Genomic DNA, 144,179 nt, shown 5'->3' on the forward strand with positions numbered 1-144,179 from the left:
CTTTGAGAATTTTCATTCTGACTAACTGAAAGCAGGAGGCGCCATACAATCAAAACAACTGAAAGGTGCCGGTGTTACGTCGAGCTGCGTTTCCCCATCAGATACCTGGTTTTCCCTGCATCTCCGCACAGCGCAGGCAGCATGGATGGATGGATGAGCAGAGATCGTTTTGTACTCGTGGACAATTTACAAATTATATTTTCAGTGCAATATTAGAGTCCGAGTTGTATGTGTATGTGTGTGCACAACATGCATTTTTGTACACAATCTTTTGGCAGAAAAATCACTCCATAAAGCGGCACCAAACCTGGAAGAAGCTGAAGTGAGGAAAACTCTGAGGAGGGTCAACCCAAGGAAGGCCCCAGGGACCTCGATGGACCGATCTGTAGTGCCAGCACGCTTAAAGTCTGCCACCATTATTCCGGCCCCAAAGAAGCCTCAGGTCACCTCACTAAATGATTACTGGCCTGTTGCACTGACTTCCATCATGATGAAGTGCTTCAAAAAGCTGGTTCAAGAACATATCATCTCCAGTCTGCCACCAACATTCGACCTGTTCAAGTTCGCCTACCGACGGAACCGCTCCACTGAGGACGCCATCTCTGCTGCTCTCCACCTGAGCCTGGCACACCTGGAGGAGAAGAATAAGTGCAGATGCTGTTCCTGGACTTAATACACCCCAGATTCAATACACCCCTCTGCAATTGGCTGCAAGACTTCCTCACAAGCAGACCTCAGTCAGGCCGGGTCAGTCAGAACACCTCTGATGTCATTAGTCTAATTACAGGCTCCCCTCAGGACTGCGTACTGAGCCCCCTCATGTTCACCCTGATAACAAACGACTGCATCCCCAGGTTCACCATCAATCACATCGTCAAGTTTGCAGACGACACCACGGTGGTGGGCCTCATCAGTGATGACAACGACCAGAACTACAGAGAGGGGGTGGAGCAGCTGGTGGACTGGTGCAAAGATAACAGCTTGATCCTGAATCTTGAAGACGAAGGAGATCATCTTGGACTACAGAGAGAACCTGCCAAACCACGCTCCACTGGTCATCAACAGCTCAGTTGTAGAGGTGGTCAACAGCACCAAATTCCTGAGGGTGCACACCACAGAAACCTGCAATGTAAACACCACCTCACTGGTCAAAAGGGCACAAAAGCGCTTGGACTTCCTGCGGTGGATGAGGAGAGCCCACCTGCCCCCACCCATCCTCACCACCTTCTACAGAACCACCATAGATAGCGTTCTGACCAGCTGTCTCACTGTGTGGTGTGGAAGCTGCAGTGCCTCAGACTGGAAGAAGGTGAGAAGAGTAGTAAGAACAGCAGAGAAGATCATTGGGGCTCCTCTTCCCTCCATTAAAGACATTTCATCCTAGCGCTGTGTGTCACGAGCATGTAATATCATAAATGACCCCTCACACCCCCATCATGGACTGTTCTCCCTGCTGCCATCTGGTAAGAGACTTTGAAGCATTGGATGCAGGTCCAGCAGATTCCACAACAGTTTCTTCCCCACTGCCATTAGACTGCTGAATGTTATGTAAAATTGTTTTTTTTTTTTTTTTAAGAGAATGTTAGGACTGTAACTATACATTCATATGTTTACGTTACTGTTTTTCATCACAATCATGGGAGTAGGTTTGCATAGGGACCATAGGGATATGTCCCTACCAAAATTTTGGACCGACCTACTTGTCCCTACCAATAATTGGATATAAATAGCACTTTTATAATTTACAATACAGCATTGTTGCAGCAGTGGCTTCTTGGTTCTGCTGCCCAGTAGCTGCTGCTGCTCCAAGTGCTGCCTGCTCTTTCCTGACCCTTTAAACTGTTTAACTCCACTCTGATTTTTTTCCCTTAATTTCCGCCTTCTCTCTTTCTGATTGTTTGTTTTCTGGTCCGTGTGTGTGCGCGCTTGGGGGCTCATAATAAAAAGAAAATTGACGCTAGAATACCGCTGTTACTACAATTAAGATTAGGGTTACGAAACAAGTCCCAGTTAAAAAACGAAATATCATTTATACGTTGCTTATTGTCCTTCTGTAAAGAAGCAAGAGAGAGTATTTTGATTTGGTTTAGGTCATGTCTAAATTATTTTAATCACAAATTATTCATATACAATATAAATATCATTTTGTATTTGATATGGCTGAATTTAGGGAACTCAAACAATGAGTGATGATGTTGCAGCACAGGTAGACCGAGAAGTGGCTTCAAGTGAGAGTTTAATTTTGTTAAGTCATTGGATCCTGTGATCTCTGTTAGAGCTCACATGATGCAACATGAATTTTACCATAGTTTGCCTGATTAACAGGTTTGTTTGGTTGGCTGTTATCTCCACTTCAGATGTATTATGTAAGACATTTGTTTGGAATGTTTCCATAAAATTAGGGCTGGAACTAATGATTAATTTGCAAATCGATTAATCTGTCGATTATGTTTTTGATTAATAATCGGATAGCCAAAGGTTCCCTAAAGAAGATCTTCTATGGCATTAAACCAGGTGAAACTAAAACATTTCCTCTTGAGGTGTTCTATGTGCAAAATACTGACAGACAACATTTTTTTTTTTTAATCTTAAATGCAAAATCTTTATGTATTTTACAATCACAATTATATATAATATAATATAATTCCTGCTCTAAGTGGGTCGTTCTGTCAGCTAAAGGCATGTTTTAGAGTCTCTATACTCCAGTTAAAGATTAATCAATTACTAAATTAGTTGATGATTAGAAAAGTAATCAATTAATCCGATATATTTTTTTCAGCCATAGATAAAATACATGAAATGGGCTACACAGAGTAACTACAGCCCAGATGTACAAGTTGTATTGTGAAGTTAATGTTTTAAATGCTCAGTGCTTCCAGTGCTCATGTAAATACAATACATTTATATGCCGTCCCTTGAATGTATTATTTTGCATGATATAGAGAGAGCATATTAGATACAAAAATAACAGTGGGGTTTACCTCTTTTTACCCCTGCACAATTATATCTTCAAAAGAAAACAGGATAAATCCACATATAACAGACATATTTAGACTACGGTATATTTGGTTAAATAGGCACATATTTACCTACTGTCTTAGTCAATGTTGAGTTCAACTGAAATCCGTTACAAAGTGGAAAAAGTCCTAATTTCACATTCGTAAGAGCCAGTGATGCTTCAAACATTGATAAACAGCATCTAGTGCATGTAGTTATTATATAATTTGTATAAATGTACCAAGAAATGCTTCTGCTCTCTTTAAATGAAATGTGCCCTGATGCTCACGTCAAGCATAAAAAAGAGCATTCATATTTTTGGAAAGGACCAATTGTTGGGATCTGGAGCTGTACCACCTGTCTCCAGCAGAGTTCGCTGTGGATCCTCCTGAGCTGAGCCTTCGACACACCTGAAGCCCATCTCATCATCAGGAGGATCCTCCACTATATAAGCAGCCCTCAGACCTCTCATCAACGCCGCAGTGTTTATCCAGTTTGGTTAGCACCTGAGCCTCTCTACCTCTGTGAAATCTTTGTTGCTTCAAGTCTAGTTGGATTCTAATTCCCTTTTTTCTCTGCTTACAGGAAACCTGTTTTTGCCCTGTAATCTCTGGATGAGCTTAACCTGTCGAGCCTGCCCTCTGAGCCAAACCTGAAGACCTTCCTCTGGATTCCCATGCTGCTCTGGACTAAGAGCTGGAAAACCAAGGTCTGTCCAAACGTTAGATGCAAGACGCTGAAGCTGAGATTGAACTCTGCTGAATCAAACAGTCTCTGGACCCAACAGTGCCTCTCTCAAAGCCAAACCCGGACTCATCAAGGTAGATCTCAGAAGATAACAATTCCACATTCATCTGCTACGTGGCTAACTGAACTGTCTCCCCTACAGTCTCCTGTGAACCAGTTCCCCAGACGTGAACCAGTACCTGACTCATTTCCATGTGCTTTGTCAATAAACTCATTTAAACCTTTTCTCTGTTTCCCGTGGTGTTCTGCATATTGGGCCTCTCTGAACCAATCATGACACCAATGACATCAGACCAATGAAACTGAAGACCAATAGTATCCCTACCAAAGATGATGTCAAACCTACATCCTTGATCAAAATGTTTTTATCACTCCTGCTTAACTTATCAAGGCTGTATTATAAAAAAATGAGTCTAGAGAGCTGTTCTGAATGAAATTTCTTTTTGTTTACACTTGTGTGCAAAATGACAAAATACAATCTGTCTAAGCCTAAGTATTAACAATACAGCATTGTAGCAGCTCAGCAAACATACATTCATCTAACCCAGTTAGAGGGGAGGGCTTTGCTTCGACAAAGAGTCATAAAAACAAAATGAGGGATCCCTATCATGCGGTCAAAGGAGGTGGAGCAACAAGACTGGAAAAACATGGGGAGGTTGTGAATCTCACAAAATGGCGGCTATTATCATGCGACCAAAAGGGGAGGATTGGACTACAAATGTGGGTGTACCTTAGGTTATGAAATGAGTAAAATGATTAAGTGGAGGAGTGGACTGCAGATATCAAGACAAAGGGTTTTTACACTCAGAAAATCCTAGATGTGGTTGCAAGAGAATTAAATTGACTTACAATACTCTGTTTGCTCAAATACACCAACCAAACGAAAAAGGAAACAGGAAATCAAGATGAAAGAAATACATAAACTCACTCACAGCCAGTCACACCACATTCACTCACACTATGAAACTCAGAGTAAAACTCTTTTAAATGAACCATCAACTTGAAAGTTTTCAAATAAGGGGAGGGGCAGCTTCAGGTATCAGCTCGGTCAAGTCCACAACCCGCTGTTTCCAGAACCAGGTCGGCTCTCAGGGAGATTTGAATCGGTGTGATGCAAGTATCAAGGACATTTGATTGGCTCTAATTGATGTAGTAACTTGTAGTAACAAAAGTCCAGCACAGAGGACCATGAAAACTGTTTCATGGTCCTTGAAACCTTAAACAATGTCATGTGAAATGTGAAAATAAATCCAACCTAAGACTTTTCCTGTCCCTAGCCTGGTCAGCCAGACTGATACGACGTATACACGGCATATTAGTCTGGTAAAGAGCTGGTACTGTTCGATATCAAAGTCATGACTAACAGAGTTAGTGTCATCAGGTTAGAACCAGTCAGATAACTACGGATGTGGCGCAAAAAACTGAAGCGACATGCTCCGTTTCTGTAATTTTGTAGGCCATGAAACAAGTGAAGAAACTCTTTTTGCCTAAAAATCTGAAGACATAAAATGTAATCTGTATTGCAATCTTAATTTACATTGCAACATTGCTCTGTTGCAGTCACCATCTTATTTTTATGCTAGCAGAAAATGGCTGTTACATTATGGGTTATTCTGAGAATTATGCTTTGTGAAGTCCTGCCTCCTGCACTGTGATTGGCCAGATATGGTGGGAGTAACCAGCAGTTTACCAGACTGAATTACTCTCAGTATAAATCAGTCTGGCTCGTCAAGCTATCCTGCCACAAGTCTTTTCCCCCTCTTGATTTCTTATATTTTGTATGCTTGTTAGAATTAAACTGAATGAATGAATCAGAATGTATTACAATTTGACAAACAACAATAAATGAATAAACCTAATACACACAAAAGAGAGTAGATAACATCAACCAAACCAAACATAAATTTTCAAACGAACTAAATTCACCTGAACATAAGTAGAAACAAAACCCTCCACCAAATGAACCTGTCGGTATATAAAGCGACAGAAGTGACAAAGGAAAAGTCCGATCATATTCGGAATTCAAACTTCTGAAAGCACTTTGAATATAAAACTATTACAAACTGTTTGTTAAATGATAAGTGTTTTTAATTAAGAGTAATTTTCATTTGAATGTGCTTTACTGGAGGCATCCATGTTTGTCAAAGAGCACTATTGTCACCTACCGGTTTGTGAAGTCACACTGCGGTATCAGCTGTTGATCAAGTCCCAATGCTCCATCTGTTGTTTGTCACAATGTGCTATTATCCAAATTAACTTGAAAACATTCGTCTTCAAAATGTTGGCTACATATTACATGTTTTTTCTCTGGCCAGAAGTTCGATGGCAAAGCCTCCCTCTCCAAGTTGGCAAATCCTCTCGAAACTTAAAATAACAGTTGTTGATTCTGAAGTCGACGACAATCTCCTTTTTCTCCCGTTCAGGATCAGACTGATTATTTTACAGGTGCTGGTCATAAAATTAGAATATCATGAAAAAGTAGATTGATTTCAGTAATTCCATTTAAAAAGTGAAACTTGTATATTATATTCATACATTACATACAAACTCATATATTTCAGATGTTTATTTTGTTTAATTTTGATGATTACAAATGACAACAAATGAAAATCTCAAATTCATCATATCAGAAAATTAGAATATTACTGAAGACCAATAAAAACAAAGGATTTATAGAAATGTTGGCCAACTGAAAAGTATGAACATGAAAAGTATGAGCATGTACAGCACTCAGTATTTAGTTGGGCCTCCTTTGGCCTGTATTACTGCAGCAATGCGGCGTGGCATGGAGTCGATCAGTCTGTGGCACTGCTCAGGTGTTATGATAGCCCAGGTTGCTCTAATAGTGGCTTTTAGCTCTTCTGAATTGTTGGGTCTGGTGTATTGCATCTTCTTCTTCACAATACCCCATAGATTTTCTATGGGGTTAAGGTCAGGAGAGTTTGCTGGCCAATTAAGAACAGGGATACCATGGTCCTTCAACCAGGTACTGGTAGCTTTGGCACTGTGTGCAGGTGCCAAGTCCTGTTGGAAAATGAAATCTGCATCTCCAAAAAGTTGGTCAGCTGCAGGAAGCATGAAGTGCTCTAAAACTTCCTGGTATGTGGCTGCGTTGACCCTGGACCTCAGAAAACACAATGGACCAACACCAGCAGATGACATGGCACCCCAAACCATCACTGACTGTGGAAACTTTACACTGGACTTCAAGCAACGTGGATGAAGTGCCTCTCTTCTTTTCCTCCAGACTCTGGGACCTTGATTTCCAAAGGAAATGCAAAATTTACTTTCATCAGAGAAGATGACTTTGGACCACTCACCAGCAGTCCAGTCCTGTTTCTCTTTAGCCCAGGCAAGACGCTTCTGACGCTGTTTGTGGTTCAAGAGTGGCTTGACACAAGGAATGCGACAGCAGAAACCCATGTCTTTCATACGTCTGTGTGTGGTGGTTCTTGAAGCACTCACTCCAGCTGCAGTCCACTCTTTGTGAATCTCCCCCACATTTTTGAATGGGTTTTGTTTCACAATCCTCTCCAGGGTGCGGTTATCTCTCTTGCTTGTACACTTTTTTCGACCACATCTTTTCCTTCCCTTGACCTCTCTATTAATGTGCTTGGACACTGAGCTCTGTGAACAGCCAGCCTCTTTAGCGATGACCTTTTGTGTCTTGCCCTCCTTGTGCAAGGTGTCGATGGTCGTCTTTTGGACAACTGTCAAGTCAGCAGTCTTCCCCATGATTGTGTAGCCTATAGAACTAGACTGAAAGACCATTTAAAGGCTTTTGCAGGTGGTTTGAGTTAATTAGCTGATTAGAGTGTGGCACCAGGGGCCATCAATTTTGAACCTTTTCACAATATTGTAATTTTCTGATATGATGAATTTGAGATTTTCATTTGTTGTCTTTTGTAATCATCAAAATTAAACAAAATAAACATCTGAAATATATGAGTTTGTATGTAATGTATGAATATAATATACAAGTTTCACTTTTTAAATGGAATTACTGAAATCAATCTACTTTTTCATGATATTCTAATTTTATGACCAGCACCTGTATACCAGTCCACCAGCTGCTCCACCTTCTCTCTGTAGGTCTGGTCCTTGTCATCTCTGATGAGGCCCACCCACGTGGCGTCGTCTGCAATCTTCACAATGTGATGGTGGTGAACCTGGGGATGCAGTCGTTTGTCATCAGGGTGAACAGCAGGGGGCTCAGGATGAAGCCCTGTGGGGACCCTGTGCTTAGACTAATGACATCAGAGGTGTTTTGTCCAAACCGGACGGACTGAGGTCTGTTTGTGAGGAAGTCTAGCATCCAGTCTAACTATAATTTTTGGTCAGCATTTTGTTCCCAATTCATCAAGTTTAAATGTATTTATAAGATAGTAACTCAAAGGAGATCCAGTTTTATAGATACAGGTTTATAAAAGGATTTTCCTTTGAATGTATTTCTATTCCTTTCTAAATTTCAGATAACATATTTATATAGAAAAAAAAAAATTCTTTACTCTTTCACAGAACCCCTGACCACCATTCACCTGACTTTTTTTAATGAATGTTAATTTTACTGGATGAACACAAATGGTAATAGCATGATTACATAATTTGTAATTGAAAAAGCCTTTTTGAGCCAAAATCTCTCGGTTTTAACAGCATGAACAGGGTTGAATAGTAATTTGAAGACAATTAATCAAACAAAGCTTTTCTTCAGTTCCAGAAATTATATTTATTTATAAAAATGACATAAAAAGAGTAAAGGATGTGATACATACATATGCATTTTTCTTTGTTCTTAAAGTGGAAGGCAGGTCTTTGCAAACATTTAGGAAAATAATTTCCCATACCTTTAACAATGTCCCATTAAATTAAAATGAACCATTGTATCACTTAATGTAAAAAAATAAATAAAATTAGACCCAGAAGAAAACTAGTAAACCTTTAGATATTTATTTTTAAATAACTTTTTACTATGCTAAATAAAAAACGAACACAAGAAAACATAACTTCAAAGCTAAATAACAATAGCAGCCTGTAAAACTTTGAAGAGAACATTTCAGAATGTCTATCGACTGTTTTACTGTAATATTTAGACATATTTGAAAAGTATGAATTTTATAAAATTCAGGGGGTTCGAATCCCCGCTAAGGGTAGATGAGCTGCAAGTGTGGGTGCTTACGCAAGATCCATCATGGTAATGCCTACGTCATTGTAACATTGTGTCTACTTTGTAAATCGTTTAAGCACCTTCTCAATGTATAAAAATCAACATGAAATTGCATTTTAGTTATCTCTAATATGCTAAAGTTAGGCGCTTCTTAAATTTTTTTTATTATTATTAAATGCCAGATAAGGACATTTTTACATTTATCAAGAGATTAAAGCATAATAAAATACAAATCTGTTTATTAAGACTTTTTGGAGGATTTTTTAAAATAAAACTGAGCTCAAAAGTTATCTTGAAAGGATAATTAATCAGTCAAAATGTATGTTCAGTTACTTCAAAGTCATCAAAATTCTTCTTTTCATCTGATTTGTTTAAATCTTCCTTGTATTTTTTCTCCTTCCATGTGAAATAGAGGCCAATTCCACCACATGTAAGAATGGCTGCAACAAACATCAAAGCACATCTCAGCATGGAGGAATCTGTACAGACATAAGAAAATGTCCAAAAAGTTATGTTAGCATCAAGACAACATTAAAATTCATGTGATACTGTATAGGGGTGTAAATAATAATCGTTCTGTATCGATGCATTGATCCAACAGCCGACGATCCGATGCATCGACACATCCGCAAGAGAATCGATTCATGGAGCTTGGGTTGAGCAAATGACGTGGTAGGACGTGTCTGGCTGAGCTCCTGCAACAGCTAGAATTAATTGCTATTTTAGGCACATTTCTGAAAGTTTCTTATCGTTTTTTCGACGTGATTCTTTCCCCGTTACTATAAGTCCTCTCAAATTTTGGCTTTTTTTTTTTTTCTCGTTTAATATGCCTCCTAAACTCAAATCGGCTGCACAACAACAGAGGCCGGCTGCTCATGCTACATCCCCGCCTCGTGGTGATTCTCCTTCCAGCCCGGACGATTTCACTGGAGGCACCCCTTCCTCGGCCTTTAAGACCGAGCTACTATCGGCACTCCGGGTTGAAATGGCACTTATTTTCAAAACCGAACTCCAAGCAGCTCTTACTGAAAATTTGTCGAGTATAAAGGCTGAGCTTCTGGCTGTGAAGTCGGAATTAACTAGCAATATTACAACCATTCAACTGGACGTGCGTAACTTGAAAGACACCGTGGGCGAATTGGAGACATCATGCTCTACATGCACCGACGACATCACTACGCTACAGGCTAAGGTGGAGCAGCTGTCTGCAGACGTGAAAAGGCTGGACAATAAATGTGATGACCTGGAAGCAAGATCCCGTCGCAACAACTTGCGGCTGATAGGAATTCCAGAGGATTTCTCCATCTCATCTACAGCAGTTTCAAATTTGCTTAAAGAGGCTTTTAAGTTGGACAAGGAGCCCGTGGTGGACCGTGCCCATCGCACTCCCCAACCGAGACCGAAACCTGAAGAGCGACCTCGTCCTATTGTTGTTCGGTTGCACTATCATTCGGATTGTCTGGACATACTGGGTCGGGCTAGGTCCCAGCAGCGGATCATGTTTGGAGACACACGCTTCTCCGTTTTCCCTGACCACACACCGAAGACGGCCCGGGCCCGCGCTGCCTTCAATGATGTCCGCCGTCAGCTTCGAATGATCCCGGGGATCCGCTTCGGACTGTTATACCCAGCTCGACTCCGGGTTACACATAATGGTACAGGGAAAGTATTTAATTCACCAGAAGAAGCCGGCGCTTTCATCAGCTTGCTCAAGTCACGTGAGAACATTGCAAAAGCACAGAACTCTGAATAACCTGCTATCTTTATCGACTGTTATTACTCTCTTTACCTTAATGGGGTTAGGCCTTCTTTTTGTCATCAACATTTGTTAGTTCGTTATTTTCTGGACTCAACCAGATGTGTCAAAGTGTTAAATGTTGCTAAGTTTGCGGGAGCTCAAGCTCAAACTGCAGCTTATTTGTCACTACGTTGCTAAAAACCTTAAGCATCCATATTAGGGATTCGACTCCTTGTGGAGTCTGCACTGGGTTCTCCATCGTTTGGGGATGGGGTCGTTGTAAGTGCAGCGGGGAGGGGGGTGGTGGACGGGTGGTTGTTCACTTTGTTAGGTTTGTTGTTTTTTCCCTTGGTTTTTTTTTTTTTTTTTTTTTTTTTTTTTTTTTTTTTTTTTTTTTTTTCGTTCTTCCCTTCTGGTGGTGTGGGGCGGTGCTCCCCATTCATTTTTTTTTTTTTTTTTTTTTTTTGTTACTTCTTTCACGATAGACCCAAAACATGTCTACTAATGACAATACTGTGAATATCCCACAAATGGGCTCTTCTGTGAGATTTTTGAGCTGGAATATTAAAGGTATGGGCAGCCCAATTAAGAGATCAAGGATTTTTGCACACTTGAAACGTCTTAAACCTGACCTAGTGTTTTTACAGGAAACCCATATGCGCACTAAAGATCAGTTCAGGCTAAAATGTCCCTGGGTCTCTGATGTATTTCATTCAAATTTCAACTCTAAAGCCAGGGGAGTTGCCATCTTAGTTGGTAAATCAATTCAGTTTTCAGTTTCTAAAATTATATCAGATAAAAATGGCAGATACTTAATTGTCGCTGGTACCTTATTTCATGTCCCAATTCTTTTAGTGAACATTTATGCCCCTAACTTTGATGATCCAAATTTTATGAATAAGCTATTTGAATGTCTTCCCTCTTTAGATAATAATCTCCTTATAGTAGGGGGAGATATGAATTGCGTCATCGATCCCAAGTTGGATCGCTCTAACCCGCGCAGCTTGGTCCCCTCATTAATGTCTAGATCACTTTCTGACTTCATGTCAAAAAATGGTTGCATTGATCCCTGGAGATTTTACAATCCCCAAGACAAGAAATTTTCTTTCTTTTCCCACTTGCATCAATCTTTCTCTCGTATAGACTACTTTTTTCTTGACACTAAACTAATTCCAAATGTTCTATCTGTTGATTATCACCCCATTGTCATTTCTGATCATGCCCCTCTTTCATTAGATCTTAAGTTTACTTGTCAACATCGCTATATCACACCTTGGAGATTTAATCCTCTACTGCTTTTAGATGAAAAGTTTAACACATTTATCGCAGCCCAAATTGATGATTATGTTACAATAAATCAGAATGACAGCGATCCAATTTCATATTCTTTACTTTGGGAATCACTAAAAGCATTCTTACGAGGACAAATTATCTCATACTCCGCCCATTTGAATAAGACGCGCAAGGCAAAATTGTTAGAACTTAGTGCTAATATTACTATTCTGGATCAGAAAATTGCTGTTTCTCCTTCACCAACTTTACTTAAACAGCGGGTAGATTTACAGACCGAATTTGATCTTATCACCACCAATGATGCAGAGCGACTTCTCCTACGGTCTCACTCTACTTATTATGAACATGGTGATAATTCTAGCCGACTTCTCGCTCATCAGCTTCGTCGTCGAGCAGCTTTGCATATGATCCCCCAGATAATGGACTCGTCAGGTACTTTGCATCAGGATCCCACTACTATTAATTCGGTTTTTGAGGCATATTACTCATTGTTATTTGAATCTGAATCCCCAACTGATTCAACTGAAATGACTCAGTTTCTTGACAGTCTCGAATTTCCTGAGATAAACCCAAATGTTGCCAAGGAACTCGATTCGCCTTTAACCTTGGAGGAGATTGTGGCTGCCATGAAAAGCATGCAAAGCAACAAAGCTCCCGGTCCAGATGGATTTCCTGTTGAATTTTTTAAAAAATTCCAGGACAAGTTGTTTCCATTATTGTATGCAGTATATAAGGAGTCATTACAGCAGGGCAGTCTCCCCAATACTTTAACTCAAGCCTCGATTACTCTCCTCTTGAAGAAAGATAAGGATCCAGACCTTTGCAGCTCATACAGACCTCTCTCCTTGATAAATGTTGATGCCAAGATTCTTGCTAAAGCTCTAGCGCGTCGTCTAGAAAGTGTAGTACCTACTATTGTTTCACATGAGCAAACAGGATTTGTTAAGGGGAGGCAATTATTTTTTAATATCCGTACTCTCTTGAATATTATTTACTCTAAGACCAACACTGAAATTCCTGAGGTCGTGATCTCTGTCGACGCTGAGAAAGCGTTTGACAGAGTTGAATGGGATTACTTATTTGCAGTTTTAAGAAAGTTTGGACTGGGCGATGCATTCGTTTCTTGGATACATCTCTTTTATATTTCTCCTCATGCTAGTGTCTCCTCTAATGGCATTCAATCCAGTTTTTTTAAACTTTTCCGCGGCACTAGACAGGGATGCCCGTTATCTCCCCTCTTGTTTGCACTGGCCATCGAGCCTTTGTCAATCTTTCTTAGGACCTCCAATAATTTTACTGGAATTTCCCGATTAGGCACAGAATTCAAACTATCGCTTTATGCTGATGATTTATTGCTTTATGTCTCAAATCCTTCTCTTTCCATACCGTCAATCCTGTCTGCTTTCCAGAGATTTGGATCTTTTTCTGGTTACAAAGTAAACATCGCTAAAAGCGAATGCTATCCTATTAATGATCCTGCTTTAAAGCTTTCACAATTGGACATTCCGTTCAAGCTGAGCTCTTCTGGTTTCAAGTATCTGGGCATTAATGTAACAAGATCATTAAGCTCTCTTTTCACTGCTAATTTTCTGCCTTTAATTTCTAAAATCAAATTGGACCTCCAAAGATGGAATAGTTTACCACTCTCACTTATAGGTAGAATCAATGCAATTAAAATGAATGTTTTACCAAAATTTCTTTTCTTGTTTAATTGTCTCCCACTTTTTCTCCCAAAGCATTTTTTTAGGACGCTTGACCAAGTTATTACTGGCTTTCTATGGCGTGGAAATCAACCTAGAATCCGCAAATCCACACTTTACAGATGCAGGTTTGGTGGCGGATTGTCGCTTCCAAATTTCCAGCTGTATTACTGGGCAGCCCACATCCATAAAATTTCATTTTGGTTTCGATCTGTGGACTTCCCATGGTGCAACTTGGAGGCACAATCGTGCTCCCCTTCCTCACTAGTTGCTTTTCTCACTTCCCCTATTACATCCAATCCATCTGGCTTTGTAAATAACCCAGTTGTTCGATCTGTTTTAAAAATTTGGTACCAGTTTAGGAAGCACTTCAAATTTCACTCTGCATCTACGCTTGCCCCTTTAATGAAGAATCATTTGTTTCAACCAGCACTCACTGATCCGACCTTTTCATTATGGAGTAATAAAGGGCTGACATGTTTTAGCAATTTTTACAAGGAAGGTATTTTTCGCAGTTTCACAGACCTTTCATCAGAATTTCAACTCCCCCCCTCTCATTTATTCCGGTACTTTCAGGTTAGGCATTGCGCTAAAGCTTTATTTCCCAGTTTTCCTTCCAGGCCGCTGAACTTGCACTGGGAGATGTTTCTGAGCTGGGATCCTCTTCAGAGTTCATATATATCTAAAGTCTACCATGAAATTTTATCTTTTGATTCTTCGCCCATTACCGGGGTCAAAGCGGCTTGGGAGATTGAACTGGGTCTAAATTTGGGTGAGGACTGGTGGAATAATGCTCTTAAGAAAATTCACACAAGTTCAATCTGTGCTAGACTTTCTCTCATACAATTTAAAGTTCTCTTTAGGGTTCATTTCTCTAAAACTCGTCTGTCTAAATTCTTTCCCTCTGTCTCTGACAATTGTGACAAATGTCATGCATCTTCCTGCAATTTAACTCATATGTTTTTTTCCTGTCCATCACTCCACAGTTATTGGCTAACCTACTTTGATACAATGTCAAAAATACTCTCAGTAGTTATCAAACCTTCTCCCCATGTTGCTATATTTGGGCTTCCTGATGACTACAAACAGTTCACTTCTAACCAGTTGGATATTCTAGCATTTACTTCCTTACTGGCAAGACGGCGTCTACTTTTTCATTGGAAGTTAACAGTTCCACCTTCTAGTGGCCAGTGGCTTAAAGACACCATGTCTTTTCTAAAATTGGAAAAGATAAGATACTCATTGAAAGGCAACCCTGCTAAATTCTATATCTTATGGGGCCCTATCATGAGATTCTTTCATTCTCTTCAGTCCCCCTTTCCTAGATTAGATTAGGTAATGCACCCTACCCCACACCCACCCTCCATTTTTTATTTATTTATTTTTTTATTTTTTTTTGTTTCTTTATTTTTTTTTATTTTATTTATTTATTAATCTTTTTTTTTTATATATACATTGTACTCTGTTCAGTTTTGTAAGGAAAAAAAAAAAAACCCACAGGAGCTAAATTGTATGCCTTTCATTACGTTACTATCCATATATATGTTTGTTCGATATGGCATACCATGTTGTTTACAGTTTAAATTTTGTCTGTAATGTCTCTCTTACTCCTAATAAAAAAATATTAATACAAAAAAAAGAATCGATTCATGTTCTGATTTTTCCTCCGGTCTATTTTTATCCATTTGCTCCTGGGCGTAATTCTCCCTCCCGTGCTGCGGTGGTGCTAAATCTATTTTGCCCTCCTAACACGCTTCCTGGTTATACTCTTACAGCAGTGTGTTGCAGTGAGCTTGACACAGACATTTTTAAATTATGCTCAATATTGAAGCGTGGTCTGTGCTACACGCTGTGGGTCTAGATACGGCCGAGGTGGCGAGGAAGTGGGGGCGAGTTTAGTCCGACAACGGAGGGACATGAGGGCCAAAAAGAGCGGAGATCCAGGTGGAAAAAGGGTCCCAGCGTTCTCGCACACCTCGCTCTTCTAGCTGGTCAAACTTCACAAGTTGTTTTCCGCAGTTTCGGTCATAAAAACAAAACAAGCCGGCCTCGTGTCTGCGGCACTGTTTGCGGTCAGCTACAATTTGGGAGAGGTGCAGCTGAGCATTGCACTCATTGCACTGATTATGTGAAGTATTTCTGCAGTATTTTTTGATGCAACTTTTCTACTTCTGTTATTTGCTGTTTCTAAAAAAAAAAATGCATAATGATATTACAGCTTTCATTGATTTATTTCAAACTTGAAACTTTGTTTAGCCTGTTAGGTGTAAAAAAAAAATTAATTAAAAAAAATTAATCGAATCGAAGTGTATTCTTGAGTATCGAAAATAATCGAATCGTTGGGTCAGGAAATCGATACTGAATCGAATCGCCATGATGGATGTGATTTACACCCCTAATAATGTACTTATATACCAATTACAGTATATGGCAGAAGTACTGGTGTAAAATCACTTTAAAAGTCAGTTAGTGAAATTTTCATATATAATGTTTGCATATTACTAAATTTATAAATAAAGGAAATATTTTAAGGAATTTGTGTTTATTTTTTCCTCACCTTCACAAACAGATATTTGCGCTTTGCTGATGTTATAAAAAAAAAAAGCGTTTTTTTTTTTTCCTTTGCCTTAATATAGTTATTGAGTAAGACACAATCTCATGAATTAAGTTATTTTGGTTGAACATTTAATTTCCCCTTTAACAATAGCTTTTTGTCTGTCATTTTCATCCATTACAGAAGAGCAAGAAGTAATGCACGAGGTAAGTCAGTTGACCATAAAATGTTTTTCCAAAAAAGTTAACAATCCACTGGACGTTTGAAGAGGTTTCCCTTCCCATCCGGAAGCTTTCTCAATTCAAAATGTCTGGATTCAAATTAAGTTTGAGGCTTTATAGAGTAGACCAAAAACAAAGCCTTGTTTTTTGCTTAGAAACAGCTAAATTGAACCTGATTAGCGGGTCCAGTCCTTTGGAATGGGGATTGTTTGGTTCCAATGTTAGTCTTTCTATGATGCTCCCCAAACCTTACTTGAGTTGTGTCTCACTTGAGATGCTCTCAAAGATGCTCTCCAAACCTGTGGATGCCCAAACTGGGTGTTTATCAAATCAGCAAGGAAATACAAATGAAAAGCAGCAGAACATGACGGTGAGAAGATTAAACGCCACAAAAAAAACGGCATCATATGTTACTGGAGTCTCTGAAAAACTCAAGAGGATTTTCTGCAAACACAAAATACCAGTATATTTTAAACCAAACAAGACCCTTAAACTAGTGCATCCTAAAGACAAAACTCCCAGACCAAATATGAGAGTAGTTGTGTATGCAGTTCAATGCAGTGAGGAATGCTTTGATCTTTATATTGGAAAAAAACCAAACAACCTCTCCATGGCTGCATGGCTCAACACAGAAGATAAACCTCCTCTGGAAAAGACTCTGCAGTACATCTACACCTTGTAGACAAAGGACATTGCTTTGAGGAACAGAATGTTCACAATTTGAACAAAGAAAATAGGTGCTTTGAGAGGGGTGAGAAGGAAGCCATCTACTGTACATTGAGAGAGAAAAACCAACCTTAAACAGAAGGGGTGGTCTCAGATTCCAGCTCTCAAAAACGTACCATTCAGCAATTGAGTTGATTCCTTCCAGTTCTCGCAACCCAAAGCCCATTACAGGGGAACAGAGCACCTTGCCTTCCCAGACGGTTGAACAATCCCCTTTAACGACCCCCCTTTCAGAATCATAGAAAGGTGTCTGTCAGGATGTGGTTTAGGATAGTTGCCCCAAAACAGAGGCAGGCAGGCAGAGGTGAATTTTTAGTTGATTTAATGAAGAGTACTGAAACAAAGTCCAATGCACAGAAGCACCAAAGTCCAAATGAAAACAAAGTCCAAAAACAAATGAGAAACTAGGAGTCCAAAAATTCAAAGATAAAAAAAAAACATGAAAACACAAGTAAATCGTTACCAAAAACCTAGGAGTCATCAGGGGAAGAAATGTTACCTGGAAGATGGCTAAGAGAGATGAGTAGGAGGAAGATTGATGAGGTTAGATGAGGACCCAGCAAAGAAGAACAAAAGAGAGAGTATTTGTATGAGACTGAAACAAAGAGAGGGTTAACGAGCAGATTAGGAGCAGGTGTGAGCAGAGCAGAAACAAGAAAAAAACAAGAGAAAAATGAGAACTCAAGAGGGCAGCAGAGGGCAACAAATAAAAACCTGAGAACTGAAAATAACCAGAAAAAAACAAAATAAGAATTAAACCACTCAGACTATAAAACATGGAGTAAAGCAAAAATGAACACTCAAAAGAAAAACATAACAGAGCCAAGACTGAAACCGTAACTAAGAATAAACCAAAGAACACAGCAAAATAAAAATAAAACCACTAACACTAAAAAACAAGGAGTGAAGCAAAACTTGACACTAAAAAGAAAGAGCAAAGCAAAACTGAATATCAAAAGAAAAACAACAGAAACAGAAACCTAACAGTTTCGGGTATTACAGACTAACATTGGTACCAATTGACCCATATTCTAAAGGGGCGGACCCGCTCGTCAGGTTCAATTTGCCTGTTTCTAAGCAAAAAAACAAGGCTTTGTTTTTGGTCCACTCTATAAAGCCTCAAACTCAATGCGAATCCAGAGATTTTGATTTGAGAAAGCTTCGTGGATGGGAAGGGAAAAGTCTACAAACTTGGAAACAAAGTCCAGTGGATTGGGTTTTTTTTATTTTTTTGGAATGACTGGACCTGGATGACTGAGAATCTTCACCAGCACATAAAAGGTTTGTTTCAATTTTCTTAACCCCACACTGCTCCCCGGGTGCAGCACAATGGCAGCCCACTGCTCCCCAAGGGCATGGGTTTAATGCAGAGGTAAATTTCTCCAGTGTGAGATAAATAAAGTTAAATTATTATTATTACTATTTGTAAATAAGAAATAAATATATTGCCTTTGTTTTTCTTTCTCTTGGCACAGCAGATTGCAAAACTGACTCAAAGGATAATCAGAAGAGCTCTAAGTCCACCAGCTACTAAAGGCCATGACTATGTTTAAAAGTAAAAAAAAAAAATGTTTTATAAGATTTATAAACTGGATAAAAAGGAAAATAAATCACAATATTCCAAAAAAAGTCAACTGGACTTTGTTTCCAGGTTTGAGGCTTTTTGCTTCCCATCCAAGAGCATTAGACTTATTACTGTACCAAGGTAGATATATTATTAGATATATTAGATTTCATTTAGAGTTGTATTTATGATAAATTGTGGGTTTAAATGTAACTCTTCACCCATGATAAGCTTAATGATTAAAGGCTTGCCTTTTGAAGGGATTGACTCATCACACAAGGTTTGATTTTCTTTAGCAAATGTAGACATTTGTATCCCATTCACAGAGCATTTTATAAAATTGAAGCTTACAAGCAAAGAAAGACAATAGATTTAGTGATTATTATTTTGAATGAATCATAGTGTATTCAAAATTTCTGAACTCACCACAGGTTGATAATTGTATTTGTTTAAAAGAAACACTGACTTGGTTCCTGACTGAGCAGACCAGATGTCCTGAGATGTTTTGCTTCAGAACGATGATGTTAGACTCATTATTTCCAGAGAGAAGCTCAGAGTCTGTCAATGTGTGTCCATTCAATGTCCATCTGTACTGAGGACTGTCGCCTCCCTCTGAGAGACAGGACACCTTCATCTGTCCCTGAGACAAACATTCAGGGATCAGCTGAGCGGAGGACACAGGAGCTGAGAGAGAAGGTTTTTTTTCACATTTGTTAATAATAAAGTGGAAGCTTTATAATATTTGTGTTTTTGCTAGTTAGAAAATACAAACAAAACAGTATTTTAATAGAAGCAGAAAAGGTGAAAAATACATATCACTCTTTGATTAAGCTTTTCTTATTCATGTAAAAATAATACAGCCTAAGCTTAACCATGATCAGTTCATACCTCACCCTAACCAAATTGATACTTAGCCTTATTCCTTGCTGTTAGCTAAACAGCATGTAAGGATCAACCAAAATGTCCTCACATTTTGTAAAAATGTTCTGACTCAAAAGGTTAAAAAATTTAAGCTGGTCCTCACTCCTATTCTAAAACAGGAGTACCCGCACACACGGATATGTGGCGGGACCTTTCACAAATCTACACAGTGAAAAAAAAGACAACCTGAAAGTATCAGCGAAGGCATACGGCTTTATAAACAGTTCCATGCAAATTAATAGCGATATAATATATCTGACGAAATTGTTTTTAGAAGCATTTTTATTAAAGAATCATAAATGCAACGATAAACATATTTAATTAATTTTAGTGCCAATTAAGGCCTTGATTAAAAAAAGAATTATGAATTGTAATTATTTTTAATGATCCGCGGAAACCCCTGGTTCATCTGGCGCATGCCCTCTACGATCTCCAAGGAACTTAGAGCGGAGGGGACGGAGCAACAGCGGCGGCTGTAGGCTTTGCTTTGTGCAGGCGGTCTGGAGCGCAGCGGGGCGGAGCGGAGCGGAGCGCAGACGGAGTATGTGGGATTTCGGGGTAAGTTCTTCTAAGTATAGTAACACAAACATGTCTGCTAATATGCTGGTCTCGCGAGAAGTCGTAGTGCACAAAAGCTCACACGTGATTGGACGATGGGGCCGAAGGCTCATCAGGCTCCTCCAATCACATACGACGTCATTGTTATACAGAAGGACTCGCGAGAAGAGCTCGCGTCGCTCCATTCTGGAAGGTGGCGGTAATGCACCTATAAATTGTTTGCAATTGCAATTGTTTGTCTCCATAAGATTGAATTTGAGCAGGTGGACATTAGAGATAATAAATGCAACAACAAGTTTTTGAATCAATATTCTATAAATAATATGTACCCAGGAAGAACAAAAAGCACAGCTCTCTTACAAAATTTTAAGAAATCTATGATAGTAAAAATTAGGACAAATTATTTGAAATTCCCAATTCCTCCTAAATATAAAGAATTACAATTTAAAATAATAAATAACATATATCCTTCAAATGAGTTTTTAAGAGAGAGATTTAAGTTTAATGTTGAGAATTGTGGCTTTTGTACAACTCAATTGGAAACAACTAAACATCTTTTTTATGAATGTAAAGAAGTATTAAACTTATGGGATCAACTTCGAACCTTTCTGTCTTCTAAAACAATAAATTTAGATTTTATTTCCTGGCAAAACATTCAATTCGGTTTATCCATTAAAGAAAAAAAATTTGGAATTTTTAATCAATATTCTAATAATTGTAACAAAGTATTATATCCATAAATGTCGCTATGCAAAATGCTCCCTCTCAATCTCTGCTCTCAAAAATGAACTTTCCCTTTTCAAAAGATGTCTGAGAAAGATGCAGAATTTAAATGCAATTAAATTGTTTGAGTTAATTGAAGAATTTCAGTTGGTAGTCCCCACTGATTAATTTACTTTAACTACTATTATTATTTTATTTATTTTTATTTATTTTATTTTATTTTATACTTTGTTCCAGCCTGTGCATTTAATTTTATTTTTCAAAAGCAGGAGTTGTGATATTTCTTCTTGTATTGAAATATTTGTTATTGACTTGTTATTTGAGATTGTTATTGTTTTCTTATATATTCAATAACAAAAAAAAAAAAAAGTGGAAATCTAAAAAAAAATAAATAACCATTACAGCCAACTGATTCTGATTAAAACTAATTTTTTAAGTAAATTATTTTGTGTATTTTTTTTACATAACATTTGCATACACAGTAATCTAGCGTACTTTAATTAAATAAATCAATTCAAGCTAAAATGTAAGAGTCTATAATTAGGCTATACTGAGCCTGATCTATTTCTACCATCTATTTGGGGGATATTTATTGCCACACTTTGGGCCACTTAAAACCAATTTAGCATGCTGACCTATGACCTTATGACCACAGTGTACCAATCTTCTGATGGCTACTTCCAACAGGATAATGCGCCATGTTATAAAGTGAATCATCTCAGAATCATTTCTTGAAACTTTTCCACTTAAGTAATTGTGAATTGAGCATATTGACAGACAACATTTTATTTTTTATCTTAAATGCAAATTTAAAAAAAAAATAATTACTGCTCTAAATGTATTGCTCTGTCAGCTAAAGATCTGTTTTGGTCTCTATACTTTAATTAAATAAATCAATTCAAGCTAAAATGTAAGAGGCTATACCTGATCTCTTTGTATCAGAGATTTTCTTACCCAGGGTTGCATTTGTATAGCTCACAGCATGTTCATTTATATGTTAAAGCCTCCCCTAGAATTCCATGGGGGGGAGGCATGGGGGGAACACTGCCTAAGAAATTCCACGTCAATTTCTGACAATTTACGGGAGTTTTCGGCGAAGCCTGCAAATTGCCGTAAACTGCCGCTAACCTGAAGTTCCACGACAATCTACAGTGCCGTATATTGACGAAAATCCCACTTTTCATGCAGTGTTAATTTTGTATTTATGAAGTTAGAATACTGTTGAAACTACATAAATACTAATGTGAGCAGTTTTATTTTTGCTTGAGATAGAAAAAGACTGAAATTAAGCCTCCAGACTTTTCAAAATTACAAAAACTAATATACTTTAAGATACTTATCCCTGTTAAATTAAGCATTTTTGTTCATGTAATAACATAAGATCTTGACAAATCAATATAATTTAATCTGAAAGAATGAAGAAATCACCTTTAACAATCAACTGAAGAGTCCGTGTCTTCAAACTTTTTCCATCTGAATAAAAGGTTTCCATTGTATAATTACCACTGTCATTTCTGATGACGTTCATTATGCGTAATGTACCATTACTGTGAAAAAAAAGATGTCTGTTCTTGAGAAGAAATGTCAAAGAACGACTCTCTCCACCCGAAAGAATTATTGTTCCTTCCAATTTTAATCTATATTTAGGTGTTCCTGAGGCATTATTCATCAGCTGGATGAGGACTGTTCCTCCCAAAGGTGCAAAACACAGAGCTCCATTTTCTCTGCCATCACAGGTAGTTTCTGCACCTGCAAGGATGCAGAAACAAAACAGAAATTGTATTGCCTAAACTTTACAAACTTGTCAGAAAGAAAGACAACAAAAATTGTTGTAATATCTCTTGTTCTAAAAACACAGCTGACAGGGTTATTTTGCCCTGATGACTCTCTGGAACTCTCCTGTCTGAGTTTTCCTGTTTGCCCCTTAAATTTTAGGAGCGTAAACAGGGGGATTTTAAATATTCACTTCATAATGGTCACAGACCATGCAATATATATGTTAGAAAGTATTTAAATCTTATAAAGTATCAAGCTGAAGAGGACTTCTTCCAAAATCTTCTAAAATGTTTGTGGATATTGACATTTTTTGGACAATTTAGGTATCAATTTAGAAAAAATGTTTCACGATAGCTTATGTCCCATTTGTAAATAGTTGCTTAAGATTTGTTTGCTTTATGTAGAAAAACAATAAAGGGCAGATAATAGTCCACGTTGCAGAGTGAAATGCATAGACTGAAAAGATGAAAAAACAGGAACACATTAAAAAAGAAAAGAAATAACTTCTTGTTTTTAATCTAAATGTATACACTATATTTAGCTTTTCATTTCAAAAAGCAATGTTTTAGATCTAGAATTTTCAGGGCCAAAGGGTTGAACAAGCAAACAAATTTGTTTAGCTTCAGCTTAGTCTCCAAGAGGAGGATAATTCATATGCATCATACAAGAGTCACTAAATCTTATAGAGAGATTAGACACAACTGCATACACATGAAGCACTATGGTGGATGCTCTAAATTCATTCTAAACTTCTTATTGATTTTATCCAATTGAAGTGTTGAAAAAAGGTAGACAATTTTAGATTATACATTTTTATAAAACTATATTAAAATAAATTACCAACTCACCCTTAGATACCTCTAGTAGCACCAGTAACAACCCAGCAGCAGCTTTTAGTAGTTTAAACCAGCAAACAGGCTCCATTTTTTTAAAATGTCATCTGATTCTGCTTGGCCTGAGTAAAGGAAGCAGTTAAGGTGTGAAAAGGGAAGTGTTAACAGAGACTGAGAATCTTGACCAAAGACAGAACCAGCTACATTTTCCACTGCAGTTGAGAAAAACATGTGATAACAAAAACAAGTAGCATTTCACAGTTTTACTGTGAGCCTTGGCACATATTCAATCAACACAATTTGCACAGTGACACAACAACTTATCAGTTTAAGCTAGAACTTAAAAACAACAATGCTGTAAGCAGAGAATCATTTACAAATTATACCTTTTGCTTGATTTGTAACTCTTAGAGTAAAAATCTATTAGCTATTAAGGTGTCTGGTTAGGTTGCCTTTTGTGTTTCTTGCTTGCCCTCTGATTGTGTTGAGACCTGCTCTGAATTTCCTGCTTCTCAACAACGAAATCAAAAGATTCAGTGAACCCAACAGGAAGATTTGCCAGAGCCACAGTTGTGTCTGAGCTCAATGTTGAGAACTTTCTGCCTCCTTCTTGTTGTGCCATATGCCATGATCATACTTTTTGGACATTGGGAACCAGTGTCCATATTTCATCTTGATAGGATGACCAGAGGAGAACAATATCCCCCCCCCCCCCCCCCCTTTTCAGCCAAAGCAGTCACAGTTAAGTCACATGGAAGCCACCAGAGGTGTGAAAACCTACCCCCCTCTCTGTGAGGACAGAGAAAACCACAGAGCACACAGAACTCTCTCTCTTCTGCTCCAGCCCCTCTTTTGCCTCCTCACTTTTTGGCTCCTGCTCTCCTTGCCTTGTCTCCCTTGCCCAGGGAGCTGGGGTCCGTTTTGGTGGAGATGCGGGCCCCAGGGGAACCAGATTCCCAGAACCATCAAGGATAAGTCAGAACCTTTCAGAACCAAACTGCTGCAAACAGACCTTTTGCAACACATTTCTCTTGAATTTCAGAACTTAGAGAGCCAAACTGGATGAGAACCATGCCCTGGGTGTGAGCCTGAGGAGACCCCTGCTGTGAGACTGAGACAAAGAACCCCTGACTGCAGAGCTGCAAAACTGGATAAAACTCAAGCTTTCCAAATGGACATGGAAAAAGGTTTACAGGTTTGGCATGATTAGGGACAGAACAAACAATATGTCTTTTGATGATGCTAATCATATCATGTGTCTACTGCTGAGTAAAGACTACGCTAATTGACACTAAAGAATAGACAGCATGCTACGCTATGCTACAGGAATATGTGTTGAGCTGTTGCTAAAACTTAGAAAAGCTTTATTCACTAAGGATTTAAACACTGATATAACATTAGTGTTCATGTGTTCCTCTGATGCTCATTACATTTCCATTACAAAGTATGACCAAGAGTCACATAGTGGAATCCTGATGCCTATTCGCTGCTAGCTATTTCAAAGAGAGTAAAGAATCATTTAACTAAAGGTTTTTGGTTCTTGATTAAGGAAATCATTTAATAAAACATTATTTGGCCAAATAATGTTTTATTCACCTCATGTATTTGCATTGTGAATTGGTCTGAAAACATTCCAATTTCTTTAAAATTACTGAAAAGCTGATTTGATCACATCCCAAATTCTTCCAGATAAAATTTGGTTTCAAACACAAGATCCATCTTAAACTGTAATATGTTTTTCAACCGTTTTCCCCTTCCTCTTTGTACATAGTAGTTAGTTTAGTTTAGTTGAGTTTTACTAGTCTTAGTTGAGAGTGTTAAACTGAAATACGTTTGACTTGGAGCTGAATGATTTTTGTCAATAAAATCTTATATTTTGAACAAAAGTTGTAGTGAATTTATTCCATGTATGTGCAGAACTAACTGTTTGACCATAAATAGTGCTCGAATCGCTCTTTCATCTATTGTTCTGTAAACAATATATAACAGCTGAAATAACATCTGATTAAATATGATGTTTTACCACCCCTACAGGGGAGGGCAATAAACATCTTAAAGTTTCAGAAACATAAATTCCCAGCGGGCTCGGAATAGAAAAGACTATAGAATCACAACATTTATATGGCGTCCCTGATTGGTGGGCCTATAGAATCACAACAAGTGCTAACTTACCACTGCTGTCATGATTAGGTAATGACCAAAATGCAGAATGATAGAGCAGTAAGATACTTTGCTGGTTGTTAAATAAATAATTCAAAGCTCTCAAAAAAATAAAATAAAAAAGCAAAGGACACAGGAGCCAGAAAAAAAAACAACAACACATAAATTAAAGCAGCAGTTGTAAACCACTGGACCATAAGCTAGGGTAAAAGGCACAATCAGTGGGAACCAGCAATGAGTTGAAAAATGAGAGGAGCTTATATAATGGGGAGGAGAATGCTGAACAATGAATAGAGTAACTAACTGTGAACACTCAGAAGAATCTCTGAGGGAAGGAGTAGGCGCTAGGGGGCAAGGGGAAGCAACCAGGAAATATAATAGGTAATAGCTTGTATATTATATGATATGTAGATATCTTTATATCTAAATGAAAGACATTACAGGACATTACCACTTTTTTAAATATATTTTGTATTATATACACTCTTTTTATATTGTCTGTTGTATTTTTTTTTTTATCTTTATTGGCATCTTGCTTTAAGTCAGCCCTTTATTACTACTGGAACCAGAATTTCCCTGAAGGAATGATCCCAAGGGAAAAATAAAGCTCATTCTAAGTCTAACTAAAAAGAACTGGGATGACACAGAAAAGAAATTAGACTATTATCTAAAACTTAGACTTCTATAATGACATGGAGAAACAATCTTAAAATAACAGTAAACTGTCATGTTTGAAGCAAGATGTTGGACCCATGTGTAGAGAACACGCAAGGAGAAGGATGAATTCAGATCAAAAGGTTTGTTTTCCCTTAAAAACTGATAGTAAAAACAGAAGGAATTAATTTTGTTATGAAGGAGCCTCTGTAGCTGGGTCATCCACAAGCTGAACATCGAGAAAGGGAGAGGTTAGTGGAAGGTTTAGATTCTGGCTGGGAACCTACTTAGACAGGTGCTTACTGGGTGGGCTGGTTGGGTCTGCCAGGGAGGTCTGAGGTTCGGAGGCTGGATGTTTTCTTGGAGATGCAGGTGGGTGAGTCGTTGGAGGGCAGGCAGGTCTTTCCAGATAGTTGGCAGAGAGAGAGAGTACTTCACTGGATAAGGGAGGTTTTTCCAGGAGTGTCTTTCAATTCAATTCAGTTTATTTATATAGCTCCAATTCCAACACATGTCATCTCAAGGCACTTTACAGTTCACCAGATCATACAGTCAAATTGATTCAAAGTTTTCTATCTAAGGAAAACCAGTTGATTGCATCAACTCATTCACTCAGATGCAATCCCTCACACTAAACATGCTTGTAGTGACAGTGGAGAAGAAAAACTGCCTTTTAACAGGAAGAAACTTCCAGCAGAACCAGGCTAAGTGTGAGCGCCATCTGCTGAGGCCGACTGGGGTTCAAGGAGACAGAAGCAGAGATACAAAAATCGACTGTAAAAGGCGGCCCAGTCCAGAAAAGACACAGCCAGGCAGACGAGCTCCGAGCCAGCTCCCATGTCAGAGGATGAAGAGAGCACATCCAGCCAGTCTGGGTCAGAGAAACAGGACTACACTGGAAAAACAGGCCGATATCCAACATCTATAAACAAGGGTGTTGATGGCAGCAGCACAGTTGATATTTCTCTCCAGGATGGAGTCAGAGCCAAACAGGAACAGACAAGGCAAAGCTACTGTGAGAAAAAGTAGAGAGAGCATAACGAGATTGAACTAACAGATTCTGCAGAGTGGGAGAATAGATATAGAATGAAGCAGAATGATGAAATAGGTGTCCCTATGTCCTCCAAAAGTCTAAGCCTATAGCAGCATAACTATAAAGATAGCTCAGGATAACCTAAGCAACTCTAACTATAACCTTTTAAAAAAGGAAAGTTTTAAACCTACCCTTAAAAATAGACAGGGTGTCTGCCTTATTTCTTCATTTATTTATACTGATATGGACTGGGTGAATTGTTAGGAACAAAAGGATGCCACATCATTTGATTGGAATTAAAATTATCAACCTACAGAGGGCTGCATTCAAAGACACCCCAAAAATTACAGTGAAAAAATTATGTGGCAGGGTAGTCCATTTTACTGAAATTTCATTGCAGCAACTCAAAATGGTATTCAGTAATTTGTATTGCCCTCAAGTGCATGTATGCATGCCTGACAACGTTGGGGCATGCTCCTAATGCGACGACGGATGCCGTCATCGGGTATCTCCTCCCAGATCTGGACCAGGGCATCAGTGAGCTCCTGGACAGTCTGAGGTGCGACCTGGACGCATCGGATGGATCGAAACATAATGTCCCAGAGGTGTTCTATTAGATTTAGGTCAGGCGGGCGTGGAGGCCAATCAACAGTATCAATTCCTTCATCCCTCAGGAACTTCCTGCATCCTCGTGCACCATGCGGAACCCAGGACCCACTGCACCAAATAAAGGTCTGACAATGGGCGCAAGGATTTCGTCCTGATACCTAACCTGTATAGGTCTGTGCGTCCCTCCATAGATCTGCCTCCCCAGACCGTTACTGACCCACCACCAAACTGGTCATGCTGAACGATGTTACAGGCAGCATAACATTCTCCACTGCTTCTCCAGACCCTCACACGTCTGTCACATGTGCTCAGGGTGAACCTGCTCTCATCTGTAAAAAGCACAGGGTGCCAGTGGCGGACTTGCCAATTCCGGTGTTCTGTGGGAAATGCCAATCGAGCTCCACGGTGCCGGGCAGTGAGCAAAGGGCCCACTAGAGGACGTCCGGCCCTCAGGCCACCCTCGGGAAGTCTGTTTCTGATTGTTTGGTCAGAGACATTCACACATGTGGCCTGCTGGAGGTCATTTTGGGGCAGATACCGGTCCTGCTGATGGGTTGTAGACCTTCTATGGCCCTGTCCAGCTCTCCTGGAGTAACTGCCTGTCTCCTGGAATCTCCTCCATACTCTTGAGATTGTGCTGGAAGAAACAATAAACCTTCTGGCGATGGCACATATTGATGTGCTATCTTGGAGGATTTGGACTGCCTGTGCAACCTCTGTAGGGTCCAGGTATCAGTGACCCTAGCCAAATGCAAAACTGGTGAAAAAGAGTCAAGATGAGCAGGGGGGAAAATGTCAGTGGCCTCCACCTGTAAAACCATTCCTGTTTTGATGCTCATCTTGCTGTTGCCCCTCTAGTGGACCTGTTGTTAATTTCATTAACACCAAAGCAGCTGAAACTGATTATCAACCCCCTCTGCTACTTACCTGACCAAATCAATATCCCAGAAGTTTAATTAGCTTGCTGCTATACTCTGATTACAAATTACAAAGTGTTCCTTTAATTTATTTGAGCAGTGAATATTAGTAATCTGAGCTTCCATATCTATTTGTTTTTGCAGGATGTTTTTTTTTTCTCCCCCACGGTTTACATTTGATCACTGCTGCACTTTATGGAATGGAAATGTTGATTTCACAGCTAAGCTGCTGCTCATTTAGTTTGAAAGCTGTACAAAACAAAATTTCGTTTTGTATACACTGTGGATACAAAATGACAACAAAAAAAAGTGAGATGAAGGAGTGGTTAATAAAGATGCGCAATGCCTTTCGACCATAGACTGAAGGAGATAGGCACTGGCCCCAACCTGACCGATTAAGCTGGCTGGCTGGATGAAGTGAGGGAGGGAGGTTAGAAACAGAAAAGGCTTAACAATGACCCATTTAGCACTCATTAAATTAAAAATTAAATAAATAAAATTAGACCCAGAAGCCAAACTGGTAATACATCTTTAGATATTTATTAATTTTAAAGTAACATTTTACAAATCTAACGAAAAACCAACAACAAGAAAACATAATTTTAAAGATATATAGCCTAATAACAATAACAGCCTGTAAAACTTTCAAAAGAAAATTTTAGAATGTATATGGACTATTTTTACTGTAACATAAAACAAAAGGATGAATTGTATAAAATTACAATATAGTTACCCATATATATTTTCTATGAAATGCTGGGTAAGTAATTTTTTTTCACATTTATCAAGAGATTAAAGCAGCCTAAAATACAAAACAACTTATTTTTCAGAAATTTAAGAGGATTTTTAAAATAAAAAATGAACTGATATTTTTTTTTTATATCATCAAAAGTTATCTTGAAAGGATAACAATTAATCATCAGCCAAATGTTCAGTTACTTCAAAGTCATCAGGATTCTCTTTTTCGTGTGGTTTGTTAAATTCTTTCCTGTATTTTTTCTCCTTCCTTGTGAAATAGAGGCCAATTCCAGCACATAAAAGAATGGCTGCAACAAACATCAGAGCACATCTCAGCACGGCGGTATCTGTTCAGACATAAGGAAAATGTCCAAAAAGTTATGTTAGCATCATGACAACATTAAAATTTATATGATACTGTAATTATATACTAATTATATAGCAGAAGGCTTGAATTTAAGAGCCCCTCTGTGTACAAGCACTTTAGCAATGAATTTGTAACATTTTCAACTATAATGTTTGCATATATTACTATTATTTTTATAAACTTATATCTAAAGGAAATATTTAAATTAATTCGTTTTTTTCCCACCTTCACAAGCAGATATGATTTGCTCTTTTGAGGCGCTGCTGATGTTATTCCTGACTGAGCAGAGGAGACGTCCAGATATATTCTTTCGCAAAAGGATGATGTTTGACTCACTATCACCAGAGAGGAGCTCTGAGTCTGTCAGTTGGTTTCCTTCCAGAGACCAGCTGTACTGAGGACTGTCTCCTTCCATGGGGAGACAGGACACCCTCAGCTCTAACTGGGACGAACACTCCAAAATCAGCTGGACAGAGGCTATAGGAGCTGAAGGAAAGAGATTTGACTAGAAAACTATAATGTAATATAATAAACTTAGCGTAAGATGAACATTTATCATTACTTTATGTAGCAGTAAGGTCATTCACCTTGAACATACAGCTGAAGAGCATGCTGTCCCATTTTCCTTCCATCTGCATCAAAAGTTTCCAGAGTATATTCACCACCGTCAGTCCTGCTGAGGTTCTTTATTATAAAGCTACCATTGCTAGGAATAAAGATATAATTCTTCAGGTGGGGATGTGGAAAAAACATATTTTTTCTTTCTCTCAGGATTGTTGATCCTTCGTATCTCCATTCAAATTTATGTATATCTGAGCTGCTATCCATGAGATGGAAGACCACTGTAGACCCCAATCGTCCATAGCATTGAGCTCCATCTTGTCTAACATCACAGTGAGTTTCCTTAGCTGCAAATTTGTAGACAAGAATGTAAAAACATTATAGTTGAGGGTCATTCGCAAAGTCCAAAAAACATTAATAACAAAAAATAAAAATAACTATGATTATGGTGCAGTTTTGTTTTTGTTTTTCGCTTTTGCTTCTGCACAATTTATTAAACAGCCAAATATTTTCATGTATCAGAGCTGCAATGTAATTGATTATGACAATTGTGAGGAAATATTGATGAAAAATGTTCAAAAAATGAAATACAATACAAAGTATTGTATTTGTAAGTAAAGTAAGCTTTATAATGTTTTCTAGTGGAAGAATATAGCCTAATAAAGGTGTCCATATTCCTGCTGCTCCTACAGCTAGTTAACTTTGCCAGATGGCTGACGGGGTGATTAATGCTCCCCCAAAAACAGAGAAAGCCTGTGTATTGGTTTCTAAACACGGTACAGGTCCTTATACTAGGTGCCAAATGTACCACTTTAAGTCATGATCCAACATGGTGGGTTGAAGACACAAAAGAAACCTGCAAGCAGATAGATGCTCTTGCTATTCGATGATAATTCAGTTTTGCCCAGCTTCTTTTACTGCAATGTTTCACACAAATAGAATGCAACTGACAGGTGTAACCAACAGAAGCTGGACAACGCCAAAGATTCTCCTTATTCTTATTTGGTGTAAATTCACATTAACATTGTCTTGGATTGGAGTCTTTGGATTTGCTTTCTGTGTTTTGAGTGTCTCCACTAGAGGTCACTGTTGCCCTGGATATGGCTGATTACTGCAGTCAGGAAGCATGTTCTCTGCACACACCTGTCTCTCATCTCGCCATCTACTGGTGCATATAAGGAACTACGGAAGAGGATTAGGGCCACTGAAAAAAGAAAAAAGTTAAAGGATTTTTAAATTTTATTTCAGTTTAATATGGGGGGAAAAAGTTAGAATTCTGATATTAAAGTCAGAATTCTGAGATTAAAGTCAGAATTCTGAGAAAAAAGTCTGAATTCTGAGATTAAATTCAGAATTTTGAGAAAAAAGTCAGAATTCTGGGATTAAAGTCAGGATTCTGATATTAAAGTCAGAATTTTTTCCCATATTAAACTGAAATAAAATTGAAAAATCAGTTCACTTTTTTTTTTCCAGTGGCCCTAATCCTCTTCCATAAGGAGCCTACTGTCCGTCCTGCATTCCTACTTTATTGACCTACTGTAAGTAACACCTCGGAGAAAAATCAGTGGTTAGCCCCTAAGCTTCCTTGATTAAAGCTGTGTTCCTCCATCTGAATGCATTAGACATAACTTTGCATCTGTTCTATTAAATATAATTTAAATATATTTTAAAACAGGGATAACTCTATTCTAAATTGGAGATCAGAACGGGTGGTAAATTTAAAGAGCAGTGAGATGAGGATAGAAACAAACAGAATAGATGCTAGATTTTTATTTTTTTTTTTCAAAATGGATATACCAAATACCATGCATTTCTTTCTTTTGTTTTTCTGATTTTGCCGGAGTTTTGTCAGATGAGCATACCCGGTCAGACCAACATAACAATAGTCAATACCCGTTTGTCCCTTTGGTTTACCCCTTTAGTTTTGTAGGAAAAAAACACTTTAAACTACCTCACCGGGAATGTATCCCTTTTAATTACTTTCTTTTTGGTGTTTTTTGAAGCGTATGCCGATCTGACCTTAAATTGTGTTTTTGTACATGACTAAAGAGATACACGGACGTCGAGGTAGTTTAAAGTCTTTTTTTCCCACAAAACTAAAGGGATAAACGAAAATCTGACTTTAGGTATGCTGGTCTGACAGAACACTTGCTATTTATTATTAAGGATTCATTCCCTTGTAGCAGCAACAGTTTATCTGAGTTTTCAGACAAGATTTCTAACTGTTTTAAATGTATAAATTCCGTTAATATAAAATTAATGAACCATTATGTTAAAACAAATTTGCAACTCACACAAAGAAACTTCCAGTAGCACCAATAACAATCCAGCGGCAGCTTTTAGTAGTTCAAACCAGCTACCAGACACCATTGTGTGGATAGTTTAAAAATGTCTCTCGATTCTGATGAGCCAAAGTTAAAGAAACTTTGCAGATGTGAGAAACAGAAGTTATGACACCTTATGAAACTCTAACAAAGACATAGGTCAATCTATAACCTGTTCATGCCCACAGAGCCCAGAAACCCATAGGAAGAGTTTAACATGTCTTCCAGAAAACGATCAGATTTTCATATAATCCACAGTAACCATGACGACAATGGCCAGACACAACTTGATTAGTGAGTTCAACCAGTAATAAAAACAAGAAACACGGGAGATGCCTTAAGTTCAGGAAGTAGTGAAGTTGTGCTTGACGTATAAGACCATAATGGCTTTAATTGCTTAATATTTATCTAATTTTTCTATTCCACATAACATACGCGAACATTTGGGGCTTAAAGTGATGTTATATATCATGCATTGAAAATATAAGCACTGCCTCATTAGCTGCGAAAACAGAGTAAATTTTTTTGGGCAAAGTTAAAAGTTTGGGGTTAAGCAAGATCCGAACACTTTCCTCGCTTACATGAACAATGTTAATGTACTTTTAAATCACAAAATGCCTTAAAAGTGCATTTAAGCAGCAATCACACCAAACACCCCAATCAGCAAACAAGTATTACTGTACCAGTTAGATGTATCAGTATCATCTGGATTGTTTGAGCCAAGCACTGATATAGAGTTTTTTTTTTTTTTTTTCATATCTACATGTAGGACGTCTAAGAAAAAGACAGAGGGGTATACACTTACAAAGAATGTAAATTTGACAGCAGTGTTTACAGCTCTTTTACATAAAAATAAAAACACAGAGCACAGAACTGGAAGGAATTTAAGTCAGAAGTATGGTGTCACAATGATTTCAAATTGTCCGCAAGCAAAATAAACATACAAATCACACAGGCACGAAAAACTGCTGCTTCGAGAGGAAAATTGTGTCCGACCTTTCAGACATTTCAACATCTTTTTCTGAATCCAACATTGTAGCATGGCATAGACAATTCACATTTTCAGTTTGAAGAACACCTGCTTGTTTCTGATGATTTCCTTTAGCTAACCAATGAGTTTTTGCCTTATATGACTCATCCAATCACACTTGTTTTCACTAGATGTGGATGGAGCCAATGATCTGCATTGGATGGCGCACATTACGTGAAATAAATATTTATAAACAATAAACCGAAGCAAAGAGTAACGAGTAACTTTTGTTCTAAAAATGTAAGAAATGTAATTCAGAGGTAGTAAGAAAAATAAGTAATGGAGTAAACTATAGATACCTAAAAAGCAGGCGCGCTGGAAGCTGTTTCAAGCGAGGGGGGCTGATGGCTGGGTTGGAAAACACATGACGTCATTATGTTGAGGGCTGTGGCTGACGTTTTTAACATAATATTGTAGGCCAACATTTGTCGCCAAAAACTGCCATTTAAAATGCATCGGAACAAAGCATGAACATTTTAAACTTTATTTCTTCTCTTTTAATCATTCAAAACAAACAACAGCTCACAATCAACAGGATCAGGAATACTTGAATAAAACATGGCCTAAATATAGCCTAAACTGAGCATTGAACGTCTTGAAAGTCCATTCGACTATGGATATGGGGGAATGATTTCATATCTGAAACAAAAAACACACCGAAAAAAAAAATTAACTAATTTCATATTTTATCACTAAATAGCTTAATACAGACATAATGTTTAGTGATATGCAGCCTTATTCTAGCGTAGACTTCTTCAGCCACAGGACTAAGACGAATAGGCACATTAATAACGCTAAATAGGGGAATTAAAACCATTTCTTACCTCGAAATAGTCAGAAATACGTTTTTGCTGCTTATTGCTAGCCATGCCTAAATGAATGTGAGGTGGCGGAAGTAAATCAGATGCTTTGACGTCCAAAATGCATTCAGTGTGAATGCACCATTAGGCTGCAAAACCCAATGTGACCTAGGAGCATGCTTTGGTGGATGAAGCCGTCACTCTCCCCTTTGCAATCTGCTGCATAAGCAGTGATGCCTCCTCCTGCTGGTTCCTGCCAGACCTGTTTCTGCCAGTTTGTTGGTTTATTATTTGGTAAAACTGCATTAAAATAAATTCACTATATAAAGTTTGGTATTTTATGTTTTTTTTTGTTTTTTTTTTTTACCAGTGATTGTTTTGTCTCTACAAGTTTTTGATTTACCCCCTTTTTGAGTTAATAACTAAAGTACAGAAACATCTTCCAGTTATACTTATTATAAATTATAGTTAATGATTAATAACTTGAGGGTATTAACATTTAAAGGTGGTCAATATAAATCAGTCCCACTGATTAGATATATAATTGCTAACAAATGTCAATGTAAGTCATGAACAGTAGCAGTTCATGACTTAACAGTAGTAGAATAGACAGTGTTCTCAGTTTCCTACAGTATAGAAATGTATAATGTCAGATAACGAATTTTTGATCGAACTTTACTCAGTACTTGAGAAGCATTTTTAGAAAATGCTTGTGTTTATCCTTAAGTAATTTCTCTGATGGAAAAAGTATGTTGAGGAATTGAGACCTGTACCTAAGTACAACTTTTGGCTACTCTGGTTATAGCAGACATCGAAAGAAAACTAATTGAAAAAAAAATATATTTTCTTAATCTTTCATATAATCAATAGCAGACTTCAGAAGCATAATGCTAATCATTAATCAAAAATATTTATTGTCATTAAATGTGTTTTATTTCTCATTATACATACAGGGTACATATAAAGAAATTTCAGAGGTCAAATGGAGGGTAAGCCTGAGCTTCTGCAGCAAAGCACATCGCCATTAAAGGCTAATCTGACTTGACCAGCATGTCTTTAATGGAAGGGGAAACCGGATTGCCGGGTGGAAACCTACGAAGACACTGTGAGAACTTTCCAATTCCACAAAGAAAGGTCCCTGACCAGGACTTGAACCCAGGACCTTCTTGCTAGATAAGTAAAAAAAAAAACTCTACGAAAATAGTTAGGATAAACATACCCTTGGAGTAGACTGCAGCATCTAAAAACAACATATCTACATATAATTTAGCATTTAATATCTCATAAAGAGCAACATGTCTTAAAAACACGCTATGAAATAGGCTGTTGGTTTATGCCATTAATTTGCTTTTTCTAAACTTTAAACAAGGTTTACTTGCTGAGGTGTCATGAAATAAATGACTACTTCTCCTCTGTGGAATCTGTTTTTCATGATGTGACAAACTCCCTGTTGCATTTGTTCTTCCTCAGTTGGAAGTAGAGGCAGATCACAGCACATGAAAGAAGGGTTGTGACAAACAGCAAGCTGTGTATCAGTAGGGAGGTATCTGTTTAAACAAAACTAAAATCAATTATATTGGAACAGCGACAGTAAAGTCAAGCACAGATATTTATATTTGTACCAACATTATACAGCAGAGGATACATTGCACAGGAAGATTTAATGCGTTTATTTGTCATGAGGGGCAACTACTAACTATTGATAATCGTATCGCATGGATTTTTAAAATAGAATAAATGGTAAATTCTCAAAAAAAAAATTCAAAAACTAAATGTAATATTTGAATTGCGGTCTGTTTTCTCCTACCTGGACAAACAAAAAGAACTTTTTCCTCCAAGGCATAGCTGACTTGATTCCTGACTGAGCAGACCAGACGTCCTGGGATATTCGGTCTCAAAATGATGATATTAGTTTCACTATGTCCAGATAGAAGCTCAGAGTCACTCAGTGTGTTTCCATTCAGACTCCAGTTATACTGAGGACTATCCCCTCCCTTAGATAAACAGGACACCTTCATCTGTCCCTGAGACAAACACTCAGAAACCAGTTGGACAGAGGAAACAGGAGCTAAAAGGAGAAAACATTATCAGAACTGTTTATAAAGGAAATCAAATATTGATATCCATCTTACTGTTTCTCATAATGCAAAGTTTATTTTAATGTTATTCTTTTTACAACAGAAGGTGCAGAAAAGTGCTTTATAATTTTATAATAATTTGACTCTATGATGTGGTTGAATTGTCTCTGTAAAGTGCCTTGAGATGCATTGTGTTGTGAATTGGCGCTTTAAAAAAAAACTGAATTGAATTGATAATTATAGGAATCCTATAAAAACATTTCTATTAACTATTAACATTTATACAACCATTAATTAACACTGATTATAGTAAAAAAAAAAAAATAAATAAATAAAAAAAAGTTTTCACCTTCAGTAGTCAAATGAAGAGTTCGCAGTGTTTTCTGTCCTTCAGAATCAAAGATTTCTAAAATATATTGACCATCGTCGGTCCTGCTGAGATTCTCAATGATAACTGTACCATTGCTGGAAACATAAAAAGATCTGCTTTGATTGAAATTCAAGAAAGAATTATTGTCTTTGGCACTGAGTATTAGTGATGTGCTATTTCCTCCTATATGATCAGATATTCCTGAGATATTGTTCGTCAGCTGGATGATCACCGCTCCTCCCAAAGCACCAAAACACTGAGCTCCATCCTCTGTACCATCACAGTGAGTTTCACTTGCTGTATATTCTGAGAAACAGTTTAAAAACCAAATCAAATACTTTTACAGATGAAGCAGTTATTCACAGCACATCAAATAAGATATCATAGGTTTTATTCATCATCTAAGATGGTTTCTCTTATATGAAGGTTACAAATCATATAAGAGAGTCATAAAGTTCAGATCATAAAGTTTCACCTGTTTTACAAAAAAGTAATGCAGCAAATTGCACATGATGGAAAGATGTGCTTTTATTTAACTCTGGGTTTATGTGAGATATATTTGCGGGTGTTATATCAGAAAGCAACACAACAATAATGTCTATTTTAAGGCGATGCTTCTCTCTTATTCCACAGTAAGGGGACATTTTATGGTATAAGAATCTTAGAATATATCAAAGTGGTTTATAAAAACAGTAAAGGTAAATTAGTCTCCATTCTGAGCAACTTCCATTGTGTTTAATTGATTCCTACCTTTACAAGCAGATATATTCTGTTCTTTGGAACCAACGCTAATTTGGTTTCCCACTGAGCAGGCCAGACGTCCTGTTACACTTTGTTTCAGAATGATGACGTTAGTTTCACTTTGTCCAGAGAGAAGCTCAGAGTCTGTCAGTTTGTGTCCATCCAGAGTCCAGCTATACTGTGGACTGTCCCCTCCATCAGAGAGACAGGACACCTTCATCTCTAACTGAGTCAAACACTCAGTGACCAACTGGACAGAGGACACAGGAGCTGCAAGTGGAAAATGAAGCAGTGGATCTATATAACTAGAATTAACACATGTGAATCTGCAAATACAACTGAATTAATCTGTCAAATTATTTCACCTTGAACAATCAACTGAAGGGTTCGGCTTTCAACATTTTTTCCTTTTGAATCAAAGACATTCAGAGTATATTCACCACTGTCTGTCATGTTGAGGTTCTTGATTCCAACTGTACCATTGCTGGGAATAAAACATGATCTGTTCTGAAGAGTAAAGTTATTTTCTGTGCCTTTAAGAATGACTGTTGTCTTATTTTTCCACTCATATTTAGTTATTCCTGAGGTGCTGTTCATTAGCTGGATGATCACAGTACCTCCCAAAGCAGCAAAACACCAAGCACCATCTTCTCTGCCGTCACAGTAGATATTCCCTGCTGTTTCAGAGTAGATTCAAAAACAGGTATAAAACATAATTATTTGAAATGGAAATTGTAAAAAAAAAAAAAAATGATTTCCAGCGTAATAATCATAATAAGAATATAATAATAATAATAAAACAGTCCATCCAAGACTTCTGTTGCCAACAACATCTTTGTGCAAGAAATTTTTCATCCATATTTCAGTAAGACATAGACAACTTTTATTGTATTTGTGTATACACTATATTTTGCATTATGTTTTTATACTAAACAAAATTTTGTTTTGTACAGCTTTCAGAACATTTCCATTCTATAAAGTGCATCAGTGATCAAATGTAAGCAGTGTGGGAGAAAAAAAAAACATGGTGCAAAACGCATCAATATGGAAGCTCAGAGCATTAAAAAGGCAATATGACATTCATTTTATAAGTGAAAAAGTATCTCTTTACTCTTATTTAAGAAAAAAATATATTTTATTACTACAGTGGTGAAACATGTCCATTGTAAGGGTCTTACACAGGGACCTAGTGGCATTCCTTATTTTGAAGCCACCACTTTTGTTACCTCTTCAGAATGTAAATGCCCTACCTTCTAACCACTAGGCCCATGTGATATAATGTGTTTTATACCAATATTTTTTTTAATTGTCTAATGCTTTTTGGCTTTATTCTGAAACTAAATCACTTTCCCGGTCAGCTACATGTTGTTTATTTACTGATTTATAAGACTGTTAGTATCGTTGCTAATCATGGCTAAGCCCTACAAGACCAATGCAACAAAAATATACAAAGGTAGGCTGCAAAAACATAGAAAACATATAAACTTTTAATCACTTTACCTTTTATAGAACACATTCTTAACTCTTATTTGGCAGCTTTAGTTGATTTAAAAGTTTTAAAGGATATATATTAACTGTTTCTGAGTTCATCTTTTTTCAAAGGGTTAAAAAAAAGAACTCACCATTTGATAGTCTAAGTAGGGTCAGAAATAATCCAAAAACAGCTTTCATGATTTAACACTTGACACTAAATCATTCAGTGGAGCCAAACACTTTGCTAAGAACACTAAACTTCTTATGTAGCTGATGAACGACAAATGAGAAACCACAAAGCAGCTTGGTCAGTTCCTGTTAAACACACGAACCCTCACTCACATACAGTGTACAGCTTTCACTAATCTGCCAACCCCCACCCATCGCCACTATCTAACCAACATCTTCTGCCCTTACAGTACAAAAAAGATCTTATTTTGATACAATATGACTGAAAAGAGATTATCCATTGACATGTTTTCTACATAGTTATGTTGCTTCCAAAGGTATAATCAAAATGCAATTCAATTTATGCTTTCCTTTCCTTTCCACAGAGCATTACTTTAAACCTCCTTCTTAATTTATGCCATTGATGGAAGGATGCTAACTTAATCCTGACTCCTGCCTTTATTCCTCTAAAACAGGTGATTCTAACAATCAGAGAATTACCTGCCGTGCACTCGGTAACTGTTGTTTATATAACTTATAATCCAACCGGTACGCCGTTAATACCCGACAAAGGTCACTCACTATTCTGGGTCTTGTAAGCAGAAGCGGCAATAAAAACAACAACCATGGCGGATGATAATGCAGAGAGCAGTATTTATGTTTAACCATATTGAAAAGATTGTGTTATTAAGGTAGATGCGCTACAGCACTACCATCCATGTTTACGTCTGTAAACACAGAGCACGCTGGCTTGTGGCATCATTGGTCCTCTACTGCGCATGCAGGATGCTTGCATTGTATGAATGCAGTTCACAAAGGAGATGACATACAAGTTGCATATATTTGGAAATGTGAATGGCAACCCAAAAAAATCGATTTCACAAAAAAATCGGAATTGAGCATTAAGGCCTGCAGTGTGAACGTAGCCTAAAAGATCAGTAAAAAAGATTAATTAACCCTGCAAACTGCGAATGTTTCTTACATAACCTCCACAAAAACATGCAAACACACATGTCAAATTGTTTTGCGTACCCTCAGAGGAAAAAATGGAGTATGAAAAAGGATCGGAATAAGTTCTATTCAATGTTTTTTTCTTCTAAAATGAATTAGAAATTAATTAAAATACATTTTTGGAGAAGTTGTATGTGTAAAGAGACAAGATATGTCTCCTTTAAAATGAGAAGACTATGAAATCACTTTCATGCTGTATACTTTTTATACTATATAGGTATTCACAGCTTATGCCATGCATCTTAATATTGAGCAGAGGTACACAGTGTTGTGTACTGCTGATTATTCCCGGCAATGTTCCCACAGTGAGCAAATGCAACCTAAATCTGATTGCCTTTGCCAATACAGTATGTGACTTTTGCACAGCAGTCTGAATTGCTAAGGTACAATTATTTCACCGCCCCCCACGAAAATGTCCAGTTTCAGCCACTTTCATATATGGTACTAATTCAACCTGGAGACACTCACACAGAGAAAGGTGGAGTTGGAAAGATTTTATTGACATGAATATGTGTTTCTTGGTGATCACACCCCGGCAGAAGACTTGATACTGCGTATTGACATACACTTGTATACATAACTTAGCAAAAGGATTAAAATAGTCTTCCCTCAAAAAAGAGGTCCTGGGCCAGACTACTGAAACTAAAGCTTTGGTTTGTGGCAGGTAATAGACAGTGGCTTAAAACTTCAGATTGAGGCAATGAACACTTGCTAGAGTTGGATGGGACATACCTGACCGGTAAGGATCATGATGGCGCTGCAAGGAAAGTTTCTCTGCAATAACTGCACTTGCCATAAAGCTCTTGGCCAAATGCTTAGGGCATGAAAAGCTTTGCATGAGTCACTGCAGTGAAGCGCTTTGCAAAATGACCTGTGGTGACGCTGGGCATATTGTGCTGCAGTGAGACATTTTGCATAAGCGCTGCTTTGAGGTGCTTGGCACGATATGCTGGCTCAGGTGCAAGCTCACAGTTATGTGTTTCCTGTGGCGCACACATCTTGATGCACCTGCCTTGGCAGGCTCACAGTGATGCGTTGCTATGGTGCAGTCACTATGATATCATTTGAATGTGCTTTACCAGAGACATCCATGTTTGTCAAAGAACACTACTGCCGCCTACTGGTTTTTTGACGTCACGGTGCGGTATCGGCTGTTAAGCAAGTTCCAGTGGTGTATCTGGTGTTTGTCACAAGGCACTACTATCCAAGTCAGCTTGAAAACATTATTCTTCCAAATGTTGGCTACATATTACGTGCCAGAAGTTCGATGGTAATTCCTCCCTCTTCAAGTTAGCAAACCAACAATGAAGCCGTCGTTGGAGGATCAGGAATTGGAAAGGTGAAATAACACTTTTTTTTTTTCACCTTTACCCGATGTATATTAACATCCAACTGCCATGCACGTGGGCATTGTCACTTTAAGAACAGCTCTTGCTAATTTCAATGTTGAAGTCCTCTAGAAATAGATATGTATAGCAGTTCCTATTGATTTTGCTTGTAAAGTGGGGAGAATGGCGCTAGGTTTACTGCACCGTGACGTCACTGGATATGTCAGGATTGAGGTGTTACTATATTTGGGCAAAAATGGCTGCTCCCAGACTCAGTAATCGAGACGAACATTATTGTTTTAATTTTTTTACTTTTTAACACTAAATCCATTATATCACTGTGAACATATATAAGGAATGAATAATGATCCATTGATAATTCCTTGCTGACCAGACTTTTCATTTAATAATATTTGATAGGATAAAAGTCAGCATCTGAATTTTCTGATAAAAACCTGAATAAAAACCTGTAAAAATCAAAAACTGAATAATCTAGAACAAAATGCTATCTACTTAACTTACTTTGTTACCTTCTTTGCCCAAAAAAAATACAATTTCATCTGTACTGTATGTGTCACAGACAGTTAAAAAGTTGACAGTTAAAAGTCATTTAGACTTTTGAAATAACTCTGAAGCTTTTACTTTGAAGATATTCTAAAACAGAAACGTATTTAAAGAAAATAATCATATGAATACTAATTATTTCCTTCCTAAATTAAATAGTGTTTCTATTTAAATTGTGGGCTGTGGTTATATGATTGTAAATTAAACTGTAGATTATTGTGGATTATTTTCTCCAGATAAAAATGATAGAAAGAAAGAGAATAATATCTCCTGAAAGTAGAGAGAGTAGAAATTTTTACAAATTGTTTACCGTCAACAAATACACACGGCATCTATGGTTTTACATATTCTCTGCATCTACTTCAATAGTGGCATTTTGACAGCCTTCTTAAACCACCATCTTTTAGATCTATCAAATCATTTCTCTTTACAAACTTGTGCATATTCACAATTATCTCGTGCTTGATCCGACAGCTCTAAAATTTCAACTCTGCAGTGATGCCCTTCTGCTTCTGTGTATCGCTCCATTTGTTCTATCAGTTGTACAACCTTGACATCAGCGTAGTTCACTTCCTGATCAGCTACTTCCACTGTAAAAAAGTGAGACACAAGCAGCAGTTAAATAACCTAGGTATATATATTAACAGCAAGATATTTTTCAAATGTAAATATATATTGCAAAAAGTGAAATTACCCTTATTGTGTATTTTCCCCAGGGCACAGATGACTGATATAGCTATTGCTAAAACAAGTAGAAGTCCTGCGAGTCCAGCAATCAGAACGATCAACAATTTAGCTTCAAAAGGAAACCCGTGGTTTTATGTAAAAGAGAGTAACAGGATTTCAAAGCAATATTCTTCTGTTTTTTCAGTATATAAATGCAGTAATATTATTTAAAGCATAAGATTACAATTTGGTTAAAAGTACTGTGTTTATTTTCGGCTAACCCACAATACCTTGTGAAGAGGTTTCCTCTGGTTCAACAGAGCTGTCCTTAAATTGCTCCTCAAGTGATACTGGTAGAAGACAAACATGTAAATGGGTATGTGAACAGAATCATCATTATACACTTAAAAAAAAACATTCACTACTCTGGAACAAACAGAAAAGCTGGGTCGAGGGAAACATGCACCTGGAACATTTAATAACACTTAATTTACAGTAATGCACAGAAGATAAAAAGAAAAGGTGTGTCCTTGTTCTGTACATCATAAATTGAATGTTGTAATTAAAATGATAACATTAACTCAATTCAATAATGGAAACATTTTACCTCGAACAGACAACTGCAGAGTCCTTTGACCGCTGTTGACACCAGCTGAATTGAAGATTTCCAGAGTATAATTGCCACCATCTGTCCAGCTCAGGTTATTGATCCTGATTGTTCCATTACTCAGGGTTAAAACAGTCCTGCTCTCCATTGTTTTACTTACAATCTTATTCTGTCTGCTATTATAAATCTGTTCTAAACCTTTTTTCCAGTTGTATATGGGTATATCTGAAGAGTTGCTCATAAGCTGGATAGACAGACTTCCCCCTAGAACCCCATCACACCGAGCTCCATCCTGTCTGCCATCACAGTAAGTTTCCACTCCTGCAAAAGATATAATAGCAAAGGCTATTTTCTGGTATTCCTTCAGATACTCCTGTTTGTTTTTTTCTATGCACATTTTCTTTTAGAAGCATAGCATGGTTTATATAGTATTTCTACATAAATACATCACTTTTGTTTCTTTGTCAATGAAAAAAAATGACAATTAACTACTGGTAATCATTTTCATCTAGAACTGGTTTCCTCAAATAAAGCAACACATTCTTTAAACTTTTATAGAGTGCGATTTAATACATTTGAAATTGAAATTCGATGAAGTTAAAATAAAGACTTAACTGCCAGTTTTGCACACACACAAAAAAAAGATGGCAATCATTTAGAATAGGTTTTCTCTACAGGTTTTAAACATACATTATGACATACAGTAGCAGAAACAAAAAAAAATGCATTTTTTTGCAATCTGCAAATTGTTACGAAAAAAAATGTCAGCTCACCTTGTGATTCACCAAGTAGCACCACCAACAATCCAAAAACTTCTATGACTTTAGAGCAGCTAATCGGCATCATTGTGCAACACTGCATATTTGAAATGTATCTGGATTTGATCAGTTTGAGAAAAAGAAGCTGCTGCATATAAAACAGGGAAGTGATAAAACTAACCAAAACCAGACCTTCTTTTTTTTTTTTTTTACATTATCAGTAAGTAACACATCCATGTGATGTTTGATGACATTACATCTTAAACTTTCTTCACCACATAAAATGTGATAAGTAAACCAGATAGCAAGGAAACAGGTTTTCATTCTGGATAATCTTTTCTTCCTTTATGAAGGCATTTAGGTGTTTTATTTTTCTCGCAGAGCATAAAGTGATCACTTTGAAACTTTTTTTTAAATCCAACATGCATATATTTTGACCCACATATGTGTACTTTGATCCAACATACATTTTTTTGGACTGGAAGGAAAGCAAATTAGCAATAAAACTTTCAGGCATGCACAGGATGAACATATAAGCTCTACACACAAAACTCAGTTTATCTGAAATCGAAATGGAAACTTTGTGGTGAGGCGGACTCATGTGAGTCGGTAAAACTGGTCAATTGAAGCTCACACCAAACTAACTTTATTTGAAGGAAATGGAAGAAAAAAGGTATTAACAAACTATTGCAGTTTGTAAATTATACAGTATTCAAAACACTGCATGATAAAATGTGTCCTTTAAGCAGGGCCCCTTTTTGTGGTTTAGCTGCACAGCACCAGAGAGAGACCTGATCGTAGAACAGGGTACTGCCGGAAACTCTCTTCAGCAGAAACACACAGATCTGCTCATTGCTTAAATCACTAAAGGTCATGTTTGGGGACAGGCTGAAGGTTTTTACTGAAGCTAAGAATACTGATTAGGATCCTTAATAATTTTCCACTTCAATTTATTCAATAACTGTGAAGTATAATAAAACTCTTGGTGGGAACAAATCAACAGCAAATGCTCTAGCTTATAATATCTTCTTCATTGTTATTTTATTAAAATGTAATGTATTGTTGCTTTCTGCATACCTTAAAATGGAGAATGAAATCTTGCAGTTTTACACAAAATGGAAATCACATCTGACTTTTTGAGTAACATAGCAAGTAAGACATCTTTACTAAAGATTCTCCTTTTTACTCACACCTGAAGGGCATGTTGTTGGCATAAGTCCATCAGTTGATTTCATTAAAAAATATAATTTCCTGGCACTTAGAATAAACTCATAGTGTAGCCCTTTCAAGCCTCAATTATAATTTCAACCGGGAGTTTTTTTTTTGTTGTTGTTTTTCCCTTAGGGTATAAAATATAGGTTGGGGGTAAAAATATGATTCAGTTAAGACATTTTCCACATATTTAACTCAGACATCCAATAAATCCAGGAAGGCAAGTAATCAAAATGACTTGGGCGAGGAAAAACAACAAATATATATCATATATATATGTCAACAAAAACTGAATGATATAGTTCAGCTTTTACAGAGATATAGTTCAATCTGAAAAATTCACATGAAGAGAAAAGACAATTAGGAGAAATGTATTGATACAATTACTTGGTCTTTGGCGCTCAGACCTCGGCAGGGAGAACCTGAGAGAACCTGTCCATGATGAGCAAGCATGCAGCAACAGTGGAAAGGAAAAACTCCCCGTTGGAAAGAAACCTCTGGCAGAACCAGGCTCAACATGGCGGTCTTCTGCCGGTGTGGTTGAGATAAGACAGGGAATGCAGTAAGCGTCCGGAACGAATGACTCTCTGATGAAGCTTTAGCGACGATGGCTGAGGAGGGGCTGGAGTATTAATACTGGCCTTCCGCCTAGACTCCATTTGAAAGAACAATCCTGGGCCCCCTCCCAAGTCTGTTATCTTGTCTGTACTAATTTTAAATGATACTTTAGAAAACCAGTCCTTACTTTTAATAAGTAATTTCTATAGTAACACTTAGAATTGCTAGTGCAACTATTGGAGACAAAGCAGGTAAAACCTGCACAACAATGTAAATTACATAATGATATGTATAAATTGAAAACAATGGGAATCTCTCTGAGACTTTTTCACACCTACTAGTGTATCCATCAAACTGGCTACATCAGGTTGTACCGTGGAAATAATAGAAAAAAGTTAAAGGCATAGTGGAGGGTGTTCTATTTCTGGGTGGAACGTAAAATTAATAGTCAATCATTCTGGTGATATTTTTACATAAATCGTTCCTACATGCTCTTACCAGTGGTGAGTCTGACATAGTGGAAATATTGCCAATATTCTTTTGGACAGTATGAGCGATGCAAACAGCAACTTTTAAACAAAGTGTTAACGAGGAGAAATGGGCTTGTGCATGCACACGTTTAATAGGCGTTAATAGGCGTTTAATAGGCGTTAATAGTCGTTCTCTCTCATGAGCGGGTACAGGGTCGTGGATGTGCATTTCTTTTTTTTTTAAGTGGAGACGGCGGGTCTTTTCAAAAATTCACTTTATTCACTATACCATTAATCCTCTAACCTCGCGAATCAGATTGAATTAAGGATAGCACCAAGGGTAGTTTAGAGCTTTGATTTAAATATAGATTTTTTTTTCCTTTATTCGACTTAGGTCATCTTGCTGAAAAAAATCTAAGTTTAACACATTGCAGATGGAACATCCATCCATCCTTTTTCTGTTATGCTTATACTTGGTGGGGTCACAAGGGATGCTGATGTGTCTCTAGCTGTCAGTGGGTAAGAGGCGGGGTACACCCTGGACAGGTTGCCAGTCCATCGCAGGGCAACAGAGACAAACAATCTTTCACGCACACACTCACAACTAAGGAGAATTTAGAGAAACCAATGAACCTATAAGTCATGTTTTTGGACAGTAACAGGAAGCCAGAGTACCCAGACCCCGGGCCAGGAATAGAACCAGGAACCTTCTTGCTGCAGGGTAGCAGTGCTGCCCACTGTTCCAATGAGCAGCCAGGATATATCAAAGTTAAATGTATAGTGAAACAAACACTGCCTCTTTATGAAAAAAGCTTATATCATGTCTTGTTCAACCAGAAGTTCTAGGTCTATCATAAATGTAGGTTTTATTTGCAGAATACAAAACTTCAAGCTTGCCTGTATAACAAAACAAACAAAACACAATATGAAGGAATGTCTTGAAAAAATCTTTCAGATGTTCAACACTGTTAATTAAACAATTAAACAACAAAATAAACCAACCTAATCCTTTTGAAAGAGATGCACTCTCAACCAGAAAAAGTGATTTTTTTTTAAAGGTTCAAAGTGACTGTTAAGTGTAATATGAAAAAATATTAACAGTATCAAAAAACAGTGTGGATTTAAAAAGTAAACAATTTTCTTTTTGTGTTAAAATGTGTGTTGGTGTTGGGTTTTAGTAAAATTGTAGCAGACATCCAGAGTGTAAAAGTGGCTATGTATTTGTCATGTAGGCTCTTTGTTCAAACCCAAAAAACCACAGAACCATGCTCACCTCCTCCATTATTTACAGCACGTCATTCGGGGGAAGGTTGCTAAGATTCGCCCACCTTGCTTTAAGCGTGACTATCTCTACCAACCAAATATATATATATATATGTGTGTGTGTGTGTGTGTGTGTGTGTGTGTGTGTGTGTGTGTGTGTGTGTGTGTGTGTGTGTGTGTGTGTGTGTGTGTGTGTGTGTGTGGATATACACTATTTTAATCCCCATTGCAAAATGCAATCCTAGGAGAACTGCAATTAAAACCAGAATCCGCTTTATTTAACCAGTATGTGAACACATTAGGGTTGTCAAAAGTATCGAGACTCAAAAAAGTATCGATACCAAAATGCTGTATCCGGATACAATACTCGTTTTTAAAAGTATCGATACATTGCTACAGTGCTTTGTTTCTTAACCAGTTTGGCTAGTGTCATTGTTATGTGTGCAAAGCATAGCCAAGGAACTTAATTTTAATTTTATAAGTTTTTTATCAAGCTTTCTTAATATTGTGCACAACAAGCAACATCAAAATATAGTTCTTATTGTTTATTGTATTTATTTATTGTATTTTATTTATTAATGAAAATATTTCTGTAGAATTTTGGAGTCTTTGTTTTTATCCTTGTGGTATCGAAAATGGTATCGAGTATCGAGTATTTTCCTTAGTATCGGTATCGAGTTGAAAAGTTTAGTATCATGACAACCCTAGAACACATATGAGATAATTGACTGTGGACTTTGCAATGCTCCCTATGTTCCTATACAATAATGCTATAGAAAAAACTCAAACACAGATTACAGCATAGGTGCCTATGCATGCACGTTAATCAACAGAATTAATGGGACAATGGTGCAATCAGCAGGTTGCAGAGAATGCAGGAGTAATTTATTAAGTAAATGTATTATTAATCAAATATGTGGAAATAATAAACATTTGGCTGAACAGTCACAAGGTTGCTCGGTAGGAGTTGTTCCTGTCACTCTTACTCAGAGTCAGATATTTATAGGAGAGTGATGGCTTTTGGGAAGAAGCTGTTCCTCAATCTTTTGGTTTTGGTGTACAGTTATCTGCAGTGCCAACCAATTAGGAGAAGTAGGAAAAGGTTGCGGTGAGATTTGTCTGCAGTGCTTTTTGATGGCTCAGGAAGTCCTTTATGCAGGAAAGGTTGACATCAATTATTTTTTTATCCGCTGCTGGTCTTTGTTGATGGTGTTTTAGGCTCCCACTTTTGGTCCTGGGATAAAGTGTATCTTACAAACAAGCAGGTATCCACAACAGACACAGGGTTGCTGAGGGTGTGTATGTGTGTGTGTATTAAGGGGTGGGGTGGCCCCCTAAAGTCTATGATCATTTCCACAGTTTGAGTGTGTTAGCACGCAAACATTTTTATTAACATATATTTGATATGCTATTATATAAGTGTGTTTCATGTCCATGTTTACTAAGGTGTTTGCTCTTATTACAGACTCCAACTCTATAGATCAGAGGCCTCTTTCACAAAAGCTAACTTGAGAAATTCCAAAATAGGAGATAAAGCCAGACTCAACCTAGCATACTGTAAGTGGTATAACATTGGTGTTAGACTTTAATAATACCTGTCTGTTATGTGTTAAGGCTAATTTTTTCCAAAGCAATTTATCTAATTAGGACAAGATTTTGAAATGTAATGGAAGCATACATAGAGGGTGGATAGTTCTTATTGGAAAGCTCTGTCCCTGTGCATTCTGATTGTCAATGATCCAAAAGCAGTGCTTTATGTTAAATCGGCTGGTGCCGGTAAACTCTCCTCCTGTGTTTTTGTGTTTAAAAAAGCCGTGCTAAAAAAAAAGCCTTTAAAAAAGCTTTGTTATAGTTTACATAAGATCTACCTCTACCTATAGAGCTACCTATATTTCTGGGATTAGCTTTCCTAAATATGCTGAACTTAAATTTTGCACTGGCGTTTTGCTATTGTTTTGTAAAAAAAAAAAAAATATTTTGTTGATTAAGCTTATGTATTGTATTAAAAAATGTATTCAAAATCCATGTGGAAAAAGTTACCTATTGTTGTTTCCAAGTCAGGTATTTATATGCGATTAAAATGCAATTCATTTCGATTAATTAATTTCACAGCCATGCAATTAATGCAATAAAAAAAATTTTATCGAGTCACACCCCTAGTTTTATCACTTTTTTTTTTTGCTACAAAATTCTAGTATTCCCAGAATTCACATCAAAAGTAGGCTTATTTAGAAAGGGATCGAGGGGGAAAAAGGTTTGGAAGCAATAAGATGTGTTCATGTAATGTATGTAATGTCATTTGAATAATAATGTTGGAAGGCCTTACCATATTTGAAAGGCCTAACCATACCTCATTCTTACTTGAACATGGGGTTTTCTGTTAATAAGTTCACCTTCATGACTAGAGGGGCATTAAAGTGTGTGTGCAGTCCAGAAGACCAAAAACATTAGAAAATCCTAAAAAGTAGTAGCCTGGGTGCCAGTCCGAACTTAGTCCCGCCCACAAGGTTTGAGTTCGGGGAAGTTCGGTCTGGCTCTGCTCCATAGTAGCGCGAGTATTAAAGCCCACTGTCAGGCGATCCAATCAAATTGTCAGGGCGGGCTTTATACGATGATGGACAGATGATCAAGAGTAACGTTATCAACCACGTGACCAAAGCGCGCTTGGGTGACAACAATAATGGCTGCCGCTGGAGAGTTTGGGTGAGTAGATTCTGCTATTAGGTCTGTTCTAGAAGATATCGACAGCAAATTAATTTTAAAAGAGGAACAGAGAAACGCGATCAAGTCTCATCTTCTTATTCTAGGTGTGAAACTGCACGCTTTGATTTTTGTGGACAACAACTATGCATCGCTTAACATACGTCACGCACTCCGTTGCTCTTATTGGTTGTAGGTCTATCCAATTGAGTACAGAGGCATTATTCAGCTCTATGGAGCAGTATCAGACTCATATTCTGACTAGAATTGAGTCGGACTACGTCAGGCTAAAAAAGTAGTTCAGCTATTTAAAAGTTTGTTTTGTGTTTATAATGTGCAGACTAATTCATATTACATTCAATATTGTAGAATCACTCCTTGATGTTTTTCATTATTCTGTGCCCAGGGAAACTTGATTGGCGTATTATTGTTTAAATGTGAAATTCACACTTCTGATGGTGCAGTAAATAATGGCTTTGTTAAGAAAATATTAGCATCTGCTGTTGCATACAGAGACATACCACATGTGAACCACACAGATGATTATGTAACGGTAAAGCTATTGCACTGTTCTCTGCTGTGCTGAGTTTAGGTACCCAGCAGTCTATGCAGGTAGCAGGTACCATCCCCAAAAAGGCAGAAATGCTCATAAAAGTAATAATCAGGGAGGGTTTTTTTCTCTAATCCCTTAAAAATACCAGTAGTCTGTTAAAGGCCTTTCTTTCAAATATAAACAGGTGCTGTCTTTTAAAAACACATCAAACACTACCTATGTCCATAAAAAATATATAAAATTGATAATGGCATAGGCTGCCATAATAATGTCAAAATAATTAATTTCACTATGTAAGTAAATATATTAGTAGTTTTAATGTAGGCTGATAAAAATAAAAATACCACAACATACAGATAAGGTAATGGCATAACTGACAAAAATCAGTTTTTGATCTGTGTGACACTGACTGTTTAGATGAGACACGAGGGAGTAAGCCTGGTCTGGAGCAGGCTTGCTGGACAAAATAAATCACAACGGCAACTTCTTTATGCCATGATCATGGCTCTGAGGGTTGGCCTAACTGCTCATGTCATTCACTTGCTTAACTCTGCCCGGTTTCCAATTACTAATCATCTAATCCACTTGGTTCTTTACATATGGCTCAGTCCAAGTTAACGGGGCCAGATTATTAAGGTTGTTGTTGATGCTCTTGTCCTACTGCTCATTCATGGGGGACAAGTGGAGAGAACATTTTTTTTTTAGCATTCCATGTTTTTTCTGATTTCCTGATCATGTTCTGCCGCTTATCCACTAAACATGCACTGTTTCTGTCTTGTCTCAGTGGGGAGAGCGGTTTTAGTATTTCATAGTGTTCCTGGTATCCTGTTCTGTTCTGCTTCTCAACCCTTGAGCTTCCCAGTTTCTATCTGAATGTTCTGCCTGAACTGTTTGTGGACTCCTGGAACCCTGGACCAGCCAGTTCCTTTTCTGATCTGTGTCCCTGGCCGGGCTTCGGACTGCTGGACCTCTGAGCCTTCCTGTTCTGATCTGTTTCCCTGTCCTGGCTCGGATTCCTGCTTGTCTTCTGGAGCTGCAGCATCTGGTTCACTCTGAGTGTTGCCGGCTGCATACCATTCACAGTCCACCGGCTGGATCCAACCTCGCTCTATGGAGATGGACTGAACTGATAAACCAGGTAAGTGACTAACATGGATAATCATCCTCCGTCAGCTTATCATGGTCATTTACCTGTGTTTTTCTCCAGTTTCTCAAGTTTTCAGTAATGGTCAATGCCTAGCCTCAGACACGGCAGATCTGCCTGAGAGTTTTTAATTAACACTTTCAATTATCCCACTGTCTGTAAATGGTAAATGGTAAATGGCATGTACTTATATAGCGCCTTTATTCAAGTCAGGAGACTTGACCAAAGCGCTTTACACTACATTCATTCACCCATTCATGCACACACTCACACACTGATGGTGGCAAGCTACATTGTAGCCACAGCTGCCCTGGGGCTCACTGACAGAAGCGGGGCTGCCGTACACTGGCGCCACCGGGCCCTCTGACCACCATCTGCATCACCTTGAATACTGGGTTCTTCTGTCCTGCTTCCTAAAACTTTGTTACTGATGTTGCCAAATCAAGTTGAGACTAAATTTGACCAGAGGCCTTTATCACCAAGCAGGGTTTATGGGTTAGTGAGAAAACGCAGACTTTCTGGTACCACCAAGCCGGACTCAATCTTAGCAAGGTTAGTCACCATAGTAAAATACTCTGAAAACCTAAACCTGCTCCAGGCTCCTGCTTTGATCCTGCCTGTATCTGAATGCAAGAAAACGCTCCACCCAGCAAATCATGTCTTTGGGAAACAATGACTTGCCCTTCCGTTGAAGACCCAAATTAATTCAGAAGGAAAATTGTGAGAAAATCCTTTGTATCACTATGACAATTAATTATATTAGTGATACAGGTTTTCACAAGCCTAACTGGCATATGTGCCTCATCCTGGAAGAGTGTGTTGGCTGTGCGATCTATAGGAATTTGTTCCTCACTGTATCAGACTGTACTTATGGTCATGAGATGTTATGCCACCAGCAGCTTCCTGTCCATCCTCAGGGATGCTGAGCTATTTGCCAGAACACACTATTAAGGAAGGATATTATGCCACTGCAGTGGAGTCAATAACTGGGGTTTCCATGAAAATTCATATTAATCACATTATACAAATCAGTCTATTATATATATGGGTTATTAGGCGACAACTGAGCCACAAAGGACAGCTTCTGTTATTTATCTCCTCCCAAGCAGGGATTTGAACCTAGGCTTTCCTTGAGCAAGTCGGTCGACTTGCAAGTCGGCAGACTGTGCAAAGAGGCCCCTGAGACAATCAAGCACATAACCGCAGGGTTTAAGATGCTGGCAGGGAAAGCTTACAAGGAGCGGCATAACCAAGTGGCTGGAATAGCTTACAGAAACATCTGTGCAGATTATGGGCTGGAAAACCCAAGATTAAAGTGGGAAACACCTCCAAAGACGGTAGAGAATGACCGAGCCAAGTTCCTGTGGGACTTGCTGATACAGACAGACCGTAATGGCAAACCAACTGGACATTGTGGTGGTGGACAAAAAGCAGAGGAAAGCAATTGTGGTTGGCAATACCAAGTGACTGGCATCAGGAAAATACCACAGGCTCAGAGAAGAGCTGGAGAAAACCAGGAAGGTCAAGGCATCAGTGGTACCCGTGGTCAGACATGGGCAATGTGGAGTCTAATCTACCCAGCCACTGAAGCAGGTGAGTCCAATCTTCACCGTGAATTAACCTGTGCAGATTGGACTCACCTGGTTAATTGGCTAGGTAGATTAAATACATGACATGGAGATGACTTGTTGACTCCACATTGCCCATGTCTGCCTGTGGTAATTGTGGCACTCACTGCAGTGATCCCCAAACTTGAAGAGTGGTTACAGCAGATCCCTGGAAATACATCAGACATCTCAGTCCAGAAGAGTGCAGTTCTAGGAACAGCAAAGATACTGCACAGAACCTTCAAGTTTCCAGGCCTCTGGGAAAGGACACAGGCTTGAAGGAAAAAAAAGGGGAAGACTGCCCACAATGGTGAGGAAGAGTTTTTTTTTTTTTTTTTTGCTGTGACAGTATAGATGAGAATTTTAGATGTTGACTGCAGCTACTCTGATGGGGTATTAATAGACAGCACCAGTTTAAAAGTAAAAAGTTCTGACACAGCTCAGGTATCGGGATGATTTTACTCAGATGATCCACTTCTTGTATTAATATGATGCAATCGTGGCATCAGCTTCCAGCTTTGTTGTAGCAAATTAAAAAGTCCAACAAACCAGATGCAATTAAGTTTTTGTGTTTATTTTTATATGCTCCCAAGTCCTCTTCACTCCAGAGGGGAATGCGATTAAGATGTAGTAAAGTTAGTGGGTTGTTGGCTGTGTTAAATTACACTGATGTGTAACTCCCTAATTTATGCAGTCAGCTATCCTTTTCACTCTATTTGCCTCCTCTGTCATGCTGCCACCGTGTTTGTTGTTTAACTGATACTTGTTTTTTCGCTTCCTATTTCTGTAAACTATGTTTTTTTGTTCCCCACATGAGAAATTCAGCAGTCTCCCTTCTGCGCTCATGGTTGTGATTGGTTTTCTACCTTGAGCATGCCCATTTATATGTGTGCGTTCACAGATTCATAAACAGTTCAAGCTTGATTGAGTCAGCAAGGTGATAACCAGATTCGTGGTACCGCTTATCCTGATTACCATTGTGGTGGATTAGATAAACTGGATAGACTGGGACTAATCCCGCTATGTTGAGCTGGCTTCCTGGTAAAGGCCTCAGGATATCTGGAAAATCCTGACTTAATCCCTTATCTTTCATGAAATAGGCCTCAGGACTGAAGTCAATTATGATTATCAATATAATAAGTATTCATAGCTGTAAGTTATAGTTAATTAATAGAACATTTAAACTGAGGGTAAAACCAATTCATGATTATTAGTTAAATGATTATAACTGTAATTTGCTCACCCACCAGGGTTCTAGTCTTTTACATAAGGTTGGACTACTTTACTGGCTGTTTAAAATCCAGTTGTCTCCACCAATTTAGTAATTTAGAATATTGCTATTAGCAGAGTACGGAAGCGTATTGCATTTACCGAAGGAAAAAAAATCTGACAGCTTATCTTATAATTACGAGATCAGTACCTCATAATTACGAGATATTATCTCGTAATTATGAGATAAGCTGTCAGATTTTTTTTTCTTCGGTGAAAACAATATGCTTCCGTAGCAGAGTTATCTATCACCAACCAAATTAATCTGTCTCTGTTCATTCAAATGTTAACCAAAGGAAAGAGGATCTGGCCTGAGTGATAAACTGTTCACTGTATAGACTAACCACAAAGATCATGGGTTAAATTGGTGCCTTTGTTAACCAATAATCTCTATCACAGTATTATTGTATCTAATGACTATGCAATCACAAAACACTACTTAAAATAAGCACAAGTAAATAAAAGCAAATATAAAAGGGGAAAAAGGTTTTAAGAGTCCATTAAATAATTTCTGAGGTATGTTCAAGTTTTAAGGTTTAATGCATTTAGGGTGTCCTTTAAAATAGCAGTAGATAAATGTGAATAACCCTGATGCAGATATTTAATGCTAACAAAACAATAAGATTTCATTCAGTCTTACAGTGAAAAATGAAAATCACTCAGGAATGCATTAAAATAGTGACACTGGACAGAATGTTTTAGTTCAGATGGTGCAGAACATCAGGTACCGGATGGGCCAGCTAGAACAAATGGGTTAGATGACTCACAAAATGGCTGCTACCATGGGGCTGGCAATGAGGTAGTTTAAAGCTAAAGATGCTAGCTAATCCAACCATAGTAGCCTAAAGGTCTCATTATGCTTGATGCACTAACATTCAGCTTGAAAAATCAGCCCGTCAGAGCGTCTGCTGCATTTATACCCTGGGGGCTTTCCCCTAGCTCCTGACTGCTCTTCAAAAACAGCAAGCTGACAACACCACACTAAACAAGGAAATAGAAAACACAGCCATTTGCTTCTTTATCAAAGCCTCTTCATACCGTTCGAGAGCGACAGCTATTAATTTCCTGGAGTTTTACCAAAATATGTTGATAGTGGTGATATTTATGAGCTAAATCACAGGATGTCTCTAGATGTTTACATTTGCGAACCCTCCCCAGGAGGAGTTGCAGATCGCTCGCCATGTTTTCCACGCACATCCGTCCGTGTAGTTCCACATTTTCCTAGGAGCTCCCTGCAGAAATTCTGTATGCACTGAGACTTCACTCATAAACGGAGCTTTACACTTGAAACATATGGAAAAGGAGGAATTAAGCAGACAGTAACAAACAGCATGGATAGTTCAGTCAGACTCAATGAGCATTAGCATTCAGTTCAAAACTCTTACTTAAGAACCATCAAAAGTTGAAACAGAAAGCTTCTTTCAGATATAACACAAACACACTTAAAAAAAAAAAAATTCTACCTAATTTAAAATAAAAGGCGCCACATAGCATTACACCACATTTCTCGCTAAACAGAGTATCTGTTAAGCATCCGATGAACAGAGGGGAAAAGTGGTTTGTAGGGCTTTGGTTCTAATCGGTCCCACTCGGAAAAAGGGGGAAGAAGTCTGTCTTGATTTGGCTCAAAAACTTAGTCTTCTCATTCAACAGACAGCTCTTGTAGAGATTTGAGTTATTCTGTTGAAAAAAACCAGAAACAGATCTGGCGAAACAGATTGCCAGGGGCCAACAGCAATTGGGCCAGGCTTTTCTGTGGGCAGCAAATGTGGGCTCAGTTATACAAAACTGTGTAGTTCTTCATCTGCTTCACCAGGCAGATTCACAAACTACTGCGTTCAACTTGGTTTGTGCCACAGGAAGAGAAAGGCACTACGTTCGGCTCCCTATGACTGGTTGGCAAGGGTGAATTCTGGTTCGACCAGCGAACACTGACTCTTCTCCGGAGAGGATTTAGCGGCCATGGACGTAGCCTGAGCTGAAATCCGGCGTATATCTCTCTTATCAAGGCCGTTAGAGCCACATACAAGAGAGAGTTAACTATCGGTCGGCTGCTTAAGGAACCTCTGTAGCATGCAGGTGACATCAGGGGGTAGTCGCTCCTGGTTCCATCATTGACATTTGATCATAAACAATGGCAACTCAAAAAACGAATCTAAATTACTAAGAAATAAATAATTTTGGATAGTTTCATGTTTTTTTCCACTTTAAATGTTTATATATATATATATATATATATATATATATATATATATATATATATATATATATATATATATATATATATATATATATATATATATATATATATATAGAGAGAGAGAGAGAGAGAGAGAGAGAGAGAGAGAGAGAGAGAGAGAGAGAGAGGCATATTTTTGTCAAAGGTACAAAAGATGGACCTGTAACAGAAATCTTTATATAAACTCTATATGAAAGTCAGAATAAATGCATCAAAATGTATGATTTACATATTTAAAAAAATTTTATTAAAACTGGGTCCTGCTAATAAATTAGTATTTGTCTCATTATTTTTCATTATTTTTTAATTGATTAAGCTTAGGGTGTTAATTGCATAATAGAATGCTGAATTACTATAGTCATTTTGAATGATGGATGACTGAGAATCTTCACCACTTAAACCCACTTTCTCTGTGTCATTGACATATTTAGTTTTTTATTTCAACATAAAAGATGAAAACATGCACAGCAACAGCAATTAATAAGGTTTCTTTAAAACCATTAGTGAGAAGGTGACTGTACATTCAGATTGATGAGGTAGCTCATAACATTAAGATACCCTGTTAAAGTAACCCAAACAGTTGAGTGAAAAGAAAAGAGCTGACAGATTTAAGGCTGAAGAAAAAAAACAAGAAAGAATGCTATAGATTAATAAGAATAGGGGTGTTTTTGCATCCAGTTTCATCCATTCCAAATAATGCGGTTTGTTTGGATGAGGCGATTGTTTTTAACTGTTTAGATTTGCTCCTTTCCTTCTAAAGGTTTTACTCTTCCCCACTCATATGGGATCAGTGCACTGACATTCTAGCTCATGTTTTAAGGTTATAAGGGAAATGTCTCTTGTTTTTACCGCTTGCTATATGTGCATGTTCATAAATTGGGATCTAAATAACTTTATCTAAGAAACATCAGGCTTTAATCACTTATGGGCCAAACCATTGGAAATGAATCCCCAACAAGCAGGAATTTATTTAGAATCTTGTATGATGGTTTGAAATACAGATATTTGTAATAAAATATAAACTCTTTGATGAAGACATAGAGAAAGGTGAGTAGCACTACTTTCATATTGAAAACATATAAAGTGATTAATGTCAGGGAACTTTAGTAGGGTTTGAATTATAGTGTCTTGAGAAAGTATTTGCCCCCGATAAAATTATAAGACGCACATCTTCATAAGCTTTCCCGTCACCAAAGAATCAACTACTGTACATCAGTCAACATAACATGGATATGACTGCTCATCATAAAGGACAATGTGGAACAGGTGTATTACTTTTTTATATACAGTATAATACAGGATTCCCTAATGTTAAATGTATTAAGATATAACCCCCCTGTTGCAAATAAAGGTGATTTTGAATGTTGTAACATAAAAAGTGGTAAAATATATCTGATGTTAAATGAAGATTTTAACACTAGATGCTTTTCATGAAGTGTCCAGAGTTCAGTCCCAAGTCTACCACTTTAAAGGCAAAGATTTAAACCACAACACTACAAATGTATTAACTTTATGATCTGCATTTGTTACCATGTTGGCTTCCACTGTTTGTTTTTCTTTAAATAATTCGTTATAAATCTTTAAATTGTGATGTTTTTAGTTAAGAGAAGTGGTAATGGAATATGTATTTAATGCTGTTTAGGCATTTAGTCAATCTGCTACTGTATTGTTTGCTGAATCAAGGAATCTATGATTCACCTCCTGAAGAAAATGGCAGACCTGCAATTAGCTGGATTAGATACAGCTGGCTTGATGTGGAGCCTGGCTTGGACTTTGTAAAGCCAGGATGCCCTTTTACCTCTAGTTCGAGCCTAGCTTTATCTTGAAATATAATATCTTGATATAACAGAAACAAGTCATCTTATGGACTCCATATACATATCTCGCTGCCTTTTAAGTCATTTGTTCACTTAGCTTCGTAGAAGATGTTTCCATCTTTTTTTGCAAAATGGACTAAAATATTTTGTAATTTTGTTTTCAGACCATCTCTACAGGTTTTGATCAACATGCTCCAGAAGTGAAAACATGTAATCTCACCACAGACTGTCTTTGAATTATACAAATCACAGAATGATCCATAAAGTGCCCTTTACGACTGCTTGTATGTTTTCCAGAAAATAATTTCCAAGGGGGCTTATGTTTTGCAAAACCATTTTCTAAAAGCTACTACACCTAAAGCTTCTTAAGGCACCAATAAAACTTCAAGACTAGAATACCATGGTGCCATTTCACCTGAGCAGACCCAAAAAGTAAGAGAAAAATAAAAATTTGTGACACTTTGGGATCCCATCTTAACTCTGTCTATCTGTTTTTGGTAGTAAAGTCTTTGTAGGGTAGATTGAAGTTACACGGGTCATCTAACTTTACGGACTTGTGCATATACAGGACTTTCTGTGGTCAACACCATCTGCTGAGGGTGCTCTGTAAATGTCACTCGTTTGTACTCCACCCCGTCCTCAGCATTTTCCTCTGTTTGCCTATCCTGCTGTGGCCCAACCTGGACCTCAGCATAAACTGGTTCACTGTTGTCTTTCTCCACTGCAGAACAGAGAAAAAGCATGTTATAATCCCACTGACTAAATGGTATTTTCTTCTAATTTAACAGAGATTTTATTTATTTTGAATTTTGATAACTACCTTTGTATATATAACCCTTCTTTTGGAAGCAGACAAATCCTATTCCAAGAGCTAGGAAAAATACTAATACCAGGAGTATTACAGCCAGTACTGTCGACAAGTCTGTTTGAGAGATAAGAAAACACAGATCTTTACGGCAGAGATTTGAATTAAGATTGTATTATTATTGGAGGAAACTACACTAACTGGCTCACCGAATGCAGCTGGTTCAACACAAAGGTTGTTAGTTTTTGCAAACACCCACTTGGATATCTCTGTCCCATTGGAAGTGCAGTTGATAAATATGAACCCTTGGAGAGGCCAAAACAAGACATGGTTTCAATTATGCTGTTAAAATATTCACAGGGTATCTCATTTTCTTTTCAATATCGCTACTTACCACATGTAGATATGGTCTCCTCTTTTGAGAGGGAACTGAACCGGTTCCAAACTGAGCAGGCCAGACGTCCTGAGATGTTCTGCCTCAGGATAATTTCCTTAGTTTCATTGTTTCCAGAAAGGAGCTCAGAGTCTGTCAAATTGTGTCCATCCAATGTCCAGCTGTACTGAGGATTGTCCCCTTTCTCTGAGAGACAGGACACCTTCATCTGTCCCTGAGACAAACATTCAGGGACCAGCTGGACTGATGAGACAGGAGCTGAAAGAGAAATATCTATTTGTCCTTACAGAAACTTGCACAGATTAGAGCTAACATACCTGATATACTATGGAAATTACTAAGAACTTAGCTGAAGATCTGTGTGTCAGTGAGAAAAAACATTTACCTTGAACAATTAGCTGAAGAGTCCTCTGTTCAGTTCTCCGTCCATTTGAATCAAAGATTTCCAAGGTATATTCACCACCGTCAGCTCTGCTTAGATTCATGATGCTGAACGTACCAAACACAGGGAGAAAGAGAGATCTCCCCTCAATGTCATTTGGGATGAATCTGTTCCCTCTACCCTTTATGATTGTTGCTGTTTTATTTTTCCATTGGTAGTTGGGCGTTGTTGAAGTGTTGTTTAACAGTTGAATGACGACAGTTCCTCCCAAAGCTCCATAACACTCAAACTCCTCTTCTGTAATGTCACAGTGAGTTCCCTTATCTGTAAATTTAGAAAAATGACTTTAAAACTAATTACAAGTGAAGTGTCAAACACTTCTAAGAATTCTATTTAATAATAGAGTAGATGGAAACTATACTAATCAACCCAAAACCAAAAATCTTATACACCCCAATCCCACCCTCTGGTTGTGTAATGGTCTGACTTTTCCATTATTCCTTCAGCCTTGTCTGCAAGCCAGTGTTATCATTAGAAAGTGTTGGATGGGCAAAGTGACTAAAGAGTGCAAATGCCATGTAAAAACATTACTTACTACATAGTGAATTCAAAAGGTCCTGCAAACTCAATAAACAGAACAAAAATGAGACAAACACAAAAAACACATGCAAAGGGAAAAATTGTATCCCGGAAGATAAAGAGCAGCTGCCAACATAACAACATGTGCAAGAAAAGTAGCAAAAACACCAGCAATTTGCTAGCTCCACATGGTTGTGCTCCAGACCACTTGAGGGAGACTTGTATTATCTCATTTGGGACCAGGCACTCAGGAAATACATAAACAAGATTCTAAGATTAAGTGTTGAAAACTATTGAAAGGAATTTTATCTTTTTGTTCTTCACTCCTGATGTCCTCTGGATTGTGTTTTTGCAGAGGGTCTGGTCCACAGACATTAATTCGTACCACTGTCTCTGCATATGAGTTGATAATAATCTCTGCCTAGTGGTCTAAAGCACTTGTCGCACTAGTTTGCAGCATTTCTTGACTTGCAGTTGATTTTGCTACTTGCAGAATTTTTCCTTTGCATGTGTTTTGTGTGGTAAAGTGTTAGTTTTAATTTTGAGTTTGCTAGTCAACTTTGGAGCATGCAGTATCTTTTGAATTATTTGTAAAATTGTGTACTTTTACACCCCAAAGCCATCATGGGATGTGGCCAGTTTATTCTTTGCTATTTGCTTCCCCCCTATATCAAAGGTGTTACCATTATTTGTATATGTTGGTATTTTGGGTTCATTTATCATAAACAGTAGCCACCAGCAAGTCTGCATGAGGTTGATCAGAATTTTTTTTTTCTTTTTGTGGTTGGAGGAGAAAGTATTGTCTTTGACTGTTCTGTTATTTCTTCCACTTGATCACAACCATCAACCACAACCAACATAATGCCTCGTCTGTTCCTGTTTGGCTGTGACGTCATCCTGGAAAGAAACATCAGCTGTGCTGCTTCTATCAACACCCTTGTTTATAGATGTTGGAGATCGGCCTGTTTTCCAGTGTGGTCCTGTTTCTCTGACCGTGACTGAGTGGATGTGCTCTCTTCGTCCTCTGGCATGGGAGCTGCCTTGGAGCTCGTCTGCCTGGCTGTGTGTTTCCTGGACGGGGCCGCCTTTTACAGCTGCTTTTTGTATCTCTGCTTCTGTCTCCTTGAACCCCAGTCGGCCTCGGCAGATGGCCGCTCACACTGAGCCTGGTTCTGCTGGAGGTTTCTTCCTGTTAAAAGGGAGTTTTTCCTCTCCACTGTCGCTACAAGCATGCTTAGTGTGGGGGATTGTATTTGAGTCAATGAGTCAATGCAATCAACTGGTTTTCCTTAGATAGAAAACTTTGTATCAATTTGACTGTATGATCTGGTTGAACTGTAAAGTGCCTTGAGATGACATGTGTTGTGAATTTGGCGCTATATAAATAAACTGAATTGAATTGAATTGAATGACTGAAACTGGTTGATTTTAATTGCTGTAGTGTGTTTACTGCAGACACTATTATTGAACAAGTGTGTTTCCACACACTGTCAATGCTTTATGTATGGAAACAATATTAAGTAGCACTCAAGCAGCTGACCCCAATGTTCCCACATTTTCAGCACTTAAAATGTACAGGCATCCAATCCCCTCGGAAATATGTCAGTTCATTAAATTCAGTCTTATTGACAGTTTCATTTTAAATTCCAATTATTTCCTGCTGTTTAACAGTTGGGTAGATTTCAATTCAATGCTAAGATTGGTCAATTATTTCCTTTCTCGGGAAACCTGTATCTGATAATAAACACAATACAAGCTTTAAAGTATGACAAACTGTAAGTGTTCATTCGTTACAAGCTATCTGTTTAAAAAAGAAAATACAAATAGAATGTGTGGTTAGGTGTCGACTTAGCAAACTAGTGGTTAACCTAGGACTAGGAAATATGTCTAGTGTCGGTTAAGATAAAACATAGATCCAACATTAGAGACATGTCTTGCCACTTGTTCACACAGGCTTTTAACAAGTGCACTATCCACCATCTCTGAGGAAGCTAAAAACCACAAAAGTCACACCACCTATGAGTGCCTGACACAGTGACTACAATCTAAAAAGCAGTAAAAATCCACAACTAAAGATTAATGGAGAAGAATTCACATTACTTGTTTAACAACAGTCTAAAGAAAAATTATAAAAACTGTTAACTTTCTATTAGGTTAGCCTCTGAGCATTAAATGATCAGATCTTACTCTACTCTTACTCTTAGTTCCTGGTCGTCTTTCTAGCGCTCAAGGGTTTTATGCCTAATATGGAAGAATGCATTTAGCAGATTACATGAATGTTAAAACTCTGTCCAACTAAGCATGGCCAGGCTAAACATTAGACACTGCAGCTACTACATATGCATGCTCTCCTTCTGGGGTAACAATTTCTTTTTTGTTTTGTTTTTTTGGGGGATTTTGTAATGTAGTACTGTGGGAGGAAGACATTATCTATAAAGAAAACTTACTCGTTGACTGACCTTGGCAGACAGATAACATCTCTCCTTTGGAAACATTACTGATGTGATTCCTAGCTGTGCAGACCAGGTATCCTGAGATGTTTTGCCGCAGAATAATGGTGCTATTTTCCGTATTTCTGTCCAGAATGAGCTCATCCAGATTCCAGGAGTACATTGGACTGTCGCCAACCTCAGAGAGACAGGACGCCCTGATCAGTCCCTGGGACACACACTTTGAGATGATACGCACAGAAGACACAGGAGCTGATAGAGACACATATAGATAGAAAAAATTGAACGGAATAATATGTTTCCGTAGGTCTTAAAACTGGAAGGGTATCAGAATATTAAATGTTTAAACATTGCTTTTATCAATCTTCATTACTAGGAAAAAAATTCTTAAATAAAGTAAGATTTACCTTGAACAAATAGATGTAGGGTCTGAGTGCCGTTTTTCTTGCCATTGGAATCAAAAATCTCAAGTGTATATTTACCGCTGTCATTTCTGCTGAGGTTACTGATCTTGAGGGTTCCATTTCCAAGAATGAAGACAGATCTGCTACTCATAGAATTGTAAATAATCATATTGTTTTTGATATAAAGAATATTTTCAGTTGACTGATTAGCCATTGATGCTTCCTTTGTCCAGGTGAATCTGCTTATTTCTGAGGCATCATTCATCAGCTGGAGGGCCATAGTTCCCCCCAAAGCTCCGTAGCACCTAGCTCTATTCTTTCGCCCATCACAGTTGCTTTCCAGCGCTGCAAATTTAGAAACAAAAAGGTAAAAGAACAAAGTTTTTTTTACCCTTTAGTAACTAAGATCAAAAGCAATGAGACCTAGTTGCAGCTTGTCTGTGGAAAAAAAAAGTTTTCTGAAGCAAGCCTACAGTTTCCAGAACATAGAGCACAGAGGAGGATGTTTCTTTTAAATGATTAATTTGAATGAGACAACTACTGTACTAGTTTGAAACAGGTATTTTAGAGCCAAAAATATTTATGTAATCATCTTATTTACCAGAATCAGTCATAGATATAGATCTTTGTTGATTTCCTTTACAAAGAACACTTGTCTTCAAAGTTACTGACTTTTGAAGATGAAATAAAAATTTAATCCTAAAGAACTTACCATGTGATACTTCAAGAAGGACCATCAACAGTCCAACAACAGCTTTCATGTCTTCACAGCAGCTGTGATGCTACTTTGTACAGGTAAACTACCCTGAACACTTAAAAATGGTTCCTGTTAGTAATCAGCCTGAGAACAGAAGCCGTGGGCGCAAAGATGAAAAAGGAAGTGAGGAGAGCGTGGTCACTTCTCAGCCTAAGACGGAACACCTCCCCTTCACTAAGTAGTACGTCTTTTCTACTTAGTTACTGAGAAAAAACAACCAGTTTCCCACAGTTTGACTGTAGAGGAAATCTTCTAAAGGTTGTTGTTTTGCTGAAGCAGATGTAAAAGATGTTTGCTGTATTTTTACAAGGCTTGAATTAAAAAGAAAAAAACATGAGGCATCTTCCCATTTTATATGCTGAGTGAAGCACTGTTTTCTAACAGGAAGAAGGTTCTGTGGTTGAATCTCAGTTTGGACCCTTCCTTTCTAAGTGAAAGTTCCTTCTTTACAAGTGCGGGTATTTATTGGGTGCTATATTCTTTGCACATACCAAAGACATATACTGTATGTTAGGTTAATGACGTAGAAGCATGTATGTGCATGTTTGTTGGTCTTTGTGAAGAGCTATGCAGGATCCAGTGAAAGGTAACATCCACAGTGTTTTTGAAAGAAGAGTAGAAAAAACTGTACCAGTAATGTTACTCAAAATTAGGCCTTTAATCTGCATGACCTTTTTTCAGCAAACTGTATTATTTATTTATAATAACATAAATGTAGAATACCTTTATATTCTAGTTAGGTTTTTACGCTTTACTTTTTGTGTTTTCTGGACCTTCTGAGCGGTTTTTATAGATAATCATATCAATGTTATTCAGTTGAGGTGTTTTCTATTTCTGTAGTTCTTGTTGTTTCCTCTAGATGTCCTTAGTGGTCCTTTTTAATGTATTTAAATGTGCTCTGTATTAGTATTTAACTTAACTGTACTTTTTTCTCAGTCATTCTCCCAGTTCATGTTTATTTGTTTCTTAGTACTCCTCTTCTCAAAATGCCATCTATTGTACCATTCTTTGCTTGGTTACAATTTTGGATTTTGTTATCAAAATATCAATGTTTTGATCCAAGAATTTTTAATGAATTTCTTACAAAACAACAGTATGGAGTTTATGCATCATGCATAAACACATTAATGCAACATCTGAATGATCCCTCTCTAATTATAGAGATTGGAGTATCTGGATCCACTTTGATGCAGAGAAGCAAAGGGTTGTTGCTTTTGGTTCCAAGAAAATAAGGTTGAATGTCAATCACCTTAACTAAAACTCCATCCATCTTCTCCAACCCACTGTATCTGTCAGGTGTCATGGGTCATGGTGTCATGGGTCTAAAGCAGATTATAGGTGAAAGGTCGGGTACACCCTGGACAGGTTGCCAGTCTGTTCCATGGCCGAAATAGACACTATGGGGCTAAAGACTATAGGGAAAGCAATGACCAGATGGATGTTTTATAAAACTGGCTTTGTTCCTAAACTGGAATTATTTGCCTAAATCTATTATTATTTGGATTTCATAAAGTGACTGGCTCTGAGTTTTACTCAGTTACTATAGCAATTGACCCAGTGAACTTAATATTGGTTAGAACCAGGGTTAGAGTCAATTTAGTCTCAATGTAAATACCCTTAAAATCTGTAAGGACACTAAAGCCATGACACAGAAGTGCATCAGTAAGCACCATAATAAGTGCTGTCCAAATACTACCACCAGTCAAGAAGTAGCTAGGACCAGTAAGGACTTTGCTCCCCAGTGACCTCCTGATATTCCTAGCCACTGCTAGGAGCTGTACTCCTTTGGTTGACAGGACATACAGGCATAATCCACCTCATGTAGTTAAACAATAATGCATTTCATCACTTGTACTATGTATGACTAATGCTAATGTCCTGAACTTGACTTGCTTGATTTCTATGTTCATCAGTTTTGAATATTCTGAGCTCTATACATGCAGCACCTTTAGCAACATCTTAAATTGAAGGAAAATATTTCAGGCAATGCTTTGTATACAATTTTATACAATTACCTTTAAAAATTCAGATTATTTAGGGTATATCTATATATATTTTAAATAATCAGTAATTTGATTATCAGTTTAACTTGATAAAGTTTTTCTCTAGTGATATAAAATGTATACTCTCATGTTTCTATAGAGGGACACTGTACAGATTACCCTAGGAGAGCAGCTGAATAGTCTTCATTGTGTTAATCATGTACAGTTACTGAGGCAAAGGAATGAATATATAACTATGCATTTGTCCACACTGTTATCCAAATGTTTATTCTCTCTAAATAGATTCAGTTCTGCTGTAGAAAGCCTTAGTTTATCTTTACATGTGCTGTAGCTCATATCCTTCATACTGCACTGCTTATCTCTATCCTTTACATATCTTTGTTGCTTTATCAAGCTGTTCTTCTCTCTCTGAAGCTGACAACAGCCATAAATGGAGCAGGCTGTTGTTGCGGTGTATCTGGAAACTAAATTACTCCTGACTGCAGGGTTGCCTTGCTAGTGAAGATCCCGCCCCCACTGAGATACTATTTTATTGTAAAAAGAAAAGGAATAAATGCAAATTGAACTGACCCTACCTGAATAGATCAGTTACAGATGGAAAACAGGCATTAAATGGCCTGGAACCCCCTTCCTTGCTCAGTCCATAGGCTGAAACAGCATTGAAAGACCTCTACCTTACCCAAAGGCACAAGGATGCTATCAGGTGAACTCCAACAAAAGACAGCTGAGCTGAGGGGAAACAAGTAGACCCATCAAGCTCTCCACCTCACCCTGCGTGTTATTCAACAGGAGAAGTATACCATCAACAGAGTACCTGAACATTTTGCATTGTTCTAGACTGACGTGGATAGAGCTGTATGCAGCAAAAATAGCATAGCCACCTTTTTTAGAGAAGTGGTCAGTGCGTTTGGGATTCCTCAGAAAACGCACGCATCCCTTCTTCAACACACCTGAAACAAATGAACGATTAATGGCCGGACCTCTGCTAAACTTACAGACATGCCAATGAGGTAATTGTTTGCAAAAGCATACAGAAGCTGCTGCAAAGTGCCACTTGAGGAGCGACATTGCCCACACCTGTTAGAGCAACTGACTTATGGAATGACAGCTCTAATTTAAAGATAGCTTTCAAACTGAAACATTAATCGCATTTTGTTAAACATTTATATAATGAGTTAAATTGTTAATTGGTCAGTCCTAAATAAGGTGTATGTTTTCAAAAATCAAATAACAAGACAAATTGTCTATGATGTTTTCTTTAAAAGTCTAAATATTCAAAGCACCATATGCTAGTTATACCATATAATTAAAAAAAGGTTGTAAAGGTGGTTTTGCGTTAAACAAAGGGAAATGAAATCAACTAAACGTGTCAACATGGGACATTTCTTTCTTTCATTTGCATTTTCTTTCATTGTCTTGTTCCTCTTAGTCACTGTCTGGCTGTTTCACAACTAAAATTATTCTAAAAGCATGAATTTACTGAAACAGTTCCACTTTAACATTATTTGGGAGAAAAAAAAAGAACTAATACTGAGAATATTAATTTTTAAAGTTAGTTTTTAGAAAACACATCTTTGCGTTGTTGTGATTTTATGTTCTATTCAATTCCCAGCCTGATACTTTAAGATGTTTATTGCCCTACCTGGGAGGGGTGGGAAATATCTTATTCAATCAGATATTATTTCGGGTGTTATCTATTGTTTATGAACACACACCCTACTAGCTTTGTGTTTGAACAATAAATGAAAGAGTGATTCGAGCACTAATCATGAACAAACAGTTAATTCTGCACATACATGGAATAAATTCACCACAACCTTTGTTAAAAATATATACGTTTATTATCAAAAATCTTTCAGCTCCAAGTCAAACATATTTCGTCTAGTTTAACACTCTTAACTAAAACTAGTGAAACTCAACTAATCTACACTACTATGTATAAAGAGGAAGGGGAAACCTGGTTGAAAACCATAGTACAGTTTAAGGTACATTTTGTGTTTGAAAACCAAAATTTATCTGGAAGAATTTGGGATATGATCAAATTAGCTTTTCACTAATTTAGAGAAATTTAAATGTTTTCAGACCAATTCACAATGCAAATCAATGAGGTGAATAAACATTATTTGGCCAAATAATGTTTTATTAATTAATTGCCTAATCAAGAACCAATAACCTTTAGTCAAATTATTCTTTACCCTCTTTGAAATGGCTAGTAGCAAATAGATATCAGGATTCCACTAAATGACTCTCGGTCATACTTGGTAATTGGTAAATGCAATGAGCATATGAGGAACACATGAACACCAATGTTATATCAGTGTTTAACCCTTAGTGAAATAAAGCTTGTCTAAGCTTCAACAACAGCTCAAAAATGTTTCTAAAAACACATGAAATGATCAATATCATCAAAAGACATATTGTCTGTTCTGTCCCTAATTATGCCAGACCTGCAAACCTTTTTGTCCATGTCCATTGGAAGGCTTGAGGTTCATCCAGCAGCTTAGCAGGCAGCTAACAGCAAGGCAGCCTCTCTCTGTCTCAGTGGGTCACAGTAGAGGTCCTCTTTGTCTTAGTGGCTTATCAAGTCAGGCTTTCTAATCCAGTCTGGCTTTGTAAGTTCTGAAACACAATAGAAATGTGTTGCAAAAGTTCTGTTTTGCAGGAGTTTGGTTTTGACCTATCCTTGATGATGGAGATTTGGGTCCCCTTGGTCTTGGATCCCCATCTTGACGGAGATCCCGCCGAAGCGGACCCAAGCTTCAAGGGTAAGAGAGCAGGAAAAGAGAGAGAATCCTATGTTGTCTGTGCTTTTCTCTGCCCTCACACAGAGGGGGCTGGCAAGTCACACCTCTGGAAGTTGCTGTGACTGCTTTTTGAGGCATTGGCTGAAAAGGGGGGGTTGCAGAGATTCCACAGCTGTTTATTTACGAAAGCTGTGGCTTCTTATCTGCTCATCATGTCAAGATGGAATATGGACGCTGGTTCCTAATGTCCAAAAACCATGATCATGGCATAACAGGGTTAAACTACTAGTTCTGACATTCAAAACCCAGAGTGCAGACCAGGAAGCAGAGTCAAAGTTTAGCACACTTCCCTGCAGCTTACCCAGTGTCTGCACTATGACCAAATTCAAATAAATTAGAAAATAATCAAAAAATAAAACGATTAAATGTGGTTTATTTAACATAAACCCTTTTCTTCAAAAGGTCTGTTTGTTAATGACTTGATTTGTGATAATCAAGTTGATTTAGGTTGTCTTACAGAAACGTGGCTGCAGGAAGAGGATTATGTGAGCATAAATGAGATAACTTCCTCTAGTTATTTAAATGTTCACATACCCAGAAATTCTGGGCAAGGAGGAGGAGTGGCAACAATCTTTCAGTCTTACTTACAGATTACTCCAAAGTCAGTAATAAATTAAACTTTTTTGAACAGGTAACCCTTAGTTTACCTCATCCAAATTGCAAAGCAACAAAACCTCTTTGCATCATCTACCAAGTCCTTACTCTGAATTTTAAGATGAGTTTTCTGGATTCCTATCTTATTTGTTGTTAAATACTAACAAGGCAATTATAGTGGGGGATTTTAACATCCATGCTGACACTGAAGGTGATAGCTAAAATGCATCCTTTGTTGCTATCTTAGTCTCTATTAGCTTAGTTTAAAATGTGAATAGTCCCACACATTCTCATCTTATACTTTGGAGCTTGTGCTGACATATGGCACTGAATGCAAAGGAATAGTAGTACCTCCTCATAACCCTGCCCTCTCTGACCATGATTTAATAACTGAGTTCTCCTCCCCCAAAATAAGTTTTCACTTTATCAGATAATCATCTGATAATGCAGATATATATTTTAAAGAATTTGTTCTCTCTCTCCTTTATATCACTGAACAATACTGCAGAGGAAAACCTTTAATCTTTTCCCCTTCACAAATTGATGATTTTGATTATGGGGTTACGAGTTCCCTGTGTAATGCCTTGGACAACATGGCCCCATGGAAAAATAAAAACTTTAATAATAGAAAACTATTTATTTAGGATAATAGCCTCCTCTCCTGTGGAACCAACTGCCAGTTTTAGTCATTGAGGCAGACACCCTGTCTACTTTTAAGCGTAGGCTTAAAACTTTCCTTTTTGATAAAGCTTATAGTTAGAGTGGCTCAGGTTATCCTGAGCTACCTCTGGTGATGCTGCTATAGGCTTAGACTGCTGGAGGACATATGGACCCCTTTTCACCATTCCCCTTTATTCTATATCTATTCTCTCATTCTGTAATATTTGTTAGTTTAATTTCTAACATTATGCTCTCTCTGCTTTTTCTCATTATAGTAGCTTCATCTGATCTGTTCCTGTTTTTGCTCACCATCACACCAAATATCAGCTTTGCTACTGCCATCACACCTTTGATTAAAGATGATGGAGCTTGGCCTTTTTTTCAGTGTATTTCTGTTTCTCTAACTGTGACTAACTCCATGTGCTCTCTTTCACCCTCTGCCATGGGAGCTGGTTCGGAACTTGTTTTCCTGGCTGTGTGTTTCCTGGATGGGGCCGCCTTCGGAGCTGTTTGGCAGTTGCCTTTTATTTGCCTGCCTTCTGTATGTCTGCTTCTGTCTCCTTGACCCCCAATTGTCCACGGCAGATGGTCGCTCGCACTGAGCCTGGTTCGCTCTGTTGTTGAGTCAATGAGTCAATAAAATTAGATGGTTTTCTTTAAATAATAAACTTTGAATCAGTCTGACTGTATGATGTGTTTGAATTGTCTCTGTAAAGTGCCTTGAGATGACATATGTTGTGAATTGGTGCTATATAAATAAACATAATTGAATGTAATTAATATAGATCAAAAAATACATTTTCTCATTTAGAAACTACAACTAGAAATAAACATTATATTGACTGTTAGTCAAGTCTTACCAAAGAAAAATCTTTATGATAAAATATAAAGAAAGCAAAATTGTTTTTGCACATGACAGATTACAATCAGCACACAATCAGAAAGATACCACCCCCACAATAAAGACTACTGTATAACCATAAATAGAAGAAGAAGTTCTGTGAGGAAATAAACCACAAGAAAACATTATTTAAACCATTAATTGCTTTGAATATGAATTTAGCAATCTCAACGACCATTTTGTCTCTTTATCAAGAAAACACTAAACCAGAGATGTTTCTGTGTCTTTTGTAACAAACTGTCAAGTAATTAGGACTTTAATAAAATGATTATTACAAAGGCTTGCAACCTCAATAATAATATTATAAAGGAAAACAAGTCATAACAGGAAATGTTTCTGGGACAAGTTTCGATGCTCTAGATATGCTGTTTACAGTAATTGATACACAGATAATAGTCCAATAATATTTTCCAAAATCTCAGTTCATCATTAGTCCAATTAGAAATGGGTCTATGCATGAGCATTATTTATTATTTTACAATTTCGAATGTTCTGCGTAAGACAGAGCTGAATACACAAAATAATTTACACCACATTATTATTAAGTCTTATCATTAAACAAACTTTTAAGGGTTTACCTAAAGTGGGCATCAACACTGTTAGAAAGTATTTACAAAGATTTCGCAGAACAAGCATCTATAAAATGATAAGAGTCCAGTTTAAGGTAACTTTTCAGATTCTTGCAAGCTCTTCTGATGATCACTGTGGTTGAGTTGTTAATAATAATCTAACTCGCGGAGCGCAATCGTTTTCTTGCCCTGCAAAAAAAAAAAAAAAACACAAAGAACATTTTTTTATTTGAGAAAGAAAACCCTCTGAAATTGCATCCAAGTTTTAATGATTCAGATAAAGATTATTTATTAACAGTGTATTAGGTTCTACCTGATTTCCTTTGGATTTTTTACTTTTCTTCAATTTGAAACAGACACAGCAAATTATCAGCACAATCAGGATGAAAATACCCATGGCAATACAGGATATGACCAGGATTTTTTGTGTGTTTTCTGTGGAAAAACATAGGAATGAAAAATTTCATTAAACCAACATCTTTACACAGATTGGTTTGTTTTTTCTTAGGCAGTGGACACTAGAAAATACACTAATATCCTGTAAGTGGTTTTCATACATGATTTGACTTTTCTTTTCGTCATCAACCTGATGAGAAATCACCAAGGCTGGCAGTGATGGTAAAATGGCTTTCTTTAGAGTACATGATTATATGTTAGTCATACATATTTTTAACAGAAAATAATAATTAGTCAAAAAATAAATCCTAACCCATTTTTAAACAGTTTAATGAGAAAATAAAATTCCAACACTGTATATTGTTACAGCGGCTTACACAAGGTTGTATCTCCTGTCATACATTGCATGCTTGGAGGAGAAAATTTGATCAATGTGTATTCGTAAATAGAAAAACAAGAGTTTTTAGTGTAGAAGGTGTTTGGACATTTATGTTAGTATTAGATATTATCATGCAGGACTGTACACTTACAAAATTATTTCACCCTTAATTTCAAGAATTATCTAATTCTATGACAACAAATTCCCATTCACCTTTTTTTTTAGATTATTTTAATATAAAACTATTAACTGAACCATATGCATATTTATTTGTATAATAAACTTATTTTTCAAAACTCATAATCATCAGGCTTAGGTATTAGTGTTAATATAGTACAAGTACTCAAAATCAATATAAATAAGTGAAATTATTTCAAATACATAAAGTCTATTGTTTGAAATGCATAAATTTTATGCTGATTATTCTGCAATTAAAACTAAATAAACTTTGTTTTTGAAATAACTCCAGACAGTAGTATTTAATTTAATTAAATATACTTTATTAAAACTAATTGTATAACCCTAACAATTATTATTTATATCATTCATTATTTTAAATAAATAAGCAAATATAAAAATACATTTTATGCATCATATAAGGTTTATTTAATAATTTTGTGTTAAAATTATCTAAAAAGAAATTAATGGAGATTTGTTATGTAATAAAATTCTATAAATATAAAATTCAGATGAAATATTTTTGTGAGAGTCTTTAGCTTTCAATGTTTATTTAAAGTTATGCATCTCAGCATGGTCCTTTTACAGGAATAGAAAGGAAAGCAATGGAATGAGACCATGCGCGGCTCTAGACACGGGCCAACCGGGGCCAGTGCCCCTGTAAATCATGTCCTGATCCCTGTTACGGCTCCTGTACTGAAGACACAATACTCAAAGAAATTCTAATGAATGTATGCGTGGGAACAGACAGGGTAACTGATAGGTCTTTTGGATCTATTTCATTTTATTTCTTTAAAAATTCTGTTTACTATTTATTTAAAAACAATAAGGTGATAGCTTCAGTGGTATTTAGATATTATCCCAGTTTTCAACTGCTGCATGTTTTTTAAAAAACAAAAAAATTCTAAATTTTTACAGCTTTTTTTGTTTTTCTTGAGTTCTAATTCAGATTTGATAGAAAATGGTCATTTTAACTTAAATTAAGTAAAAAAAAGGTAAAATTGCTATATTATTCGTGTATATTGATCCAATAAGTCATAGAATTTTAATTAAACCTAATTGAATAGAAATTTCATGCAGTTCATGCACCTATCTTAATATATTTGAATCCCTTGCCCTGTTTTATATTTCATGATTCTCTTTGCCCCCATGATAAAACGCTGGCCCCTCCTGGCTCCCTCGTACATTTGGCCTACCGCCACTGAATGAGACAATGACAGAAAAACCAATCTGTCCATGGGCGTAGGTTTACATAGGGACCATAGGTACATGACACTACCAAAATTTTGGACCAATCTACTTGTCCCTACCAATAATTGGTTATGAATAACACGTTAATAATTTACAATATAGCGTTCTTGCAGCAGTGATTTGGATGTTTTCTAGCCCGTGTGTCCGTGTGTGCTTGGAGCGAGGAATAAAAACTTTATTCACTTCAACTCTTACTTCAATTAATATCAGACTATGAAACTAGTCCCAGTTAAAAAACTATTTATGCTAAAACAGGCAAAAGCTGCAGATTGCAGTTCTGTAAAGAAGCAGGAGAGAGTATTTTGATTGGTGGAACCAACGTTAGCGTCTCAAAATAATATTTAATTTTGAAGTATAATACGTTATATCAACACAACCCTTTTCTTTTTTAAATCTAAATAATCTGAGTCAAAAAGAAGTTCTGAAGACTCTTGGAACAATAGACAAGCAAAGAGTGTAAGCTATCAAAAATTCTGATTCTTAGAGACAGCCGACTTAAAAACTAAATGTGAGGGTTTCCGTTTTATCAATACTTCGTTGCTATTTACTGTTTTCATTTTTTGACGACCCTTTGAGGCAGTTTAGGTATAAACAGCAGGTTTTCTTTTACTATTATAGAGTAAAACAATATGAGATGACAGCTAAACATCTATGTTTTGTTTTCAAAGATTAAATAGGGTTCCACATAATAGTCCTATTTAATTTAATATTTCTACTTCTAGAAATAGGAAAAGACAATTAAAAACAGTTTTATTTTACATAGATTTCCACACAGTCCATGAGTAAATTAGCAGAAACATTAGTGTCTGGTGAAAATGCTTGAATCCGGCTATTTATTTAGGATATTATTACTTTTTTTATATATATGTTAAAAGTGATTTTATATTTGAATAAACTTAGGCTCATTCTTAGTGTGCTTCCTATGTATTATGTAAGAAATGTGTTTACAATGTTACGATAATATTAAGGCTGCAACTAACAATTATTTTGCAAATCGATTAATCTGTCAATTATTTTTTTTTAATGATCGATTAATAATCAGATAGCAAAAGGTTCCTTAAAGAAGATTTTTTTTATTAAACCAGGTGAAACTGAAATGTTTCGTCTTGAGGAGTGATGGATGGAGAATATTGAGACAACAGACAACATTTTTATTTTTTTGTTATCTTAAATGCAAAATTTATTTTTTTTTTATTTATTTTGATATAATTATTGAGTCGCTCTATCAGTTCAAAATATGTTTTACCATCTTTATACTCCAGTTAAATATTACTCATTTACTAAATTTGTGACGATTATTTGAACAATCGATTAATCACAATTAATCTGATGAATTTTTCAGCCCTATATAAAATACATGGAATGTAACAACTTGTAAAAGGAAAGTTAATATTTTAAATACTCAGTGTCAGTTCCTCTTCTAGTTCTAGTGCACATGTAAATACAAAACATTTATTTGCTATTTAAAGATAACAGTGCGTTTTACTCATGTTTACCTTTGCAAAAGTCTATATCTACAAAAGAAAATAATGGATAAATCCACATATAACAGACATATTAAGACTATACTTGGTTAAATAGGCACGTATTTACCTTCTGTCGCTGGTCAGTTCAAATGCAACCATTTTCAAAATGGAAAAAAGTCCTAATTCCACATTTATCAGAACCAGTTATGCTTTGAACATTGATTGGCAGCTTCTAGTGTGTGTAGTGCTTATAAAATCTATATAAATGTAGCAGGAAATGCTGCTTTTCTCTTTAAGCCTAATGCACCCTGATGGTCATGTCAAGCATAAAAAAAGAATTCCGTGAAAGTTCAATATCAGCATAAAAAAAGAACAAGCATATTTTTGTAAAGGACCAATGAAATCAGACCAAGGAAACTTACCAAGAATACCAATAGTGTCCCTACCAAAGTTGAAATCAAACTACACCCTTGAATATGTCTGCATGATTTGATTGAATTGCCTTGAGATGATGTGTTTGGATTAAAGAGTGATTGAGAAGATCCCCTGCAAGATTATCTAACTTTGAGTTTAACTATGATGATTGATGAAGATGAATGATACACTATATTGCCAAAAGTATTTGCTCACCCATCCAAATTATTGGAATCAGGTGTTCCAATCACTTCCATGGCCACAGGTGTATAAATTCAAGCACCTAGGCATGCAGACTGTTTTTACAAACATTTGTGAAAGAATGGGTCGCTCTCAGGAGCTCAGTGAATTCCAGCGTGGAACTGTGATAGGATGCCACCTGTGCAACAAATCCAGTCGTGAAATTTCCTCGCTCCTAAATATTCCACAGTCAACTGTCAGCTGTATTATAAGAAAATGGAAGTGTTTGGGAACGACAGCAACTCAGCCACGAAGTGGTAGGCCACGTAAACTGACGGAGCGGGGTCAGCGGATGCTGACGCGCATAGTGCGAAGAGGTCGCCAACTTTCTGCAGAGTCAATCACTACAGACCTCCAAACTTCATGTGGCCTTCAGATTAGCTCAAGAACAGTGCGCAGAGAGCTTCATGGAATGGGTTTCCATGGTCGAGCAGCTGCATCCAAGCCATACATCACCAAGTGCAATGCAAAGCGTCGGATGCGGTGGTGTAAAGCACGCCGCCACTGGACTCTAGAGCAGTGGAGACGCGTTCTCTGGAGTGACGAATCGCGCTTCTCCATCTGGCAATCTGATGGACGGGTCTGGGTTTGGCGGTTGCCAGGAGAACGGTACTTGTCTGACTGCATTGTGCCAAGTGTAAAGTTTGGTGGAGGGGGGATTATGGTGTGGGGTTGTTTTTCAGGAGCTGGGCTTGGCCCCTTAGTTCCAGTGAAAGGAACTCTGAATGCTTCAGCATACCAAGACATTTTGGACAATTCCATGCTCCCAACTTTGTGGGAACAGTTTGGAGCTGGCCCCTTCCTCTTCCAACATGACTGTGCACCAGTGCACAAAGCAAGGTCCATAAAGACATGGATGACAGAGTCTGGTGTGGATGAACTTGACTGGCCTGCACAGAGTCCTGACCTCAACCCGATAGAACACCTTTGGGATGAATTAGAGCGGAGACTGAGAGCCAGGCCTTCTCGTCCAACATCAGTGTGCGACCTCACAAATGCGCTTCTGGAAGAATGGTCAAAAATTCCCATAAACACACTCCTAAACCTTGTGGACAGCCTTCCCAGAAGAGTTGAAGCTGTTCTAGCTGCAAAGGGTGGACCGACGTCATATTGAACCCTATGGATTAGGAACGGGATGTCACTTAAGCTCATATGTGAGTCAAGGCAGGTGAGCAAATACTTTTGGCAATATAGTGTATGTTGTTATGATAAATGCATATTGCTCCTTTTAATTGAAATCTCATAACAAAGCAATCCTGTTGAAATGTATGCAAACATGCAACGTTTAATGATGGACATGTAGAACTATTTTAACACTAACAACTAAATAAAAACAAAACAACACAGCATGGTCTTCTATGGGAGAAGAGAAGAATGTGTACAACCAGATTAGATGCATACAAAGACCAATAGCCCTAAGACCAATTACAGATGTCCGCCATGCTCAAGTGGACCCCATTTCACAGACAAGTGAAGGCACGGGCTTTGTCCTAAAGCACTGATGATGATGAACTGCACAAAATGTATCATTCTTTTCTTCATTGTCACCTGGAAAAACCTATCCATTGTTTTTTTTATAAAATGAGTGATGAGCATTTGCAATTGAGTTGCCACCATAATAGAAAATCTAACCCCATAAAAATTCATCCAGTTGTATTTACATTAAAATTACTGTGTCAGTTTGTCCAATGTAATATTCAGTGCACAAAATGTTCCATTCAGTGATCTTGAAATGATAAATATTTGTTTGTAATGAGCTTATGAAAGTTGCAATGTAAAATCAATAAAATCCAGTTTAAAGTGACACGAGCAACGCAAAGGACCAAATAATACAACAAAATTGATTTGATTTTCATCAAAATAAACATTAATATGTTTATTATTTTGGTTTTGTTTATACCTTTATGGGTAACATATCCTGGGAGATAAAACTTATAGCATCTTAAATTTAAAATACATCTACATTTTGCATTTTGAGTGTGGGAGTATTTGTTTCACTTCCTAAAGAGAGTATTGATTTTAAATTTTTTTTTTTTTTACTTTTTCTCCATTTCTACCAGTAATAGGGTTAACAGTATGCAAAGCCAGAATAGTCCCTGTGTCTAACAGGAAATATTTCAGGCACAAATTTAGATGCCTTAGATATGATGATAACAAGCCATACGCTAGTATAGAAAATACCTTATCTTACAACATTCTTTGGTGCACAAGAAGTGTCTAATTATGTATGCTGATTTAATTTCTTTGAACAGAATTAGTTAATTATTTGAAATGTTTGTTCTAAGAGATAACTTGGAAAACACTTATTGCAGGTGTAGCTACAGTACATGCAACCTAAGCTGAACAAAACAAAATGATCCAACAGTCCCAGGCTTAAACTTTGCATCATAAACTAAGGAACATAAGTATAGAGTGCTTCACACCCAAACTCAAATCTGCCATGAAAGACTGTTAAACCATAGCCTGTTCCTGTGACAGAACCACACCTATCTGCACAGATACAAGATTTCACAGCTTTGAGTAGTCCAAATTAACACTTACAGATTTGTAGGGTACAAAATAAAGTATAAGGAGTAGCTGGGATAAATGTAGTGGATTCAAATTTGCTTTACACATTTATTGGAAAGTAATTTCCTAAATACTGAAAATAAGAAGCAGACTTTAAACAACAAAAGGCATAAGCCAAGGAAAAGAAGTTGCAGAAGTTTAAACTTGCCTTGAACTTGAAGCCTGAAACTCATTACATTCACTCGCTTTCCGTTTTCATCATATCTCTCCACAGTGTATTGACCCGTATCCGTCCTCTCTACGTTGATGATCTTGAGCATCCCAGTAGTGATTGTGAATTCTGTTCTGTTTTTATATGCATCAAATATATTAACACTTGTTTTCTTCAAAGAAATAATTCCTTGACCATCCTTTAAAAATTTTATCTTGTAATTTTTAGTTGCATTGGTCAGTAACTTGATGTGCACAGATCCTCCAACAACAGGAAAGCATGAGGATATATTCTGGGTGGCATCACAGTTAGTATCAGGGGCTGAAAGAAATGCTGTGAATGAAGCATTTGAATAGCATGTAAATTATCTAGCATATTTAACAAGACACATTTTTTAAGCTCTAAGACTTACCATGACTTCCTCCAGCAAATAACAGTAGAAGAATGATCTGCCCCATGCTTCCCTCTTATCTAGTTGAACCTGTTTGTTGCGAACACCCTGGAGTATAATCTTATAAGACCTGGCCTGAAACCCAGCTATCATAATGTGACACATACTGACAGGAACTGCAAAAGGTGGGGCTTCCTAATGCTTAAAAGGAAGGAAATGCATTTTCAACTGTATCACTTCTTCTTGAAAAAGAACAAAACTTTTTGGCCTCATGCCATTGTCACCTGCTTTTAAGAAATGCTCTCTACATGTCGAGATGTCTCTTCCCTCTTTGCATTATTTGAGCTGGATCCATGATGACAACATTCTAACCACATATTGCCAATGCATTTTGGATTTTCACATTGTTCACTTCACTAAAAAAGAGGAAGTATGACAAATGAATCTACATATCTGATAAGATGAGGCAAATACAATGTACAAAACTACTCAGATATATATTATACACAGTACAGTGTTACATAGGAAAGAGGCAACCATGTGGGTTAGAGGCTATGCCAGTGTAATTTCAGTTTGTGGTTTTGCTCTCAATATTTCTGACTGAGGTGGGTGGTTGCAGCACAGGAAAAGAGGAGTTTTTTACTCCATCAACTTAGAACTCAGGCACTGTTGCATTAAGGTTAAAGGTAACAACTTGATAAGTCACAGGTGGAGTGCAAATGCCAAACTTTTGAAAAACACACAAAAAAGATAAGTATCTCCCACATCATATTTCTGACACCACAATGTTTAACAGTGGGTGTATTGGGTTGATAAAAAGTTTCTGTCCATTACAATGAACAGATTCCATGTTCTACTGGGTGTTAAGAGAGACCGCAAAAAAAAAAAAGAAAGATAAGGTGCAAAGGCATGAAGATGGAGGTAATGTTGATAATAAGAGTTCTAAATAATTATATGGTTTTCTCAATCTCAATTGCAATCAACAAAAGAAAAAGAAAATAAAACATAACCGGGCTTTATGCAACATCATGGTTTGTTGAATCGCAGAAAATAATCCCTCTTCTTCCAAGAATGGCTTTCTGTCTCCTAATTTAGCTATATAGATCAGAATTCTAGAATACTATAATAACTGATATACTCAGTGACGTGCGGTCAGGGGAGGCAGGTGAGGCAGTGCCTCACCAGCCATCATGGAAAGAAAGAAAATATATAATCATAAAGTAATTTAAATTGTTATATTCATCCGGTGGTTTGTACTAAAAAATATTCATTTTTCATGTAGCTTCACCAATTTCGATTTTTATTTGTTCAAAATCGCTGAATTTTCTTATTTTCCCATTCAAATGCTTGGAAGCGATGCCGGTGAGGCAGCAGCGAGCTCTGCCTCACCTTGGATTGCGCAACCCCTGGCTCTGCGCTGGCTGCAAAGCGGAGAGAGCATGTTGCTGTACGGCGTCAATAAAATGGTTTAAACAAATGTAATATGTGAACTTATTTCTAATAATTTGGCTTATGTATATAATGTACAGAGCTTTTTGTCACCAACTGTGTTTGTGTAACGTGTTTCGTGTAATGAGCGATTATAAACGGCAGAGAACAAGTTCGAGGTGAGGCAGGCAGTTCTCTTGCCTCATGGCAGGGGGTGCTCAAGAGACTGAAAACATAAGGCAGGAACAGGACGGATCAAGGAAGGCTTTCTTCCCTGGCAGTGATCTCCATTGAGACAGAGAGACTTTTAAAACTGAAGGAAGATAAGGAGGACTTCTATTCATTTATAAGTAAAGGTAAGACAGTAATAACATTTATTTTGTTTTGTTTTTTAAGGAAATGTGTGTTTTGTGAGCTACAGTTTGTATGTGTAAGGATGCAGAAGTGAAACATAACCTGTAAACTGCTGTCAATCTATGCATCTATTTGCAAATCTGATTCTGATGACGTCAGTGCCTCACCAGCTATGAACCTCACCGCACGTCACTGGATATACTAATCATGTCACCAGATTTTCCCACTCAATGATCTCTGTAGCTCCCCCTGGGTAACCATAGGCCTCCTGGGTAACTTTTGAGTTCCTATGGACTGCAAAGTGTTGATTAATCTGCAGTTGCACTTTACTCTATTGCATCGGAATCCTGCCAAAAGTCCACATGTGTTATTAATACCCATATGAACAGTTTTATTTATAACACAGACGTGTAAGCTACTCTCCATGCATATTTTGAATGTTCTGTGAGGGCAGATTTAAAACTATGAGGCAGAGGTGGGAAATGTGGAGCCATCAAGTAATCTCTATGTCATGTATTTTTTTATTGTTCTGTACTTACAATTTAATTAATGTGCAGATCAAAAGCCAAAAAATAGCTGCCGGAAGTAGCATAGGATCCCATTTCTGGGCTAGATCAGGCACAGATCAGTAATAAAACAGAAAGAATTTAAAGGCAATTCTCAGAAAATAAATGATTGACCTTTTATACTTTGAACTTTAGTACGCTTATTATTGTTAGGTACAGAAAAAAAATATTTCTGTTATTTTATAAAGTACAATTGAGGGCGACCTGGATGTATTACTAGTTACACATGTGCACATGAGCTGGTGGTACAGATCCTCCTACCGGTACGGTCTAGTAGTGACACCAGTCAAATTGACAAATAGTTTCTGTTAGCTCAACTGAAACAGGAAGACAGTTTACCCTGCTTACCTTGGCTAAAAAGTAGCGTAAAAAAGCCTAAAAAGTAGCCAATCACAAATGGGTTGTTTATTCTGGTGGGTAATGCCCTCGAGGTGACAAAATTTGACAGAAGCAAGCAGAAAAAGAGCCACACACAGGAAGAAGGGAGGCTGCATGCGTGGAAATCAAACCATACAGGTGCATAGAAGGAACATATATCAGGGTCCCGTGGTACTCTATTTTCACATGAAATACATTAAACATGGTAGTTTAAGAGCATCTGTATAAAGGAAAGCTGCTCATAGGAGTATTTATTCTGGGTTGGTGCACTTCTGCCTGAATCTTGACACCATATTACCCTTTTGTATGTATTTAATATGGTCCTTAATGATGTTTTTTGTTCACTGATTTTCTTACTGCCACAAAATTACACAAGTGGAAACTATTTAAAGATTTGGCTGCATTTAGTTGTTTAACTTTGACACACATGACCAGTGGCAAATTAAAAGTACAGCCACACAGCCCTACCACATACAGTTGCAAACATTTCAGCTACGTGAGATGGAGTGTGGTGTGACCTGTCAGGAAGGTGGTTTGGCGATACACTAACACAGGTAAAAAATAGCATTACAAGCTGCATCGTGACAGCTGGTTGTACTGGTGTACTGAAACCAAAAGATTTGTGGTGTTGAGTATGTTAAAATAAACACATTTTCTTTGTACTCTGCTGATTGTACTGCAATCTGTTTAAAAATGTTTTAATTTCAGTTCAGTTTACTATATAGTACCAATTCACAAACCATCTCAAGGCATTTTACAGAGACATTTCAATCAGATTATACTGTCAGATTGGTACAAAGGTTTTATATATAGAAGAAAAACAAGCTGCATCTAGACATTGACTTGCAGGACACACTCCTGCAGACTGACCATGTGGCAGCAGAAGTTTTTCTCTGAAATGTTGTTGACTCTATAGCTATACCTCACATTAAGCATGCAGTGGCAGTGGGGAAGAAAATCTACACTCCAAAGCCAGAAGCTGAAATACAAATGGAACAGAGGAGCACTGATCAATAAACACCTTGTATGTTAGAAAAGATAACATAAACTAGCCCAACAGGTTGATCTGTGTAGGAAAGAAACAGTTAAGCAGAAGGGCTCTGACATAGTTTTCTTATCAAACGGATGAAATAAAGTGCATGCAGTTAGTCACAGTAAAAGCTGAGCTCATAGCAATTTCTAGGAGAGAATCAGGACTAAACACTAGAAAAACAGGCCCAATTTAGCAGAACCCAATAGCAGAAAAAACTGTAGAGATGGCCCAGGATTACCCGAGTCACTTTACGTTTTTAAAGCTATTCTTAAAAGTAGACAGGTTTTCTGCATCATGGATTAAAATATGTATTAATTTAGTAATCAGAAACATATCTCAAAAGAAAAAGTGAACGCCCCTTTTTTCATTTGAAGTCCACTGCTGTAATTCTGAGTGGCTCTAATTGAAAATTCCATTGAAATAGTTAAATAAATAGATGCCATAATTATTGCATAACACTATCAATATCCACGTTTAAATATTAATAGTTATAGCTAATTTGACTTATTGTAAATAGTTAAATATATTTGTTGGAAGCACATATTTTTTCTGTATCTCATTTTATACCCACTTTTAGAAATACGAAAAAGGACTTAAAGCTGTCTGTAATTATACCTGCCCTCTGTCCACATGTGCTCTCCTGCTCTGTCCTCCTCATCAAACCTACAGTGTTTGACAAGGTTCTCATGTTGCAACAACTTCTCCCTGTTTTCCCACAAAAATCACATTTTGCATTTTGGCTCTTTGTACAGCTAAACTAACTACTCATTCTTACATGATCTATTCTCTAGGTTTGAGCAGCACATCATGATTTGCGTGGAATTACTTACTGACACATTACATACTTTCAAGTCTTTATAAAAAGTAAAGGCCATTTTCTTGTCAATATGCATTGCCCAAAATAACTGCACTATCAAACATTTGAAATTTTTATTTAGAAATATATTTTAGTGCTGAAGCCTCCTCTATCTGAGGTATCGATATTTTAGCATCGCTTCACACATTACGGTATGTAATGGCCAGCTCAAGTGGTAAGTCACCCGTCTTGCAAACAAGAAGCCTGGGTTCCTATCCAGGCTGGGGTGGTTGAGCTTCCAGTGTGGGTTTCTTAGGCAAGACCCTTCACACTAATGCTTGCTTTTGGGAAGTGATGGCCAAGTGGTTAAGGCATAGAGCTTGGGGTCATGAGGTTCTGAGTTCAAGCCTCAATCCCATGGCCCGCCACTCTGTGTCCCTTAACCCCCACAATGGCAGCCCACATCTCCCCAAGGGGGTGGATTAAGTGCAGAGAGTTAATTTCTGTGCTCTTTACTTGTGACAGTGTAATGACAACAAAAAATGCTTATTTAAGATAAATTCAAAATGTGACGTATGAGTGTTTGCAGTGTCCTGAGAAAAAACTGTGCAATACATAAGTATTTAGACCATGAAGTACTTTGAACACGACGTGTGTTTAGGTATGACTAGTGGAGAATCAATGCAGTGTCAAGTATTAATATTTGCAATGGTCCATTAAGGACATTGGTACTTAGTTTATTTAAGTACTAAAGTCATTGAAGGGGAAAAGATAGAAAGTGCTCAGAAGATCCTGGTGGGACCGAATGCAAGGTTCAGAAGTAATTTACTGGAGTGCTTTAATGTTTTAGCTCTAACAGGGATTGTTTTAGCTCTAACATTGGAATATAATCTTAAAGGTAGCTCTCATACTGTATAGGTTTCAATAACAAATAAGCAAAAATAATAAGCAAAGCAAATAAGAACTAATGAAGGGTTACATGGCCTCAGCATTCAGTCCTTGTTAATAAGGACTGTTTATGAACTCAAACATGTACAGAGAAGAATAAAACAAAAATAATTAGCTAATCCTGTTTTAATTTCAAGGCTTCTATTAGAGATGATCAAATGCTAAATTCGAATTAATTAACAGATAGATCACTAATTATTTATCAGTCTGATAGATAACTAGCTGTTAGAGTGTGTTTTGTACATCTCAGTCATAACGCTAAAAATTGGTATTAGAAGTGGAAGAAGTGAAATAGAGGAAATACTATCTATCTTATACTATCTTTAAATTGACACTTAGTCAAGTAATACTTATATGTGAATGGTGAAAATAAGGATACCCAGCACAGGATGGATGACAGATATAACCATGGCACTTATCGGCCTAATCATTCCGCATTGTGGTTTTAAGCAAATGCAGGTTGACAGGATATATTAAAGCTTGAGCTCGGTATGTAAGCTGTTCTCCAGCATCTCCATCCGATGGAGCCAGAAAAGCTAAGGAAATATATTAATTTTGATTTTATATACTCTAATAATCCCAGAAGGATATTACTTCTCTGCATTTAACCCATCCCCTTGGGTAGCAGTGGGCTGCCATTGTGCGGCGCCCGGGGAGCAGTGTGGGGTTAAAGGAATTGCTCAGGGCCCCATAGAGGCAGTCTGTGGGAGTGGGGGATCGAACTGACAACCCCAGGATTCAAAGCCCTATGCCCTAACCACTAGACCACCAATCCCCAAAAGGTCTGCATCATTGAGTGCTTTCCATTTGGAGCCTCATCAGGAGATTAATTATTTCAGTGGACCCCATGAAACCCACAAGAGAGACTTGACACCTTGTTTGGGGACTGAAAAATAATTACTCTACATGTTTTTTTTTTTTTTTTTTACAAATTGTCAGTCTGTCAGGTCATGCTAACCACAAACAAGCAGCTGGAGTTTTAAAGGTCTGCTAGAAACTACAATAGTTTTCTGCATTTAAACATCAGGTAGGAAACCTGAAGTGTGAACCATTTTTCACTTTTTCAATGAAGAAGTGGAAACTTTTTCGGTTTTGTTTTAGCTGGGCCCTTTAAAGCTATTAAAAGGAAAGCATTTTATTTATGCAGTACTGGTATTCAAAGTTGTTCATAACAAATGATTAAAATCTAACATGATAAAGGGAAAGCTCCCATTTTAAGCATTATCATGATTGAACTTGGAATATAAGACTTTGGACAAAAGAAAACACCTTATTGGAAAAGCTAAAGTAATTTTGAAATGTTTAGTAGGCAATATTTAAGATTTCGTTATAAAGAAGTACAAGAAACCTGCCGCCCTTTCACAGTACAAAATGTTTGCATCAACTCTTTCAGGAATGCAAAGCAAGGTTTTCACCATGGAAACATCTTAGTGAGCATAAGTAGACTGTTTGGTCTGTGTTTGTAGTAAGGCCTTTATTTATTTATTTATTTATTTTTCCAGAGTGGTTATATATGGTTACTAAAGCTTATATTTTAGTCTGAAAAGGAAAACCCTTTTAGCGTATGTCAAAATCAGACCTTCAGTATACCCTTTCTTGCAATCACAGTTGCATAAATATCCTGTTCCGTTTTTCTTTTTGTATTTCATTCTGTCACTCTGTTAAAAAAAAAATTAATAAATAAAGAATAATTTCTACCATAATTGTAATTCTTTAAATTAACATCATAGATTTTTTTTAATCTCATCTCTAAATCTTTTTCCCATTTTATGTTTATCTGGTATTAAAGTGTTGAGGTCAAGTGAGTTTCAGCAGAGGGAAACCTTGCTTCAAATGATGAGTCATCATGGTTTTTTTTTAAGCCAAAATTAACTTATAATTTAAATGAATAATCATGTATAATAATAATAAAATTACAATCTGAGATTAATTAATTTCTCCTCACACTGAATGGAGAAACTCGTTATTTATACTGTAGTTTTTAAACTTTAATCTAATTTTGTATTCATGTCTGTACTTTCCTGTGCAGTAAATCTTTGTTTTGTTTTGTTGGAATTGAATAATTCTCTGTATTGTTTTATTTAGACTTTTTGCAAAATGAATCATAAAAGTTTAAATATTCCCCTGCTTATACTGAAGTGCCCAAGTGATTGTTTCTGCAGGACATGGATGGTTGCACTACTTTGCATACTTGTAGACGTTTTTTATATAGCTTGCAATTTTAGTTTTTGCCCGTTGATCAACAGGCCCTTTCTTAAATACTCATACATTACAAAATGAAGAACTTCATGATTTTTAGATTTTTATGTGATTGACCAATATTAATAGTGCATATTCTGAAGTAAAAGGAAAAAGTGCACAGTTTTCATTATTTTTAACAATGGAAATCAAAATGTGTTTCTCTTTCCTTTAAAAATCTTATTTAACTCTGTAACTGCTGTAATTAATTGGCTTCATGCACAGCATGATTAAAGAAACTGGGCATGCTCAGACGGCTCATGCAAGGTAAACACAGTAATATAACAGTAAAGATGTTTATGCAGGTAAATGTTTGCAAGTTATCCCCCCGCATGTATGGGCTCTCTCTGGGTACTCCTGCTTCCTCCTAAAAAGGAAACTAGCTGCATAGGTGGCTTTTTCTAGGAAAGAAACAGTCAATCAAATTGAGTAAGAGCCAATTCTCAGGTCAAAGGGTTTTAAAAGAGCACATAGAGTTACTGGGGTTGAACTAACAAGTTGACGAATATAAGTAGAATGAGACAGAAAGATGAAAAGCTGTTTCCATGTCCTTCAGCAGCCTAAACCTATAGTAACACAACTAAAGAGATAAATCAGGATAAGCTGAGTAAATGTAATTATAAGCTTTATCAAAAAGTCTGCCTCACGGATTAAAAGCCTGCTAAATTAAAAAAAATTAAAAAACTGCCTCCCATTCTACTTTTAGAAATTCTAGGAACCACTAGTAAACTATCAGATTGAGAGCAAATTGCTCTGTTAGGAATATAAGGAACAATCAGATCTCTGATATGAGATAAAGCTTAGTTTTTTGGGGCTTTATATGTGAGAAGGAGGATTTCAAATTCTGTTCTGGATCTAAGAAGAAGTCAGTGAAGAGAAGATTAGAAAGGAGGAATATGATCTCTCTTTTAAATTTTGATCAGAACTTTGGCTGCAGCATTTTGGATCAGCTAAAGACTTTTAACCATATTTGGTGGAGTTTCTGATAGAATAACAGTAGTCCAGGCTTTTATGTGATCTTAATTTTTAAACATGGTCGCATCGTAGTGTTGAGAGGGTTTAGTTCAGCCTTAAAGACATCGGATTTAAATTTAATAAACACAACATTTGATACATATGGGGTAATTTTTTTATTAAGTGTATAGTATGAAATGCTGACGGTGTGAAGATGACCTGGTACATATTTAGTATTTGGGAATCACATTGTTAATTGCATATGTTAATTGTAATCAACTGATACTTTAGTTGGTTAAGATTTCACTGAATGACTAAAATTAGACCCTACCTGATTTATTGTATATTTATACTTCATCCGCCCTTGCTGCCACATCCTTTTCGTGCCTGTTGTATTGAGCCTAGACTTATATTCAATGCAGCCCAAAAAATAAACTTATCTCTATGACATTGAATAGTGTAATGTTGACAATATAACTTTGATTCTCTGTCTGTATTGTTTAGCCATTGACTTTTAGTCTGGCATTCTCTGCCAAACTGGCTCGGTCTAGCAGCAGCCGCACTGAGATGTGTTTTATTCAAATGTGGTTCATTTATTGGTGGCTTTATGAAAACTGTACAGCACTTAGAATTAGTTTTTAAAGTGTTTTATAAATAAAAATGACACTGACAGCAGAGATGTCACTATAATAAAGCAACTAATATAATTTATCCAAAAAAGCAAGGGTGTTAGTTTGCTCTCAGTTCAAGTAAAATTTAAACAAATATTAGTAGAATTAGTGTATCTAATTTCAGTTGTTATAAATCTCCAAGGGAAATTAGGTAATGTCTACTTAACATTTCAACACAATAACACAAGGCCTTCTTTTTTATATATACTTACATCATTTTATTAGTTTTAGAGACACATATACAAACACTGAACAGTTAGAACCCCCTCTAACAAGCATTACAGAACCTCTAGTTTAAGCAGTTGAGTAATATTCAATGAAAAAAAAAGAAAAAGAAGCAATGACATTAATTATACCGTTGGTGTCAAGCTACAGTGAATGTTCCATTTCTTCCAGTGTTCATTGTATTTAAAGATGGCAAACCTTAATGAAAAAGTCAGCCTCTCCATTGCTTAAATTTCCTCAATTATGTCCTTCCAGTCTAAACATGATGGTGGTTCCACATCAAGCCACCTGCGGGTTATAGCTTTCTTTGCACCTGCTAATAATATTAATAGGAGATACTTGTTAGACCTCTTCAGTTCCTGGGATAAATTACCCAGGAAACCTACAGTAAAACCACAGCTTCAATTGAAGCCAATTTTAGTATTGATTTCTTTAATCACTTCTGACCAATAAAGGTGCGATCCTAATACATTCCCAGAAGACATGAAAATGTCCTGGAGACACATTCCGACAATCCCTCCAATACTTTGCCTTTTCTTAGCTGAGGTATTTTTAAATTCACATTTTTCCAGATTACAGTTATCTTGAAGTTGTTGAAATTTTTTTAATTCACTATTGCTTGTAATCTTCCAGTAACTTGTTATACCTTTTTGTGACCACTGTTGCAGGGGGGAAATCACTATCATAAGGCATTCTTAAAATTTGAGCACTTCTTTCAGTCTTTACTTGCTTTAATATTTTACTCTGTATGTCCAACGGTGCTTATAACCATAGGTTTTTTAATCAGGAAAATTATCTCGAAGCCAGGAATCATTTATTTAGGATTTCCATTTAGTTTCACATGTTGGGTTACACCAATTGAAAACACAAGGCCTTCTAATGGCAAGGGCATCAATATTGCAAACTGTACGACCCTCCAGTCTATCTATTTTGACTCTGACAATAGTTAACATAGGTTAATAATAAAGCCTACCCAACAAGGCTGCAAAATTATAATAGCGGAAGGAGAATTTAGTATTCAAATTGCTGACTTAATAAACAAGATGGTTCATGGACTTTCAGATCTAAAGAATCAAAACTAATTTTGAAAAGGTTACTTTTCAATGAGCTTCCATTTCAAATGGGGCCCTGATGTATGGGAATTGAAACAAGTAAGTCCCCTTTAACCCTACAGAGTATGCAACACTTGAAGGCTGGTTTAATTACTTACAGAACTGGGGAAGGGGATGCCAATAAACTAGGCAGATACCAATTTACAAGGCAAACAAAATAGCAAGCAAGCTTCATAAAAGTTAACAGATGCATCATACTGCAACAAAGTAAGGAGACAATAGATTCATCATTAAAGAAGCATTATCTTTATCTGCTACAAAAATATAAATTTGTTTGTTGTCAGTATAAATCTTTGTATAATCCTAGCTAAATGCTCAATAAATGATTCAAAAGAAAAAGAAAATTTCATTTCAAGGTCCTAGAGGCCAGGGCCCCTTGGTGCTCCGTGTGCACCGGCTAGATAGTAGCATGAATTGGATTCTTGAAGGTCTTTGTGTGCTGAAGTTTGGCAAAACCTTATAAAAATAAAAAAAAACAATAAAGACTAACTCTTTTTGTACCAAAGCATTGGTATAGTAGGCAATTTCTCATAAAGTATTAGAAAAATAGGGAACACATGTTATGTCAACACAAGGAAAGGTGACCACTTCTTGAAAAAAATGTCAGTAGGTACTTTCACACTGATTCAACTCTGTTTCAGTGTTAAACAACCTGCATGAAAAAAAACTCAGAGCCGCATACTTTAAACAAAATCAAAATCCAAAATAGTTACATGACTTTTCTTTTCTTTTTATCCATGACATGAAATTTGAAAAAAAAAAAATGACAATTGCTACAAATTAAACAATATATTCATGTCCCTGAGCTCTTGCATTGTTTGGGAAAGAGGATTATATTACTAAAGATCCACACATCTTGATTGATAATTTAACAACATATGATTAAGCAAAATAAGCAAGACTGGACCTCCAAATTGCTGCATAAAAATATACTGTCCAAGGCATTCTTAACTATAATTAGATAATGCCTTCCAAAGCTGCAAGAGCATAAATGCAGATTTAGGTGCCCTTTTGGAAAGGATGAATGTTGAGAATCTGAATATTGATCATAGCAGGAATGTCCAAGAATATTGTCATGGCAGACTGTCCCAACTTTCAGTTTAACGTCTGATAACCTGCACAGATGGAAGAGAAATAAAGAAACATAGTTAAGGTTGATAGTAACAAAAAAAATGGACAAAGTTGAAGTTTATTTTTTTTATCACAAAATGGCTGAAAGCAGGTTTTTTATGTCCTGCTCATCCCCATTTTAACAAACTAGGAATCACTTCATAAAGTAGATTGGAGGCATATGTTTAAGAGTTAAATTCTCTGCTGCAACATCTAGTGTTTGAAAGAAGAACTGCAATAATTCAAAAATAAATCACACTGCGAATGTTCAACAGATCAGGGAACAAAGCACACCAGCAAGGGAAACAAAAAAAAAGCAAAGTCCCCATAAAGGTTTTTGCATTTTTGTTTGTGCTTGCACAGACCCTCGTTCTAACTCTACCCAACATGCATACATACCTAACTCTAACCTAAATTTAATTAATTTAGACATTAACCATAGACATTACCCTAAGCCTCAACCAAAAAAGAAAAAAAAATTCTTTATGGGGGACCAATCGACTAGTCCCGCAAGTACCTGTCCATCAAACACAAAGGAACATATTCCTGGGAAATCTGCCTTACAGTCTGCCCTTTCAGTGATTTTCCATTAACTTCCATTCATTTCCCATTCAATTCTATGGCCTAACCCAGACCTGTGTACTAGGTCTAACCATTGCCAACATGTACTTAAATCTAACCAAAACTCAATTCTCACCTCGGTCCTAAACCTAACCCCCAATCTGTGAAAAGAACGTCTTCTCATTGTGGCCAATTATTTGTCCCTTCAATTACCTTCTAGCGCAATATATCTCCACACACAACCCTTAAAAAGCACTTGTCCTCAATATAATGGCAAGCCTCAAACACGTTTCAAATAACCTTAATTATTATCACCTTACATGATCCCTTTAAACTAACCAAGGACATAGGACACCTGATTCCTTTCCAAAACAAAGTCCTGAACCTAATTCCTGGCTCTAGCTCTGACTAACTCTACTAAGCATTAGTGGTCCGCGGATCAATCCTAGGATCGATACTATTGAAACCAAGGTTGGTATTGGTATGAAACAATATTAGTTTAACAAGATCAATACTTTTTATTCTCTCCCAGACACAATAACTGCAGCAGATTCACCAGTCTCCCTGTCTGTGTTACAGCACTTTGCTGCTCCCCCATCTCCTCTCGTCGCCGGCTCAGCACGCAGGCTCAGCCTGGCCCGCCCACTCAGCTCTCTCGCCACTCGACACACAAACAACCATGTTACTGCGCTTCAAGAGGGAACGAAGTGCTATGTTTGGCACTATAATTTGGCTTTATTGTAATGCCCTAACTGAAACAACAGTAAGCTGTATGGTTTGTAAAAAGCTGGTTAAAAGCATTCGAAACACAACAAGTTTAAATAAGCACATGAAAAACCATTAGCAGAAAAAATGTCAAGCTACAGAAATGGAGAGAGGAGACAAAACTTTGCTTATTGCCCTGACAGATCCTTGACCCTCAGATAGACGTCAGTGACAGAGGCGTTTCAGACCTCCAGAGAATATTCAGGTAGATAAGAGTGACCACCTTCATATTCCCTTTCAGAGTAGATATTATATGTCATATGTTACTGGAGCCCTCGCAGAAAGTGTAATTAAGACCTTGACAGAACCCAGTACATTTATCCCATTAACATGTTATCTAAGTGGGTTAACATTATCTAATCATTTATTTATCCCACAATGTGGGCATTTATAGAATTAAAACAAAAGGCAAGTGCAGACAATATAAATAAAAGTACAGATTAGAAAGAAAACACCATGAACAGAACATTATTAATAATATTAATAAAGATCAACAGTTCCATGATACATCATGTTTAAATGTAAAAAGTATCGGTATCGTATCAATATCAGTGAGATCTGTCCCTGTATTATTTGGTATCGTATCAATTAAAAAATTCTCAGAATCGCTCACCTCTACTAAGCATGAAAAAATAACAGACACAGCTCAATTACAGTTGAGAGGATATTAACAGGTCATCTAAGAACAACTCTTGTGAACACAGATTCTCTGAAGAGCGTGTCAAAATGACTGCCCTGTGATGAAAAAACGAATTGACAATTCAAAGTCTTTATTGCAGTTGTTGCAAAGGGTGCAACAAGCAGTTGTGAGGTTTTAAAGCTATTTCTTTTCCAGGTATAGGTTCCCATGGTGAGCAATTTTACTTAATTATTTAAATAATCCTTCAAAAGCAAAAGCTGAATAAATCTTTGTTTTTCTTTATTTCATGGATGTTAAATGTATTCTTCACTTTACAAAAAACAAGGATATTCATAGCCTGCAACAATGAGCAGAAAACCACCTTCGTTAGAAATTACCTGTCCTTCTGCTGGACGTCCATTTCCAGATCCCACAGCAAGCTACAATCAAAATGACAACAACCACTGCAGAGATTGGGATGTCGATAGATATGGAATAATTCATTCCTAAAAAATAAGGCATAATAATATTTTGTGAATGTTTCATTAGAAATTATTGTCTCACCTCTCAAAACTGCAAACATTTGTGAAAACCTTAATGTAGCTTATGCTGCTTTAAGAGAAAAGCTACTTATAATTAGCACAATGATGGTGGGAATTTTAACTGTAAGTCTCCTGAGCACAGAACTAAAGTAGTGCCATCTATCTGACCTTGGAAAAGCAGAAAAATCTACTACTGTTGCAGCATCAACACATTTTAGTTAATAAAAAATATGTATAAGCAGGAACCTAAATTGTTAAGGTTGATATTAAAAGACTGTCTGCTTAAAGCATGGGGGAAAGACAACCATTTAGAGTGCTTTATACTGGATCTGATTGAGGATACACTTACGGGGGAAAAAGGTAGTTTAGTGAAACCTACCACCTGAAGCCAGCTGCTGCCGTTTAACATAATGTCTCCTTTTATTGCATAATTATAAGAGTTCCACTTGATTTTCAGTCCACAGACCCAGTTTATAAACCATGCATGTAACCACAGGATTTGTCTCATTGGTAAGTATTGATCAGTAAAACTGGTAAACAATCTTTAGAGACACACACGATTTATTAATTTTTTTTTCATCGGTGTTGCTGTTTTTATCAGAAACAGATAATATTATATAATTAACATTAACATAGATAATAAAATATTTAGTTTTTTAGGTATTAAAATAAAAACAGGGCTGGGATCTGTTTTGCTTTGTGAGGACCAGATTGAAACATTAAGCTTTTATCAACCAAGAAGTAAGTTTTTCTTATGTCTGAGTTCCCCTTCAGCTTTGACACAAATACAAACCAAGCAGATAAACGGACTGGGTGTTAAGAACAGCCTATTATCAGCTGTTTTTCACACTGAGCTATCAGAGCTCATCAAAGGAAGCTCATGTGTCTTGATGAAAACAAAGTAAAACTAATAAAGTCTAACTATAATTTTTTCACTGTTTGTTTTTCCCAGGATTAAATGTGATTATAGGGGAGCTCCTGTTTATGATATCATTTTATTTGTCTTATTTTGATTCCTTACTAACTCTCGGTCAACATATTTATGTTTTTTTTTTTATTTGAGATGGAAAGAATAAAATGCCAAAGACTTCAATTCACAAGTTAAAAGATTACGTAAAACAGTTTTTCTTTTATATAATCAGTTATGGTATCTTCTACTTTTGGACAATCATCTATACTTTTGACTGAGAAGGGTACTTATGGTAAGACAAAATGCTCAAAGGCGTACACAATTCAAAAGAGGTTCAAAAACTGTTCTAGAGGATTATATGGTTTTGCATCAAACAAAAACACCAAGTAAGAACAGCACATAAAATAAGTGTCAATAAGGATGTTTTTAATAGGGTGAGTCCTATTTCTGCATTACACTTCCCATTGTTTTTTACTGTCTCATAAAATGTTTCTGTCTTTGTTAAACGTTGTCCATGAATTTAATGGGGGATGATTTAATCGGTGGGAGGCACCACGAAGCATTTACTCTTAGGGTACCAAAAATCCTAATTGCACCTGATCACAAAATAAGGATAGATTTGTAAAATGTACCTTTAATAGAGAGGGTGAAGGTGGTCCATCGTACCAACATCCCAAATGGAGTGTAGATTTTAAGACCATATTCACCTGCGTCATCCTTCCTCAAATCTCTGATCTTGAGAGTCCCAGTTTCAATGAAAAACTCTATTCTGTTTCTGTAGGATTCCCGTATTTTCACCGTTCCATTCTTCACGATAAGCAAATTCAAATTTTTATCAGGAAGAGCTTTGTAAAACAACACGCTGTAACCAGTGGCATTTCCCATCAGTTTAATGTACAAAGTTTCTCCAGGAGCAGGATAGCACGGTAATCCAAACAGGGTTTCGTCACATTTAGTCTCATGGGGTATGGATAATGCTGAAAAAGATGCAGAAAATGTACATAAGCTGATATTAATACAATATTGTTTTGTCTGTATTTCATTGTAAATATCTTACCACAGGTTGTTCCAGCGAATATGACAAAAAGAAAAAAATGCTCCATGTTATTCTGTAAAAAGATATTATCAGCAAATTAAGGAATAAAGCACTTGGCAATGACACCCTTCTGTCAACCTTTACCTTACACTGATAGGAAGTATAAATGATAATCTAGAGAATTTATATTTGAAATGAGGAAGTAATGAACTTCCTCTTACTTCTCCTACTAGCCTGTGATTTTGGTGCACACATTTCTCAAAAAAGGAAAAAAGGGTAATAAATAGTTGCAAATAGATTATTTTTTACTTTCTTTATATAAATAACATTACAACATTGAAACTAAGTCATGAACAATGTCTATTTCAGCAGTATTTTTTGAAAAGCGATATCACATCAAAATCTACTTTGCTTGAGTGAGCCAATTTAAATACTAAAGTTTATTTTTCAAAACAAGAAAAAAATTAGTTAAGCACAATCAACTTATTGACATTTTAACCGGAATGTCATTCTATTTTGGATCTTATTAAAAAAGGGTCAATCATCAGAGGCAAGACATCATTTTGAAGAGATAATTCAAAAATAAATTTAAATTAAAGACAAACATGAGTTACAAGTTAGATTATACACATCATTTAAAGTAAAGAATTGTACTAAGTAGAGTTTTATATTGTGTGCAACAAGTTCAAAGGTGATTTCCCCTTGTTTTAGCTATTTAAATTTTGCAATAATTGGAAAAAAGGTAAAAAGAAATAATGTTATTGATTGGATACACATAAATCTTTGGTTTGTGTAGCTTGTGTTTTCAGAAATATACATTACCAACATCCTTATAAAGCATAAAAGTCTGCTGCCTGGCAGTGTGTTTCCTGGGCGGGGCCGCCTTTTACAGTTTCTTTTTTTTATCTCTGCTTCTGTCTCCTTGAACCCAAGTCGGCCTCGGCAGATGGCTGCTCACACTGAGCCTGGTTCTGCTGGAGGTTTCTTCCTGTTAAAAGGGAGTTTTTTTTTTCTCCACTGTCGCTACAAGCATGCTTATTGTGAGGGATTGCATTCCAGTCAGTGCGTTGATGCCATCAACTGCAATCAACTGGTTTTCCTTAAATAGAAAACTTTGAATCATTTTCACTGTATGATCTGGTGAACTGTAAAGTCCCTTGAGATGACATGTGAATTGGCGCTATGTAAATAAACTGAATTGAATAGAAAAGTGAAAGTGATCGGACAGAACAGTTCACTTCTCCATTCAATTCAGTTTATTTATATAGCGCCAATTAGAATGAGATTAGAATTAACAGCTACGGTACATAAAATAAAAATGTCAAAACTCTGTATCAAAACAGATGAGGATTTTATGTGTACTTTACCCCTTAAAGCCATACTAATAGAGCCTTTTCAACAGGTAATGACTGACCGAAGGCTCATACTAAAGCTCTGATCAGACCGGAGATCTCACTACACATCCTGGCTGATCCAGCAACAATACTGGCCTGACAGCTCTGCTGCTTTAACATAGATGTAAAAGTAGGCTATTTGTTGATAAACTAAATCCTCATATAAAGTTTTTAACTATACTGTCTTAGTGAAAAACATTACTATTTGATTGAAATACTGTATTTAGCAGTAATAGAATGACTGACTGGCCAACACTAAAGGTTCATTTAGGCCAGAGTCCACATCCCAGTAAGGCTCTGCTGTTTTAACAGAGAGTTAAGCCTACAGGCTTAGTAGCAATGGAAAATTAGCCGTTGTTACCTCTGAACCCCAGACCTAAGTCACTGTCATCTCTATGCACAGAATCCAAAATGTTTCACTCCTAGCTCAGTCATCATTGTCCCTATCTGTATTTCCTGTTCACTAAACCTCTGCTTTACTCCTGCCTCTTGCTCCTGATCTCTGGTTATCCAAGAGGATTAAGGACAAACCATCACACTTTCCTGTTGTGATGAGGGTGTCCAGGACCTGTCTTATGATGGACTCTCTTTCTCTCTCCAGTGCCTTGTTAAGGGTTACCTCATGGTCTCCAGTGTTTGATGCAACCTCAAAGAAAGGTCCTCTGTGGGTTCCTGCTACAGCCAAAGTAGGCTACTAGATCCTTCCACCAACACCATCAGCCTCCGAGACACATTCTGCAATTTGCAGCTAGTAGTGTAAAAATATACTGATAATGTCAATCAGAAATATGCTCTATATTATCATAATGTTATTATAATTGTATGTGTAGAGATGCTGATCTTCCTCCAACTAACATCAGAGGACAAGATTTTCATTATTCCCTGTAATCTATTTTAAATTGAATATTACAAAGTATTAAAAACCGGAAAGACAGTGAAAAACATGAGTTGACCCAGTGCTTTTTACCAAAACCAGACACTGTCAAGTACCGCAGAGGCACTTTCATGTTCTACAACTTTCTATTCTCCTTTTAAACCTTGACTTTACCCTAGTGTTAGACGATTTCTCTAAAAGGGGTGTGAAAGGCAGGTATCCTGCAACTCCTAGATATCACCCTGGTCAACATATATGAATCAAATGGCTTAAAGAACTCCTCAATTAAAGTAAAGTCCTCTAGAGTCCTGCAACAAATCGGATTATTGGATTCAAGTTTATTAGATCACTGCTATAGACTGTGTGAAACAATCAAACAAGGCCTGACCGCAATCACACAAAATGTTATTACTAAATGCCTAACCAGCTTGGGTTTTTCTTTCATGTACATAGCTTACCAACAAATAATGGAAGTGAGAATCACAGGAGTTTGTGTTTATGTTGGAGGATCATTGGAGGCACATTTCCCATTTTGAAGTTAGTCTGTTAAACTGCATCACATATACGTACCTTTAAAATAGGAAACTGCCAAAAGAACAAGGCCTCTTCAATATTGCCACTCCTTTGTAGCACACACAGAAGCTTGGTCTCTCTGTAGAGGTTACACTCCTGATCAATTAAAATTATTCCAACTGTATCAATCTTATTGTTAAGGAAGTTGAATTATATGCAGGTCAAAGGACACCAAAGAGCTTTTATACTACATTTGGTTAATAACAGACCCAGTCATTCACTGATGGTAACAAGCTACATCGTAGCCCCAGCTGCCCTTGGGAATACTAACATAAGTGAGGCCGCCCTAAAAGGCTGCCATTGGGCTCTCTGATCATCACCCTCGGTAGGCAATAAGAGTGAGGTTTCTCGCCCAAGGAAAATGACTGAGAAGGATGGAAAAGTGGTTTGAACCAGCAACACTTCATTTGTAGGACAAGTTCCTAAATCATTGTCTCCCGAGTGCTATATAAGCCTAACTGTACCTTCAGGATAAAGATATGAAATCAAGTCAAACAAGGGATTAGCTACAAGTCCTATTCAATACAATTGGTTAAAATAGCACAGAAAATGTATGCTCTGGAGAAAAATAAATATATAACCTAATGAAACTCTAAAAAGAACAGGTGATTAAATTGTGTTATCATTGGTATTATTTTTATAATTCAAATTCAGAATTTCCAGTAACAGCCCAGAGGAAGCTATAAAGAGAATTAGAACCCATTAATCTCTAATTATAATTCTCTGAGTCATTTAAGGCTCAGGAAGAATTACTATATTGATCACAAAAACCAAAAGATGAAGAACAAAAACGGCTTTGTACAGCAAGTCTGTACATGAACAATCTTTATAGCCTATTTCAACCACTATGGTTTGCTGTGGAAATTCCTTTTTTGAATAAAAAAAAAAAAAGAAAAGAATAATCAATAATTTTTAGATGGAAAAACATTTTAATATTAAACATTCGTCCAGGTACACTTAAATATATTTTAAAAATTGCCCAACCTCTAAACAATCAGCTGTTAGATATAATTAATATATTATGAAAACATACAGAATTTTCCTCCATCTCTAAGAATCCTTTTGTAAAGGTTGTAATTCAGGCAGAATGTAGACATAAGTGAAGTTAAATAATCAGTATTAGTGAGTACTAAAATATCCGTATTTGTACTCATACATAGACTGGAATGATCTAGTGTCAGTGTATCCCTAGACCAGTTTAGCAATACTGTTTCTCCATCCATCCATTTTCTGACACGCTTAAATCCAACTGGGGTCACGAGGGGTGCTGGTGCCTATCTTCAGCTGTCCAACGGGCGAGAGGCGGGGTACATCCGGACAGGTCTCCAGTTAATCGCAGGGCAACACAGAGACAAACAGGACAAACAACCATTCACGCACACACTCACACCTAAGGAGAATTTAGAGAAGCCAATTAACCTAACAGTCATGTTTTTGGACTGTGGGAGGAAGCCAGAGTACCCAGAGTAGAACCCACGCATGCTCAGGGATAACATGCAAACTCCATGCAGAAAGACCCCGGGCCGGGAATCGAACCCAGAACTTCTTGCTGCAAGGCCGCAGTGCTACCCACTGCCCCCACCTCTCCCGAATCTTTTCTAAAACTAACATTGTTTATGTTTTCTGAATTAACTCTTAATTAAGATTAGGTCAATGGTTATCTTGCTCCTCTTCTTAAAATACAACTGGAGAATATATTTCCTTCCAAATGTGTAACTTGTTGTCATAATGTTGTGCTTGGGAATACATTTCAACTAAATATAAATTGAAATAAATCAGCAGTGTAAAGTTACATTATTTGCTTTAAGAATTAGTTCCTCATTAAGGGAAAATTCACAGTTTCTTATTTGACAGAGTTCATTTCAGCCAGTTTAATCTTAGTTATTTTTCTTCTATATTATGTTGGACATCATCCTTGTGTTGAGATTTTTAAATAATGACCTGTTTTTTAATATCTTAAGCTTCCTCCCCCATTCAGTGTTTTGTTTTTGAAAAAGAGTATCCAAGTTCTTATCCTCCTCATCACCCATCCAGGGACCCCAGGCTCCTCCGTTCAGCTGGGGATCTGCCTGTGGGTCCTCTGTTGGGTATCTTACTGGTACCGCCGTCCGGTTATAGTACACTAGTCTGGCTAAGAGCTCTTTTACAACATCTGGTCTCTGTTCAGACAGGTCAAAACGTTCATATGGGTCTCCGGAGATGTTAAAGAGCCACACTGATTTGTGGGGTTTACTGTGACGCTCCAGGTACCAATAATCCCTGGGGAAGCCTGGAAGAATAGGAGGTGGGATCCAATCTCCATAACCAGGGTCTCCTGTCAAGAGTTTCCAGTCTCCTGATCGTATGGAGGCCTGAATTGTGGTATTCCAAATCCCAAATCCTCTCTGCAAAGAGCCAGTTCGCATGTGGTTGTACAAAGGGTCAATGTTGTGGAGGATTTCATATCTGGGTGACTCTTTTCCCTCACTAATGGCCTCCCAGACATTGTAACCATCAACCCCTTCAGTCAGGGATTCATTACCACCTGCTAATCCCACCAGTGTGGGATACCAGTCGGTAATGTGTACCAGAGCTTTACTAACCCTCCTTTTCTTCCTCAACAGAGGGCTATGGACAAACCCTAAACCACGGACACCACCTTCCCAGTAAGTGCCTTTACGTCCTCTAAGTGGCCAATTGCTGCCCCCTGAAAGAGGCTGGCCTCCATTATCAGTGGAAAAGATGAGGACGCTGTTTTTATAATATCCATACTTGCGGAGAGCAAGTGTTATGTTGCGAACAGCTTCATCTACTGTTGAGACCATTGCAGCATACTTCCTTCGTGCATCATTCTCCACTTCATTAAATGGGTAGATGTACTCCTGAGGACACTGCAGAGGTGTGTGAACAGCTTGAAAGGACAAGAAAATGAAGAGTGGTTGGGAAAGAGGATCATGGGATGCCAGGATCTTGCGAACTCTCTGTGTGTAGAGATGTGTTGAGTATTTGCCCCTGTGTCTCCAGGCGACAGACTCCCCCTCATAGAGGTCGAAGCCACAAATCTTGGGGCCATCACAGGACTCATACGTGTAGTAGTTCATGCTGCCTGTCAGAGAGCCCAGATATGTGTCAAATCCTCGACGAGTTGGCAAACACTCCTTCTTGTAAAAGCCCAGGTGCCACTTGCCCACCATGTGGGTGGAGTAGCCTAGCTGCTGAAGCCTCTGAGGGAGGGTGACCTGGTCGAAGGGCAGGCAGTTAGGCTGACGTGGACGTATAATGGAGTGCTGAAGACCAGTATGAATTTGATACCTGCAGAGTTACATATAATAAGGAAATTAATTAAATATAACTCAGCCTTCATGATACTCAATCTACACAGAAAAAAAAACATTTCAATTGCATGTCGAAAGTACCTAATGAGCTTCTGTTTTAAATTAAATTGCTGTTATCAGTATTTATTAGGCCCTTTTGACAGAACTTAATAACTTAGTTTGTGTGGGTGACTGCTCTGTCTTTCCAAAATCCTACTAAGTCACACGGGTGGGTTCTTTAAAGTCTTTTGATTTACTTTTGTACACTATTTGTTTCTTTGGTTTACTTTAATAATTTTGTCATTAGCTTGCCATTAGCTTTTTATTTATTTTTTTTTGCTGTTTTAGTTCTCTGTCTATTTCTCTTTCTTATTTTTTAGTATTCAGTTGGTTTTGTCTTTACTTTAGTTAATGGCTATTCTTATATTTTCATAGGTTTTCCGTAGTATGTTTAAGATATGATGAGATGAGATAAGGACTTTATTTATCTCACAACGGAGAAATTCACTTGTGATGTCAGCTCTGATAAACAACAGGAGGTCTAATAGAAGGAAACGGTACATCAAAGAAGTGGATGTACAAAGTCAGGCTAAAATGTGTTGTCACCTGTTAAGTCTGTTTAAACATTTCTCCCTCAGTCAGAGGCTTTCATAATTAGTAGATTCAGTTCACCTTTTTTCTCCTCATTGCCTGCCCTCCTCTACTTAAGTGCCAGACCCCTGTTGCTTTTCATTGTCTGCCTGTTTCCATGTCATCCAACCATTTAATAGTTCTAAGTTTGTAAAGGTTCTATCGAAATACCTGCATAAAGTTCCTCTTTTTTTTTAATATTTGCATTTCAAGCCATTTTTCTTTTTAAAACCCTTTCATGAAATCTTAAAATGAATTATTAAATTTTCACAAAATGAATTACATATTTAACCTAATACTTTGGTTAAAAAAAATATTAGTTGCCAGAAAAAAGAACAATTATATGTGTCTTGGCATCGAAAGAATCAAAGCAACCTTGAGAAATGGCCAGTTTTAGGAAAATATAAAACAGGTATGAATTTTCAGAATTGGGAGGGCAGAGGCCCCGCAACTTATCAGACAAAGCTTTTTCCTGCCACTGTCAATGACAGTTACAGGAATTGCTTGACTGCAATGATTGCATCAAAAGGTTGTGAAACAAAATATTAATTTAAGGGCCCTATCGTTTTTGTTCAGGCGTGTTTCATGAGTTTATTTTTTTCAATCATTCTGTTGAAGCTTGGAAGCAATTTCTAACTTTTTGATGTCTGATTGCTTTTACTTTTATATATTTTTTATCTATTATTGGTTTTGTCAGATTTGCTATTTATATGACCCTTGTAGGTTTTTGTTTTATTAAACAAGACATTGCAAAACTTTGGTCCATGGGTGCTAAAGTTCTCATGAAGAACTGCTTTTGCTAGATATCCTATTTAATTTGGTAGATTGACGTGATAAGGCAAATTTGTGTATTTTAAATTTCTATATATTTCAAAATTATATTGTTCCACATGTTATTTGGCATGCTGTGAGTAATCAAATGAAAATATGCAGTGTTTATTTACATCTTTGTTTGTTTCAGATGGAAATAAAATAAAAAATAACATACTATGAAAAACACTCCTACCTTCCAGTGATGAGCTGACTTCTGGATGGTGTACAAATGGGTTGTACGTAGTAATTCTCCAGCCTCACACCACCTGCAGCCAGTTTATCCAGCACTGGTGTGCTAATATCAGAACTGTGGTAGCCAATGTCGTTGAATCCCTGGTCATCTGTCATGATAAAGATTATATGAGGAGGCTGCTGGACAGGAGACCTGCCATTAAAAAATTGATCAGGCTCATTTTCCACCTGATTTGGACCCATCAGATCCCAGCTTAGGTACCCAAGGCTCAGCAGGCTCATTACAGAGAAACCTGTCAGGGTTGCCGTTGCCATGGTTTAAATCAATGAAGCCTGTCAATATTTTGTAGTTGTCAGTAAATCATGTTGCAGTTAGAAAAATCTCTTCTCTTTAAACAACTTTGTTACACTCGAGTCAGGGTTAAGCAATCCATACCCTTAAAGAAAAACATATATCTTCATGCTTGCTTGCCCTCCTAACTGTGCCAGCTCAAATGAAAGCTTTTCACTTTTCCTAGAAGTCTCACTCCGCCCATTTGCCTAGCTGGCCCACTAAAAAAACATAAGCCCCCCTGCCTTAAAAAACACACACATAGGTAACACTGCTACATCCAGGATTTAATACTGAGTTAACATCAAGTGTTTAAAGTTACACTTAAGTCAGGAAAAAATTTAAGTTCCCCAATTTAATATTTCAGAATTCTCCGTTTTATGTAGAAGAAGAAATTCTTCAACATAAAACTCAACTTAATCTATATTCATTCATGGTTATTTTAAAAATCACCTTCAGTATTTACTAATTACATCTAAAAAAAGAATTCCCAGTTTGCTGTATCCGTGTCTCACAGAGAATCTCTAGAAAAAGGCCCCTATTTACAAATTACCTGCTTGGGGAGATTTGGCTGTGGGGCCCCAAAGCCACAATCCCAGATACTGTTCCCCACTTAATGGTAGGCAAAAACAGATTCTTACTATTACTGCTGTTTTGCAATGGCAGCAGACCTAAGCCATGAGAAAGAGCAGACTTTTCAACCTCTGATAACATCTTTGAGTAGAAATGTACAGATCATCCAAAGGGTCCACAAAGCGTAGCATGACTGCAGAGCTTCAACTGCAGCTCAAAAGCAGAAGATTTGCTTCACAACATCTAGTAGTTCTTCATGTAGAGCGGTTTGGTGTGACATGAGTTTTTACTAAAACTACTTGTGAACTAATAGTTCTGATCAATGGTCCTCTTTTTATTATTACTTTTATTGTAATTGTGTGTACATGTCATAAACCCAACTGTGAAGATGTAATCTTATTTCTATCCTGTCTGCAGCCTTGACGTTAGGATTTTATTCTTATAAGGCATTTGGTTGGAACAAAAAAAAGCATGTCATGTTTTGCATGAAATAAGAAAGTTGTCAAACTTAGAAAAGAACTGAGGAAAACCGCTAACCATTAGAGAATCATAAAGCACTTCCATTTACTTTCTGATTTAATTATTCCAGTTTTGCTTATATCCTATTTAAGTTACTTTGACAAAAATGTGCAATTTTTCCTTTTGAGGTTATGCAGCTATCTTGAGCTTGAGGCTCAAGAAAGTAAAGTTGAAAAAGATATATATATATAGAAAGATGACATTAGCCATGAAAATGCACAGTGATAATACGGTTGAACTGTAAATTCAACCCAATTACCATAAACTGCACAAGTTTTATGGATTTTCATTAGAGCCTTCAGATATCCAAGCCTCTCCCCCAAGAAAAAAAATCATAAATAGAATTGACAGCATAAAACATAATGTGCAAATCTATCTTTTATTCTTCTGCTCTCAAGTTTAAGGTGTCTGAAACTTGGAAACCACACCAAATATGCTGCTATGGCTGCTGAGAAAACATTTCCAGCCTCAGTTTCACACTCTTTGGGATATAGGCCCACACAGCCTGTGGCTTCCCCATTAAGGCCATATACCCACACAGTTCCTAATATCAACATTTGCACGGAACAATGTTGTAACTTCAAATGTGTTTACTGTGCAACAGATCAATCCTTATGTGGACAAACCATGCCTCAACTCAGTAACCTTAGCTCTGCAGAGTTTAGTGTGTTGTGAATGTATTAAAATAGAAATGTTGTACAAAAATACTTACCAACATTGAAGTACATTGGGTTTGGCACATTCAACGGACACAGACCCATGGCGGTCGCTTTGGGTCTGGCTGCTGGGATGAGCATCTTCAGTGAGTGGAGCTGCGGTTTCAAATACTTTTTTAAGAAGTGGGGAAAACCACTCTATCAACTCATCAGAGAAAACCATCTTTTTAAAGGGGATAATTTTTAGGGGATAATAAAATAATCTGTTCATTAATTTTAGTTCAAACATGGTCACAGCTGCATTGACCTAATTTCAAAAATTTAAAAGCACTTTCGACGTTGGTTTCTAAAAGACCCTTTGGCTCAGTAGAAATGTTTCAATAATATAAAACATGTTTTGACCTAAGTTGAAATTGTCAGATAACATGTTAATGAGAGCAGTTATAAAAAATATAATATTGTAAAGTCTGAATGTCATAGTGTAGTTGCAAAACTTCTTCTTTTACTGAATATTTCAAGCGTTTGATTTCTATACATGCTTTTTAGATTTATAATTAAAGATAATATTGTAATTTTATCCATAGTAATGTTTAGACAAAGCTATCATCCTATTAAGTTACTTTGTCATAATTTACGACTTTATCTTTTAAGATGAGTTCAGGCTGTTTTTATTTTACATTTAAAGTTATATATTAAAAAACTGTGATCAAAAATAAAAAATGGACAATGGTTATGCAAGTTCAGCTAAAGGTTACAGAGAAGGTATGCCGTTATGTTTAAAATTGCAAAATAATGCTTTAGTAGTGAAAGCAATATTTTTTCAAGCTTTAATATAGTTTCACGGTTTTTAAAACTAATTTTCCAGTAAAGAACAGGAAGTCCCAGCATAGAGACTTATAGAGTGTTGTTATTTGGAGGCAACTGCCTGGCACCTTTTGGAGAGATTTATGAGCATATTTCAGAAGAATTGATCAAATAACTGCTTGCAGCAAAAACATTTATCTAAGCCAGGGTCCTCCAAGGGTTTGTGAGGAACAGGTCAGAGGTGGTTGGATGGATTTTGCAATTATTGTGATTTGATCCCTAAAGTAAATAGAGGAGCAAAAATATATCAGGAAAACATGAACTTTAATGTCCAGTTAAATAAATAAATGCACCAATGTAACACTAATGTATTTATCTATCTAATACACAGTTTAGATATTAAAAATGCACCATTAAATAATTAAATGTCTGATTAAAAAATGAAAAATCCATTTTCGATTATTAATTATATGTATGCACATAAACTACAAAAGAATTCAACTGTGATCTCTGCCGGTTTGTTTTATTCGAGAGGGAATGTTTCTCAGAAAGTGAACAAAAAGTAAGAAAGCTTCTTTATGTATTAACAAAATTTATTCAACAAGGTTAAAGCACAGATTACTGAGGCAGACTTCACCTTCTTTGTTTTAGGCCTGCATTCTGACCATAGCTTTGGGAACAGCAAAATAGCTCAGAGTTTTTCTCATCTATTTATCACAAATCTACACACCCTCTTAGGATTTGCCCACCAGTGTTTATAGCTGATCTCTCTGAATATACTCACTGACCACAGAGCTCCCAAATAAGGTAAAAACAGGACCTCAAAGGTCATCTTAGCCTTGAAACATGCATTGTCCTTCTAGCTGACTTATACAGAAAGTGATCAGCCATACAATTGAACAGTTGCTTAAAAAAATAATAATAATAATAAAAAGAAATGAACCTTCAAAAGAACTGAGTATTGATAAAATTGCGAATATTAAGGTAAGAAATATGTCTCTGTCTTGAGCAGCTGTGTTTATCAGAAGTGACACCCTTTTTTTGTTGGACTCATGAGTCAGCAATAACCCCTCTCATCTCCAGCACCACATAGCAAATATACTGACCTCAAGCATGAAGGAAAATTCCATATTTTCTTATCCTGTTGCACATGAACATATTTCAAATATAACCTTACTAAGAACCCAACCATTTACCAAGAATGTTGTAACATCAGCGTTTTTTTTTAGAACAAAACAACCTCCAATTTCACATACTGAGGGACTAAAAAAACCCCAGATCTAAATAAAGTGCTTGTATTTTGCATGAATGTAGTTTATATCTATAAATATTTGTCTGTCTTAAACTAAGGACCACAATGTTGGATCTAACAGATATTCCTGTAAGCCTCAGTTACATACTTAGAGAAACGTTGTGACTCAAAGGAAGTCAGTGGTAATGTCAAGTAGATTCACAGTTACTCAGAATCATAAAAAAGGAAGACTGATATCAGTGTGCAAACAGGTTAGACCCAAGTAACTTATTTATCACACTTCCTCTAGTATATTGTTGGTGTTAAAGAGATCAAATTTACTCTATATCCCTAAAAAAGGATAGGTTAATACATTTGTATTCACTCGGTCAGTTATTAGCTTTAATGTAACATAGAACATAGTGGTTGACCTGAGAAGGTGTTTAGAACAAACAATATTATTTTAAAAATTTAAAGGACGTACAGTTTAGTAGCGTTTCAAACAGTTATTATTTGGCTAAGAGGGTAATCTGCCAATTATTTATTCATCCATCCATTAATCCATCCATCTTCTCCCACAGTAGGGCTGGTGCCTATCTCTGGCAGTCTTTGAAAGAAAGGCACGTTACACCTTTTGCCAGTCTGTTGTAGATTATTTATTCATTTAATCAGTTAGAATTGCATCAAGGTAGTTTTGAAGTTTGAATTTTTGAAAATATCATATATATATATATATATATATATTCTTAAATAGTTCTTATTCTTCATCACAGAGCTCTTGATGGACTTTTAAAATTTAAACTGAGAACTTTTCTCTTAAGGCTCACATGGCTCACATCACCTTTCTTAGATGTACCTCATACAAATAAACATGTTTTTTAAATGCATACATTTTCCTCCTGGTTCTTTCCAAACAGAAAGAATTTGTAACTTAAAAAGGAAAGCATAAATGTGGGTGGTGACTGCCTCTGCTCTGCGTTGGTCTTTACCAGATGTTTATTTTGGCAATAGATATCGTTAACGTAACTGAATAAAGCTGCTCCCCCTAACCATGAACACTGGTCCCTTTCTGATCAAGATCGAGCCCTGCCCATAAGCCTGAATGTTACTTCCTCTCTTCTAATCTGTGTAAGGCTGGATGAAACTGTTTCTTTTTTTACTGTTTACCAACACTTGACGTAAAGCTTAACTTTACATATGTTCTTGTCATGTTATGTACAATATAGGGCTCGATTTCAGTTGGTGGTTGTCCATCTATGAACATTTGAACTTCTTTTTCAAAACCATGTTTAATAAGGAAAGGAATGCAATCAGTTATAGATATTAGGACCATAGGTAGAAGTTCCAAGGTCAGGCTACACATTATTGTGGACATGGTGGCATGGACTAAGCCTTGAATGCACAGCTGTAAATCAAATAATTTCAAGGAAGTTGGTGGAACCACATGATTTGGGCAATGCAAATCAGTTTAATGTATCTATATTGTGCAATTCACAACATGTGTAATCTCAAGGCACTCTCACGGAGACAATTTAATGTATTTATACAGACAGATTGGTAATAAGCTTCCTATCTAAAGAAAACCAGCTCATTGCATCAAATTAATGGCTGTTTCTCAATATGTGTAATAGTGCATTATCATGTGCTCATGTGCTTGTGAAACGTCAACAGCCTCAGCCCAAGCACTGTTCCAATTCACAAGAACACAAGACCAGGAACGGACAAAGTCCCCTGATGTTGCCCCAGCATGTTGTTCTCTGTCCCAGCATGCATCACGGCAGCAGCAGCTTCCTGTAGAGCGCTCACAGGGCTCAGACTACTAATTTAAAAAGTTCACTTTTCTCCTGCAGTTCTTCTACAAAAGTACATCTCCAAACTAGCTTTGAATGTGGTGAAGTGGTTAGGTTGGTTCTTCCTGAAGTCAACAATGATGTACTTCGTCTTCTCCACGTTCAGGATCAGGCTGTTGTCTCTATACCAGCCCACCAGCTGCTCCACTTTCTCTCTATAGTCCTGGTCATTGTCGTCTCTGCTGAGTAGTGTCGTCTGCAAACTTCACAATGTGATTAGTGGTGAACCTGGGGCCACAGTTGTGTGTCATCTGAGCGAACAGCAGGGGGCTCAGAATGCAGGCAGATGACTAAGTTTTTTGGTTGAGGGATTGGTTTGATGAGGTAACTCTTTTGAATGGCTGCATTCCGATATCCAGAGCAGTGTCCCACAGAACAGATCACCACTTGCATGCGTTTCCCTGCTGCACAAACTGAGGTTCTGTCCTTCACACGTTAGGCAGGTTGGATCTATCTCTGTGGTGCAACAAGGCATTTGACGACACGGGTTTGCGGTGGTTAGGGCCGTTGCCTCACAACAAAAGGTTGTAGGTTCAAGTCTATGGTTCGAGTTTTCTGAGGTTTTCTCCAGGTAATCAGGTTTCCTCCAATGCTAAATGCTGGTCAGGTTGGCCATCCGTAATGGACTGCTCAGTCTGAGCGGCACAGGGTAATCCTCCATCTCTTCTATGAAATTTTGTTTAACTATAAAGTTGGGTAATGGGCAGTTAGCCTTGCTGCTTCATACAGATGCATGGTTTGTTGCTCCTTTGTCCTCTTCTGTCTTCTGTGATGAGACTAAGCCCTGTCTTTTCTCCTCAATACTCTTCTGCTCAGTGAGGAGATACCTTTTCTCCTGAATTCCCTAAACCATACCTAACTGCTGGCGACATGTAAGGCATATATCTTGTGGTTACACAGAATGAAGCAAATATTAAGTATTCCAAGTTTCAATCATTGCATCCATACACATTTTACAGATACACCACAGTTCATTCTAGTTTGATTAATTTGTCACTGTCTTCGCATATTAAAAGTGTAATCCATTTATTTCCTTTATCAGTATGAAAAAGATTTTATTGGCTTTTTTGTCCTTTATAAAACAATAAAGTGGCGAGGTGTTAATTAATAGTGTGTTGTTTTTTTTTTATGAATGTTCATAGCTTCTTTCGTATGAGCAGAGAAGATTAACATGTTCCTTTTTTAAATTACTACAGCTGTGGGATGCAAATATTTATTTTTCCTCATTACCCTTTTTTGCAGGCAGGTCAGGGCGTTCCTTTAACCAAGATCTTAACCCCCTCTGACTAACTGCTTCCCTTTTTCTAACCTCAACTCAGTTTCCGATTAATCATCTAAAGTTTGACTAACCACTTACTGTACTGCTTCCTTACCTGCTCAGAGTTTCAGATGAATCATCCAGTGTTTATAGATGCCTGCCCAAATCTTCTTCTCAGGTAAGCTTTTCTAATTCTGATTAAAACAACTGATACATTTGATCAATTGTCGTATACATTCATGATAAAAAAGGAATGCATTAAATTTGATCGCATAAGCTCTTAATATATATTTGGGAAATGTTTAATATTTCCAAAGCTTCTGGAAGAGAAAAGAGGGAGATAATTAGTTATTGTGTTAACTCTTTCTTTACTTTTTAAATCTATGAAGTATAGATGGAGGAACTTCATTTCAAGAATTTATGTAATTAATTGTGTGATATGAAACATGATGAAGTAGACTACTGGTAACTTGACAGGTTGCAAGGTGCCGTTTTTGATGTGAATATCAGCGTGCAAGTTTTTGTCATGATCTTGGGACTGCTGACTGGCTTAACTGCTCATTTCATTCACCTCTCCAATTCTGCCCGGTTTCTCCTTACCTCTCATCTGATCCACTTGCCTCTATTTAAGCTGCTTGCATCCAGTCATCAGTGCCAGATTATTTCTCTCTGGACTGAGGTGAGAGTGTTTTTAGCATACCTTAGTGTTTATGAATTCCTGGTCTGCCTCTCAACCACTGGGCCTGCCTGTTCCTGTTCTGATCTGTTTGCCTGACCTGGCTTCGGACTCCTGGACCTCTGAGCCTGCCTGTTCCTGTTCTGATCTCTTTGTCTGACCTGTCTTTGAACTCCTGCTTGTTCTCTGTTCAACAAGGAATTCAGATTGGTTACCTGGAGATGATGGTGTATAAAGGGACGTTCTGACTGCTGCTTTACCTGGATTTGATTTTCTGTTCATCCCAAATAGCCTCACCTCTGCATCTTTGTACCTGTCTCAGTTTGAAATTGCTATAAGGGGTTTGTAGCGGTCAGCTTCCTTTTTAGTTTTCATTCCAGTTTTGCCCTGTTCTTGGATAAGGATCAGAATAGTCTGGTCAGATAATTCTGTTTTTTTGTTTTGGCAACAAGTCACTCTAAATTACAAAACTCATTTCTCTTTTCAATAAAATATAAAAAATTGTAAATAAATCATCTAAACTGCTCATTCTTGTTCTGTGGCTGCTTTAGATCCTGAAGAAGAGGAATTATCTTCAAGCTGTGGTCTTCATGCTGGACTTAATTTTTAATAGCATAGGTGCTATGACCCCTACCCGGGTCATAAAAATGATTACAGGTTCACATGTCAAATCCTTAGTTAAGGTTGGAAATGATTTTGATTTTATATGGAAAGGCACGTTTCTGGAAAAAACTCCTACATATCTCTGAGCAAATTCTCCTGGGTCATGGCAACCAAAATAGACTTAGAGGCTTCTGTAAAAACATTGCAATTCCATATTTGTCCAAAGTTTTTCAGAAACTCTACATCGGTAAAAGCAAACTGACAACTACATAAACACATGGCACAGAAAGCAGCTCTGGGTAAAACTCACCTTCACATTTGCATGTTAAGAATAAACTACAGACCTTTGACAATCAAGATGGTCAGCTCTTGGACAGAGAGGGACGATGTTTTGAAACAGGTGGAGGAAGAAATATTTGTTAAAAGAAAATAGACATTACAAAACAGGGGGAGGATTTTGATTTTAGCTTCCAATCACATACAAGATGTTTTGGAACTCATTCTAAAGCAATTAAACAGGGAGTGTTATCATTATTCAATACTCATACAAAACAGCAGACTCCAACAACTCAGGAGAAGGTTGGTCACTTATTTGCATCTGAATCAGAATTTGCTTAATAGGAGGAGCCTCCAAATGTCAAAACAACAGCGCTCTAAATATGTCCGTGTGTGTTTGCTGGCAGAATCGACAAAGACTCCATGTCAGGTGTTGAAGCATTTTCAGAAAAACTGGAGTTGCTAAAGAGATTTCACAGCACTGTAAACATGCACAATGGAAAATGGCAACCATGATAAACCAAGAGGGAAAAAATGCGACAACAGAGAAAAGACAACAAAAAATACATTAACTAGAAACCAATAGAAAGACCAAATAGACACTGTTAGAGGAGGCTTCCAATAGCCTGACAGCAACACTGAACCAGATGTTTAACTTTTTAGCTGGAATGCAAACTGTCTTCAATACTTAAGAATAGCGTCCTTAATTCTTCAATCATCTGGATTAAGGACTATTAGTAGTAGTTTCAAGACCAGCAACAGAAAATTTATTTATTTAGATTATTAAAAGTTTAGTTATTGAGAAACTTTGTTGAATTTGTGTGGTTTAGAGTTTCTAAAGACATGTTGCTTATTGAATAAAAACATTATTTACTGTAGGGAAGTTAAAAGGGCGGGAAATATGCAGTAAACAGGCATTTATTCTTATATTTTAACCAGATTTGTAACCTCATAAGGAGGTTATGGTACTTTCCCTAGGAATTCTAACACCCTCTCATTAGTTGCTTCCAGGTTGGAGCTCACAGGTGATGGTCTCTTTGATCCAGAGCTCCAGTATGTTTGATTTGGCTCCCATGTAACAGCACCTGGCCAACAAGGCAAGTTGTAAGGCTTCTTTACAATCTTCGCTCCAACCAACTGGAATAAATACTCCAAATGTACTATTGTAAGAAGAATAAAGACTGTACCTCCCACCAGACAACCGATTCTGTTAAAAATTATGGTTTTATTTCAAAAATTTGTTCAAGTTTTTTTTGTTTAAACACGTTTTATGAATGCAGGTGGCTGAGCTGGTAGAGCTACAGGTAAATCACCTGCTAAAAGACCACAGAAGTTCAGTGCTACACACCTGGAATACATATTTATTCCTGGGATAACTTGTACAAATACACAAGTTATTTTGTGGCCACCTCTTGCTATAAAAGCAAAGGGAACCCTTTCAACTTTTTCTTCTCTTGTTTCTGCCTCATTTGGTCCACAAAATTATTTTAAAATAGTTGTTCCTCTTTAAAACCAGACAGTGTGTCCTTTCATTACTCTGAAAATAGGAACTGATTCGGCCATATAACCGTCTCTTTACCCTAAATTGCTTATGTTTGTTAGTCAGGAAAAGGGGATTGTCAAAAGTCTTGAAATCAATCTCACTGAGACCCACTGAGCACAGCTGACTCTGAGTTTGGAATCCAGTCTGTTTTCCTTCCCTGGTTTTCCTGATGAATGGGGCTCTTTCAGTTCACAGTCCTCTGTATACTCTCCTTTAGTTTGACCGAAGGTCTTACCACCTTAGCTTGGCAGCCTGTCCTCTGCCCAGCGACCTTTATTTTCTCCCCAAACTAATCAGAGAATTAGGGGTTACATTTTTTATCCAAACACACCTGGAAGAAAGGAGACCAGCCTTAAGCTTTTTTGATTGGTTGTTTATTGTTTGACTGTGATTATGGGAAACAGGTTCTTCATTTAAAGAACAGGAAAGCTTAATAAAACCTACGGACTTCCCTCAGCAAAAAGCACGCATATATAACAAAAATAGTAAGCATGCTCTTAGCTTGCAGAATCATATTGCTTTATGTTTGATCTTGAGCATAATCATAACCATATATATGGACACACTTCACATTTTCTGATAAAAATATACGCTTATGTGGCATGAGCTGTGTAACATCCATTCTACAGTTTGTGGACCTATAGTTACCAAAATGCAATGACAAAGAAGCTGGTATAAGTTTTGTCTATTTAGAAGCAAGCTAATCATGTTCTTTAAGGTAAACATCTCTTTTTTTCTCCAGTTTAAAATGCAAAATGAATGGAGTACTGAATTGTTCCAAAAAGTAAAAAAAAAAAAACAATCCACTGGACTTAGTTTCCAAGTTTGAAGACGTTTCGCTTCTCATAAAGGAAGATTTTTCAATTCAAAATGTCAGAAATAGCCTTGAGTTCGAGGCTTTATAGAGGCCTTGTTTTGGCCTAGAAAACATGCAAACTGAACGTTATGAACGGGTCCATCCCTTAGTAATGGGGGCTGTTTGGTTTTTTGTTAGCCTGTAATACCCGGAACCTGTCTATGTCTCTGAAAGGGGGGGTCATTAAAGGGAATTGTTGGCCTGGCTGAACAGCGAGGTGCTCTGTTCCACTGTAATGAGGTGTGGGGGTGCGATGACAGCAGGAAGGAATCAGTCAAAGAGTCATTGAATTGTAAGTTTTTGAAAGCTGACATCTGAGTCCATCGCCTCTGTTTAAGGTTGTTTTTTTCTGTTAAAGGTTGGTTTCCTTCACACTCCTCTCAAACCACCTATCATCTTTGTCCAAAATGTGAAAATTCTGGGCCTTTAATAAACAATCAGTTGTTCTAACACACAATCTACAGTCCTTGTCAAATCAGTTCAATAATAAAATAATTAATACATTTCAATTTTTCTTGAACGAGCATGTCCAATGAATCGTCAGTGTCTTTTTATAAAAAGTTTGACAAAATATCCTATTTCAGCACATGAAAGACCAGGTGGATAAAATATATGACCCAACAGGAAGAAAACAATTGAGCAACTTAAATTATTTACTAGTCTTGATAGTATACTGTAGGCTTCCACAGTAGAAAACTAAAAGTTTACAGCTGAAGATCCCCTGATGCTCCTTCTTTTTTGTGTGTTCTGATTATACAGGCTCATTCTGATCAAAGCAGACAGGATAAGTTGTCTCTTATTCATAAATCCAAATCCTAATCCTTTTTTTTCCTTATTGTGGGGCAGCCAGGACACCATTGTTTGCGCATTTCCATGGAGGGTCCGCCAAATTAAGGGCCATCCCAAACCATGTAGTGGGTAGTTAGTGAGTCTGTATGAATGCTGGCTCACTGGAATACGTGGATTCAAATGTAAGTTCAGAAAATCACAAGTTAGGAAGAAGAAAAAAAGATGTCATTACATATAAAAGGAAAGCTCCTCTTTCAAATAGTTTTATTTTACCATATTAATCTTTTTAAAGAAAGGGACAAATATATAAAACTGTAACCGGAGCGTTTAACAATAGTAATTTCCCTCTGGGATTATTAAAGTATTTCTGATTCTGATAGCCACAGAGCTGCAGCCCCATGGCGTCAGTGTGTTACCATAGAAACGGATGCTTTCCTTTGCCCCTGTACCTCCCTACCTTCAATCAAGGTGCTTTCCATAGCTGGTAGTGTGACTTCGTTGGGGAGACACTTACTTAGTGCTTAGGGGTCTTTCTTTCTTTCTTTGCTTCGCTTCGCTTCGTTGTGTTGTAAGAAACCGGGAGGCAATGCAGCGACACTATAATAAACTACATCTCCCATGATGCACCACAGCAGTGAGAGGAAATACATCCGGCAGCAGAGTTCACCATGTGGAGTTTAGTTTAAACAATTCCGTACAGCATGTGGCTAGATTTGATAACAAAATCCTTCTCTCTGTAGTTTTATTTTTTTCTGTTTGATTATTTTTCTCCGCTTGAAACATGTCTGTGAACGCATCACAGCTGGATCTGACCCAGCTGATCTACCGCCATTTGAAGGAGCATGGTTTCATTTCAGCCGCTGAGGAGCTGCACAGGCACAGCCCACAGGTTTACACTGTTCACACATTTACAAAACACACACACTGCCGCATAGGTGACAAGATTGCAGCATTTCAGTTTACCAAAATGTACCAAACTCCTCACATCGCCAATCAGGCATAATTTATCTAATTTATATTAGTGAGAGTTTTCTATTTCTCTCATTCACCTAAGTAAAATCGATATACAGAGAAAGTGAAAAGTTAGAAAACCAAAACTGACAGAAAGTGAGGCCTACTGAAATGGGTTGATGGTTATTACAATGTTTTTACTAATATGCATTTTTTTTACTGTTGAAGTTAGAAAAGCAACTCAGTTCATCTATTACTATATTCATTAATAACTATGTTATGATCACACCCAAGTTTTATCTAAAGCCTCTGAAAGATATGGCACCAGAGTTTAATTGAAGAAAGTAAATTCAAAAATGCTCTATTAATCCCAAAGGGATATTAAATAAAATTCAGTTTTAGTATAAATTATTAATTATTTAATTCTTTATTCATTAATTGTGTATCTATAGTATAGATTGGGTTTCATTGTTAATATTGGATATTTTTTTGAATCATTTTTATTTGTAAATATCACACTGATATAGCAACATTGGGAAATTTGATCTATAGTTGACTTGCAGTCAACAGTGACCTTAAACTTGAATTTGCAGGTAGATAAGTTAAACGACAGGATCTTTGATACCGGTTATCAGTCACCTGCTTGCTCAGAATAAGAGCTGGGGATTTTAAAGTTGCTTTTGTATCAAAATAACTCCCCATGAACTTAAGAGGCCAATGTTTTCTGTCAGTATTACCCTAAAATCATATGATTTATGTTAATAAATTATGTTTCCTAGATCCAAACCCAAGAAACCCAAAAAAAGTTCATCCTAAACAGGTAAAATGCAGTGAGAATTCTAAAACTTTCTAAATTAAAATTCAGGTCCTATGGAATATAACGTTTCTTAATGGGGACATTTTGAAACACGATGACTTAAAAGTATTCTTAAAAATAATTATAAAAACTTCAGCTCTAGGAATCCAACTTAATCCAATAACACCTTGCTGTAACATGTATATTGGTTTCAAGCTGTGGGAGAAAGTAGAGCCCAGAAAAGGTTTCATATACTTTGATTTCAATCATTTGTTCAGATACACTATATTGCCAAAAGTATTTGCTCACCCATCCAAATTATTGGAATCAGGTGTTCCAATCACTTCCATGGCCACAGGTGTATAAATTCAAGCACCTAGGCATGCAGACTGTTTTTACAAACATTTGTGAAAGAATGGGTCGCTCTCAGGAGCTCAGTGAATTCCAGCGTGGAACTGTGATAGGATGCCACCTGTGCAACAAATCCAGTCGTGAAATTTCCTCGCTCCTAAATATTCCACAGTCAACTGTCAGCTGTATTATAAGAAAATGGAAGTGTTTGGGAACGACAGCAACTCAGCCACGAAGAGGTAGGCCACGTAAACTGACGGAGCGGGGTCAGCGGATGCTGACGCGCATAGTGCGAAGAGGTCGCCAACTTTCTGCAGAGTCAATCACTACAGACCTCCAAACTTCATGTGGCCTTCAGATTAGCTCAAGAACAGTGCGCAGAGAGCTTCATGGAATGGGTTTCCATGGTCGAGCAGCTGCATCCAAGCCATACATCACCAAGTGCAATGCAAAGCGTCGGATGCGGTGGTGTAAAGCACGCCGCCACTGGACTCTAGAGCAGTGGAGACGCGTTCTCTGGAGTGACGAATCGCGCTTCTCCATCTGGCAATCTGATGGACGGGTCTGGGTTTGGCGGTTGCCAGGAGAACGGTACTTGTCTGACTGCATTGTGCCAAGTGTAAAGTTTGGTGGAGGGGGGATTATGGTGTGAGGTTGTTTTTCAGGAGCTGGGCTTGGCCCCTTAGTTCCAGTGAAAGGAACTCTGAATGCTTCAGCATACCAAGACATTTTGGACAATTCCATGCTCCCAACTTTGTGGGAACAGTTTGGAGCTGGCCCCTTCCTCTTCCAACATGACTGTGCACCAGTGCACAAAGCAAGGTCCATAAAGACATGGATAACAGAGTCTGGTGTGGATGAACTTGACTGGCCTGCACAGAGTCCTGACCTCAACCCGATAGAACACCTTTGGGATGAATTAGAGCGGAGACTGAGAGCCAGGCCTTCTCGTCCAACATCAGTGTGCGACCTCACAAATGCGCTTCTGGAAGAATGGTCAAAAATTCCCATAAACACACTCCTAAACCTTGTGGACAGCCTTCCCAGAAGAGTTGAAGCTGTTCTAGCTGCAAAGGGTGGACCGACGTCATATTGAACCCTATGGATTAGGAACGGGATGTCACTTAAGCTCATATGTGAGTCAAGGCAGGTGAGCAAATACTTTTGGCAATATAGTGTATATACTGTCTGGATTACCTCACGCTAATGGTAGTTAGCAGTATACATGTTAAAGATGTGATGTACATGAGGTTATTTACCTACAGCACTGAACCAAACCCTCTGGGAATTACAATAAATTGTTTTTTAGGAAGCTGAACACGTTGAAAACAACAAGGGTGCAGTTTTATAACGGGAAGCTATGAAGACTGTTTTAAACAATGCAATGTAAATCAATCTGTGTTGTAGCGGGATAAACCTGTAAACACTTCTGACCCTTTGTTTATTAAATTAATTTGATTATTAAACTGTTAACTTATCAACAAGTTCAAACAAGTAGCTTTTTTTACATCTCCGAACTTTTCCTCAAACTGCTTTACATAAAATATTACTTTCTTTATCCAATATTAGAAAATAACTAAGGGAAACGGGCCTATTTGTCAATCAATAATCATAACCTAGTAAAAATGGGAAGGCTTTAACTATTTTATTGGCTTTTCGATTAAAAATTTCCGGTACTGTTTTTGTTTGATTGGAGCAATTGTCTCTTTGCTGTTTTGTTTTTTTTTTTTTTTTTTGCATTTTTTCTAAATTATTACTTCCTTTGCCTCAATGATCAGATTCCAATATGAAATGATGCTGTTACAGCTACAAACTGATTTTAGGTCTTTAGGTGGCTCTGTAATAGTGAATCCACTAAATGTGCAGAATCAACATCAGTTAGGATGCTCATGTCATGATAACATATTTGTCAGTCATATGAACTGCTACTGGTTCTGTATTGTCTCAGTTTTTTAACCCATTAAATAAACAAACATTAAATTAAAGAGCTGGTTTGTTTATTCAAAATTAAACAAGAAAGAACATGAGGAGTTTCGAACTTTATCAGAACGAATTAATTAATCTGCCCTTTTCTGCAAATTTATAACGTTAGAATGTGAAAAAGATTCATTAAAATGATATCAGGTTTTAAATACTGTATAATCTCTGCTCCATTTAAAATCTGTTTTATATTCTTTGATGTCCTGCAGGAGGAGACAAATCCAACCGTTTCTTTATTGGACATCTACAATTCATGGTTAAAGTTAGTATTTTTATTAAATAAATATATTAATGATTTTTTTTTTTTTTTTTTTTTATAACATGGACACAAATGATTGTTTTTACTCCTGACAGGAAAGGCTGTCCTAACTCAGCCAAAGGTTCCAAATCAGGAAAAAGAAAGACCCCCTCTGAAGGTACAGCTTTTATTTTCTCAAAGGTATTACAATTTTTGAAATGAGCAAGTATCTTAGATAACTTTTATTTCCTATCCCTTTGAAAATATTTTATCATAACAGCCAAGTCAGCCACAGCAAGAAAGAAAACAGAAAAAACTGTTAAAAACCCAGCTTCACCAAAGAAGGTAAACTTTTCATCATCTTCCATTTCTTTCTGGGACTTTATCTGAATGTTTCCGATCATCGTTATTTGTCTCTTTTCTTAAAGTCTGTTGCAGCAAAAAGAAAAACAACTGAAAAGTCAAGTCAAGGTGATGTTAAAGCAAAGAAATCTAAGCTTAATGCGTCAGAGAAAGCTGCTGCTGAGGGGAATGGATCGGACTCTGACAGCAGTCTGGACGTAGAGAAGTGGAAGAAGCTGCTGGACCAGCTGACAGGTGGGAAAGAGTTCGTAAAGTTTATTAGGTTTTATGCAAAAAGTATATTCAAATCTCACTGCAGTCTTAACAAAACTACATCTATAAACTATAAATAGTTACAACTATAAACTTCAATGTACCACAATTGAGGAATAAAAAGGACTTTTTTTTTTTTTTTTACAAGAACTGTTAAGGTTGTGGCATTTAATAATAATCAGCCTTGCTGAGTCAATAATTGCTGTAGTTACACTGCAGAATGTTTCTACCATCTTTGCACATCTGGAGAGTGGATTTGTGGTCTGATGGGATAGATGGTTTGAGGGAACATCTGTTTTCAAGTCTTCCAGCAGATAAAATTTAGTTCTGAACACATAAATGGGCTGTACTCTGAGGCATTTCGTTGTGCTGCAGCTCTGGCTGCATGCTAACAGTTTTTACCCTCCTAGAAGCGATTTGGTATTTTTTTTCTAGCATTTCCTGATGTTCAGCTCCATTCTTTCTTTCCATCACCTCTGACCAGCTTCTTTATCCCTCATAGATGTAGATTTTTCTTGAGCCTGATTTTGCCATCATCATTCATAATAGTAATATTGTTCTTTTTAGGGTTTTAGTTTTCCTCTCGCCAAAACTACTGTGGAAGCAAATGTGTCTCAATATCCTAATTTAATGGATTAATAGAAATGCTTTTTCATTTTCAAAATAATGATTAATTTCTTGATTAATAGATACAATGAAACATAGATCATCCAAATTGCATTTTCTTTTTAAGACTGCTAATTTTGTGGATTAACTAAAATTATAAATAAAAAAATATTTAACATTTAATTGGTATAAATGTCAAAGAAAAAAATGGACCAAAATTCATTTTGAAATTTACAAACAAAAAAGTAAAAGCTGCATCCTTTCTTTTTAGATTAGCAATAAACCCAAACAGCATTTTCTTTTTTTAAGCCTGTTAATTAAGTTTCTTACGGAGCCCCTAAAGGGACATGGAGGGAAAAAATTTACTTTTGCGAGATCCCGCAAAACTTTTGCGAGATCTCGCAACACTATTGCGGGATCTCTCAAAAGTATTGCAAGATCTCGCAAAAAAATACACTTTTGCGAGATCGCGCAATACTTTTGCGAGATCTTGCAATAGTTTTGCGAGATCTTGCAATAGTTTTGCGAGATCTTTCAATAGTTTTGCGAGATCTTGCAAAAGTTCTTTTTTTCCCCTCCATGTCCCTTTAGGGGCTCCGTGTTTCTTAATCCAAAAGTTAAATAAAACAACATTTTGAATTTATATTTTCAAAATGTCAAATTTGAAAAAGATGCATTAATAAAAAGTGCATTTTCTTTTTCAAGTCAAAGCTGCATTTTTTTTTTATCAAGTGAAGTAGCTCATAGATCATCCAGACTCATTTTCTTCTTCAAGATAGCTAATTGTGAAACAGAGCTACAGAGAAAACTATAAGCAAATTGCTGTTTGGGTTTTCATGCAAATAGTGTTTCATGAGTCAATTTGAATTGGCAATTCCAAGCGGCGCTGGACAGATGGTCAGGTCAGGGGCAAGGCTGTTTATACTACACTATTACACATCTTGGATGTTGGGGGGCAAAAAGGAAGACGGAAGCCCATTAATTTTTCTCCATGTCAGCTTTCCTGCAGGCAGCAATGCGCTCCTTCACACCATCAGACAGTCCTTGTTAGAATTAGCAGTTAAAGGTCATATCTCACTTAAATGATTGGTTTGATCAGATTAGATTAGATCAGAGCTAAACGTTTTTTCTGCTCAGAAATTTTTTTTTTCTAATTTAACATTTCAAAATTTTGGATTGGAAAACAAACTAAGTAGTCCTGAAAAAGAAAATGTAGTTTGGGTTATCTATTACTAATTCTATACACGAGTCAAAAAAAATAATAAAAATAAAAATTGACTTTAAAATGGAAGAAGCATATCTATTATTCCATTTTAGTTAGGAAAAAAAGCAGAGCACCTTTTAGCAAATGTTTGTGTCTCCTACCAGCTAATAGGACTTCTTCTCTCAACATTTTGCTATGAAGGCTAGATTGGTGGAAGTGGATTCCTTATAATTGTCCCGTCAACAAGTTATTTTGTCAGGTCCAAGTAATCTAACTCCCATCGGATCATTGTACCAAGTTTGTTTGCTGTGTCTCTGCAGAGGTCGACATAGCCAAGATGGAGACCATCAATGCTCTTGCCTCCCCTAAACCCCAACCAAAGAAAGCACGAGTCAGGAAACCACGAGCTAAACCCGTACCCAAAGCTGAACCTCCTGTCCAGCAAACAGGGGAGACGAAGGGACAGATGGGAAAGGATGAGAAGGAAGTTGCGACACAGACGCCGCGAAAGGAGAATATGGAAAAGAAGAAGGGACACAAAGAAGAACATACTGCACATGTTGCCACCCCAAGTACAGTGACCCATAGTAAAAAAGTAAAAAATGTAAGGGGGCAGGTTTCATCCACACTTCCAGCTGAAAAACAAAGACCGTTAGACGAAATATTAGTCCCTGAGGGGGAAAAAACAGACGAGGAGGCACCTGAGCCCAAGAGAAAAAAGAAGAAGAAAAAGGAAAAGGAGGGAAATGAGGACAAGACAGACGGGATACTTGATGAGACAAATTGTGATAAAAAAGACGAAGAGATGAAGCCAAAGAACGCAGGTGAAACTACTGAGCTGAAAACAGAGGAAAAAAAGATCCTGACTGAGGAAGGAAAAAACAGTAATAAGAGTGAGAATGTTTCCCAGTTAGTTTTACAGAAAAAGAAATTGAAGAAGAAGGAAAAAGAGAAATCCACAAGAGATGAAAATGTAGATCAAATAGATAAAAAGTCCAAGAAAAAGGAATATGATGGGAATTTAGAACTGCAAGCTGAAGAAATAAATCAAAATACAAATACAGCTGGAAGCGACACAAGATCCGAGCAGGAGGTTCAGGATAAAAAGGCTAAGAAAAAAAAAGAAAAGAAACATAAGGAGGGAAATGTAGAGCATGCACCTCCGGCAGAAGAAAGAAATGTAGAGCTTAATGTTGAAGAAAAAGACAATTTAGAGCAAATTACTAAGAAAAAGAAGGAAAAGAGGAAAACTGCTAATGTAACCGAATTACATGATAATAAAGAAAAAAAGCAAAGGGTGGATGATAATGAAGGGAATTTAGATAAAGTGAATGAGGATATAAAAGCAGAGACAGAGAAAAACTTAGACACAAGTGAAATTCAAAGCGACAAGGAATCGGAGCAGAATGTTCAGAGAAAGAGAAAAAAGAAAAAGAAAGAAAGAACTGATCTGGAAAGAAATGAAGAGCATGTAACTGTCCCAGAGGAAGAAAATAATGAACAAAAAGTTGAAGAAAACAGAAATTCAGAGCAAATTGGTGAGAAAAAGAAAGCAAAGAAGAGAAAAGACTCTGTTGGCTGTAGGGAAATCCCAGAGGAAGGAGTGGGAGAGCAAAAAAACAAAAAAAAGAAGGCCGATAAAGAACATTCACAGCAGACGGTTCAAGAAGAGAAGACAGAGGATGAAGTTGGGCTTACTGACAATAAATCTACATCGGAAACTGGTGAGCAGAGCCTGGAAACCACAAGTCATCCAAAAAAGAAGAAAAGTAAGTCAGTGGCTTCATGTAATCACAGCTGTCTGAAGTTTTTCTGAGTTTGCTTACCATTGTGTCATTCTTTCAGAAAAAAGCAAAATAAAATCAGATGAGGTCCCAGAAGACATTGAAAATTCTACACTGGATATCTCAACTTTAGAAACGAACTCGGATGGCGTCCACAAAAAGGTACGTAAACATCCAAGATTAGCTCTTTGATAAAGTCCCAAATGATCAATGTCAGCATCATCAAATCATAACCTTAATTATCTGTGTTTTCTCCTCCACAGAAAAAGAAGTCTAAGAGCAAAGAGTCCTGACAAGAACCAGCTTCACCAGCCTGTAGAAGCTCAGGATGAAGCCACGCATAGTTTCTAACCATGACTACATGGGTAGAAAGTCCCAATGAAAAACTACACAAAAACTGACTTTTTAATTTTGCTGCATGTTTTACTTTAAGAGTATTTTTAAAGACTCTGTAACGCGTTTTTAACATGCTCTGTGGATGAGAATTTTAAGATGTTTTGAATGCATTCTCTGAACCCAGACCTTGGATGGAGTTAAAATTTACTCCAAAGCAAATGGGAGAAATTGCTTGAATATATGGGGGGCTTAAGACCTGTAAATATTTACTTCAATGTGATTTCTATAATATATTTATATATTTTCAAATTATGAAAAAAAAAAAACATTTTTTTAAATTGTCAAAATCAGGTGTTTACTTTTTTTTTTTTAGAAAAAGGTTGATTTATTAAAATTTAGGCTGTATGTGAAAAAGGTGAAAACTTTCCGGGTGGACTGGATGTGGATCGAATGGCTGTAATGGAGAAACAAATGTGTCCCTGTTCACTTTTATTGAACTGTTCATATCCATACCTGTGAATCTACAGAAAATTATATAATTCCATTTTTATTTTTTGCAAGGTATCTAAATGTAATTCACCCCTCAGTCTTTGGGGTGAAGATGAGCTGCATCAAGAAGGAAATTCAACTAAAAACTTTGTCAAGTTTGTACGTAATAATGTTATATTAACTTGCAATGACTTGCTTTGGCAACCTCTGACTGAGGGAAAGGCCAAAAGTGCATAGGTTTTTTTTTTTTTTTTTTAGAATTTTTTAGAACATTTTTTCTACAAAGATACAACATTTCAGTGTAAACATCAGTTTTGTATTAAAGTGTTTTTGTCTTCCTTCTAGTGTTGTTTTCTTTAGAGTACATCCACACTAGATTACTTTGAATTCAAAAACTGTATTAATTTAATTGATGCTCTTAACATAGAAGACATTGCAAAAAATAAGATGTAAACATGCAAGTTTCTTTGGCATGACTTTCTTGTCACAACTTCAGGCTTTTCACAGATTAGATTGGTAAAACACTCAAAATATATTAATATTTTAACCCAGTAGTCTACAAAAAATAAACTTTAAATCTGAGGGCATTTATTTAATGTGTTTATAATATTGGATATTTTTCTTTTGTCAAAATCACCACCTCTTGGTTTGTGATAGTTATTTTAAAGAAAGCGACTTTCAATCATTGTTATAGACTCCATTTGTCATCTGATAACACAAGAAAAATTCTATTAATACATGAATATCTGTTTCTAAGGTAAAAAAGGAGCCTAGTGTGAAGTTCAACTGAAGAAACTGGTGCTCTTCTACATCCACCTACGACACTCAGCTTTGAACCACACCTCCACGAAGCCAATCAGTATCCAAAGTTCATCTTGCAAGGCCTCCGATCCACAACTTGTCTGCTCCTGTGCGCAGGCGGTGGATGCGCTGTGTGACTTTGTTTAGATGACCTAGTTTCTACCCACCTCCAGCCCCTCCTCCACCATCTTAGCTAAACTTCATCAGAGTTTCATTACTCCCGGACTCTTACTGCATTTTGCGTCTCATTTCAACCGGTCCGGCCGAAGGTTTCTTCCCAATGGGGAGTTTTTCCTCTCCACTGTCGCTCCATGCTTGTTCATCATGAACAGGTTCTCTCAACCTGTGTTAACCAACTGGACTTCCATCCTCCAGGTCCCTGAGTGAAGCTCTAGTATCAGCTCATGCAATCCACTGGATCTCCCCATAAAATTCAGTAGACCGTCTCGCTAACCAGCAGTCTCCAGACTGACCAACTTCATCCATCTCCACTCCACCACCAGTTTCAGGCCTGGGGGAAATAGCCCTATTCTTTGCTCCTGCACATGCCTATCTATCAAAATTCAACGCTATGTTTCCTGCCGAGATCTGAACACCAAAGACCAAGTAATTGTATCAATAAATTTCTTCTAATTGTCTTTTCTCTTTGTGTGAGTTTTCCAGATTGAAATTCATACTAACTGATTATGCCATATTGAGTTTGCCACTGTGCAAAGATAAAGGAAGTCATAAACTGCAGGTGTAAAAGTCTCTTGTTGTCATCAAACTGTAATGAACAAAGGTGTGTTTTGGGAAGTATATCAGGAGAAAAGTGCACTATTTTGGTCACAAATTTAAACCATGGGGTGTTTTCTTTTTTTGGTGGGCTTTGGTTGGAACTGTTTGCTTTGATCAAATGAAACTATTCATAAAAAGAACTTTCAGATTTAACATAAAAAAAAGGAAGATTAATACTTTACACACAATTTAACAGACAATGGAAGCTGTTAATGCATGGTATTATAACTGAAATACTATATCATCATTGATAAAAGCCTGTTCGACTCTGAAAGTAGATCTTTCAGCAGAATAACTCACAAGCATACGGGCAAAACAGTATGTATCCCATGTCTACATTGGTCCCCAAACCTAAATTCTTTTAAAAATAAAAACACATTTTGGTGAGCTAAAGAGATAAGATGAGACCATGTGGTCTCAGTCTTTATGTTTTAGAGAGGATTGGTTAGACATTCCTCTCTTTGTGTAGTTTATTATAAATTAAGTAAAAGGAGTATCCTACAGGCAAAAGAGGTTACTCAAAATGTATGAAACGCTGGCCCCTACTGGTGACCTGGGGGGAGAATGGGTTTTCTAAAATGCGTGCCCCTTGAGCTAAAAGAGTTAATTAATAAAAGTTTTTAGTTCCATATCCAAAATACCAACACATGTTCCAACTAAGAGCTTATGAAACGTTTTTTCAGGTGTTGTGCAATGTTCCACTCGGCGGCGAAGGTCTTTAAAAGTACGTGAAACAACAGCAGAGGTTCTAATCTTCACACTCCAATCCACAGGGTGGCAGTAAAGCGCACGCCATGTTGTTTACCCACTGCAAAAGGGGATGAAACAACAGAGGAGATTATAATCTTCCACAGGGTGGCAGTAATGAGCACTCCATATTGTTTACTCACCGCTGTAAAATACGAAGAAGAGCTTTAAAGCAGTGACTGCCATGGTTACACTTCTGAACTTAAAGCATCGGCTGTAACGTTTTGTTTATAATTATCTGTGTTTGTTCCCGGTGAAATGTGGAGACTAAACAAAGTTCGCTACAAAACTGGTCAACATGCTGAAAGCCTGGAGGAGTTCAGGCTCAGGAGGAGAGAGAAAGAAAGAGGTGAGTGACAACACTCAGCTGCCAAAGCTGTATGCTAAGAGAATGAAAGGGATGTATATGGAAAAAAAACTTAGTACATATTAACTGATTTTATTTATTTATTTATTTTTAAAGGAAGGCAGTATACACTTACACTTTGGTTCAGTTTTTTTCTGATCTATAGCCCACAGATCTGTAAACAGGATGCTAAAGAGGAAGAATAAAAGCAGTAGCTGCTGTTGATGCTTTTTTTTTTTACTCCTTCATCACCAATATCGCCATCATTAACTTCACATTTCGGTTATTTTTCAATGCTTCTTTTGTCCGTTTAATTATTCAGCTTGAGGATCCATGTGCCTCTGTTTACTTTTTAGAGTTAAACCCTTTAGAAGAACAGGTAGGTTAAAATTAATTAATATGAAACGTTATCTGGAAAAGAAGCGATGCTGAGTCTCAATCATTTACAAGACCAGAGAAGATGCCTCCTGTACAGGGATGAGACACAAGCAGCTTTGAGCTTAGATCTAAACCAAGCAGATCAGCATAGAGCCATCATACCAGCTATGAGGCATAGAGGTGGAGGGACAATGATTAGGTCTTGATTCCTGTGTTCTTCTCTGTGTACTAAATTATTCTAGTGCAGGGGTTCCCAAACATGAGAGTCCCAGTGATTGGCAAACACAGCAGCAGATATACAAGATGAGTGGTGAAATAGAAAATGAATCAGTGGCCTAATCAAAATTTCATACATTAACTTTATCTAAAATGTGGGATTTGGCCTAAAATGATGTTTTTTAAATGTCAATGAAGGTAAAGAAACACTGGAATTTGTGGAACACTCAATTTTTCCTGATAAGTGTGATTCTAGTGTTGAATCATACACTTTTTTTTATACATGGCTTTTTCGGTTTTAACTTATTTACCATATAGCTACCTAATTTAAAGTATGTTCCTGTGAAGTATTACTTGAAATACAAAAAGGGGTGTGTTGGCACTTTCCCTTAACTGTATGTGTGTCTGTTTTCAATAACAAATGAAAATAAGATGTACACACAAAAAGGAAAGAGGTCTTTTGACTGTGAAATAATGACTGTTTTTTAATCCAATATGGGATCACTGGCTAATAGTTTGGCAGAATGAAGCACAATGTCTGATCAGAAACAAAAAATAATACAGGCCTATTTCGGTTCTAGCTATTTTTTGACTGCTTTACTTTTATCTGGAAAGCTGTACACTGTGATGGAGTTCTGGTTGATCTTTAAAACATTGTGGGGTTTATTGATCTTTCTGCTTCAGCACTCAGGCAAGCTCGCAGAGACAGACAACTTGTCAGCAAGAGGCTCCTTCTTAATCAAGATGAAAATGAAGAACATGACACTATGGAGATAACTCCTGGAGAACTGGTAAACCTCACTAGCTTTGACTCGTAGTGTCTGCCTGGTTGGACATTATAAGAAAATTAGGATTTTCTTTTTTCTCAGGATGTGGTCAGCTTGTTCCAGAAGCTGCAGCAAAGCGGCACAGAAAAAGAGGCCTATATAAGAACCCTTAGTAAAGCTCTTAGGGACCCATCAGCTCAACTCATCTTCATCAAGTAGGGCTCATCATCAGTCGCCATAAAATCTGGTTCAGTCTTTTTAACCCCTGATGAACCATATGTTTGTGATCTTGTCTCATCAGGCTAGAGAACAGCATTCACCTGCTTGTCAGCCTCCTCACTGGCTCTGACGCTTGGTGCCGTCTGCAGGCGGTTCGCTGTCTTCATGAGCTGTCCCACTCCCCCCACCCCGGCGTGGCGACCGCCTGTCTTCCTGCCACCCCCTATCTGCTCACATACCTGTCGGGCCAGAGCACCAAGTTCACAGTGGGTGCTCATCCACTCCAGATGGTCATTATTTGGTAGAAGAGTTTTTTTTTATTACAGACTATTTCTAACTTGTACATTTATTTCTGTGCAGGAGCTTTGTCTGTACACACTGGGTAATATATGCCCAGAGAGTGAGGTTGTGAAAGAGAGGCTTCTGGCCCAGGGAATCATACCAGCACTAGGCAGCTGTATACAGGTGCCAGAACAATTTTATTGTTCGTTTTTTTGTTTTTTTTTCACTTAGTTTTTACCATCTAGACTCTCTAGGATCAGAGTTTTAGACTAGAAATGTATCTGATTTCTAAAACATCTGATAACAGAGTAAAGTTGTGACTTAGAAACAGAAACTTTATTGTCATATTGTGTATACAGAGTGTATACCAAACTAAACTTTGATGCATACAGCTTTTCAACAGTGAATGAGCAGCTTACAATGGTGAAATGAACATTTCCATTTATAAATTGCTGCAATGATGAAGAATGTAGACAGCATAGGAGAAAAGGAAACCAGTTTATGGTGCAAAAGACATTGGTATGGAAAAGTTCAGTGCAGTGCAAATAAATAAGGTGAAAAATGCAGTAGAACATTGAGTTGTGTTCTATATAAAGGGATTATAAAAAATCAGCCATGTTGGTAGTGAAAAATATGTTCACAAGTGTGATGCAGAATAGAGTCCTGCACGGGTCGAGTTTTACCAACCCGCACCCGCCCGGACCCGTTAGGATGACTACCGAACCCGACCCGTCACCCTCGGATATCTTCAATTCAAATGCGAACCCGACCCGACCCGTTGATATTTAACCCGCAACCCGACCTGTTAACACATCAAGTAATAGGCTATAGTACGCTGCACTGCAGAACAGCGCCATTAACACTGCAGCAGACGTGTATGCACTGACTGTGGCCTTTTTGGAGGGAAGCCCAGTGCCTGATTGATATAACATTTCTGATGTCCATAACAACACACACGCATAAAAAAACAATCACCAACTACCCGCCCGCACTAAAAAAATATCCGCCCGACCCCGCGTACCCGTTAATTTTTATTTATGTATTTTTCACCCGCAAAAGAGCATTTTGGCGGGTGAGCCGTCGGGGACCCGCGGGTACCCGACCCGTTGCAGGACTCTAATGCAGAGTCTTGATTAGAAGTCCAACAGTTTAACAGTCTGATGACAGCAGGGAATAAGCTGTTGCAGAACCTGCTGGTCCTGCAGCATATGCTGCAAAGCCTCTTCCCAGAGGGCAGCAGCATTTGGCTTCACGTAATACTTTGATCATTTGGTAATTCAGTCCTGATTTGATAAAGTTACCAAAGAAAATGAATACACCAGTTCTCTTCACCACACTGATGCATCATGCTTGATCATTATTTATAGACCCTACATTTGATGGTTTATGAATATGTTACTGTTTTTGGTAATTAATGGTCTTGAACTTTTTTTTTTGTCCAAATCACGTATTAGCTGTAATTGTTTAAGCATGATTTAATTTGCCATTGCAGACCCAGAGACATAACCTGGCAGTGGTGGAAGCTGCAGGGTTCACCCTCTTTCAGCTTCTGCAATCCAAAGATGCAATCCAGAAAGTAATCCCGTCAGTATGCTCAGGGCATCAGCGTTGTGTTATTTCCTGAACAGCCATCCTGCCTGTAAAGTTCTGAAAGACTTTTCTGTTTGCATCCAGGATGGTCCTGGCCTCCAGCTTACCTTCACTGTTGTTATCAGTTTTGACCCCTGACCCTGAGTTTGGGCTGGCTCCAGCTATCGAGTGCGCGTGGTGTTTACACTCCCTCACATCAAGGTGAAAACTTCCTACTAATAAAGCAGTGTCTGTTAGATGTTCACATTTATTCATAATAATTTTTTTATCCGTCTTCTATCTGTATTCATTCATGCATTTAACCAGCACTGAGGATCACTCCCGGCTGTTGGCGGAAGGAGCCTTGAGGCATTGCAGTTCATTATTAGTGTCACTAGGTGGTGCTGTGGGAAAGGAAAACGTTGACCAAGAGGTGGAGCTGGTATGTAAATTCCTAGATTCAGGCCTACGAATGATTTGTCACTGTACTCAATATTTCTTTCATGGTAAAATAATCCTAATTTAGAATTTAGTATTATTATAATTTTTTTTTTATTTCACTGTGCATCAAAATGATATGTGGTTTAGAAAAGATTTTAAGTTTTTCGCAATACAAGCATACATCGTAGTTCATCATAGTTTTAAAATGAAAGTTAAGAAAATCTTTAAAGCTTTTATTATTAAGGGTGTTGTTATTTTTTTATATAACGCTGAGTAAATTGTATCATTTGTAGCTTGTGTGTCCTCTGCTGAGGTGTGTTGGAAACCTCCTGTCTTCCTGCCCTGCTGAAGCTCTCGGCTCTCAGCTTAGGGATGCTCAGCTTGTGGCGCCACTGTGTGGACTTCTTTTTGCCTTCCTGAACACCCAGCCTGCCTTGGCCAGAGAGGCGGCCTGGGTCCTCAACAACCTGACAGGTTTGAGACATCTCCCACCCCAGCCACTGTGGCTATGAGTTACTAGTTCTAAATGCTGCTTGGCTAGAACAGGATCTGTGAGGGACATTAAGTTGGTTTAGGGGCGTATCATCCCAGCAGGCATCGACAAGAACATAGAGCTGCTGCGGGACATGCAGTGATTCTTAGAGCAAAGCTTTTAGACTTAAAGTTGAAAAAAAATTTATTCTGCTAAAGGTTTTTAACATATTGTCACATTACGACCATGAGCTTCAATTTTCATTAGTTGGAGTTAAAGAAAACAAGAATTAATGCATAGTTAAGAAGTTCTAGAAATATATTTTTTATAGATAAATGTCGCTGAATATGTTTTTTTTTTTCTTCTTAAAACCCCCAAATAAAATCCTTTGAAATAAGTTGCCGTCAGAGGTAGCTACCTCAGTGTAATACAATCTCAGTATAACTACAGCCTTTAGGCTGCCAGAAATCATCAGTGGACAGACAGGAACATAGGAGAGAAAAGTTCAAGGTACACGGTAGCCTGTAGAATATTATCCTAAGCTTTGAATTTTTTGCACTGTTCAGTGCCTCTTCCCATATTGGGAATAATATATAGCAACTGCAATCCTAGAGATGCAGTCTAAGGGTTTAAGGAGCTGCAGAGATCCACAGGTCATCTGGGGAAAACGGTTGACATGACAACTGTTAGCTATGCACTCCGCAAATCTGGCCTAAATAAAGCATGGAAAGAAGAAATCTATTGGTGAAAACAGTGGGAGGAGATATTTTGGCTGCTAGTTCACAATGAGGACTACTGTTGACACATGGGGGTGGCAGCGTCATGCTGTGGATAAACTAATCTTCATGGCTAACCCCTGAAAGAGAACATGCAAGGTTCTGCTAAAAGCTGAAACTGAGACAAAGGATCTTCTTCCAGCAGCAGAACAACTCCATAAACTCAAAATGGGCTGCATTGGTGTAAATGGTGGAATGGTGTAAATCAAAAAACTGTTCATACCTTGGGCTGCATGTTATCAGAAAAATATAACTTTCGCTATAGTTGTAGAAAGTTATTTGCTATTTAACCGCATTTTTCTCTTTTCTACACTCAGTTCAATTAATCAAACATTTAGAAGACTAGTTACCTGATACATTATTGCCTTTTGAGAATTACATCTTTTCAATCTTTTTTCTAATTGCACTTCTTCACATGGGGAAGTTTTATTGCTTCTTATTTCTAATAATATCCTGATTTATTATTGTTAAATTAACCCAGTCAAATTCTAAAACCTATATTAATAACAGAATTTTTTCCACACTTTCCTGATTTTAATCGAAAACTAAATCTATTTTCCTTGGTTATTCATATAAAATGTCAATAGAATATGTTGGAGGATGTAAATGTAGTTTGAAAAAATGCTAAATGCCAATAAAAAAAAAGTTGTTGACTAAGTAAAAAAAAAAAAAAACATGTTTGTCAAGATCTGAAAGCGTCCAAAAACCCAAGCAGAGGGTTTTGATGTGTAACAGAAGGAAGATTAACTGTTCTTTTATATTTGAATGTACTAAAATATTTCCATGTTTGTTGGGAAAATGTAAATAACTGTTTAACAAATAATTGCATGATTTGTTTAGAATCAATTAGAAGCACCGAACCCTCTAATTATTAGTAGAATTTAATCTGTCCTCCACATCTCTCTGTCCAGCCCACTCCACAGACTGCTGCTCTGCTCTCTTAACTTTCCATTTGGTGCCGAGATTGATTGACCTTCTGCCCTTTTCTCAAGGCATTAACACAATGGTCTGTGAAAACTGATGTTAGTCATGCTGCTTTTCTTTAACTATAACATGTAACATTGTTGGTGTCTCACTTAGGTATTAAGAGTTTTAGCAAATGTTGCCCACAAGAATAAGGAATTCTGCATCCAGCTGGCGGAGCTTGGACTTCTGTCTGCCCTCACGGCCACTCTAAAAATGGCCGACCAAGACATGGTGACTCTGAGTCTAGAAGTCTTGTTCATGATGGTTGCTAGCTCTCCAATGGTATGTAAAACCATGTAAATGATAAGACCGCCAAAAGTGTAACATTTTTTATATTAAAGATTGTGTTATATTCCCACAGATAGTAGAGCAGTTTGTGAGGCAAGGTGGGCTTTCAGTTTTAGAAGCCATCCAGTACAACAGTGAAGGAGAGGTGAGAAGAAGGGCAACATTCCTCTTGGAGCAGCACATACTTACCTGAAATGGTAAGTAATGCTTTATATATATATATATGTATATGTATATATATATATATATATATATATATATATATATATATATATATATATATATATATATATGTAGGTTTATGCTAGTCACTACTTCCTCCCAACCAATCGCAATCGCGGACCCAGGCACGCCGTCACCAAGCGCCGCCCTCTCAAACCACAACACAGAGCACATGAAGAAGTCGCAGCAAGGAGAGGCGGAGGAAATTGTTCCAAAGAAGGGTTTTTGTAAGCAACTTCAAGGTAATAACTCAGGTTAAAGCAGGAAACTAAGCAGAACCATAACGAGGTCCCAGTAGCACCTCTAGAAGAATAGGGGTGAGAAAAAACAACCCATAGAAATGCTAGGCTAAAGGGTGAGTTGATTTTTGTTTGGGTTTTTGTTCTTGTTGAGTGGAGTTTACATGGTAGCCTAGTCCTACAATCTTTTAATTACCACAAGCTGGTGGTGTACTATTCCCACCCAAATAGGGTATTCTATTTATTTATTTGTTATATTTATTTTGGTCACTTTTCTGGTGACTTTAGTTTATTCTTTGTCAGTATTTAATTACATAACTCAGGTCTCTTAAGTTATTTTTCTTTTAAACAATTCTGTTATGGGTAAAAAAGTTGGTTAAATAAATATTTAATTGGAAGTCTGTGTTTGTGTTCTTTACTAAAATTAAATCATTTAGCAATATCATAAAAAGTCCAGGCAGAGCTGCACATAAAATATGGTTTCAAATCTTTTCAATAATTTTCGATATCGATCAATATACATTTTTTTTTATCGATAAGCTTTTTTTCTATATCGCCCAGCCCTAATATATATATATACGGTATATATATATATATATATATATATATATCTACATGGACAAAGTTTTTGGTTTTCTTCCTTTAATGAAAGAATAAGCCAGGATGGTCACAGAAATAATTAGAATCTGACAAAGTAAAAAATAAATTCTTTGAAAATCAACAAATTAAAGTCAAACATTGTTTTTCATTCATGCTTCAAGAATATGATTTGAAAAAATGGAACAGGTCTGAACAAAAATGATGGTAAGACATGTGCACAAACAACTCTAAAATAAATACTTGTCATCCAATGGCAAACTACAGTGAGCATTATTATTGCTTTCATCAGATTCAGGTCACAGAAATTCAGTTATTCCTGCGACATCCCGGGTTTTTGTTTCATAATACAATGAGTATCAAAAGTTTTGTTGTGTGTTTGTGTGTAGATTTATTTAATATATATGGAGTCTGTTTGATGCCCAAAGCAGGTTGATCCACATTTTAGCAACAGATCTTTGTAACATGTGCTGACTTAAGGAATTTCAACTTAAAGGTACTGTTTTGTGTTGTAGGTGGAAAACTCCCACGTGAATTAACACAAGGACTTCTAGTATAAAATAAACAAAAGGACACAATCAGCTTTTCTTACATTATGTCCTGCTTTACATTGTGCTATCTCTATAATGCTGACAAAATGGTGCACTGAATTTTTTAATGTAAATTTTTAACATCATCTTTAAGAACAATGCATCATTGCATTAAGCACAGCCCACTTTGAAGAGGAAATAATTTTTACATCTCTGGTAGATAGTATATAAGACTGTATATTACTGCAATGAATTTGTGTCAGTGCAGTGTTTCTATTCTCTGTAATTTCAGAACACCTTTGTCTGGCTTGTGTAACATGTATGTGTAATAAATTGCATTATTTAAAAAAATATGTATATTTTGATTTATTGTGTTTCAATCATTTATTTCAGTTCATTTGGATGATTGTGACTTACATTTGGAAATCCCAAATTCAATTTCTAAGAATATTATATAAGCGAATACCTTTTAATATTGAAATGTTTATGAGATGGCAATTTCATCATCTTCACCTTCATTAAAAGTGCTGACTTGACAGTTGTCCAGTGTTCAGTAACTGAGACAGCGAGGGTAATATGGTGATAATAAACTGCAAAAACATAATCCACTGCTTTCAGTTTTAGTCAATGTGAATTATATTTACAAGCAGTGGATAATCGTGATACTATTTACATTTGTTAAAATATTATTTAGCATATTTATGTGGTCATAGTCATAAATGCAACAAGTTGATTTCCAGCCTTTGGTGCTTTGAAATTAAAGGGTTGCCATCAATCAACCAAACTAGAGGAAGGCATTTATAGAGCAGAGATGATAACTGGAAGAAGGAAATATTCATCAAATTTACATTTTGGGAAAAAAGTAATTCTACTTTTCAAAATACAAAAGCATAATTCAGGAATAGTGACCGCTGTTGGGAGAATGAAGCAAGGGAACATTTTATATGCTTTGTTTTGTTTTGCTTCTCTTTTTTTCTAGATATTCAATCACCCGTTAACAAACACATCCACACACTGACATTAGCTAACTTGTGTTTTCCATTTTTGTTACATTGTTTATTAAAGGCAAATCAAACACAAATCATATCCCCTTTGTGCCAACAACTTGAACATATTTTTTTTTTTTTTAAACTCCAATTGCTAAAAAATTAATTCTTATAATCTTTGACCCCCCTGAGATAGCCTCATCTCCAACCGAAACAGAGAAAGTCTACCTCTGTCACTGGTACAGCATCTCCCAGGAAACTCAAGAGCACTCAATGCCCCCATCATGTTAAAAGCTTTATACAGATGCTACTTTTATTCTCCAGGAAGTCCCACTAATTAGCCCAAAGTTCCACTAAGTGGTGGTTATGTCAGTTCTCTTAAGTCTAAACACTAGCCTCATCTAAACCCTGCTGGATATTGATGGAGTATTGTAAACAGGAGTCAATTTATGTACAAATTATGCAAAAACATCAAAGAAGTATGTATACTGTAGAGTAAAAGCATATATACTGTAGATTAGGGACCCATTAAGTCAGAATTTTAGCCAATATGCTGATATTTTACAACTCAACCTGGGGAAGCCCTGATACTGTTTGTCTTTTTTGGGGGGGTTCCCTAGTTTTACTTACACAATGATGTAGATCTTTCCCTCCTGTCCTGTGGAGATATTGCCCATAGCAATTTGGCTATATATTTTTTTTTTAAGATTTTTTTTTTTAAATCCACCCACATTTATATTTCAGCTTTCTCTTGCAGCAGACACACATCAGTTGGCTGCATGTGACCCTGAGAGAGCTTCAGGCATAACCCTGGCTTGTTTATCACCAAAGAGTGTATTTTATATCAGATTGGAATATTGGTGGAATTGCTGTCAGATATTTAGTTTTAAAGCTAATATTTTCTGATACAGATAACATTATGCATTCCTACTGTCATGTGCATGTAAATATTATTCAATGAGCTGACATTTATTTGTTAATGATCCTGTTATTCCTTTATTTTTTGCTGAAATGAATTTATTTATATATTTTCTTCCAGTAGATGTTATCCCCCATCCTTGAAACGGATTCAGGAACTAATTCAATCGTCTACGTTTGTTTTCATGATTGTTTGTGGTGGTGTTTGTGCTTATCTCTAGCATTCATTGGGTGAAGTGTTGCCTAGCCCCTGGCAATATTGTCCCAGTTCATAGTTAAAAAGAATTTGCTCAGAGTTCCATTGACACAAAATGAACTAGCTCACATTCATATTTCACTTTTGTAAAAATGAACTAAGTTCACAAACCAATAAATTAACTAGTTCAAGTTCATTTGGTAAACCACAATCCTACACAATATAACCTCATATTTCAGCCTTTAAATGTGTGATCATAATATATAGAAAAAAATGTAAAATACTTGATTCAGTCAAATTACACAGAACTTTAGAAACATATACAGATACATTCAGATTCTCCTGAAAAGATCTGTGTAAAAAAAAATTCTTAGGTTCCTCATTCAGTAGCAGATATTTCCTAAGATAGCTAAGATGCTTTAACTCGATGTGTCGCTTTAAATTGAATTGGACCTGGCTTAATTATAGACTTGCATAATTCATTTTCAATTTTCAATACTTTCGATCTTGTAGCCTTGAACATCGGCTGTGCTTTCTGTTTTTCATGGGACTTCAGCATACAGTGCACCTCGCCACGGTGTCATCATTCCTCACCATGGGCGGTTCTAGACAGGGGCCAACGGGGGCCAGTGCCCCTGTAGATCATGCCCTGGCCCCTGATATGGCCCCTGTACTGAAGACATAATACTAAAAAGAAATTCTAATGATGATATGCGCTGGAACAGGCATGGTTACTGATAGGTCCTTTGGATCTATTTCATTCTTTTTCTTTACAAATTCTGTTGTACTAATAATTCAAAAACAATAAGGTGATAGCTTCAGTGGTATTGAGATAGGATCCCAGTTTTATCTGCTAATTTTTTTGATGTTTTTTCCACAACACATAAAAAAATGCTCAAATTTTTACAGAGAAATTTGACAGTTTTTCTTGAGTTTTGAATCAAATTTTATAGAAAACGGTAGTTTTAACTTAAATTAAGTCAAAAATATATAAAATTCCTAAATTATAAATGTATATTGACCTCATAAGAAATAGAATTTTTATTGAACCTCATTGAAAATAAAATTTCACTTCATGCAGCTCTCTTAATATATTTGAATCTATTGCCCTGTTTTTTATTTCATGCTTTTCTGTGCCCCCATTAAAACAAACTGGCCCCCTCCTGGCCCCCTAGTACATTTGGTCTAGATCCGCCACTGTTCCTCACCTTCACTAGACATGGATTTACTTTTAACTATCTATATCAGGGAGACTCCCGGAACTTCCAGGAGACTTGGGATGTCTGCATAATATGGAGACAGCTCATTTGTTTTATGAAACTATATATTTAAAAAGTGGATTGCCTCAATAAGTGCTGTTTGTTATGCATTTTAACAATTAATGCTTTTTTTTTAAATAGGTTTTACCTTCTTTACTTTGTACATTTTTTTCCTGTGGGGCCTCGAGTAACAGCAGTGTTTATTTAGGACCTCCCTTTGCTGAAAAAAAAAGTAGAAGATCTCAAATGTCCTCATTCCTCCTGCTGACAAGCAACACCCACTTCCTGTTTTCTTATGCAATTCCTCTTAGATAGAAAGCACGGTGAGTTTGTTTCTTATTATTGTGTTCCTTTTGACTGTTCTGTACCGTTTTGTGAAAGATTTCACTCTCTAACTACAAGTCTGTCCCATGCCTTTTATACTACTTCCATGCTGTCAAAGACGTTACTGGCACAATCAGCTCCTGTTCTCTTCCTCCCACAGCCTCAGACTGCTGTGTAACAGCTTTGCAATGGAGGAAACTGTGCCAGGAGTTGTACAGACCAGCGAGAATCAGAATGCGATGATGAAACACAGCAAACCTCTGCACCGCTTTACCCAAAATCAGCCCAGAAGTTTTGGGGTAAGAAACAGGATGGCTTGGACCTGTTATATGAGTGCACACAGTAAAAACATATGTTTGTATATTTTTTAGATTGTGGTTCTGATGTTTGGGTGTGCTGAGGTTGTGATGGGATTTGTGATGGCTGGTGCTGTTCTACAAAATTCATTCAGCTTATATATTAATTTCTGGCAAGGAACACTGGTAAGCATCTTTTCTTTAAATCCTAAAAAATATATATATATACATGTGATATATATATATATATATATATATATATATATATACATGTGATATATATATATATATATATACATGTGATATATATATATATATATATATATATATATATATATATATATATATATATATAAGGAAGTATACTATATATATATATACAAAACAAACCAAAACTATAAAAGCACTCTGAGGACGCAGACCTCTGCTAAGCAGCAAATTATTCCCCTTATTGTGACTTAAACTTATAGCCAAAACTTGCACATCATCTGGATCATTACTAAATTTGGATGACTTGTACCTTGACATGAGGCGGGCCTCTGTTAATTCAGATCTGTTCATAGCCTTTCAAGTCATCCTTTAACCAGACCGATAACACACACACAAACGTTTCAAAAAACAACCTCTTTGGCAAAGTTTTTTTATGAGCTCTCAGCATTTTTGTGAACACTTACCTCCCTGTGTCATAAGGATATTTAACTACAAAGAAAATGTTATGCACATAGGTCCAGCATTATTTGTTTATGGCTATCAAATTCAAGTAGGAAGTGCTGAGATGCAATTCCTGGGATGGAATTTGCTTCGGTGACCCAGTTTCAGATAAGTTGACCCAGTTACGGTAAATTTATGACTCAAATAGTCTCCTAGCTGATTTGCTAAAACACTTAGATAACTTTTATTGAAATTTCATTTAGTACCGCTTTTCAGACGGTAAATTAACATTTCCTTTCTGTAAAGTGCAGGAGTTATCAAATGTAAACAATGTGGGAGAAAAAAACAAAGTGCAAAAAAACGCATTGATATGGCATTTCAGAGCATTAATATATTCAGTTTTTATGGTTTGGTGTTATCAGTGTGATGCAGAGTCTGTGACATGATATAGTTTTTTTTTTTTAAGCACCTGGTTGAGGCTGTCAATTCATCTAAAATAACTTAATCTATTTCTCATACTTAAAAAATAAACAAATTAAATGACAAATGGCTCACAGATTGTTACAATATTCCAAAGAGTCCAGTTGACTTGTTTGATTCAATAATTTATGTCTTATTCATGAATCAAACCAAAGAAAAAAACTCCCTATCCTTTAGGAATATTTGTGCACAGCTGGCGTTACATCAGCTAGCTTAGAAAACAATGCAACTCACCTGTACAGTACTCTGCACTGTTGATATGTGCCTCTTGAACAGAACAGAAATGGATCCTCTGATTAATTCCTATGATTGTTTTTTTTAAGTTTCTTGTATGTGGAGTCCTGTCAATCTACACTGAATTACATCCATCCAAAAAGACGGTAAGTTTATTAACCTGCACCCCAGTATTTAACTCCATTTATAACTGGTCACAAAGTTATTTTAGGTTAAAATCAGTATGATTTATAATCTGGCTCTACAGGTGACCATATGCCTGGCCATGAGTGTGGTATCTATGTTGGGAATTGTGCTCTCCTTTGGACACAGGATATATTTCTTCATTGATAGCGCATACCCTTACAGTTATCATAATAATGGACCTGATCTTGAGGTGAGCTTTTTGCTGACTATTCTCCTTCAAAGTTTTTGCTATAATCCTTTTCTGTGTGGATAAAATACTAACATAGTAATGCGTGTCTAACTGACTCTTTATTTCAGGAACAGCTTTCTATTGTGGTAGGCATGTTGTTTGGATCCTCTCTGTTTGTATTTGGAGTTCTCGTGTTCTTTGCAGTCATTGCACGTGCTGCGTTAAAATCTACGCATGATCAGGTAATATATTTTTCAGTCTCATGTCATTTAGCGAAATGAAAAGTTACAATTGACCTCTTACTTTCGATATATTAGCCAGAATGGTCACTCAACAGAAACTAACATTTTGGAGAGGCACAGCCAGAGCCCAGATTTGATAGAATAGGAAATTCCTTTATTGTCCCACAATGGGAAAATTCTGGAGTGCAGAAGAAAGAGCTGTGGATGGATCTGAAGATGAGGGTTTTATACTCCCTCCTATATAAACTTAGAGGGGAGTGGCAGCCCAGCGGTTAGGGCATACAGCTTGGAATCCTGAAGTTCTGGGTTCGAACCCCACTACCACAGACTCCCACTCTGGCTCTCTGAGCAAGACCCTTAACCCCTGATTGCTCCCTGGACACCCAGCAATGGCAGCCCACTGCTCTCCAAGAGTATGGGTTGAACGTATAAGTACATTTCTCCAATGTGAGATCAATAAAGTTCAATTAAATTAATTAAAATTAAAACTATACTGGGAGTTAAACCACCAAAGTGCACTGGAAAACATGCACAGAAAAAAGCTGGCTAGCAATTCTAAAAATTGACCCATTGCTGCCAACACATAATTTTTCAGTTCATTTTTAAGAAAGATATTAATAACATTTTATATGTTTTGGAAGAAGGCTGATTCGTATTGTATTGTAACAGAAACAAACTTCTTGGTTGAATGGAAATTATTGCAAAATTTAAACATTAAAATTTTTTCTCAAATATTTTACCTCTTTTTTATGTCTTGTAGTATTTAAATGTGGCTGTAACCAGAGTTTAAATAAAAAAGGTTACACATGACCAATATTAAGACCTCCTGTTAACCTTGAGTCAGTTTAAAGCATCTGGAAGGTAAGCTCCTCAAGAGAAAACACTTGGTGTGAATCTTTTTCTCTACAGATCAATTTAAAGTACAAGAAGAGCGATTTAATCTCACTATGAATTATCCCTGCCTTTGCTGACAAAAGCTGGCGAGTTGTTTATTCATCAAATAACAATGTGATTCAGTTTATTTAAATTCTAATCAAATCATTTTATTCATTTGAACTTCTAATCCAATCCAGTCTTCTAGCCGCTGTAATACTGATATATATAGGCAGAGTTTTAAAATCAAATAAATGCATAGTGTTGCATTTTCCTTCCTAAAAAGCCTAAATTGTTTTACATACCTTTATATCAATTATGTTTAATTGTATACTGTGTATTTAGGACAAAAATGTGATATTAAAAAATAGTGTGGTCTGACATGTTTTCATAGCTGTTCATTACTCTTTCCTGTCTTTGCTTTGTTTGTTTTTTTATCAGGTTATTATTCAGCACATCGCAATGCAGCCACAGAGTGAACGGCTGTCTACCTAGGACCAACTTCTCCAAGCACTGTTTTACCCTCACAAATCAGCACTGTTTTTTTATCAGTTAAATCCTATATTTTAATGTGTCTGAGTGTGTTTGCGTGTTGTATTAGTGTTATGTGCTTCGGGCACATTAGGATTTTTGTCTATTTCTTTTCTTTGTTTTCTTACAGACTTTAGTTGAAGGATCTTTTGTTAATATATTTTGGGATTCTTTTAGCGAGTTAATTACATTAATTTGTGGTGCTGTCGTCAGCCTATAAATAGGCTGGCTTTCAGCATGTTGGGGCGTTCCTTTCCAACTTCGCTTGGACGCCGCTTTTCCACCTGCTTCCACTTGTTCCATCGTGCGCGGTAGTGATGGGCAAGTGAAGCCTCATGAAGCAATGAAGCTTTCCTACGCAAAGTGTTGAAAAAAGTTCATTACTCGATGCTTCATTCATCACTCACTAGTGACATCTGCTGGTGAAACTGTAACAGCCTTGTTACTCAGTTGGATCATACTTCCAAATATTAGGAAATGCAATATTGTCACAAAGTTTTCATCAAACTCATGTTTAGTAAGAGGAGAATCCTATTTAATTGTCATGTTTTAATGATTAAAATGATTTGTAGCCAATCTAATCCTTGACCATCAGTGGTGGTGTTAGGTTTTCTTTTATGTCATGGACTTATTAGACAATGAAGATATATGTTACTTTAATGTATTGAGAACTGAGTGACTGTTGCTGCAGACTCTGTATACTTTGAGCTTGAAACTTGATTCCTTAAAGACAGAATTTGTTTAAAATAATCTCTTCCTAAGAGTTCCAGTTCTGATTCTTAATATTAAGTTACACATAGAGTTTGCCTCTTCTAATGGCTTAGGTTTTGAT

At 37.0% G+C, this 144,179-nt stretch overlaps 7 protein-coding genes and 1 long non-coding RNA gene across 10 annotated transcripts; 3 read left to right on the top strand and 5 right to left on the bottom strand.

Annotated features, from left to right (window-relative positions):
- Positions 1 to 29,554: 29,554 nt before the first annotated feature.
- LOC119777893 lies at positions 29,555 to 32,943 on the bottom strand. Its single transcript, XM_038276896.1, has 4 exons — positions 32,849 to 32,943; positions 30,581 to 30,901; positions 30,219 to 30,479; positions 29,555 to 29,973 (listed from the first exon to the last, which is right to left on the bottom strand). The coding sequence occupies exons 1-4, from the start codon at positions 32,922 to 32,924 to the stop codon at positions 29,801 to 29,803; spliced, it is 831 nt and encodes a 276-aa protein (XP_038132824.1). The 5' UTR covers positions 32,925 to 32,943; the 3' UTR covers positions 29,555 to 29,800.
- A 3,009-nt stretch (positions 32,944 to 35,952) lies between these two features.
- LOC119777890 (hemicentin-1-like) lies at positions 35,953 to 39,634 on the bottom strand. The gene is made up of 6 exons (XM_038276892.1): positions 39,520 to 39,634; positions 38,263 to 38,574; positions 37,907 to 38,167; positions 37,136 to 37,462; positions 36,516 to 36,776; positions 35,953 to 36,255 (listed from the first exon to the last, which is right to left on the bottom strand). Exons 1-6 carry the CDS (start codon positions 39,566 to 39,568, stop codon positions 36,137 to 36,139), a joined length of 1,329 nt encoding a protein of 442 aa, XP_038132820.1. The 5' UTR covers positions 39,569 to 39,634; the 3' UTR covers positions 35,953 to 36,136.
- Positions 39,635 to 42,216: 2,582 nt separating this feature from the next.
- Positions 42,217 to 44,611, bottom strand: LOC119777891. Of its 2 annotated transcripts, none has more exons than XM_038276894.1 (5): positions 44,488 to 44,611; positions 43,715 to 44,035; positions 43,398 to 43,457; positions 43,136 to 43,237; positions 42,217 to 43,031 (listed from the first exon to the last, which is right to left on the bottom strand). In XM_038276894.1, the coding sequence occupies exons 1-5, from the start codon at positions 44,573 to 44,575 to the stop codon at positions 42,859 to 42,861; spliced, it is 744 nt and encodes a 247-aa protein (XP_038132822.1). In that variant the 5' UTR covers positions 44,576 to 44,611; the 3' UTR covers positions 42,217 to 42,858. The 2 variants fall into 2 exon arrangements, with proteins under 2 accessions (XP_038132822.1, XP_038132821.1); XM_038276893.1 differs by having other exon boundaries at positions 43,389 to 43,457.
- A 14,543-nt stretch (positions 44,612 to 59,154) lies between these two features.
- On the bottom strand, positions 59,155 to 65,310 carry LOC119777917 (contactin-4-like). 2 transcript variants are annotated; one of them, XM_038276926.1, is made up of 8 exons: positions 65,031 to 65,310; positions 64,322 to 64,663; positions 63,912 to 64,166; positions 60,889 to 61,209; positions 60,504 to 60,761; positions 60,319 to 60,414; positions 60,125 to 60,226; positions 59,155 to 60,025 (listed from the first exon to the last, which is right to left on the bottom strand). In XM_038276926.1, the coding sequence occupies exons 1-8, from the start codon at positions 65,077 to 65,079 to the stop codon at positions 59,841 to 59,843; spliced, it is 1,608 nt and encodes a 535-aa protein (XP_038132854.1). In that variant the 5' UTR covers positions 65,080 to 65,310; the 3' UTR covers positions 59,155 to 59,840. The 2 variants fall into 2 exon arrangements, with proteins under 2 accessions (XP_038132854.1, XP_038132855.1); XM_038276927.1 differs by having other exon boundaries at positions 63,924 to 64,166; positions 65,031 to 65,307.
- A 35,270-nt stretch (positions 65,311 to 100,580) lies between these two features.
- arsia (arylsulfatase family, member Ia) lies at positions 100,581 to 104,533 on the bottom strand. The gene is made up of 2 exons (XM_038276928.1): positions 104,056 to 104,533; positions 100,581 to 102,417 (listed from the first exon to the last, which is right to left on the bottom strand). The coding sequence occupies exons 1-2, from the start codon at positions 104,367 to 104,369 to the stop codon at positions 101,019 to 101,021; spliced, it is 1,713 nt and encodes a 570-aa protein (XP_038132856.1). The 5' UTR covers positions 104,370 to 104,533; the 3' UTR covers positions 100,581 to 101,018.
- Positions 104,534 to 116,652: 12,119 nt separating this feature from the next.
- LOC119777919 (cylicin-2-like) lies at positions 116,653 to 125,206 on the top strand. Its single transcript, XM_038276929.1, has 8 exons — positions 116,653 to 116,908; positions 120,307 to 120,359; positions 120,452 to 120,513; positions 120,616 to 120,680; positions 120,764 to 120,932; positions 123,081 to 124,529; positions 124,606 to 124,706; positions 124,808 to 125,206. Exons 1-8 carry the CDS (start codon positions 116,801 to 116,803, stop codon positions 124,835 to 124,837), a joined length of 2,037 nt encoding a protein of 678 aa, XP_038132857.1. The 5' UTR covers positions 116,653 to 116,800; the 3' UTR covers positions 124,838 to 125,206.
- A 2,582-nt stretch (positions 125,207 to 127,788) lies between these two features.
- tmco6 (transmembrane and coiled-coil domains 6) lies at positions 127,789 to 136,197 on the top strand. The gene is made up of 13 exons (XM_038276930.1): positions 127,789 to 128,043; positions 129,319 to 129,425; positions 129,504 to 129,616; positions 129,703 to 129,886; positions 129,981 to 130,085; positions 131,395 to 131,486; positions 131,577 to 131,693; positions 131,799 to 131,913; positions 132,206 to 132,386; positions 134,072 to 134,166; positions 134,241 to 134,408; positions 134,488 to 134,611; positions 135,988 to 136,197. Exons 1-12 carry the CDS (start codon positions 127,953 to 127,955, stop codon positions 134,605 to 134,607), a joined length of 1,488 nt encoding a protein of 495 aa, XP_038132858.1. The 5' UTR covers positions 127,789 to 127,952; the 3' UTR covers positions 134,608 to 134,611; positions 135,988 to 136,197.
- A 3,387-nt stretch (positions 136,198 to 139,584) lies between these two features.
- On the top strand, positions 139,585 to 140,174 carry LOC119777929. The gene is made up of 3 exons (XR_005280002.1): positions 139,585 to 139,684; positions 139,846 to 139,984; positions 140,057 to 140,174. It is a non-coding gene; the product is annotated as an uncharacterized LOC119777929 (long non-coding RNA).
- Positions 140,175 to 144,179: the final 4,005 nt, after the last annotated feature.

Source organism: Cyprinodon tularosa, unplaced genomic scaffold (assembly GCF_016077235.1).
Source record: "Cyprinodon tularosa strain WSP-4 unplaced genomic scaffold, ASM1607723v1 ctg129, whole genome shotgun sequence".
Classification (NCBI taxonomy): domain Eukaryota; kingdom Metazoa; phylum Chordata; class Actinopteri; order Cyprinodontiformes; family Cyprinodontidae; genus Cyprinodon; species Cyprinodon tularosa.

Coding starts and splice junctions, on each gene's coding strand:
- LOC119777893 (XM_038276896.1), bottom strand. CDS start 32,924: ATGGTGTCTGGTAGCTGGTTTGAACTACTAAAAGCTGCCGCTGGATTG. Junction 30,902..32,848: donor GCTACTGGAAGTTTCTTTGT/GTGAGTTGCAAA, acceptor ACAAATTTGCAG/CTAAGGAAACTCACTGTGAT. Junction 29,974..30,218: donor AATCATATCTGCTTGTGAAG/GTGGGAAAAAAA, acceptor ATGTCTGAACAG/ATACCGCCGTGCTGAGATGT.
- LOC119777890 (XM_038276892.1), bottom strand. CDS start 39,568: ATGAAAGCTGTTTTTGGATTATTTCTGACCCTACTTAGACTATCAAAT. Junction 38,575..39,519: donor CCTACTTAGACTATCAAATG/GTGAGTTCTTTT, acceptor ACTCTGAAACAG/CAGGGAATATCTACTGTGAC. Junction 36,256..36,515: donor AGTTCTTTTTGTTTGTCCAG/GTAGGAGAAAAC, acceptor TTGTTTAAACAG/ATACCTCCCTACTGATACAC.
- LOC119777891 (XM_038276893.1), bottom strand. CDS start 44,575: ATGCAGTGTTGCACAATGATGCCGATTAGCTGCTCTAAAGTCATAGAA. Junction 43,458..43,714: donor TCTGCAGTTGTCTGTTCGAG/GTAAAATGTTTC, acceptor GTCTTCTACCAG/TATCACTTGAGGAGCAATTT. Junction 43,032..43,135: donor GGGGAAAATACACAATAAGG/GTAATTTCACTT, acceptor ACTTTTTTACAG/TGGAAGTAGCTGATCAGGAA.
- LOC119777917 (XM_038276926.1), bottom strand. CDS start 65,079: ATGAAAGCTGTTGTTGGACTGTTGATGGTCCTTCTTGAAGTATCACAT. Junction 64,664..65,030: donor CCTTCTTGAAGTATCACATG/GTAAGTTCTTTA, acceptor CTAAATTTGCAG/CGCTGGAAAGCAACTGTGAT. Junction 64,167..64,321: donor CCTACATCTATTTGTTCAAG/GTAAATCTTACT, acceptor TGTCTCTATCAG/CTCCTGTGTCTTCTGTGCGT.
- arsia (XM_038276928.1), bottom strand. CDS start 104,369: ATGGCAACGGCAACCCTGACAGGTTTCTCTGTAATGAGCCTGCTGAGC. Junction 102,418..104,055: donor AGTCAGCTCATCACTGGAAG/GTAGGAGTGTTT, acceptor GTAACTCTGCAG/GTATCAAATTCATACTGGTC.
- LOC119777919 (XM_038276929.1), top strand. CDS start 116,801: ATGTCTGTGAACGCATCACAGCTGGATCTGACCCAGCTGATCTACCGC. Junction 116,909..120,306: donor TGCACAGGCACAGCCCACAG/GTTTACACTGTT, acceptor GATGTCCTGCAG/GAGGAGACAAATCCAACCGT. Junction 124,707..124,807: donor CGGATGGCGTCCACAAAAAG/GTACGTAAACAT, acceptor TCTCCTCCACAG/AAAAAGAAGTCTAAGAGCAA.
- tmco6 (XM_038276930.1), top strand. CDS start 127,953: ATGTGGAGACTAAACAAAGTTCGCTACAAAACTGGTCAACATGCTGAA. Junction 129,617..129,702: donor GCTCAACTCATCTTCATCAA/GTAGGGCTCATC, acceptor TTGTCTCATCAG/GCTAGAGAACAGCATTCACC. Junction 132,387..134,071: donor GGTCCTCAACAACCTGACAG/GTTTGAGACATC, acceptor CTCTCTGTCCAG/CCCACTCCACAGACTGCTGC.